General features: G+C 37.7%; 5 protein-coding genes and 1 long non-coding RNA gene across 18 annotated transcripts; 3 read left to right on the forward strand and 3 right to left on the reverse strand.

Annotated features, from left to right (window-relative positions):
* The first annotated feature begins 16,519 nt into the window (after nucleotides 1-16,519).
* LOC129730589 (testis-specific serine/threonine-protein kinase 3-like) lies at nucleotides 16,520-18,088 on the forward strand. The gene is made up of 4 exons (XM_055690040.1): nucleotides 16,520-16,843; nucleotides 16,915-17,084; nucleotides 17,141-17,579; nucleotides 17,633-18,088. The coding sequence occupies exons 1-4, from the start codon at nucleotides 16,676-16,678 to the stop codon at nucleotides 17,957-17,959; spliced, it is 1,104 nt and encodes a 367-aa protein (XP_055546015.1). The 5' UTR covers nucleotides 16,520-16,675; the 3' UTR covers nucleotides 17,960-18,088.
* A 518-nt stretch (nucleotides 18,089-18,606) lies between these two features.
* LOC129726575 (uncharacterized) lies at nucleotides 18,607-50,739 on the reverse strand. 2 transcript variants are annotated; one of them, XM_055683448.1, is made up of 6 exons: nucleotides 50,178-50,739; nucleotides 20,094-21,301; nucleotides 19,964-20,032; nucleotides 19,712-19,903; nucleotides 19,508-19,643; nucleotides 18,607-19,444 (listed from the first exon to the last, which is right to left on the reverse strand). In XM_055683448.1, exons 1-6 carry the CDS (start codon nucleotides 50,197-50,199, stop codon nucleotides 19,332-19,334), a joined length of 1,740 nt encoding a protein of 579 aa, XP_055539423.1. In that variant the 5' UTR covers nucleotides 50,200-50,739; the 3' UTR covers nucleotides 18,607-19,331. The 2 variants fall into 2 exon arrangements, with proteins under 2 accessions (XP_055539423.1, XP_055539422.1); XM_055683447.1 differs by lacking the exon at nucleotides 50,178-50,739 and adding an exon at nucleotides 21,696-22,608.
* LOC129726576 (SUN domain-containing protein 2) lies at nucleotides 22,790-40,825 on the forward strand. Its single transcript, XM_055683449.1, has 5 exons — nucleotides 22,790-22,993; nucleotides 39,860-40,177; nucleotides 40,235-40,399; nucleotides 40,454-40,632; nucleotides 40,693-40,825. The coding sequence occupies exons 1-5, from the start codon at nucleotides 22,838-22,840 to the stop codon at nucleotides 40,742-40,744; spliced, it is 870 nt and encodes a 289-aa protein (XP_055539424.1). The 5' UTR covers nucleotides 22,790-22,837; the 3' UTR covers nucleotides 40,745-40,825.
* LOC129726573 (cytohesin-1) lies at nucleotides 40,924-121,052 on the forward strand. 11 transcript variants are annotated; one of them, XM_055683446.1, is made up of 10 exons: nucleotides 40,924-41,139; nucleotides 41,854-41,927; nucleotides 95,926-96,058; nucleotides 98,528-98,626; nucleotides 111,151-111,250; nucleotides 111,494-111,668; nucleotides 112,018-112,104; nucleotides 116,623-116,741; nucleotides 116,810-116,921; nucleotides 116,989-121,052. In XM_055683446.1, exons 1-10 carry the CDS (start codon nucleotides 41,064-41,066, stop codon nucleotides 117,241-117,243), a joined length of 1,230 nt encoding a protein of 409 aa, XP_055539421.1. In that variant the 5' UTR covers nucleotides 40,924-41,063; the 3' UTR covers nucleotides 117,244-121,052. The 11 variants fall into 11 exon arrangements, with proteins under 11 accessions (XP_055539421.1, XP_055539411.1, XP_055539410.1 ...); XM_055683436.1 differs by lacking the exons at nucleotides 40,924-41,139; nucleotides 41,854-41,927 and adding exons at nucleotides 64,728-65,207; nucleotides 94,592-95,802; XM_055683435.1 differs by lacking the exons at nucleotides 40,924-41,139; nucleotides 41,854-41,927 and adding exons at nucleotides 64,728-65,207; nucleotides 94,603-95,802.
* LOC129726577 (uncharacterized) lies at nucleotides 58,004-58,869 on the reverse strand. The gene is made up of 3 exons (XR_008728365.1): nucleotides 58,769-58,869; nucleotides 58,644-58,705; nucleotides 58,004-58,594 (listed from the first exon to the last, which is right to left on the reverse strand). It is a non-coding gene; the product is annotated as an uncharacterized LOC129726577 (long non-coding RNA).
* A 7,429-nt stretch (nucleotides 121,053-128,481) lies between the features above and the next one.
* LOC129732139 (protein cup) lies at nucleotides 128,482-131,556 on the reverse strand. 2 transcript variants are annotated; one of them, XM_055692690.1, is made up of 4 exons: nucleotides 131,249-131,556; nucleotides 130,825-131,146; nucleotides 129,925-130,483; nucleotides 128,482-129,855 (listed from the first exon to the last, which is right to left on the reverse strand). In XM_055692690.1, exons 1-4 carry the CDS (start codon nucleotides 131,334-131,336, stop codon nucleotides 128,995-128,997), a joined length of 1,830 nt encoding a protein of 609 aa, XP_055548665.1. In that variant the 5' UTR covers nucleotides 131,337-131,556; the 3' UTR covers nucleotides 128,482-128,994. The 2 variants fall into 2 exon arrangements, with proteins under 2 accessions (XP_055548665.1, XP_055548664.1); XM_055692689.1 differs by having other exon boundaries at nucleotides 130,825-131,149; nucleotides 131,249-131,555.
* Nucleotides 131,557-144,179: the final 12,623 nt, after the last annotated feature.

Genomic DNA, 144,179 nt, shown 5'->3' on the forward strand with positions numbered 1-144,179 from the left:
CCAATTTCGGGTATAAAAATTCCACTTCGTTCGGCAAGGTTGTAGCACATTTTAAAAGAAACAACTTTGTTAAAGACATCATAATTCTATCTACCTATTTAAATGGACTGTTGTGGAGTTTTCTTTAGATCACCTCTAAAATCAATTGTTTTCAATTTAACTTTTTTAGAGAATTTCTACAATATTGTAGAATTTCTTCAAAGAAAGTTTATTTTCATCTCACATATTTCTTTGGTTATTGACAATCTTTACCTTAATAATGTTTACACTATTTACGTTTTACTCAAAAAATAAAAAAGATTTTAGAGTCTTAGTGTCTTTAGCAAAGTTGTTTTGTTTTTGAGTCTCCATTTTATATAAGTTAGAACTTTGTGATTAATCTACCTAAAAATAATTTTTTTCTCCATTTTTATATATAAAAATCCACTTTCCTGGGTAGAGTTGTTGCACATTTTATAAAAAACAACTTAGGTGAAGACACTGTATTTGCCAATTTAAATGACCTATTGTGATGTTTTCTTAAGATTGTCCATTAAAATCATTTTTTTAATATAACTTTTTATTGTGATTTCCTAAAATTTTTCAGTATTCTACAAAGTAGTTTACTATAATAAAACTCATAAGTTCACCGAAGAAAGTTTATTTTTGTTTGTTTATTTTGTTTTTATGCACTAATTTACTTACCGCTTTGCACAAGAGACAGCGAGGAACAAATGCCCAGAACTGGATTGAATAATGTTCTACTTATATTTTCATATAGAAATGGTTTTGTCCTCAGATATCTGCAGGTTATGAAGATATCTGTTAGTAATTAGTGCATTTAAAAAAAAATATCGTCCATAATCGAAGAAATATGAGAGATGAAAATGAACTTTCTTTGATGAAATTGTTTGTTTCAATTTAGCAAACAACATTGTACACACTTAACTGCGTAATATTTTCTCAGTAAAGTAAAATACCGAACTACTTGAAACATTTTAGTTTACCGTTGTTCGGTAAAAAAATTACTGAGAAATCGTAAACCGAACGTGTTTACTGGAATACCGTAAATTTTTCTACCGAAAAAATGTGTAAAACCGAAAATTTTCGACTTCAGTAAACTAAAATACCGAATCTCGGAACCTTGACATCATTTAACCGAGATTTCGACGAACAAAAAAAACTCTTACCGAGATTCCGAAAAACTGTCAGAATAACGAGTCCTTCACTTACAGTTTTTTTCGTGTTTCGGTGTAGAAGAAAAGAAGCAGGTTTTGCGGATGATTATTATTATGGAAAATTCTGCAATGTTCAGATTAACTAAAATATTGAGTGATTCACAGATCTCGTTTTTTGCTGCAAAGGATTTTTGAAGTAAACGATTAATTCTTTCTTCCATAAATTTTGTAGGCTACCAACTCGCTTCGCAGGATGGAAGTTGCAGAGTGATAGATGTTACTTTATTTCCTGGAAGCAAGTCGCCCCAGTAGAGTCGAATTTTTCGACTAGTGACATTCAATTTTTCGAGGGTAGGGAACGGCTTAAGCAGTGGCGCCTATTTTAATTAGTCGAAGAAAGCAGGCCTTAAACTCCTGGATTTTGATCAATATCGACAATTTCAATGATGGTGATGGAAATACCGTTAATCACAAAGAAATCACACAGAAATCACCATTCGAAACAAATCGACTTATATTGCAGCCATTCAGGAGCAACTTCGGGTGCTGAAAAAAAAACGCCTGCATAACAGATGGAAACTGCTTAAAATAGGTTCGGGGTAATTGAAATAGTATCCCCCGAATGGTAACTCTAATTGATTATTGTTATAGTTTGCTAACTCAGTTTTACAATCTGAAAACAAGTTCTGACAGAGAAAAAGATAGAGAACAGATTGATATACTTCTGTTTGAATTTCACCCAACACATTTCGAGTATTTCGTCGCAATTCACAGGCGCTTCCTAAAGCTGCTTAGAATATGTTCTCTACCCTATCCAGCTATTTACGCGCCATAATGGCAAACGCTATAATGCTAAGTTCATAATAAATTACCCTCCCTTTTGACAACTCTGCTTACGTCAGTTAGAAGTTTTTATGTATTTTGTCAAAAGAAAAGTATGTCTGGCATCATCTGTGTTGCCAATTCTCCAGAAATTCCAAAACTGACGTAGGCAGAGATGTTCGCATATTACGAACACGTATAATATTGACCGCCATTATGGTGCGTAAAAAGCTGGATATTCTAGGTTATCTGACGAACAAAAATCGCGAAATACGTACCCCAGTAAATTTTACCGAAGTTCTCGTAATACTTTGACAGTTGAACATTACCGAGAATCTCGTTAAATTTGACAGGTTTTAAATTTTTGCTTTCACGGTGTTTTGATGTATTACCGAGATTTTTACCGAGATCTCAGCTGTCGGTAATCTCGGTAATTTATTTTACCGTACTCGGTGATAAAATCTAAGTGTGTATAACGTTGAAAAATTGTACACACTTAATTTATCTCGGCAAACTTCTGAACAGCTGATCGGTCTCGGCAAAGTTTTTAACAAATATCAGCAATACATTTCGACGAACCTTCAGCAGTTATATCGATCTACAGTAAACCAGCAGGTAGTGCCGAAAACTAGTAGAGCATTTTGCTGAATTTCTCAGCTGTTGTGTTCTCGGCAATAAAATGTTGTATTGAACAATTGATTTTCAGTGGCAATCTGTAGAAAACCCCACAAAAGTCCATTTAAATAGGTAGAAAGAGATATGGCGTCTTTGACAAAGTTGTTTTTTACAGAATGTGCAATAACTTTGACGAACGAAGTGAATTTTTATATGCAAAAATGAAAAACGTAAAAGTAAATAGCAATGGGCGATATTGTATCGGTATCGGAAATATCGATACTTTTGTGACGATATTTCGATTTTTTGGATCGATACACAAGCGTCCGATACTCGACCGTATCGATACTGAAAACCGCGATATTTGTATCGATATTCTTTTATGCATACGGACCAGCTAGCTGACATGTTACAAGGGCTAACATCTCAATGTGTACACGAGATCACCGCCACTTTTGATACGCTATGTTATGCTGTCTGTCAGCGTCAGTGGAGCCCACACATCGTAGAACCGCTGCGATGTTGGCTGCGATAAAGCAAAGCAAATCGGATGGAGATGCCAGCTAGTTGATACTAGCTGGAACCACTGAAAAGCTGCCACTGTCAGTATAAGTATCGCACAAGTCTATTTGCACTAGCAAAACTTAAGCCTTTATTACACTCTTTGACCAAGCGTCAAATATTTGGCACTTTTTGACAGATAAAAATTTGGTCGAAGATAATCATTTGTCACTCTCCAATTTTAACATGAAGCAAACACGGGCAAACAACAACCATGATGTCAAATAAATTTGACCATTATGTCAGAAGGTCAAAAATTTGACCATTAGACAAAGAGAGCCAAACGAACTGTCAAAATCTGAGCCAAACGCAGCATAGGGCCAAATTCGAAATTTGTTTTACTTAAGCCACACATTTAAAGCCAAAAAGGAGTGCTCAATAATAACGTGTTCTCAAATACTTTCAAAAATAGGCATAGCTCTACGTTGCATTATTAAGGCACAAAGCTCATATTGTTTCTCTGACAATTGATTAAAATATTGTTTGTTTACATTTATACTCAGCTTCATTTGTTTTTATTTCAATTAATTCTACTTTCTGCGTTAAAATGCATCCACAAACCCCTCAAACGAAATTCAACGTTATCAGAAATGATGTTTGGCTTCGATTTAGTTGGGCTATAACCCAACGAGCGGGAGCCCAACTAAAACGTAGCCCAACTAAACATAGCCCAACGAGCGACGAGCGACTTTGACTGTATTTTAAAAACAAATATAAGTTTTTTGGTTACACTGTTCAGATCGAATATTTGCAAGCGAAAACTAACTCATGCTTTCCGTCGACACAAGTTAGAGTACAAGTGAAAAAAAAATTGCAATATTTATTAGTTGGAAAAATTCAGCGGTAGACTTCACTATCTTATTTTCGCTGACATATCTAACTTTTTTATGTCATCAACTTCCTCATCAATTAATATGGAAGTGTGTCAATAATTTATACAAATAAGACGGGAGCTTCACAGCCCATTGGGCCAGTGAATACAAATCTTGAAGATATAAGTTGTTTAATTCATTTGTTTGCCAAAGCTCAGAATTTCTGCATTACCTGTATGTATTTGTTTGTGAAGTCATTTGATTCATGCTGCTCTAGAGAATGCGGATAGATACCAAAAAAACAACAAAAAGTCGGCACATCAAATTTTCATTGCTGGAAACCACCAAAATTTTGCTGATTTTTGGTGTGCTGTGCTTCCAGCAATCTGTTCAGCAAAATGAAATTGGCTAATTATTCAGTAATGCTCAAATGCATAAAAGTGACAGGTCGTTTGCTGCATGTTCGGCAAAACAAAATACAACTTGCTGGTTGTCAGCTATGACAATTTGCTGTTTATTCAGCAAAGCATAAATCAATTTGCTGGTTAACCAGTTAATTCAAGGGAACCATGTTTCCGTCAGGCACCAGATTCCATCCGCCCATCGGATCATGGGCAAATTACTGTTGAACTAGAGATGTATGATTATCATTTCAACTTTTAAGTTCATCTAGCCCAACAAGGACTTAGCTATGGTCCCATATTCGCTATCAGGAGCTTAGCGATGATCCCGTACCAGCTGCATAGCGATTTGGCGCGTTTTACTAATGACAGCTTGACGTAATTTTTTGACATATCAATTCTTTTGCTGGATTCCAGCAACCATTCATTTACTGTTTTCTGTTCAGCAAATAGTTTTGCTGTATTTTCGCGAATCACTGAATCGAATACTGGTTTTCAGTAAATTCAGGGTAGCCACTCAATATCAATTTTCAATTTCCCGGTTTTTTCCCGGTTTTCCCGATGATATTTAGTGAAATTTCCCGGTGTTTTATTTTTAAAACATATGAGAAAAAAATCCATTTTCACATGCTTATTTGTGCCTTGCAAAAATAGTGTTACAAAACTATGAAAAACATTCCTCCTTCATCGTGTTTAGCTGTTTGTCGACTTTAGCAAGTACCTTCATGGTGATCTGCTGCACAATTTTCGCCCTCTTTATCTCCAAATCGTTGACAATCTTTGCCTTCTCGCGCTTTTTTGCTTCCTTCTGCATCTTTCTCTGTCAACCTTCTCTCGAGCTTGCAGTGCTTCTGTATCAGGATGCCAATGAAATGCGTGGGATAAATTCAAGAGTTGGGGCATAGAGTTTTTGTCTTCTAGAAAAATGTCCTCAGGCAAAACTTCAAGCGGACTTTGGGAAGAAGAGCCTCAGAGTGACCAATGAAAAAAATGCACATGAAACTGTCTAGATGCATTATGCAAAATGCATGAAACGTTGAGATCTGTTATTTCAAAAAAAAAATTTTATTCGAAAAACTTCGATCCTGGGACTTTAAAATTTTCGAGCTAAAATAAATTCAACTGACACTCTGAATAAACAATTTGAAAAAAAAATAATTTAGCTACTGTTTGTTTTTGATATAGAAAAATCTGAGAAATCTTTAACAAATAGCTCTTCAAGGTGGCGTCTTTCCCCAACAAAATCAAGTAGTCAAAAGGTCCAACACAGAATGTAAAAATTTTTTTTGCTGCTTGTGGTTAAAATCATACCAAAAATCGGGAAGTACAAACCGGGTAGCTCCGTTCCGGTCCGGTTCGAAATAAAATCGAGACTCGAAGTTTCCGGTCCTATTTGACTTTTGACCGGATTCTCCCCGATGCGATGTCGAACACTATTCACAAGAAGTTTCAAATACTTTTTGACTTCTTTAAAATCTGACAATATATGTTACGGAACAGTAAATTTATCCACCTGATCAAGCCTGATTTTATTTGACGCAGATCTTGCTGCGAAGCCACTGTCGACTTTAACTGAAACCAACAACCAGCTTTCCCCTATCCGGCAGAATCATGCCAGTTAGGTAAACATAAAAAAACAGGGTCTCATGTTGACATTTCCTCAGAAACTGTTGAACAAATAAAGCGGCAGACATGAAGGAGGATGATTTTCCCGTCGTGAAGCCTAATTTCCCGGTTTTCCCGTATATTTTTCCCGGTGATTTAAAATTCCCGGCTTTCTCCCGCTTTTCCCGTTTTTCCGGTAAAGTGGCCACCCTGAGTAAATGTATTTATCAAAAATTCAAAAAATGATCTCAGCTATAGTATCGATACTTCTGGTATCGATACTTTTTGACCGATATTTTGAGTATCTCGATACTTTTGGTTCTCGGGTATCGATACTGAAGTATCGATACTCTCCGTCGTATCGCCCAATGCTAAAAGTAAAATTCTTTTATTAAATGAAGAATAATTGATAGATCAACTTTGCTGAAGGCACTATGGCTCTAGAATCATTTTTTCGGGTCAAAATCATTTCGATCACGTTTGTGTAGCTTTGTACTTTTTCCCTTCAAAATCAGTTGACAGTTGTCGTGCGCCGTGCTGCCAGAAACAGCAGATAAGGGGTATTGTTGATAGAAATGCTGAATGTTTATCTTTTGCGGAATATGTTCATCAAGTTCATCGGAACCACAATATTTTTAGAAATTTGTATGAAGTAGTACGTCTGTTTGGCTGTGCTTTAACTAAGTAAGTTTTTAAGTTTCAAATTAATTTTCGTAAAAATGTCATAACTCGAGATTGGTTCATATTTCAGTTATACCTCGATTATACACACCCTCGATTTTACGTACTTCGATTTTACGCACATTTTACCTCGATTTTACGCATACTTTTTTCAAACAAATTTTAAATTCGTATGTTTTCTTCATTAAATCGTGCGTAATGAAGGGTTATATATATTAGACATGGTTCACTAATAAGGGGCCGTCCATATAGACTGGGAAATCTGCCGAAAACCGGGAGACAGTAACAAGACCTCTTTTGCGAAACAGCGAACTTTCTCAAGGTTGTATATGTGTCTAACGCGTGAAATATTTGACGTCGTACGCACACAATCTCTTTTGGAGTAATTTACTAAAACTTTTATATAAAACGTGTACTGTTACAAGATAGAGGAGCTGTTCTCAATGTCTCCTTAGCATTAGTATGTGGGTAAAAATAAATGTGTGAGTCACACATATACTCTCTCTCTCTCTCTCACACACACACACGCACAAACACACACATAAACATATACGCACACATATACACACACATATACGCACACATATACACACACATATACGCACATCCACACACATATACGCACATACACACACATACACACGTACACACGCAAACACACATACACATATATACTCACATACATACACACACGCCCATTTCATTGTTTTAAGTAATTCCTTTCAAGCATTTTGCATATGTTCTGGGTGAGTTTCCCACGGCACATTAGAAAACGTCTATTATTTCGTAACGCAAATAATTACCTTCTTTGACCCCGCACCTATGTCATTCTCTTTTTTGGACCCTTAATATTGTTTCTATGAGTTGTCAAGCTTTCCAACCCCCCTTTCGAACGTTACATACTAATTAGATGACCCCTATATGCAGGGCCGGATTTACGATTGTGGGGGCCCGGGGCCCAGTTATAGTGGGGGCCCCGAAATAAAACAAAACCTTTTTTTTATCGTACGAGTTAAAAATATTTATTTGCTATTGAAAAGTTATCAAAAATTTGTTAATTTTTTTTCTTTCGTGTTGTTTTGCAGAAAACTTATTAATTAAATAATCAACATTTAACTCCTTCAGTATACTCGTACTCGAAACTTAATAATGCTAAGACTGCCTTTCATTCTCCACAGTCGTACGCAACCTATTTTTAATTAGTTTCATCTGCGATTTTTTTTTTCTTGACACCTGAAAAAAAACCTAATTTGAAAAAATTGCGATCCACAGGCAAAAATTTGCACACAATTTGAGAAAGACTGCGCAAATATAAGACGACTCTGACAATAATCTACAGAAACTAGGAAAAAACTACACACATCTGCAGGTCAATAAAATCTGCACACGAACTCAGAAAATCTGCATTTTGCAAAGCACATCTGGTGTTCCTGATTCGGACAAGTTAGCAAAAGCAATGCATTAAAAAAACTTGTGGGTTATTTTCTTTCTCTGCTTTATCTCCCATGCGCGCTGGTTCGATACAAATGGTGTGTTAATGTGTGTCATTCCAAGAGAATCCACGGCAGGGATGCCACATATACAGATTTTTCTGTATTTTACAGATTTTTGAACTAAAAAAGCAATACAGAATCTGTATTACAGAATGTTGTCAAAAATACAGATTTTACAGAATCTTTTGCTATTCGTAATGAAATCAATTTTTTGGAAGGTTAAATTCAATTCAACGACTTTCAAACTTTTGTGAAAAAACCTGATGCTGTTTATGTTAGTATCGTTGCAGAAGAAGAGGGATGAGGCTTGGACGAAGGCGGAAAATAACGTTTCGAAATATTTGACGGGATTTCTATTTAAAATTTGTGAAACAAATTGCAAAGCTGTTCGATTTTATCGATTCTGTTGTAAAAACGGTAGCTTTATTCAATTCTAAACATTCGTGAAATTGGAAAATTTAAATGATTTGATTTCCAAAATTCGTAACAGTAACTGATCGACAAGACATGAATAACGAGTTTTACTCGCTAAGAACAAACTTTTTGACCGGAAGATTCGATGAAACAGATGACTTAACTTGGTCTGAGTAGTTGGACGCCACAATGCCAATGGTAAATTCATGTTTCCGTTACTGAGATCATTTGTGCGAATTTTTTCAATAATTCCACATTCTTCGGCTTTTGTAGAACGCATATTTTCAATATATAATTGCAGCAAGTCTAAAGCCAGAAATCTCATGGCCCCTAAGCTTATGAGCTCAATTTTAAAAGCTATAAGCTACGTTGCTAACCAAGCAGGAGCTACTAGAATAAAATTAACAAAAACATGCATGAACATCACGTAAAGATAAATAAGCAATATCGTGATCAGTTACTACATTTGATTAACTCGCCTAATTATAAGTTTGGAACCAATAAAAAATTAGGCCAAAGCAAAAAATGGTGATTTGTTTCAATATATTCTTTAAGGAAGAAGATTTTCATGCAACATTTTTAGTTTGCTGGATACAGATACAGCAAAAATACAGAACTAAATGTGGCAACCCTGATCCAAGGTGAGCTCTTATGGATGTAGTTGTGATATTGGCGCTAGCGAAAAAATAACACTGAAGGAAAGTGTCAGATTGAAATGGTCTGATCAAATTTTCTTACTGCAAATCGAACTTTTGATTAAATCTCATTTTTTAAAGAGAAAAAATCTTTTTATCAATTTGTGGGGGCCCCAAAAATGTGGGGGCCCGGGCCCCCCCCATAAATCCGGCTCTGCCTATATGTTTTCTTTGACATTTCCGATCACGGAAGTCAATTTTGGGCTATAAAAAATATTAAAAATTTTGATTCGATTTTATGCACAATTCGATTTTACGCACATTTCAAAAACGATAATGTGCGTAAAATCGAGGTATACCTGTACCTCGACGTGATACAGGGTACGTTAATGACAAGGTATTCTGGACTGACCAGTAGACTGGGACACGGTTATATGGGAAAAAAGCGATGGTGTTATTTTTTCGCTCCCATGCACTTTTCGTGTTCCTTATGGGTCCTATAAAAACTGTGTAACTTTGCAGATCGACCGGTGGAACTATATTTTTGCGGCCGATTTTTAAAGTTTCCATACGGTTTTATATGGGAAAATCCACTTCTTCAAAATCAATTCTCTAGGGGTGTCCAGTTGGCTCCTAAAAATATATAGATACATGATATTTGTAGGAAATTTTCCTGGGAAAAACTGTTATGAAGACCGTAAGGCGCTACAATGCTTGTAAAAAAAGTTATTTCCCTCAAACTGATTGAATGTCTGACGAACGGCTCACCATTGAATTTTACTAGCAATACTGCTGCAGCATGCTGCTGTTGCAAATATGATATGAAATGATATCGCGTAAAATTTATCTTGGAGACTCCTCCGAAGATACTATGAGCCGAAATCACACTTTCAAGCCTTATTCCACACGAAATTCTCTCTCATCCTTAGGCAAGTTTGCAATAGCAGCATGCTGCAGCAGTGTTGCTGGAAAACTTCAATGGTGAGCCGTTTGTCAGACATTCAGTCAGTTTGGGGTGTATAACTTTCTCTACAAGCATCGTAGCGTCTTAAGCATAGTTTACAGTTCCAAGCAAAGTGAAAAATTTGACAAGTGGAAAATCGTAAATTTTCGCTTGCGAAATCTGTCGTGAAAACCCGTTTGTGAAACACGCAGGTATTTCACCAGGCTGCAGTTTACAGTTTAAGGCTAATGACATACTGAGGCGTCAAATGAAGCGAAGCGTTGAGCGTCTGAGAAGCGGAATAAACAGAAGCGTTGGGTGAAGCTTCCTATGACATACTGGAGCGAGCGTCGCAAATGCGTTGTATTGTCATATTCCTAGATTCCAGTAGCGGTTTTGTTTGAAGGAAATATGAATTCGACCAATGGAGATTTTTTTTGCTTCTTCAAGCACGGTAAATTACGTTAATAGTAAACATAGAGATTTTTTTTATGAAATAAAATGATATTACTGAAGTGTGTTGCGCTACAGACGTAGTAAAAAATATAAGAAATCATTCTAAATTTTAAACCCGTTGACCCCGACCAACGTTCAACTAGTTTATAATATCTATAAGGATTTGAAAACCCCATGTAAGCACAGCTAGTTACTCAGCGGCTTGCATTTTCGCGACCAAAGAAGTTCAGCATGCTAGATTCCTGGCCATTCGAATCAATACTCGACAATATCAATCAAAAATACCAGTGTTATTTTTCCGACGACCTGAAAATTTTTCCCGATAGTATTTTCTAACCTACTTTTTCTCTTTTTTAAGATATAGGACCAAAATAAAGCAAATATAAAGCACCTGGCGATATCAGGTTTAGTCTGAACATAGTGTTACTGCACTAACATTTTCTAAACATTTTGACATTTTCTAAATGAAAATGTATTTTATTTGCTTTTTTTCAATTACCAAACCAAAACAAAGCAAATATAAAGCACCTGGCGATGAAAGATTTAGTCTGAATATGGTATTACCACGTACGTATACGCGCGTCAAAACACTACTCGTTCTGCTTCGCCGCCTCTACCGACGCGTCTTTGCCGCTCCAGTATGACCGGTTTGAGCGTTCATATAGACGTTCGAAGAAGTAGCTCAGACGCCTTTGCGACGCTTTTTGCTTCGCTTCATTTGACGCCTCAGTATGTCATTAGCCTAAGTGAAACTCACGAGTTTACACTCCGAGCGAAGTGAAAATTAGCTGCAACTGACAGAATAGAAACACACGCAAGTTTTCACTAGCTGCTGCTTTTTTCACTAGCGTTTGCATACTTGAAAAAAATAAACCCAAGTGAAAAAGATGAGATCCACAACCTTCGATTTCGCTGGATCGAATTTGTTTACAGTTCCAAGCAAAGTGAAATTTTTGCAGGTTGCATTTTTCACGAGCGTGAAAAATGAATATTTTGTATGAGATTTCCACATCGCTTGGAACTCTTAATAGGGCTTTACGGTCTTCAGAAGAGTTTTTCCCGAGAAAATTTCCTACAAATATTATGCATTGATATATTTTTAGGAGCCAACTGGACATCTAGAGAATAAGTTTTGAAAAAGTTAATTTTCCGATATAAAATTGTATGGAAACTTTAAAAATCGGGCGCAAAAATATAGTTCCGCCGATCGATCTGAAAATTTACACAGTTGTTGTAGGACCCATAAGGAACACGAAAAGTGCATGGGAGCTCACATTTATTTTTTGCCCACCCTACTGACCAGTGCATTAGTAGTAAAGAGGCTGTGACGTGTTAGCTTTGCAAGTTGCACGGAATTGTATAGAAAATTTGACTAAATTGGTTTATTTTTGTTCTATCTTAGTTTAATGTACAGATTTGTTTATTGCAGTGTAAAGGAATTCTATCTTGGGATTCTTTTTTATCTAAACATTTGCACATCTGTTCAACTGAAGAACCAAAAATGAGACAAAATCTCTTTATTTTACATATCGACATCTAGCGGTGGAGAGAACGCATTTTACACTCGAAATTTTATTAAGCTTATTTTCCATTCATTCAATAAAAGGACTGTATGAGCCGCTTTTTCGCCGAGAGAATCCTTTGTTCTCCCCGGTACTGGTATAGCGAGAGTGCCTTTTCATGATAATCGTACATTACCACCCACATACGTTCCCCAAGACGGTGCGGCTTTGGCTGACAATCAGTGAGAAAGGTATTTCAAAGTTGCTCTTCTTTCGCTCCGGGCTGGCCGTGAAAGGGGAAATTTATAGTACGAAGTGCCTGACAGAAGTTGCCTCGTTCATCAAGAAATACCATAAGCGCGTAGACACGGTGATCTGGCCAGATTTGACGTCGGCCAACTACTCGAAGCGATCGTTGGAGGAGATGGAGCGGCTGAATATCGATGTGGTACTGAAGTCGGCGAATCCGCCCAATGTCCCCCATCTCCCTTGTAGGAGCCTATGACCACTGCTACCATTAGCTAGATATATTGTCCCCCATCTGCTTCCCATCGAGAATTTCTGGACAAACTTGAAGCGCAAGATCTATTCCAACAATTTTGTCGCGAAAACGGAGGAGGAATTAATAAAAAAAACGAAGAAAGAGCTTAAAAACACGGCTACACGCCTGTTTTCGTCCGCCATGGCGGATGTTCCGGTTAACAGCCGGAAGGCTGCACGCAAGGACGTAATATTTTTTTTGTGAGGAAGCTAACATGATAACCTTCCACGGGAAAATAATCCAACTCAATTATCTGTCTTAGTTTTTTTTTCATCACCATCTGAAATAGTTTTTTTCATCACCATCTGAAAAAAAAAATTACCGCAAACGTCAAATTATCGATACTTATCGATAATATCGATAAAAGCCCCGGAATTATCGATTGTTATCGATGTCGGTTTTGGGCGATATTTCCCATCACTAATCTATGTCCCTTCTTTTCATCTGAAATGTTAGTATCATACTTTAGCCTATGGATAGTCCGTCGCAGTCGCAGGATCAGTTCAGACATGCTGTTTGTTTCAGTTTTAAAGGTAGAATAGATGCAATATACTACGTTTTACTGCGGTACTATCGAGGAAAAAGTAGTAAAGCGAGTAATATTTGCAGCAAAAAAATACTTTCGTTATGAAATGCTATGCATTTGCCACATTCCATTGAAGATAACACGTCATATACAAGAGTGTATGTGTGAATCGTGTATCGACACACTTCGACTCCAGAATACCTTTCCATTAACGTACCCTGGAGGTGATAAGTATGTCTTACATAAAATTTTCCGAAGAACACGATGAAGCCACAGAGAACAGACATTCATGTTCATACAAAGAAATTTGAAAATCGTGTGTAAAATTTTTAATCAAATCACGTTAATACACTAACGACATCTGTCTCGTGGTGCCCCAGTTGCACTGCATAAATATTGCCGTATCGATATTTTATCGATATCAGTGCTTCGTTTGTCAGTGACGCGAGCGCCACAAAGCAGGAGCATTACCACTTACTGTTTAATGACAGTTGCAAGTTTTTACATATCTTTTGAAAATACGACGAACGTCTGTTCTCTGTGATGAAACTATCTAATGCATAATAAAAGTGGCCACATTTGCCGAAAAATGCATATTAATTTTTAAATACAAAAATAATCTATTTGGCAACACTTCCGGTCAAAAATATTTTTTCTCTGGATTTCTTGGTTTATTTCCTTCCAAAATCACCTATCAGTATTTTTCGGACGTCTCACGTCCAGGAATGCCAGGTTATTTTTCCAAATGTCTTCACGTTCCAAAAAAAATGTCTTCACATGTCTTCCAACCCGAGATGGCTCGTGAGGACCGACCAAAGACTGAAAAAGTTACCGGCAAATCGAAAACTGTCGAGCAAAAAAGGCCAAAATGCGGGTCAAATACATATTTTCGAATGTCTTCACATATTTTTGAATATCCTCCATTTGTTTTCACAAACAAAGATGTCTTCACCACCGCAGGGTAAATGTCTTCCTATCTGGCATCGCTGCTCACGTCTATAAAATGTAAAAAAGAGAACAAAGAGGTTTGGACTAGAGACTGTGTTATAAAGAGATACGCAAAGAGAAAAGCAGTAAATATGGCAACCCTTTGCTAATATTTTATTTTAAACAATTCTGGCAACCACATTTATTTTCGCATGACTTTTCATACGCACTAGAAAGTGTAATGAAATTTCGAAACTTTGTAAGGATATATTACTGAGTTTCAGTGCTTGCTCATACAATTATAATAATTTCCAATGCATCACTCATAACATGAGCATGACGAACACATTTTTCGTTGGAACCCTAATTGCACGTGATTCATAGAATTTAAACTGATCGCAACCACATCCCTGTCATGAACGTCATCCCCATACATTTCGCTTGAAGCCGTTTTTCTCTGGCTCTCTGGCTCGATTATACGTCAAAAGGCTGTCAGTGCTTGCGAAACAGCCGATTAAGCACCGTCCATGCCAAATCAACTGTTGCTGCAAGTGGTGTAAAGAACTGCAGAAAGCGAAAAACGATTGTTTTGTTTTAAACGTTTCATGGATTTTGTGCAGGACATAAATTGTCACGTTCAAACATGTTTCAACATGTTCCGGATAGCCCTACATTCAATATAGTTAGAAGCACGCAAAAAATCTGTACAGTAACACATGCGGCACAATGAACGGAGCTTATGACCATATTTCCAACAGTAGCGCCATCATCATCGGCGGCGGCTTCAGGAAACTGTTGCCATAACATCGGTCTGATCGCAACACACATTCTGTACGAAAAGTAACACGCATGAGTTTGTTTACTTTGCACACTTGGAGCCTCGATTTGACGGTTCACTTGGAGTTTTCGACCTCACTGTTTGCGTATCTGTTCATAACACCGTCCGTAGTTTGGACTAAAAATGCGTTGTTTTGCAATAAAGAGGGGGCACAGACATAACACTGTGAATAAATTTTCTGTAAAGGGAGCTCCGTAGCCGCAAGGTTACAGAGTCCGCCTTGGTAAGCGGGTGGTCGTGGGTTTAAATCTTAGTAGAATCAGGCCATTTGGTGGTTGTAGTAAACTTGAAACGGAAAGGAAAAACTTACACACAAGCACGGATATGAATGATAAGCGTATCACTTACTTCAATAGTGATACTGCCAATAATATGAAGTGCGGAGTACAGAAAACACCTGGGCAATATCACAATAGATCTAATCTCTGGTCGCAGTGATGAGTCCACACAGAAAAAAAAAATTTTTTTCGATATAATCATCTTTCGCCTTTATCAGTACTTTACGTTAGTAACATTACCACCATGTGCTGCCGTGTTCGCGCTTCGTCTTGTATTCTGACATCAGCGCTAGCGTACGTACATGTGTCAAATTGGGAACCACAGAATATGTATTTGAGATTACATGGCAGTGCCCCAGACGGTGTTGTCGTGCGGTGACTGTTATGCGATTGAAAATTTGAAATGATCGTTTTTTGTGGCGATGGAGCTAACACAGACTAACAGACGTAACACTGGAACCTAGCTCCATCGCCACGAAAAACGTTCATATCAAATTTTCAACCGAATAACAGTCATCGCGCAAAAACGTCGTTTGGGGCGCTGTCATGCAATCTCATACATATTTTGTAGTTCCCTATTTGACACATGCAGTAACGCTGGCACCGATGTCGAAATACATGTCGCAGCGCGAACACGACAGCATATGGTGCTAGTGTTACTAACGTAAAGTACTGGAATCATCCAAACGATGATTTTATTGAAAATTTGTTCGACGTGTTATGTCTGTTAGTCTGTGGAGCTAGGTTTCAATGTTACTTCATTTAGTCTGTGGAGAGGGGTATTCCATTTTAAACCAAAATTGGGTTTTTCCAAAGCGACACTAGATGAATAACTCTCCCAACTTTGAGCTAAATCTGTAATGGCCGTGTCCAAGTGGTATGCATGGTATGGTATGTACACTTCGTATGGAATGACTCATATGCTCTGGTGCATCTGCAATTATGTTTTTAACGAAAAATGTTTTTGTCAAGCTCAGAGATATGAGTGATCAATTCATATATAGTAGGTTATGCGGTATAATAATTTCTACAATCAAGTTTAGAAATCTTTCCAGTGCGTATTGAAAGTCATGCGAAGTAGACGCAAAATAAAATCATTTTTTATGGTTGCCAGAATTTTTCAAATTGAAATATTAGCAAAATAGTTACTATATTCATTTTTTTCTTGCTATCATACGAATATTATTTTTAGAATGTCTGGACCGAGGTCTAGACAGCATTTAAATGTCTGGATCAAAGTCTGGATAGCATTTAGGTCAATTGTATTTTTACAGTGTACCATCGCATCGTATAAAGATAAAAACGATCATAGCAGGCATACAGGCAGCACTGACACAACTGCCGTTAAATCAACGTTTTTTGTTGGTTTTGAAAAAAAAAATGTTGAAGATTGATTGATTAGTTATTCCTAAATTGTAACATCTTGGAACCAATTCTAAATTTCCAGTGAACATACGATACAGTAATAATGGACACTAAGCAACCCGAAACCACTACCCAAGAACTGCAATCTGCGCTACACGAATCACGAAATAATGTGGAGCAAGAGCCTACGCAACGACGAGAATCTGTCCTCGAAAGCAATGGCTACCATATTTTGGAAACCATAGGAAAGGGAGCTTTTTCGATTGTCAAGGTCAGTTATGCAATCCGTTTGTCAATCGCTTATTTGTTTTTCTGGATCATCAATCAATCAATTGTCCGCAGAAAGCTTTCTCCAAGGCGCACAACCGAGTGGTGGCCATCAAGACAGTGTCGAAACAGAAAGCTACAACTGATGTACTGAACAAATTTTTACCTCGAGAGATCGATCTTGTAAAGGGGTTGAAACACACAAACCTAATCCGATTTTATGAATGCATTGAAACTACGTTGAGGTTTGTTGAACATGTTTTAATTTTCTGTTGTTGCTTAAGCGTATTTCTCTTGTAAGGTTCTATATTATAATGCAATACGCCGAAAATGGGTCTCTCTTGCAACTTATTAGAAAGGAAAAAATCTTACCCGAGGCTCAAGCAAAACATTTCTTCAATCAGCTAATTAATGCCGTAGAGTATATTCACAGTATGGGGGTAGTCCACAGAGATATTAAGTGTGAAAATATTGTATTTGACGAAAATTTCACACTCAAACTGATTGATTTTGGTTTCGCTCGTGGAAATATGCAGCCGGTTATAGATGGCGGAAAAATTAAACCTGTTCTTTCAAAAACCTTCTGTGGTAGTCACGCTTATGCTAGTCCAGAAATTCTCAAATCAATTCCGTATCAACCGCAACTCTCCGACATATGGGCAACGGGCGTAGTGCTTTACACTATGGTCATTGGCCGACTACCGTTCTCGAATGAAGAAAATGTTTCAGCTTTGATAAAGGTAAATATGCGAAGTGCGTTTTACAAAAGTGATGTTACTAACCGATGTAACAGCAAGTGTTCGCTGGACCTAAATTTCCTAAAGATCGTTGCATCAGTGACGAATGCAAGGATATTATTATTAGAATTCTTCGGCCAGCCCATTTGCGCATAAGTATTTCAGATATGCGCCGGTTACCTTGGTTCAACGAAGATGATTCCGGCTACGATGATTCCGGAAACGAGAAAAGTCTTGAGAAAAAGATGAGACTTGACGAATCTGTGAACGACCGCACCGGGACTGGTTTCGGAACAACAGATATGAATAACAATATTGGCACTAGCCCAGTTAGTACATCCGCAAGTGTATACAACAGGAAAAAGGCTGTGCCTGACGAGTAAAGCTAAAAAATACTGTTTAGCTCAATTACTATCTGTTTTGTTTTAAAATTTTAAACATTGTTAATTTCGACATAATTGTTAAAACTACATTTAGACATATGACATTGAAATAAATTTTAAATGCGATAATTCAATATTTTATTACGCCCTGTGAAGTGATATAAAATAATGACAAATAGTAAGATGATGTACGCATGTTCCACTGTTTTGGAGTGAAGGAATGCAATTGAATTTTGCTTAACGCTTGAATCCACCCATGCATTTGAACGCCGTCTGTGCGAGCGTATAGCACTACAACAGGACTTTGAAGCTTTTTTTGCAGGCTGATATCCGCTGATTACGCTTACCGTAAATGTTTCAGTGCATGAGTGGTTTTCTCTCGCGGAATTTCTGATCGACTGCAAACGCTCTCCGAACTATCAAATCAAATTCGGTTTGGATCAAACGCTTGTTCAAATTATTCCTGATCGAAACGTATAATTGTATCGAACTCAACGGCGACCAAGTGGGTCTGTATCTGCAATCAGTTTCCGAAAAGCACGTAATTTCTCGTAAAAAGTCATTTTGTCATCAACCATGTTCCAACAGATCGAACAAAAAATAATTAAAAAAAAGCACTTCGGGTACCGTCGAGAAATTGACAAATATTATATACATTGTTCAAGTTTACTTTATTGACATGTCATTTCTAAGCAATATTTATCGTAGATGGTTTTCGTGTAATAACAAGTTTTCATTTCTGTATAAATATGTATAATGAATGCATCCAGTCGGTACAAGAGCCTGGTTCATTATTATAGTAAACATCCGTTCACAAACTGCATTATTTCCACTTTGAGCTGTTAATCTACTGTTTTGGTAGTAAATCGCGTTTTGTAGTTCATTTCGAAAACACCCGATTCAGCCCGCAGAACTTTTATTGTAAAATGTCATATCCTTCGCCATTTCAAACTTGATACACCGATAACAACCTGCTAGATTGTTAATAAAGCTATAAGCTATACTTAAATATTCCTTTCAGGTGTAGTTACTTGCTAACAAGGATATGCGTTTTGCTAATCATAGCGCGATATAATATAGATAATAAATAAGCGATCTATATTTACAGAATTATAACATATTATACACAGCTAGGTAATGTACATATAGCATTTTTTCTGTTGTAAGCAGGCTCAGCAAAATTCGACAAAAATAACCTGCAGTACCTGACAAACTTTGTGCCATTTTGCTATTGTAAATTATATACCAAATGTCTAACTAATTGAGAATCCTTGTTACCTCGCTTTGTTAAGTTTTGTTATTCCTGTTAAGAGAGTTAGAAAGAGAGTATGGCAGAGAAAAAAAGATAACGTAGTATTGAAAATGTAGCAACTCAGGTAATCCGAGTTATCGTTATGGATCCACTTTTATAGTATTGGGGGATGTTAATTGTCAAATTAGCGTGTCTCCCTCGGTGAGGCATTCTAAGAATATTGACAACTTTACCTGAAAAATTAAAATCGTACTGAGAAATGACTTTAGCGACAATCAACTTTTGTCCATACTTACCAAGCACATTCAACGTGTCAAAGTATCTATGCTTAAAATTGATAATTTGTCGTAAGTTGGTGTTCTCATTCCACCGCTTGGCGATCTCAGCCGAATTTATCTGCACAAGCTCAGGGGTATCCGACAGCGGATCCAGCTGCAAACGAACAAAAACGAAGTAATTAGAAAAAGTTTCCTCACGCGGTCCACCAGCGATTATATTACCGGATAATACTGCACGTCTAAAGGTTCATCACAGCAGGATTTAATGGCCTCAATTAGTTTCTTTATGTTACAGTCACGTTTCGACATATGCAGTAGGTATTGGGGTATATTCATTTTGCTAGTATCCACATTATACTGTTCGGCAAAATATAGTCGAAGGATATCCAGATTTGGAGCAACACCAATGCGAGTCTAAATGAAAGCAAGTTCAATTTGAAATTTGTTTTCCAATTTATTTTATCGCAAACTTACCAAAGCTTCAATTATCGTTAGTTCTCCGCAGTTCAGAGTATATATTGTTATTGTATTTTCGGAATAAATCTATGAAAAGCAGAAAAATATTCTTAGCACACGTTTTACAAAAATGAACATAATCACAAACCTCTTGCATAAAATTTGCCGCCATTTCCTGATCTTTTCGGTCTGAATCCAACTCGACACAAAGGTCCTCCATACTCCGGGACAGATTAACACTGGGTGGTGTAGCTTTCAGTTCGTTAATTTTGTTCAATGCTTGTAGCACAATTTGCTCCGCTCGAATGCTCATTAAATCTGTTTCGGAGTTGCTAGAGTTCATTGACTGGCTGATGTCTCTAAAGCAGTCCCCCATAACAGGTGGTACCCCACCGTGGTTTAGATTACGGTGATGACACGATCGACATACCCTTTGTAAGCTCAAATCCTGTTTGGTTTGCATTAGGAATTGTTTTTCTGTGCAATCGAGACAACTAGTTTCCTCATCCCCATCAGTGCAGAACTTTTTGCGGTCATAATATGGGAAAGCAAACCGATAGTCTACTTCACATGCGCTGCTGTCGGTACACAGTTTCAAGTCTAGTTTTAAATTTTTTGAATTACTCTTCATTGATGATCTTGAACTTGGTCCAGCCAATTCGCTATCCACTGAAGATTGCTGCTGTAGTTTTTTAGGTATTGCACCAGTTTTCTTTGCCTCCATTGGCGTGCTTGCGATGATGTCTATAGCGCCACTTTTCTCATCAGGAGGTTCTTCCTGTCTTCGTGGGGAATTATCTAGCTCGAAACTAGCGCATTTCAAAGCCGGATTAACTTTATCCACTTCCTGTAGACAAACTCTTTCTGCGGTTCGTGATGAGTTAAATGCATCAACGTCTATTTCCTGCTGTTCTAATAAATTTTCCAGTTCCGAACTGGGTTCCGGGTCAAAATCCATTTCCAGAAAGTCAGTCTCGTCATCAGCGGGTTGATCTCGAAATTCTAGCAATGCTGGCACCTGATCATCGCCGCGATAAGCGTAGATACAATCATCCGAGGCAGATTCGTTTTCATCGTCCGAATAGATGTTATTAGGTAGTAAAATAATTTCTTCGATCAAACCGTTTTCGCTGATGTATGAAAGATTACCAAGCGAGTTGTTGTCAGAGTAATCTCCATCCAGATCGCCCTCATCGGAATCGACAGCACCAGTGGCCGCTCTACTACTCGCTAGTTGTTCATCATCAGGGCATGGTTCGTGTGCTGTGCGGCTATCTGATTTGCCATTCAACCGACTCTCTCCAGAATCCACGATTTCATGAGTGGCTGTTTCAACTGTGTAGAAGACACCAGAATCTAGAAGGAGACAACGGAGTAAAATTCAGTTGCGATGGGAAAACAAGAAAGGATATTTTTTAATCCATTTGAAAAGCTTTTTGTAGATAGTTTGTTTTGAGACATCTAATCTGAGTTTACATCATATGAAACTTATAAGGAATGCAAAGATAATTTTGCCATCTATTATATAAGCAAAAAATATATTTCTCAAAACAATTGTTGATTTAACATAAAACATGTTGTGGATAAATTGACCACGTTATTTTAAATATCAAAAAATTCAGATTTATACATCCATTTATGTGAACATTAAAAAGTATAACCATGCGCGATAATAACTCAATCAATGTCTCAGCCCGACTTAAAATATTGCTTCAAATTGTTTTGGTTCAAATTTACTAGAGCATCTCACCAGTCCGGTCGCTGTTAGTACGTTCGCCGCCCTCTGGAAGCAACTGGGCACCGTTCACCTGCGGCATTAGATTCTCCTGTTCTGCTACGTTGTTATTGTTGTTGAAATGGTTTTGATACTTGACTGCAGTCGCTTTTGGGATAGCTCCCTTGCTAGCGTCCCCGGAAGAACCCCCGGCACTGCTCTTCTGATAACAATAGTTCTCATTATCATTGTTGTCCATCATTGCGTACATGCTATTTATAGAACGATTAGGATTTTTGTTTCTGCTCGAAGCCAATTGCGACTTGTTCGTTCCGGTAGCAGAATATTCTGCTAGCTTTAATTTTTACTTCAATCAGGGCACGGTCGTGATGTAATCTGAACTGATAATCACAATCATAAATAGCTTCGATTTACCACACGAGAACAGCTAACGAATAATTTTCTGGTGTTAGTTATAGTTTTGTTTTATTACTAGACGGAAGCTTGCTTGAATACGTAGTATGAGCCTTTTTTCACTACAATATTTTCCTTGATTCGGCATCAGATTTAAAATTCTACAGATTTGAATTCAATCACATAAAGCATATTATTTCTGAACTTCCACACATTATATCGACTCATTTTTGATTCTCATTAGGATTTACACATTGGGATTGTAAATTCTTAATTATTTTCTCGTTAAAAGCGATCACGCAGCCGAAGTCATTTTTGTTATACATTTGCGATTTTATTGTTTACTTGTCTATACCATCCCAGGTCCCTGTTATGAGGTCACGATTTCGTTTTCATCATCCCAATCCAATTTGTTACAGATGTGCATTATGGACTCACCGTATTGCACACTTAATCTATCTGATACACAATTATCGGAAGTAGTCATTATAATTAGACAGATGTTTACAGAAAAAAGAGTTTGGGTAAGTTCAGTTAACAGTTGTGTGCCGAAAGAGTGAGATTTCGCCTGTTAACAGACACTATGACTGAAATTGATAGTACCAGGGGGTTGTACTCAAACAATACGGCGAGGGCTCACTTCATTCGCATAGATTCCTCGATATAATTTCGATACAGCATGCTGATAAAGTAGGCGGAACCTTATGAATTTGCAGTTGAGTTCACGAGTGTTGTGCAATATTTCAGATTTTATTTTGCTAGAAATGAATGATAATTCTAGACAAACTATTTCTTTATCGTTGTTATTTGTTTGTCTTATTAGCAGTGTAATTACTAGCATTTTCCTTTACACGTTCTGGCATCACAACGAAAATGCAAAGCTGATACAGGATATACAGGAAAATCTCGGAGCGCTGACGGTAACTCACACAAATTAATTTTTTGTAATAAACGATGTTCTAATGTTGTAATACCTATTATATAATAATATGTAATTAAATATCTGGTTTTCATTTTTACATGATTCGCATTTACCCTTCTATTATCCAGCTTTCCACGAGCGGTAAATGGGGACGGTGCACGCAGCCCGTTTTGATGTTTTTTGCAAGTCAGGGAATTTTTAATAGCAGTAACGGAGTAGTAAATATAACAACGTCGCACAGTGCGTTGAATATATAGGAATGCGGGACAAAAATCAAAACAGCCATTCTAGTATTTTTTTCAATTGGTCTGACACGAAAAATGTTTGGTACCGATGAGAGCTACTATTTGCACAATTGACGAATGTCAAATACGTCATCACGAAAATGTCTCAAACGCCATTTTTTTTGTACAGAAGCATAAAATGATAATTTTCCAAGAATATTATCCACTTCGAGATAAAAGGCTTGAAAAGCATATTAAAATAATTTCTAGGCGATGAAAAAGTGACCTAAACGCCATCACATTTAGTTTTTATGATTATTTCTGTTTAAATCTCTTTTAATTGTGTTTATTTACAGTTTTCTGTCGCAAAACATATAGACATTGTTAATTCAGGAATCTTTTATATGTTTGGCATATGAATAACGTGTTAAAAGTAGAAATAAGGGACATATGTACGACAAATTGCTCACTCTTGGTTCCAGAGGTATCATTCGAAAACGCGAATTTCGGTTGAAACTTGAGCAATGACAATCACTTCCAAAGTTTGAAGGACATTCCAAATAAGAGGAAAAAGTGAAATTCAGAGAGGTACTTTGGGGTACTTTTTTTGACGATCGATTTTAAATCGAAAGTGTCTTTTTTTTCTAAGCATAAATAAGCATGACTAAGAAGCCTTTAACTTCCAAATGCGCTACGTTATGTCTCAATAGTAACATGTGAAATGTAGTAGTTACATGCCTCTACCGTTGCCATTTTGGTTTCAACTTAAGAGGATATAGAGTATATTGAAAAATAATTTTGAAAACTAAAAATTTTTTTTCAAAATAACGTGTCACTTGAATAGTTGAAACCACTTTGCAGTGGATGCGTGCCATAATCGTATGAGTGAGCTTGGGAGGTTTATTATATCATTACAGTAGGGGGATTCATGTCGAGCTCGTAAACAAATACCCAGCCGTAAAAATACTCACCTCCATTGACGAGTAATGGAAGATACGCAGTTTACGGCTCGGTATTCGTATACGAGCTCGATGTGAAGACCCCTAGTATATCTCAAACATGTATAAAACATACCAGCATATAGAATTGGTTCAATAAGAAATCAACTTTTTTGATTTTTGTCTATGGAACGTTGCACTGTGCGTCGTATCGTAGCACAGCAAACTCCAACAAACAATGGGCATTTGGTTACTAAAATTTCTTTGTGCGCATGCGCGGACTTTGCGAAATTTGCGCTACTTTGCGAAATTTGTATTTTACTCCGTTACTGCGATTGAAAATTACTCGACCTACAGAGAACGTCAAAATAGGCTGCATACACTGTACGCCATTGACGCCATTACCGCTCGTGGAAAGCTGGGGTGGCATTGCGCAGTTCGATTCGAACGATTTTTGCTATTTTCGAGTAGGTCACATACTGCCAGTTATGCTTTAAGCTTAAAAGGAGCTGTCATTGTCATTTGTCCTGCGGCTCATCTAACCCGCAAAGTCGAAAAAATACGAAAAACGAAACATAGCGCCCCCAGCGATTATTTAGTTTTGTTCGAGTTGCTTGAAACGAAATGCGCAATGTCACCCCTGGATACCATGATGAGTAGAACATGGTGCAACGGTTTGACCAAAAAGTAGCCGCGGGGTGAGGAAGCGTTTTTTAACTTTGGAGGGTTGGAGACAAAGCATCATTATGCAACAGCGAGTATTTTTTCCGTGTTCGTTGATATATCCTCACAAACTAGGAAATGAATACCGCATATTCAGGTGTTTTTAGTTGGAAATTGTTTCTTAAATTGATGAATGTTGGTAGCAAAGTATGTAGCATTGCCATATTTATAATTTAAATGCATCCTAATGATATATTATGAGATGCGATAATTTTTATGCCCTAACAAACATACTCGCTGGCAATTTTTTTCGATATGGTCGATTCTGCTTTTGACATATCGATACACCATGTCTTTAAACATCATGGCTGGATACATCCTGGTATCAGAGCTGCCAGAAAAATACATTTCTTAGCTCATTTCCGCCTGCAATTATTTACGTATATGCGATGCGTGAATTAAGGTCCGTGAATCAGCCGATTCGCTGAGCAGTTATATTTATCTCTTAGGGGTCTGTTTTATCTAGCGCAGCGCGCTTTCTGATTTTATTTTCGAGTAATCCTCGCTCAAACCAGGCCAGTGATTGTACAAGTTACAAATTTGATAGCATTGAGCATGAACAAAAGATAGGGTAAGTGAGCCAGTTATGGTGAATAAACAAGTGCAATGGTTATGGCATAATTTAATCCGAATTTCGTAACTGGTTCATCCCATAACTGATACACTCTTTAGGTCTAATACCGTTGGTTGTTCATTCAAAATCATTTAAATTTCCTAGGGGAATAACACCCAAATTTTTCGTCCATGGTGTCACCCAGTCACGTTACGTCACTGGCTACAACTCGTTGCGTTTCCCTGAATCGTACGCCGCCTTGAATTTTATAAACAGATTATGTGTCTGCACGTTGTGTTCTCGAAACTTGTCGGGGATTTGCCTCAAGGTGAACATTAGAGATGGTCGGGTTTCGGGTTTTCAAACCCGAAACCCGAACCCGACCCGTACCCGACGGGTTCGGGTTTGAAAATTGTTGAAAGTGTCGGGTACGGGTCGGGTTGGGGTTTGGTGAAAAAAAAAATTCGGGTTCGGGTTTGAAAATTTCGGGTTCATGTCGGGTTTGGGTATGAAAACCCGAAACCCGACTATAAAATCTATGAAATCCCGGGTTCGGGTTCCACAATTTCGGGTTCGGGTTTCATAGAAATAAATTTTTCGGGTTCGGGTCGGGTTCGGGTTTGAACGAATAAAAAAATTTCGGGTTCGGGTCCGGTTCGGGTTTCGACCGAAAAAAAATTCGGGTTCGGGTCGGGTACGGGTTTGAAAAACATTAAACCCGACCATCTCTAGTGAACATGTGATCCCTTGTAAATCGTCCGGTTCAAAAACCGCACTCCAGGCCCGGATTTAAGTGGGGAGGAGAAGGGGGAGCGAAGGGGGCAAATGCCCCTGGCTTCCGAAACAAGGGGCTTTCTAGGCCAGACATGCAGACAGAGTGGTCACCTTTTTTTTGCTCGTCATCCTCCAGCCAAGCGTTGCGTCGTTTCAAAATTTAAAATTTTCTTACCTCTAATTTTTTTTAAAGAATAGAGGGCACCGCGAAATTATCTGCCACGGGCCCCCATCACCTAAACCCGGCCCTGTATTCACCTGGGAGGGAGAAACTGATACGAAGCTGTGGGAGTGTCAAAATGAACCAGAATGAGCTGTCATTGACTGTTAATTTGAACGAAGAAAAAAAAAGCATTTTTTTGTAATAAGTATTGTTATAACTGAAAGGTATCGCGTTGCTTGAAAAAACATCCATCGCAAACTGTTTTTGTATTCATTGTCGTTTTACAGTATATTTTTGTTTATTTTCACGTAGAATAATTTTTTTTTAAGCTTTAGGTAATAATTGTGTCAGCGTACTTCGATTATTAAAGCTGCGCTTTTCTGGATTTAAGGCTTTGGTTATAATTTCGAACACACTTCATCACGGTCGTAGGTTGTTTCTCGTTTCACAAAATACTGAGATGTTGGATTGTAAATTTTTTGGAACCGCATGAAACCCCGCAAAATATGTCTTACAGGTTACGCTCTTGTACACATTTTCACAAAATCTGCGCAAATATATATAAACTCAAAATCCTGAAAAAACTTTTATATAACGAATTGAAAAAAAAACAGACTCGAAAAAATTTGTGTTTTACTGAAAAGTTTGCATATTCAGTATTGCCGATGTTACTAAAAACTTTGAGTCATGCATGCGTTACAACCTAAATGGAGATATCTGGCTTCTTACTCTTCTTACTCACCCACCTCGATGATCCCTGTTGTATTTTTCGTAAGTGATGCCATTCACTCGGGAAATACTTGAATGTTTTTAATGCTTTTTATCAGCATTATGCACAATTCCTCCTGCAGGCGACAGTTTCACCAGATTTATTGTCTGAGGCTTACTGGAGAATCTGTATCTTTAATATCCTTGAAATCAAATGTGTCATCCATCAATGATTATGATTCATTTATTGACCCATCTGAATTGTATTTTCCGCATAAGCAATTTGCCTCAACAGATATGTTCCAAACTTAATCCAGAACGGAATCAAAAGTAGAAATAAGCTTACACTATTTACTTCAGACATTGAGCAGCGGTATGCTGTTCTTATGCTTCACGCAAAACCGTAATAATTCCTTGCGCACATTTAGATCTTTGGGTAATTGATATAAGTGATGATCCAAGTCGATCTCTTAAGCAAAGCAAAAGCAAAGCCTTGGTGCTACATTCCGTATCGGAACCAGGGTTGCAAATTTTCACTGTCAGTGATAGATTCTCAGTTGACACTGAGAGCTACGGATATCAGTATCAACAACACGAACGAGCTAAAAGGGATAATTGCTTTCAGCTCCAATCAGTTGACAGTGGTAATGCTGATTGGCAGCATTTCTGTGATTTCGCACACGCTATGTTGCTCTAGCTATGTTTATGCGGTGTAGGATGAAGGTTCCTATCTGCTTCATTGAAATGATGCAATGGATTGGCTCAGATCAAATAATTTCAATATTAATTTGGATATATCATTTTTATCACTGACATGATTATTAACTGATAATTGACACGGGTGACACTCAATATCAGTTTGAAGAGAGTGAGAGTGAAACTGCTGTTGTATCATTTTCATTTTTCTGTGTCAAAATTTTGCAACACTGATCGGAACTCGACTTTCTGTTCATTATACACAGACTTCGCAGCCAACTGTTAAGTGTACAGGACGATTGCGGGGCTAGCGCTACGATCCTACTGATACTAACAGTCTCTTCCGAGCCGAGACTCGAACCTACGACGACTGGCTTGTTAGGCCAGCATAGTACCTCGAAACCAGCTGGGAGAGTCGATCTCTTACTACACCCGTATTTGGACGCTTTGTACTTTATTTTGAATGTTCACTTGGAAATATTTTAGATTATAACAGGTGACATCATAAAAAAAAAACATGAATCAAAACAACGAAACATGTTGTTCAGCAACACTGCCAGCAAACCTGATGATAATTTCTAACGCACTTGGGGTTTTCAACTTCAACCAATCAGCGAGTGGTTCCCAAAGAAGATGCAAATCTATACCCAGTTGTCTCCCTTTAGGTTACAATAGAGATACTCAGAGAGAGAGATAAGCGATAAAAAAAACCGCCAATTTGGCAACTAGGTTTCACATGTCAGAGGTGCAGAATTTCTTCTCAAAGCGCAATGTTGACTAACTTTTTCATTCGACTCGTATAACTGATGGTGACCGTGGAAGTCCTGGGAAATAATAAAGAGCATCACAAAAACCGTGAAAGTGTTAAATTTTATGTTTATGTTTAATTTTTTATACGTTCACCATAATTGATCATTATTTTGTTGACCATACAAACGGTATGTAAACCGCCAATTAAAAATCATTGTGATAAAGCAATTTTGGAGCATTCTCAATTCATTGTTTAGCAATAGAACATGAAAAACGTGTGAAAACAAATATATCCTTTATTGAACCTGATTGCAATACCTCTCAATGTGTTACCTCTCTTGTTCGTTTGGCTCGGATTTTGACATGTTCGTTTGGCTCCCAACATTCTCTCCGCATATCTCTCCCTCTGAGTATTGCTAGGCTACAACACGAAGATAATTACACGCTATCAAAAAACGACGCATGTGCGTGTTCTTTGTTTTAAGTGTAGTATTCGTTTCTCAATCCCAGGCGTCAGTCTATGGAACAGGAAGCGGGAGGAAATTTTATATGCGGAATTGAAGAGTGTTATGCCCCGCTTGTGTTACAGTGGAATCTAACCAGCTTTTTACGCACCATAATGGCATGGCGGCAGGGTTGATATTTGTTGACCTTCTTGAGTGAAAGTGAAAAAAAGCATCCATAAACGTTATTTTTTACAATCCTTTCAGGGTTCTCCTTTCCCGCTTTTTGCATGGAAGTGAACTGTCAAAACACCTCATTATATTTCATGCGATGGAAGCAAGACAACAAAATCAGTTTATCAGTTAACGAAGATTGTCAAGACATCGGTCAGTGTCAGTGAAAAAGTGTTTCGGTGAGGTTCATTTTGGTTGAGTGGACTGTTTGTTTTTCTTTTTCGCTTTGAAGTGAAGATCATTTGGTTGGATTTGTCGTCAAATTTTATTCCGTAACCGTGAACGATACGCCCGATCTATTTCATCTGAGTATAACAGCACGTTACTAGGACGAAAATCTAGTGTATCTGAAAGAGTGCTGCGATCATTGGAAGTGAAAATTGAAAATGATTGGCTGTAATTTTCGAAGAATTTTGCTGTGGAAAATGACTTTTATCAGCACTGCATGGCGGGTGCTATAATGCGTGTTCGTAAAGCGCGAACCTCTCTGCTTAAGTCAGTTGTGTGATTTCTGGAGTCAAAAGGGTAGGTAACATATTACGAATTTTTCATTTTAGCATCCGCCATTATGGCGCGTAAAAAGCTGGATAGAGCTCTTTATTTGATTCTGTATTGGTGCGATGCATTAGTGTTAGTGAGATAGTTTTCTTTGTAAGCTGTAAGAATCTCGAACAAAAATATACGAAATAAATAAACAGAGGTGAATTATACGCACACTATCTTAGATTGCAATGGTGATAGTGTTCGTAAAATCTTGCTTGGAGAACTCTATATCCTTTCTTATAGATAGGGCACAGACAAACATACGTGCCACTCGAAGATGATTTCTTAGTCCGGAAAAATAACGATTATTTTAGAATTTTGTTAAGTAGGCAATAATGCTGCTGGTGTCGCTATAAGCAATCGTGCACACTCATGAGCGAAAACAAGACAGGGTGACGGAAACCTGGAAAATCAGGGTGTGCCAGGGAATTCAATTTTCGGTCAGGGAAATCAAAGAATATCAGGGAAAATTGAAAAACAATTAGGGAAATTTTTTTAAACGAGACGCGGGTGCTTATTACGGGAGTCACTTCACGGTGAAATCAGAGTGAAGTGAACAAAATCCTATTACTGGACTCACGTAAGTGAGAAAAACGTCGCAAAGTGACATCTGCTGCGGAATCTGGGTTATTTTGAGTGTCATATCAGTGAAGTGAGAACGGAAAAAGCGACGTTTCGCGTGGAATTATTTCACGACCATTTTGAACGGTGGAATGATTCCACGAAGATGCCATGAGTTTTAAAGTTGATTGATTTGTGATCTAATGGTAAATGTTGGATTTATTCTTCAGTAACGAAACGAATCAGAATTTGATCCGTGCCTTAAAGCGGTAAAATTTTCATTTTTTTACAGGATGGAAAAAATGCAGGAAATTTTTGATACCGAAAATAAACACTTCAAGATCTGGTGTTATCTAAAAAAACGAAAAAACGACTTTCTGGGACTTAGAGATTTTTGAGTTTCCCAGCTCAATCTCATTTCACTTGTCCTATTCCCAATTTCACTTCACTGTCAATCTCACTCCACGGAGGTGATTTTTGTCACCTCACTTGAGGTGGAATCGGGAATAGGTTTAAAAAAGTGAAGTGAGCGTGAGAGTCATCAGCTCTAAAATGGGATTTTCCAACATGAAAGGCTTATTCGGAACCTCTACCGTTTTGGTTTTATCCGATAGAATACTTTTTTCACTGGGATTTAAAATTTGCGTTATTTTTATTGCACTTTTCATGCTGAATGCTGAAAAATATCAGGGAAATTAATGTTATATTTCAGGGAATATTATGGAAAATCAAGGAATTTAATTCTGGAATTTTTTTTGCCACCCTGCAAGAACCGTCAGTAATGCCACTAAGAGCAAGGACTAAACCCATTTTCACGAAAATTATCAATTATCAACATTTCGAACAAGGACAAAGATTTTTCAGAACTTATTTTCTAAAAGACTCGTGCGTTTGTCTGTGGTTATACAATAATTCAACTGTGTTCAGTATTAGAAATACATCAATTACACATAAAATATTATTCAGAATAATAAAAAAACATTATTTTTGCCATGGGGGTGTTATGTATCTCAACAGCAAATTTTCGATACTGTTGGCCACGACGGCCCGTGCGCACCTCCTATAAAGAACATAGTTATAGAATGCTGCTGTACCGACATGACAGCAGATAGACGTATGACAGTATGCTGCTTGACCGACCGGACAGTAGAATGACATATTTGTCAAAGGTGTAATGAATCAGCACAAATAGCAACGCTAAGTTGATTTCGCTACGATCTACAGGTTTACTTAAAATTATTGAGTTCTTATTAAAATATTATTAAAATTATTACCATCTAACGCTAAGTGAAGGTTTAAGGAGAATTGTTTCGAATTAAAGGTTGGTTAAACAAGTAAGCTAAAATATAAATAAAAACTGAAAGTTTTAATCTCTAATGATAGTTGTAAAAACTAGGAAACATCGTATTGATCCAGCTTTCTACTTTTCTACTTCAACGTTCATGAGTTGCATTACCATAGGTTTACAGTCACTTATTATAAAGTAATCTTCGAGGCAAATATTCACGTAGAATTTATATAAAGAAGACAAAACGTGAGTAATGAAAAAGATCTAAAAGTTAACCTATATTAAGCTGAATCTAACAGTATTATTATTTGTCATCATGATACATATTTTAGGTAAATTATATTCGCCTATGACCGGAGACTGCGTTTTATTTATTACCGGCTGAGAATATAGTTTCGGAAATCGTTCTTTGTTGAAATCTAGTTAGAAATTTCAATATCATATAATTTACGTTTTTGGTTCGTACGAAACCGTCGGTTTGCCTTGAAATGCCGGGTCGTGGTGATAAAGCGAGGAGTGAAAACGATGTCTCAGAAAACGCGTTACAGTGTGGCGGATGCTGGTGATGGTGATCTGAATGTGGGAGCACTGGCGAAAACCTTTGAAGGTTATGCCTGCAGAACTTGTCATGAACCTGACACCGACGAGATGGTTCAGTGCGATCTGTGTGACGGATGGCACCATTTTTCCTGTGTAGGTGTATCGGAGGAAGTTGCAGATAAGAGCTGGAGTTGCACAAACTGCGTAACTGCGAAATGGGTCCAGCGAACTAAGGCAGCTTCAGACGGAGCATCAATAAGAGAGGACGTCGGCGATGACGGGAAAGCATTGCACAGTTTCAATATCGAGAAGATTGTGACAAGTACCCGTAGCAATCCAGTGATGCCACCCTTTATGCAAAAGACCACCGAACTGCTAACAGTTCCGTCGAGATGTCCGAAAGTTAGTCAACAAAAATCATCCGAATCGCTAAATGTTTCGGCGACCAATCAGCAGCTAGTCCCTCCGATCCTAGTACCCAATCAACAGTTATCAGATGTACCGCCGAGCAGGCAAAATCCTGCGCACGAAAAGCCTGCAGCAGATATAAACATTCCGTCGGGTATCCTATCCGTGATTGACGTAGTGGAATCGCTTTCAGAAGTGTCTATCTCATCTTCGCAAAGGTCTGCTCGCAATCGCGCCAGGCTTCAACTACTTAGGTTGGAGGAGGAGCGAGCTTATCAGCAGCAACAAGAAGATCGCCGAAGACAAGAGACAAAAAGAGCAGCACAAGAGTACAAGGCATATCTGGACAACAAGTACAGAATCCTAGAGGAGTTGGCAAGTGAAAGAGGATCGAGTCGAAGATCCGATGCTTCCCGGAGACGGACAGAAGAGTGGCTTCAAACAACGAATGGTGCGCCGGGAGAGACCATTTACTCAGTCGAACGGGTACCAACTACATCTAGTATACCGAAAAAGACAAATACCCATGACACGCAAGAGCAAGTGCGTCAAGATCAGTTGATGGAGCAACAACGGTTGCGAGCGGAACGATTACACCAGCAACAGCAGAAACAGTTGGAGAGGGAACAGCAATTTCGAGACTACGAGCAACAACAGCGGCAGAAGCTTGCGGCACAGGAGAAGCAGCTAAAAGAGCAACAAGAAGCGATAGAACCGAATCAGATGCCATCCATCGGATATGGGAACAGCAATTGGAACACCAGAGGCATCCACAATCAACACGGATTCATCCAAGAGACTCAGATATTTCCCCAAGGCTTACAACACTAAATCCGTCGATTGAAAACGACTACGGCGATGATCAGCTTCAACTCTCCCGCTCCCAGATTGCTGCTCGACAAGCGGTTTCTAAAGATTTACCTATATTTTCTGGAGATCCTGAAGAGTGGCCCGTTTTTATATCAATGTACAATCGCACAACGACGATGTGTGGGTTTACAGAGGATGAAAACATAGTTCGCCTCCAGAAAAGTCTTAAAGGAAAAGCCTACGATGCCGTGAAAAGTCGGTTGATGCATGCCGAAAACGTTGTTGGCATACTGTCAACCCTGAAAATGCTGTTTGGGCAACCCGAAATCATCATACAGTCACTGATAGGGAAAGTGGAATCTTTACCATCAATTCGAGAAGACAGACAAGAAACGTTAGTGGACTGTGCAGTGCATGTTCAAAACTTCTGCGCTACTGTAACTGCGTGCGGAATGCAGGAATACATGTACAATGTAACTCTACTGCACCAACTCGTTGGTAAGCTATCGCCATCGCTCAAGCTCAACTGGGCGCAACATCGCCTGGCAAGACCAACGGTCAACCTGGCGACCTTCAGTGAATGGATTTACACCCTGGCAGAAGCAGCAAGTATTGTTGTATTTCCAACACGTGATGGGAAGCCTACTAGACAAGATCCACGAGGTCCCAAGAAAGGAAACGCCTACCTCAACACTCATTCCGAAACCGTTCGTTGTAAAGAAGACGACAGCAGTGATGCTGAGGAACAATCCAGCATAGCACCACCGCCGTTAAACGAAACTTGCCCGCTGTGCAAAGGAAGTTGCAAGTCAGCCGAAAAATGCAAACGCTTCCTGGGGTTATCCAGGGAGTCGCGATGGGCTGCTATCAGAGAGTTTGGGTATTGTCGCACTTGTTTACGCATTCATAAAGGATACTGCAAAGCCAAACCGTGCGGCAAGGATGGGTGCACTTACCGACACCATGAGCTCCTGCACAACGATATGAAGGTGAAGCCAAAGGGCACTGGGACTACAGCTGAACGCGAAAAATCTCCCCAACCAGGAACCAGTAAGTCCGGCTGCAACACTCACCAGACAACCGTCAGTTCCGTCTTGTTCCGCTATCCGGCAGTAGTGCTTTACGGGAATAAAACAGCGATCCGTACGTACGCATTCTTGGACGAGGGCTCCGCACTTACTTTGCTTGACCAAGATCTTGCTGACGAACTGCAGCTTGATGGTGTTAGAAGCCCTTTGTGTCTTCGCTGGACTGGAGGAACCGAACGGCAGGAGGTTGGCTCTCGCATCTGCAGTCTCCACATTGCTAGTTCCAAAAACGAAAGCAAGAAATTCCTCATGAGCGACGTCAGGACGGTTAGGGAGCTGCTACTGCCCCAGCAATCGATGGACATTACCGAGCTATCGAAGCTATACCCTCACCTCCGCGATTTACCGATCGAATCGTATCGCGACGCTCGCCCACGAATACTAATAGGGATGAAGCATGGCCAACTAAGCCTTGGACTAAAGAGCCGCGAGGGAGAAATTGGGCAACCGTTAGCCGTGAAGACTCGCCTTGGATGGACCGTGTGTGGTGGTTGGAGTTCTGAAAACGATGCAAGTTTTCATCATTATACCTTCCATATTTGTCCCTGTATAGCGCAGCCAGATGAGGACTTACATTGAGCAATGAAGGACTACTTTTCGCTGGACAGCCTAGGGGTGACTAAACCGGATAACGTGCTGTTATCAGTCGAAGATCAACGTGCTTTATCGACGCTTCAATCGCTTACTCTCCGCAAGGATGGCCGATTTGAGACGGGTCTAATTTTTCGACACGATGATGTACGCTTGCCTGACAGTCGATCGATGGCGCTACAGCGGTTCCAGTGCCTGAGGAAGCGGATGGAGAAGGACCCGGAGCTGGCAAGAACTTTTCGAACTAAAATTTCCGAGTACGTGGAGAAAGGATACATTCGGCAGCTCACCGATGAAGAAATCAACCGTAAGGTTCCGCGGCGCTGGTATTTGCCAATATTTCCCGTAACCAACCCTAACAAACCTGGAAAAGTACGGATTGTATGGGACGCAGCGGCATTCGCCCACGGTGTTTCATTGAATTCGGCGCTGCTAAAAGGTCCAGATCTGCTGAGCTCACTACTTATGATCCTTCTTCAGTTCGAGAACGCCGCATCGGCCTGACCGGTGATATTAGAGAAATGTTCCACCAGGTTTTAATACGAGCTAAAGACCAAATGTGCCAGTGCTTCTTCTGGGTGGACGCCAAGGGAACTACCATAGTATATGCGATGCAGGTGATGACGTTCGGGGCATGCTGCTCACCTAGCACAGCTCAATTCGTGAAAAATAGCAATGCAGAGCAATTCGCGGATAAGTATCCAGCTGCTTACGACGCCATTACCAAGTCTCACTACGTAGATGATATGCTAGTCAGCGTCGATACTGAAGAGCAAGCTATTAAACTGGCGAAGGACGTAAAGCATGTGCATAAGCAAGGTGGGTTTGAAATTCGCAACTGGGTTTGCAATTCTCCGAAGGTGCTGGCAGCGCTCAAGGTGCAGAAACTGACGAAAAATGCCTCAACTTGTCACTGGAGGTGGCCACCGAAAAGGTGTTGGGGATGTGGTGGAATACGATTGACGATGTATTCACCTACAAGGTGGGATGGAGCCGTTACGACTCGGCTTTGTTGGGAGGTCAACGCCGTCCCACTAAGCGAGAGGTGCTGCGTGTCTTAATGACAATCTTCGACCCACTTGGCCTGATCTCACACTTTCTGTCATACCTAAAGATTCTGCTCCAACAAATCTGGCGATCCGGTATACAATGGGACCATGAAATCGACCATGAAATCGACCATGATGCGTACGGCAAATGGATAAAATGGCTGCAAGTTTCACCTCGGGTTGAAAACGTTCGAATTCCTCGGTGTTATAACTCCAAATACACTCCGACGGAGGCCGATGAAATCCAACTCCATACGATGGTGGATGCCAGCGAGAACGGCATGGCCGCCGTCTGCTACCTGCGTGTGATCAAGTCCGGAGCCATTAGCTGTTCCATCGTTGCCGCCAAAACAAGAGTCGCACCACTAAAGTTTACATCGATTCCAAGAATGGAACTGGCAGCTGCTGTCCTTGGCGCTCGTTTGGCTCGCACCGTTGAAGAAGCTCTGTCATTTCGGATATCCAGCAAACTGTATTGGTCAGATTCCAGAGACGTTCTATGTTGGATCAACTCGGATCATCGTCGATACACCCAGTACGTCGGCCACCGAATTAGCGAGATTCTGGAGATTGCGGAAGCACATGAATGGCGATGGGTTCCGAGCAAACTGAACTGTGCTGACGACGGAACCAAGTGGAACAGCTTACCAGACATGTCTTCCGATCACAGATGGTTTAAAGGAGCAAACTTCCTCTGGCACACTGAAGAAAACTGGCCACCGTCTCTAACTCTGAAGGGCTCGACAGAAAACGAACTCCGTCCTTCACTAATGGCGCATCACGTACCATTGAAACCTGTCATCAGAGTCATTGACTACTCTAACTGGAAAAAGCTGATCAGAATTGTTGCGCTCGTTTATCGTTTCGCGTATAACTATCTTCGGAAGCGCGCCAAAAAATCGATGCTCACGAGACCACTAACAGCAAACGACCTTCTGGTCTCTGAGCGGGCGCTGATACGACTTGCGCAGCGGGAGTCGTACCCCGACGAAGTTGCTGCTCTCCAGAAATTGTCACAGACTGAGTCTGTTACTAACAGAATTCCTAAAACCAGCTCGCTATACCAGTTAATTCCAAAACTGGACGAACACGGGATCATGCGCATGAGAACTTGCATCGCTGCTTGTCATTACGCCACTGAAGACGCCAAGCAACCGATTATATTGAACCGGAAACACCACATCACCACTCTGATTGTAGCACACTACCACTCCAAGTACCACCACCAGAACCACGAGACTGTAATCAACGAGATCAGGCAAAAATTCCGTATCCCCCAAATACGCGCCTGTTTTAATCAAGTGCGAAGGGAATGTCAGCAATGCAAGATCCATCATGCCACACCTAAGCCACCGTTTATGGCCGACCTTCCTTTAGCCCGCCTCGCTGCTTTCTCACGACCGTTCACGCACGTGGGAGTGGATTATTTCGGGCCGATTGAAGTCGTCGTCGGAAGGAGAGTGGAAAAGCGGTGGGGAATGTTGGCCACTTGCTTAACGGTTCGGGCCGTTCACATCGAGGTCGTGCATTCACTCACTCGTGTGTCATGGCCATCCGAAACCTTATCGCACGTCATGGAATTCCACAGAAAATATATAGTGACCGTGGTACAAACTTTGTGAGTGCCAATCGGGAGCTAAAGCAAGCCATCAAAGCAGTCGATCAATGTGAACTAATGACGGAGTTCGCCACAAATGGCGTCGAATGGGTATTCAACCCACCATTATCTCCGCACATGGGCGGCAGCTGGGAGAGGTTGATTCGGACCGTCAAGAATAACCTGATGACTGTCTGCTCCTCGCGGAGGCCGACAGATGAAGTTCTTCGTAACCTACTGACCGAAGTGGAGAATACGGTAAACTCTCGACCGCTGACGCACGTGCCGATTGACGATGATTCGGCCCCAGCATTGACCCCAAATCACTTCCTGCTTGGTTCATCAAACGGCTTAAAACCACTCAGCACTCTTGACGATAGCGCCATGGTCTTACGACAGAATTGGCACACGTCACAGATCCTAGCAAATCAGTTCTGGAAACGTTGGTTATCAGACTACCTGCCAGAGATAACCCGCCGCACCAAGTAGTTCCATCACGCCAAACCAATCACCGTTGGCGACATAGTGGTCATCACCGACCGTAGCATGCCTCGTAACTGTTGGCCGATGGGAAAGGTCATCAACACCAAGGTCAGCAAGGATGGCCAGGTCCGCTCCGCAACCGTGAGGACGAAGAATGGAGTTTACGACCGTCCAGCCTCAAAGCTCGCCGTGTTAGACGTTCGGTGCGACGGTAGGTAAGCCACTACGCACTACGGCTGGCGTACCCCGGGGGAGTGTTGGCCACGACGGCCTGTGCGCACCTCCTATAAAGAACATAGGTTATAGAATGCTGCTGTACCGACATGACAGCAGAACGACGTATGACAGTATGCTGCTTGACCGACCGGTTAGTAGAATGACATATTTGTCAAAGGTGTAATGAATCAGCACAAATAGCATTGCTAAGTTGATTTCGCTACGATCTACAGGTTTACTTAAAAATATTGAGTTCTTATTAAAATATTATTAAAATTATTACCATCTAACGCTAAGTGAAGGTTTAAGGAGAATTGTTTCGAATTAAAGGTTGATTAAACAAGTAAGCTAAAATATAAATAAAAACTGAAAGTTTTAATCTCTAATAATAATTGTAAAAACTAGGAAACATCGTATTGATCCAGCTTTCTACTTTTCTACTTCAACGTTCATGAGTTGCATTACCATAGGTTTACAGTCACTTATTATAAAGTAATCTTCGAGGCAAATATTCACGTAGAATTTATATAAAGAAGACAAAACGTGAGTAATGAAAAAGATCTAAAAGTTAACCTAAAATCTAAAAGGGAACCATTCGAGTAATTCAATATGAATCAACATTTTTGGAAAATATTCCCCAGTGTTACGCATGTCATAAGTATTAAAAAATCGACACGCTACTGCCATGCCATGCTGATAGATGAAACATTTCATATCTACGTGGAATACATTTGCGTTTTGGTGCACAGCACAAAATCAAGTGTCTTACATTACACTTCAGTTTGCCATGCCATGCATACCAAAATCAATCTTTTCACACTCAGATCTCAATGCTTAAACACGTCAAAATATCGTGGATTCCAATAAAAATCGATATGGTCGACATGTTAAAATGGTTGGGTTGGTTTATTGGTGTTCATGTGTAATGAGCATTTGGTATGAGCGTGTGATTTTTTTCAGTGTATGTGTGGACGTTGCAATCATATATTAATACTTTCAAGTCCCTATTGTCGCTGCAGCACTACTCTGCAATTCGCTGATGAGTCCAGCGATGCAAAGATTTCTAGCAAAGTCATTTTGTATGATTATTTCTCGCACAGTACAATGCAGTTTGAATGTTCTTCGATTAAATTGACATAACTTTGCGACTAGAAAACAATCAAAACTATTAGAAAATATTACAGTCGCATATTTCGGGACATTTTATGTTGAATCAAAGACTACATTATATTCAAATACTACGAAAATTGTTGGAAAATTTTTGTCAGACGAGCGACTCGTCGCTTCCGTTTTTTCGCTGCATGCACAATAATTTTATTGTGAAATTCGTAAAATTATTTGATAAAAGTATATTGTTTTCTGATTTGATGGCATGTTTCAAATGGCATAAGAGTTTTGTTTTCGCCTTTGTGTTTATGATTTCATATCCGTTATCGACAATTATTCATTTTTAGTTAAATGTTTGCATTTTTATGTTTTTACAGAGACATATTTTTGAATCGTATGAACCCACTCACAATCTGGAACAGTCGACCCATTTGTCAAGAAGCAACTTTCGCGAAAAAGTGATGTTTGAAATTCAACAGGCACATGGGACAATTGAACTACTACAGAAGCGAGTAAATTTCTTAGAAAAAATCAATTACGACAAATTCGGCCGCACGGATTATGCTTCAGCACTTTGGGGTGGAAAAGTGATCAGGGTATATTCACAACAGCGTAGTTGGTATTCATCTTATTTTGAACGATTGCTAAAGATAGGCAGATACCGATCAGCAAACAGAAATTGCTGTATTAATGAGGTGGGTTGTACAGTTTTACATTCATGTGCTGGTTAATAAGTTTGTTAAACATTTAAGAATGATTGTCCAGGAGAAAGCCGTGTTTTGTATGGTTCTGTTGGTAGTGTTGTAATGAAATTATTCGGCCCTGTTTTCATAGAGGGTGTAACCGTCGAACATGTATCACAAAATGTATTACCGAATTCATCAGTTGAAAGTGCAATGAAGAAATTTCAAGTTTTCGTAAGAAATAAAATGATTCAAATTGATATCTTTAATAGTTATTTCGTTTTACAGGGTATGTCAGACAGTGCTTTGAAAGGAAGCGGCCATTTTTTGTATGGAAGTTTTATATTCGACCCCGCAGCTGATTTCATACAATACTTTAATTTTTCATCTCAATCTCCTGTATCATACCAATATATAAAAATCAATGTTGAATCTAACCATGGAGCTGAGTATACGTGTATTTATAGGTAAATTATTGCAGCTTCACAGCCCTGCTCTCATCATAAGCTCTCATAATTTTAAATCAGGTTACGTGTACACGGGACCCTAGATTCAAATATTGAATTCAACCAAGCGTGAAGTTCAACAATCGTATCTTTACCTTAGGCAACAGAAATATCGACGGATCGGTAAAGAAGCTGCGACAGTCAAGACAGTGAATCACGACTGTTGACACAAACGTGAACGTGAAGATAACTGACAGTTTCTTTTTACTTTGTGCTTCAACAAAACTTTACGAATGAGAAGTGGATTAAGAAGCAAAATCTGAAATGGTGAAGAAGCAGTCGTCGCTAGTTTAGTATATTTTTGTTGATGGGAAAATAGTGTTTACTTTTAATAGAGCCAGTTTTTTGGTGTTTTAATGTGACTGCAACGAGTAGCATTCGATGAAACTATCATGGTGAATACTATGGAGAATTCGTACGCCACAATGTCCAACATTTCACAGCACAGCGAAAACTTTCCAATGCCAGGTAACTAAAGCAAAGGGCAGGAATTTTTCAGTACCCCTCCTCTCGTGTTCAGCTGTAGCGCAGCAAGTATGACAAAACAAGACGTCGAAGATATGAATGTTTTTTCTTTCTCGAGTTTACATTCTTACTCGCAATAATAGATCTAATCAGATAGTAATAATATTCGCTTCGCTGCTTTTAAGTTTATCATTTGAGTACAAAACGGCGGTAACGGGTGATGAATGATTGTTGTTTGTTTAATGTTGTTATTGCTAGTGTTTCCAATACTCGGTTAGGCCTCAAACCATTTCTGGGAGCACATCCTATTTTGAAACTCGATAGCGGTGTGCCCAAAAATAGAAAATCCATTCTTCTGTCCCATGCAAGCTACAGTTATATATTATACTGAACAAAACTTGCGCTAGCTGCACACAGCAAGAGCAGTGTTTAAATCAAAACGGATGTTTTTCGAAGGAATAATGTTAGTATTTTCGTTTTTTCTTCAAATAACGTTGCTTGGCCGAGCGATAAATCGGCACAAGTTGTGTTCCCTTTCTTTTGGTGCTTGTGCTTTCTTGAAGACCTACGAGCGCGTGGTAAAATATTTTGCTTTGGTGGAAGAGGTACTGTCGGAATCAATATTGTTTTTGGCTTTTGAATTATGTCTAACTGTAAACTACGAAGCTGTTCACTATCAAATACTAGGTTTTATTATAGCTTCATTTTTATTTTTAGAGTTAACTCCAGATCAGCAAAAGTTACTCATAGAGCTTCGGAGGAAAAAACAGGAGATATTACTGGAAATTCAGGTAAGCTGCATTACCATATAAAGCACAGTTAAATTGGAGCCAGATAGTTTCATTTACCGTATCCGTTTAAGAAATTGTATTGGTGATCAGAGGTTTTCTCAGAAAATAGTTTATAGGTTTCCAATGGTGGGAAATATTGTTTTGATTATAGGGGTCTTTTTAAGCTTAAAATTTGTTCAACTACCTTTCAAATACGTTTCAATCTAAGTTTAAAACTTGTTTCAACTACTACGACCGTTGAAATTCAAACAACGTTAGATAATTTCCCCGCTACGTTATGTTGGTTTATCTCGAAGGTTTAATTTCTCAAGAAGAACCGTTACGATGACTTAAACTAATTTACAAATTATTCTTAAACGTTTATTTTGTTAATTTCAACATCTGGAGCTAGCTTGTAAATGTTATGTTTGTACCTTGGAAAGATTTGTCGAATTTTTCATTCAATTCTGCTGGCATCGGTTTAGAAATTCAAACTGTACGGTATTTTGGTTCTAACCTAACAATACGTATCGATGCTATTCCCTTATTCATAAACAAATGAAGCTTAGGAACTCAATTAATCGCTAAATTAATAAAATAGTTACAGCGCCAAAAACGCATTTCTAATCGTCAAAATTAGGGGCAATGTTCGATTGCTGGGTAGGGATATCATCTGGTCGGAAATAGAAAACAAAACACCTTTTTTTCGGCACAAATTTGATCTAAGCCTAAGACCTTTTAGCTTGTCTCAAGATACTGGCCTAACAAGCGAGTTGTCATAGCTTCAAAACCCACCCTGGGAGAGACTGTTATAATAAAAGCGCTAGCCCCGCAATTGTTCTGTATACAAATAGTTGTCCGCAAAGTCTCTGTCCAATTAACACTAAGATCAAGTTTCGACAGCGTAATGTAATATGAAGAGGCAGATAAATGAGTAGGATGATTGTCTGAACGGTACTCTGTCGCAGTGAAAAAATATGACATCGGGTGGTTCAATTTTTTCGAAACCGAGGGGCATTTCAAAGGCGTGCGGCACGTTTTGCGGGACGTATTTTTAAGCGAGATATTTTTCGAATTACATAGACTTACTGGTGTTGAACCATTATTAACAATTTTCGACAAAAATCGTTGCAATCCTCAATCGCTACGATAAGCTATCTTTATAGCCAATAAGTTAGCAATTAAGTTAGTTGTAAGTTTACTTCCCCTTTTCTGACAAGTAGGTTTAAATCCCTACGAATGATAAGTCCTAATTGCGAAAGCAAACAAATCCTAACAATTAAAATTACAAATTTCTAACAGTGTTGAGAAGTCACCATTTGTGATTGGACACACATACTCATTATTCACTAATATTTATCATAAATACTTAAGCTACTAACAAATCCCCCCTTAAAAAAATAAAAAAAAGCGAGATATTCTGTTGAAACGCGCGACTGTCTCGTTACTTCCTAATTACTAGATGTTTAACGATTTCAACACCTAGAAGATTTCTCTCGTCTCTTTTCGCTTAGATTCCACAGAAGAAAAAAATCGTTCGCGTTGTGTCCCGAAATCGTAAAAGTTACGCTACAAAATTAACTATCAAAATCAGGACAAATGTCAGAATATGAAAAGTAAATCAGGACGTTCAAATAGAATCTCGAAATTAGGACATGTCCTGTTAAACCAGGACGGGTGGTATTCCTATTGCATTAAAATCTTAATTTAGGGATATTTCAAATCTCAAAAAACTGCAAAAATAACAAGCTGACAATATGAAAAAACATTAACATTCCGTTTTGTTATGTTCAAAACTAAATATTGATTTTGGACAGTCAATGGTGAACATGATAAAAAATCCATGTTCCTATACGCCTAGATTAAATTAGCTTAGTTATTTCTTTTGAACTTCTATAACAATAAATAATAAGTTGAAAATTACAAAATTCTTTGAAATACTCGCAAAAGAATATTGCTCTACCTGAGTACCTTTTAGTACGGTGTCTAGTAGGAAAACGAAGAATAACAGAAAGAATAACAAAGCTAACGAAACGTACAAGGGAACAAGTTTTATGAGAAGTTAAGTTAAGACGATCTCGCAAAGACTACACACCGAATCCAGATATGTGTAGGGACGTGGAGAGAAATCTGATTACAAGAGAGCGTGAGGTGGTCGACAGGTGGAAGCCGCTCTTCGATGTGCACTTCAAAGGCGGAACTACGGAAGGATGTGGAAGGGAAGTTATCTTAGGAGTACCTACAATTGAAAGCAGTGTCTCAGTTTCCGATATGCTGGAGATCATACGAGAAATTAGCTCACTTAAGAATAAAAGAGCCGCGGGAAAGGACAGATTGTCGGCAGAACTCTAGTCTCTCTAAGGACGGTGATTATTGACGTCGATGAACTCTAAGTGGCAGATGTGTTCACATTCTTGGTAACCGCTGATAGTAACACAAATCAGGAGATCTAGTGACGCATTCAACTTGGATATCGAGCCTGCTTTACTCTTCACAAGATAGAGATGCACCCGGCCGAATACCGAATAACCTTTTTTCCATTATTCGGTGAGACGAATATTCGGCCGAATATTCGGCCGTATATTCGGCTGAATACAACGTTGATCATATGATAACAAAATAACCAAATGGTCATTGTTTGAAGTTTAAATTGTTTCTTTCGCTTTCCAATTGTTCATGTACGAAAACGATTGAAAATTGTCCGAAATATTCCACAAGAAATAATAAATTTTGCGCCTATGGAATAAGGCACGCTAATCCGTGGCGCACCTACTTATGTTCTTATTTGAGTTGTCGTTTAAAAATAATGTTTTTGAAGATTATGGTTAACACAATTTAAAAGTTTGTGTGACAACTACATTTTGAGTGTTTTTGAAAAAAAAAAGAAAAAAATTGCGAGAAATGAACGAGAACTGAGGATGTGACTTTGGCTCGGAAAAAATATACCTCATCCAGACAAGACATGAAATATTGTGTGGAGATTGCGGTTCGTGTTCCGTTTTAATGAGATATATTCCTTTCTAAGCCAAAGTTACAACTTCAGTTTTCGTTTACCCCCGTTCATAAAACTTTGCACTATACTTTTATATTATTTTCTGATAATCATTGGCCACTATTCGGCTTATTCGGCATATTCGACCGAATAATAAACTTACTATTCGGCGAGCCGAATATTCGGCAAAATCCAATTTTTGCTGATATTCGGCCCGAATATTCGGTGCATCTCTATCACAAGACGCTTACGTCGCCACACGAATCCGACGACGTATAAAACCCTGTTTAGAGCAGCGGTTCTCCATGGGCTTCAAACAGTGAACCTGCTCAAGGAGGGTATACGTGCACTGATCGTATCGAACGTAAAGTGTGTTGGACAAAGTACCGAAAACGGGGAGTGGCGCAGATACCTGTGAATGTTGAGATGCCTGGGAAATTAGCAACAAGTAACCCAGGACCGAGTACAGCGGAGTAAAATTGTTGATACGGCCACTACGGATCTAGGCTACTGAAATAAGTAAGCGCTACTGTGTAGCATTTATGCTACATTCCCTCATTTAAGCGCTACTGGATTTGTTGATAGTTGTCTTTTGCAAACGCTTCAAGGCCAATAAGGGAACACCACTCGGGGGTAGATTAGCAGGATCACGCCAACATTTCTCAATGCTAAGCGGATAAATCTTTTTTGTACTCGTTCACTCCTTAAAGTCCAAGTAAACTGATAAGAAAATTAAATCAAACACGCATTTTTCAATAATGGCCCCACAAGTGAGCAGTATAAAGTGTAAAAGTGTAAATTTAAGTTTATTTTAACAACAGCTCAAAGAAAAATTAACAAGTTTTTAACATAGCATCCAAGTCTTTTAAGCCGAATACGTTTTTGAGGTTGAGGAAGAAAATAGCAAGAATTCACAAAGACATAGCTTTTCTAAAGCAATGTGTCAAATACCGATTTACTCCTAAAAGTCATAAGGTTAAAATTGTAATCATTCATTATTTTTCTCATTAAGAAGATGGAAATGGAGTGGATATAAAATAGTTTAAAACTTCTTCATAGTAAACTAAATGCAGTCAATTTAGAGTACTAAACTTGAAACTGGCCAAAGAATTTCCCTTTGGATTCCCAGAATTTTGAAAAATGTAATGTAAAAATTCCAGAACAATATGAGGGGGAAAGAAAACAAAATTGTGTGCAAAAAAGATTAAACAGTTGGTTTTACGCAATAAGAGTAGTAATACGACAACTAAGGTAAAATATATAGATAATTTTGTGGTCAATCGATCTTCGTGCGAAATTTCACAACAGCAACAATCTTTTGAACAAAGGCCTCAACTTTGCTATTTCTTCTAAACCGAATGTTAAGCAAGCTGTCATTGATATTAAAAGTGGGATAAGAAGTTGAAAATTTTTAACCGCACAACTTAGTGAAGTCTTGGATATATTCAAAAAAATTCTACGTCATGTAAATATTGACACAGATTTGAGACGATTAAAGAATTACGTAATAAACCTGTCTTCTCTTTAAAAGCTGACAAAAGGAATAAAGTTAAGATTTTGAACAAAAATGATTACGATGAACAAATGTTGGAGAAAATTAATGATGGCCCATATAGGTAACAGAGAGTAAACCCTCTTGCCGACATGGTGAAAAACTGAAAAAAATTATTGCAGATTGCCAACCTATTTTATACTTTAAAAAGTCTTTGTATTCCAAACCCTTCTCTTCTCAGAATTAAGGGTCTTCCAAAAGTACCAAATCCTGGTAATGTGATGAGAGAGATCGTTTTTGCTGTGGGGGCACCAGCGGAGAAATTGGCAAAATGGTTGGTCATGAAATTCCAATCACTGCCTAACAATTTTCCTAGTCGATCTGTTAAGAGCACAGGAGATTTTGTTGACAACTTAAAATCCTCGTGGGATATCGATACTGACGAGATAATGGTTTCTTTTGATACCACAGCACTCATCCCGAGTGACCTAGAAATAAATCTTTCGGAAGATTGGCTTCTTTCTCAACGATGTGGGAACTCTTGGAAAACTAAAGTATGTAGTTACTTTAAGTTAACACGACTTTGCATGGAAGACAATTATTTTTCATTTCGTGGTAAATTTACAAACAAACAAAACGTGCACCGATTGCGGACTCTCTTTCACCTTTCCTATGTGAACTTTTTTTGGCACATTTGAACTAAAGGAAAAAGACTCCTTACCAGATCGAATGTGGAGATATGTTGATTTTATTTTTCGCATTTTGAAACAGGGGGACTAGAAAAGGTTTTTAGAAATGTTGAATGCTATAAAAACATCCAGTTTACTTTAGAAATTGAACAGAACAACAGACTCCCCATTTTGAATGTAGTCGTTGTCAAAAACTCCAATCATTTTGGATTCGAAATTTTTAGGAAACCCACCCATACAAAACTGGTAATACCTAGCACTGCCAACCACTCCTTCCAACAAAATAAGACTGCTTTTTCACCATATAATTTATATATTCACGTCCTTGACTTAGACTTAAATGGCTGTACGTCCTAAGACTCGGTCCATGGCTGCCTGCCTCCAGTTCAGCGGGCACACGGTACTCTGCAGATCGTGCTCCATCTGGTCCACCCTCTCGCTCGTTGCGCCCCTTGCCTTCTCGTTCCCGCCGGATTTGAAGCGAACACCAATTTTGCAGGGTAGCTATCCGGCATTCTAGCTACATGCCCTGCCCAGCGTATCCTTCCAGCTTCAGCCACTCTGAATACTGGGTTCACCGTAGAGGCGCGCAAGCTCGTGGTTCATCCTACGCCTCCACACTCCGTTCTCCTGCACACCGTCAAAGATGGTTCTTAGCACCCGACGTTCTAAAATTCCGAGTGCTCGCAAGTCCTCCTCGAGCATTGTCCACGTCTCATGCCCGTAGAGAACGACCGGTCTTATTAGCGTTTTGTACAGGATACACTTGGTGCGAAGACTCAGATTTTGCGACCGTAGTTTTTTATGGAGCCCATAGTAGGCACGACTTCCACTGATAACACAGTGCAACAATTTTTTTGCTTTGGCTCCTATGTATGATTTTTTGATGAAGTTTGATGCGAAAATAAATTTCCCTGAGTTTGAACATATTTCAACTTAAGGGGCAACAATGGCGCCATTTTGAATTTTTGAGAAACCGGTAATTTTTGTGGTTTTTTCGACGCCATTTTGTTTTGAGGCCAAATATCAAAATTCTAAGAGTTTGTCCATATATTAGCATCCTTTAACCCACCTTCTGAAAAAAACAGATCTTAAATCGGACAAAAACTGAGCTCAAAACGGTGATTCTACGAAACCGGTTTTGGCATAGTTTTAGTATATTTCACAAAGCAAAATAATATCGATTATTTCTGAGTATTAATGGTAATTCGCTAATATCTTAAAGTGGTAGTCAAATTATATCTTATTTTGAGTAAAAAAGTCTCAGAAATCGAATGGTAGGTGTCTGATCTACGTAAAATGTCAGCAAAATGTCGATTTTGCCCCAATTCCCCTACAATACTAAAATAGGTTTATCGGAGCCCCCTGTTAATCAGTCTTGTCAGCTTCCCCGGGAAGCCGTTTTCGTCGAGAATTTTCAATAACTCTTGTCGGTTTATTGTATCGTATGCGGCTTTAAACTCGACGAAAAGATGGTGTGTAGGGACTCTAAACTTACGGCACTTTTGGAGGATCTGCTGCAGTGTAAAGATTTGGTCAGTCGTAGACCGTCCTTCCATGAAGCCTGCCTGGTAGCTGCCTATAAACCTGCTGGCTAATAGTGACGGGCGTTGGAAGATGACCCGGGAAAACACGTTGTAGGCTGCATTCAGGACTGTAATCGCTCGATAGTTCTCGCAGTCTAGTTTGTCGCCCTTCTTGTATATGGGGCAGATAACCCCTTCGTTCCACTCCTCCGGTAGCTGTTCTGTTTCCCAGATCTTGACGATCAGCCGATGCAGCGAGCTAGCCAGTTTGTCGGGGCTCATCTTAATAAGCTCAGCTCCGATGCCGTCTTTTCCGGCCGCTTTGTTGTTCTTGAGCTGCCGGATCGTATCCCTAACTTCGCTTATTGTTGGGGGTGGCACAACTTCGTCGTTCGTTGCACCGACCACGTCTTCTCCGCTCCTGTTGTGGTCTCCTGCTTGCACGCTATCCAGGTGTTCATCGTAGTGCTGCTTCCACCTTCCATCATCACGTCCTATTTTACCAAAAAAGCGAGTTGTCGAATTGCCTTAAAAATGACCAATGAGCGGTTAAGATTAAAATTGAGCATAGCGTCGAGTGAAACACCGATGTCGTTGACTTGATCCACTCTTTTTATTACATGGCCATCAATCTTATAGTCGTACAGAATAGGCTTCGCAGTGCGATGGAATTTCCTGATCTGGCATTTCGCAATACTGCCTATACGCCAGTTTCTGCGGCACCAACTTACAAAAACATCCAGCAGTCTGTAAATCACGAAAATCATCAACGAATCGAACGGTTAAATACATCCAATATCTAGCAGCAATGCCACAACGTTGAAATAGAGCAAAAACAGATACGGCCTCATTTACTACCTTGTGGTATTCCAGTGTTCAAAACGTGGAGGATAAGCTGGAGTAAAAGATTCCCGAACTAATCACAATTTCAAACAATTTAGACGAGGCAAAAAAATGAGTAATACCCCGATAATTCCTAGTATTTCGTCGATTCCCACGTTTAAACACAGGAAACATTTATGTCTGTATTCAGTTCTGCGGGAATCTTCCTTGTTTGAATGACCGGTTAAATTAATCACTAACTGTAAAACTAAGACTGCTATAATAGATAAGAAGCGGAGAAAACAAATGTATACGAATTGTTCAACACGTCTTCAAATGTTATGTTTATTCAGTTTTGGGTGCTATTGTTCCGCATATAATATTACAAAAGCTGCCGGATTGATGCTTACATAGTGAGTCTTATTTTCTAGCTCTTCAACAACATGGGTTTGGGCTGGTACTTTGTGAGACGGTGTGTTTTTAATCATTTGAATACTTGGTATATAAGTTCAAACTGCATCTCAAATAAGTCCAGATATAAACAATTTGTTTCTGTGCACTTAATTTGTACACAGACGTCGGCTATACCCTAATTTTGTTATTGACAATTACGAAAACCACTGTGTAAATTATTTCCATTGACCCCAAAAAAAGTACAGCTTCACTTATTGTTTACGCATGAGAACAGTGCAAATAATTGGACAGTAATTTGCATAACTGCGGAAAATGTTTGTTTTGTTATTCACTTACCTGTATACATACGCACAGACATACACTAAGCTTGTAAGCTAAACGAGACCATTATCACAGAAATCAGCGTGCTTTTATTTCTTGTTTTAGTACCGGAGAATAAACAGTCACAAAAGGGATCAGTGCACTTCACAGCACAAACATAAACTATCGTGTTTTATCATACTACCGGGAAATGAAATTGTGACTTAAGTGAATAAGGTCCTAGTCTCAGAGCACTTTAATGACACAGATGGAATCCTTCCAAAGGCTATTATTTCAGTTAACGGCTTTAGTAGAAGAAATTCTCGCTTCAAAGCCGAATACACGAAGCTAGAATACACTCTCACGCTGGCTCAGAAAATTATATTGTGGCATCGATTTGCTTTGATTGGTGAGGTAAAAGTTCTTTTATCAACTCACGAAAGGTCATCAGAAAAATTCTCTGTTGTATGGGATTTCTTCAAGTAGTATAAAAATAGGGTGCTAATTGTGTGGAATGCTATTTTCGCCTTGCCTTTTGTTGGTTGAACTGTTTAATTCATGAAGGAAAAAATGTACCGATTCACACAGCGATATTCCAATCTCGCATCCGATACCAACTGCACTGCGGTGCTTAGTCAGATGGGTTCTATTATATGACCTTTTTTATTAGCACCGGAATCGCAATTATTATTGGCTGCTTCCGTTTTATTCGCGCTTTGGCTTTTGACAGGTGCCCAGTTATGTATACATAACATTGGGTGCCTGTTCAACATCATGCCATCTGAAGGACATTCGTTTTGTGAAAGTGTTATTCATCGCTTGAAACCTAGTGCTATAGTAAGGCTGTGGTTTATTGAGCACGTGTTTGTTGTGAGCCACAAAATGCAGGATGTATTCCCGATGAGGAAAAAGTGTTCAAGGAGTGAATCAAAACTTTTTTCACCGACAAAATTCCGGTTGAATGCGGAGTGAGCATTCAATTTTAGCTTTAATCGAATGCCCAATAGGATGAATACCGTAACATCCATCAAATTTGCTAAAAATTTTGATTATTCGAACTTAGTTCATATACATTATATCAGGGGCGACTCGTGGCTGTTGAACCTACCTGTTCAACTAGAAATTATGAAAATCAGAGTTTGAGGAAGTAATTACAATTTTATCCGCGAATAAAAGCAAGTAATTTCCTTTGTTACTATTTAAAAATAAAACTAAAAAATAAGAAAATAAGAGCATGAATTTGGATTTTAGATTCATTTTTTGCCTGACGTCCCCATGTGCATTGCACAGGTTACACCTATGGACGAGTCGCCCCTGCATTATATAGTTACAGTATGACCAAAAGTTCAACAGTATGAAATTACTAATTTTTATATATTCTAATTCTTGAACTTTTGCAGTGGTGTCGGGACCACCTGTGCAACATGTGCACTGCACAGATACCCTATCCGTGTTTGCGAAGCTTAAGGCACCGGTGCCGATAATAACATTTATAACCGATAATTATACGTTCTAAATTTTTGTCAATGTTCCGGTGATATTTGTATTAGTATTAGTAGCCATTAGGACAATTTATTTTATGTCTGTTGGTAATAGTAAATAAATAAATAAATAAATAAATAATAACCGATTTATAACACTGACACTGGCTTCAGTGTTTCAAGTTTCACCCTTCGTGTCGTCTGTCTAACACTAACACTTAGTGGTGGTAGCAAGAAACGTCGTATCGTGTTGTTATGCGAAAACCGCACCCGTGCAGCACGGTTCAGTTTTTATACCATGGCTGACTATACCGGGCCTCTGTCCATCCTAACGAATATCGCCAAATTCCCTGGAAAGAACTTTCATACGTTACTTACACCAGTTTTATTATAATAGGGACTTTGTTTTGTTAGAAGGACTACTGTACTGTAAATTTCAGATTGAAGGAAGGGTACGTGGTAGGGAGGCTGAGAATAAACCCATGCTAAAGTCCTTTGACAACCTAATAGCCTGATTCTACTAAGATTCGAACCCACGATCACCCGCTTACCAAAGCGGACTCTGTAACCTTGCGGCTACGGAGCTCCAAATATGCCGAAAGAATAACAAATATGTCGGAAATTTTACAAAATGAAAATTAAATGCAAAAAAAAAAAATACTTCGGTTAATCGAATTTAAAACTCCGAATAATCGATTCCGACCTGTAATAAGTTTGTCTTTCCCAAAAAAATATACTGCAGTTTTGAAAAATGAGCTGTTTTATTTAGGATAATTGTTTTTGTCAAAAAAATTTTTCAAGGTGTATTTTTTTTTTCAAAAAAGCTACTAATAGCGTAACACCTTCAACCCACAGGATCATCTGTGCTAAATTTCAGCCGAATCAAAAATGACAATTGCAAAAAAAAAGATAAAATTGAAACATTTTTTATGGAATTTCTCCCATGCGGCACCAACTTTAAAAAAAAAATGTAACACCACCTTGAAATTTTCAGGAAAGTTTCGAAATTTGGTCAGAAATATTTGTCACTTTTAGGATTTTTCAGTGCCCCAGAACATAGATTTTCAACATATTGTTTTGAATAGTTACTACTGAAAAAAAATTCTCAAAAAAATATTTTCGTAAACCACAACTTAGGATTCATCTGCTGTGAAAATTTCATCAAATTCGATGCAATATTTTTAAAGATATTTCTATATAAAAACAGTTTTGACCTTAATTTCAACTAACAATAACAGTTTAAAAACTTACTTAAATTCAATTAAAATTGGAAAATCAACTTCCCGATTGAAACTCTTGAAGTTTTTAATACTTATTTGAAAAAAAAAATAGACATCGCGATTTTTAGTGATCCGCTTAATCGCATTATTTTATTTTGTAAGCGCTGTGATCTCAATATTTGTGTATTATTTACAAGGAATAAGATGGATAAGCAAAAGTCTATATGTGGTAAAATGATTTACTACTAATAGTCAATTCATTTTTTAAACGGTACAGAATCCCGTATTTTTTAGCTATTTTTCTGATTACATTACACCGGATTCTTTTTTTGCACGGTTGCATTTTGTCTTCTTCTATCTTATAATTAAGTTCAACCTGAACGAAATTAATTTCAAAGGATCAGAATCGACGGGAACATTAATTTGACATTGATAGAAACTTTTTACGGTGTCTACAGGACGAGAAAATCGAAAAATTGTAACCGTGCAAAAAAAGAATCCGGTGTATCAATGTGAGACTTAGGAATAAATTTGTCATCAATGATTACTCCAAAATATTTTAACTCATTTACATATATAATGCAATATTTACGTCTGGTCTAGAGATGGCCGAAAAAATAATAATTTTTTTTGTTTTGTAATGTTTAGTTTAAGTTGTTTGTTTTTGGCCGCAATGAACAGAACAGTGTCATCGGTAAATAAATTTACATCGCCAAACCGTAAAACTCGCTTCATGTCATTAATATATATTACAAACAAAAAAGGCCCTAAAACACTCTCTTGTGGTACACCCAGTGTATTAGGCTAATACTATTAGCAATGGAAACTGATTCAGAATCATAAAAACGAGTCTTATAAGTTCTAGCGGACAAACAGCTTTCAAACCATTTGTATGCTATCCCTACGATACCAAAGCGGTCCAATGTTTGCAACAATAATGGCCTAGAGATTGTTTCAAAAGCGTTTTAGAAACACCGCAAAATAGTTTTTTTTAGCCTCGATTTTCCTTTACTATTTTGCTAACACCAAATTCACTGCAGACTCACAGGAGTGTCGTCCATAAACTGATTGTTCTGGGATTAGCAAATCATTACTGTTCAAATAATGCATCAGTTGGCCTTTAACAGTTAGCTCCGAAAGTTTCTCCCATGTTTGCAATACATTATTGGGTTGGAACTCTTCAGCTTTTTCTGTCCCATTAGTTTTGGGGATAGGAACCACAAGAGATTCGTTACAAACTTCAGGCACATGCCCTGTTTTTTAACAAGGTCCAGCAGGTCGTGTCCAATTACATGAAAATAATCTTGCATTACTTTTGCGTTGACATTGTCGATACCAGCCGATCTTTTCAAAGAGCAACAAATATCTTTCAGCTCTGCAAAAGTAATAGGATGAAAACCATCAAGGTTGCAGTTAGTAAGGACCGGCTGTAGGGTAACGGGGGTATTTTGGCCCGCATGCATATTTTGCCCAAGCAGCAAAACATGTTTCTATTATGAACTTTGTGCATCACAGCAACAAATTCTTATGCGAAACTAAGTTGCAGCTACATTTCAGTTTCATATACAATGACAAAAAAGCGCAGGAGGTGGAGCCAATTGCAATATTTTCGTTGTTTCAACACAAGTTTCAAGAATGAAACCGCAATGTGTGTGAACTTATGCATGGAATTTGATAACAACATGGTAAATGTTGCATGGTAAAATTTCAGCTACGAAGATGTAATGCAATGGTCATTATCAGTTTTTAATTTTATTTCTTCAAATCATCAGCACCTCAGCGTGATAATGAAATTCAAAGTAATTTATCTCATTTCGTTTTAGAGACCCACAATTTTGGATGACTCATAGTCCAAGTACGCAAAAGTTACAACGCAGTAAATAACCTCATCTCAAAAACAAATATAAGGCGAAAGATCGCGCAAAAGTTGCTGTTACATGGCTTCAGAACATGACAGCAACTTTAAGAAGTATTTTTGTGTGTTTGTTTTGTGTATCTCGCAAGCATCACGTTGGCAACCTATATGCTTCACCCACTAGATCCATTCAGTGAAGGTTAGGTTTTCAAATGACGTTTACACGTTTCAACAACAAATCCAACCACGCGAATGACGTTGTTGGTGTAAAGTTTTTTGAAGCAGCGATGCAACTTTAGTTGTTGCTTGTTTCTTTACAACTTCATCGTAGTAACAAAAATGTTTCTTAAAACCTCGGAATTTCATTAGTGGAACAGATGATCACAATTTATTTTTTTATTATGTTTCAATTGTTGCTTGGGTGGCCCACCCGGTAACATTTTACGCATTTTATCTAATAAATTCAATGAATATTAAAAAACTATGCATGCAACATTGAATAACACACCTAAGAATCATACTACACTATAATTTTCGGCGAAAAACTGGCTCTAGGTAATTACTTTGGAATTAGTTCAAACATATTCAAAGTCATGGCTGAGTCACCCCAAAGTCAAGAGGAAGTGGTAATACACAAGTCAACGTCCAGAACCCAAAGTCAAGAGGAAGTGGTAATACACAAGTCAACGTCCAGAAGCTATTGTAACAAAGATGTATGCTTTTAAAACAATTCGTTGTTGTAATCATATCAATAAAATGTCATAGAAACAGTTTGTATACTCTAACATGTTGGAAAAAATTGAAAAAGTGGTTAAACGCATGGTCGAAATATGTTTGCCTCTTTCTGAAGCAAACATATTTTGGCCATGCCAAGTTTTGACATCTCTTTGATTACCGTTTGGTCGTTGCACGTAAACGAAGAAGCAGCTTGTGATAATTTACAGATAATTATTTCTTAATTTATCACATTTAACGATATGAAATTGGATGGGAATGCCTGTCAAACCGCTATAAGCTAAATCATTTAATTTTAGATACCTAAAATTTACAAAAAATCACAGCAGAAGGATTTTCTCCTCAAACCCACTATTTTTGCTCTAAAAATACCGATGATGATCTTAAATATAATTAGTTTGAACTATTTCCATACACGTCTGTAGATTAAAAGGTGGGCCAAAATAAAAATTTGGTGGACCAAAATATGTTTTTAGTACTTCGTAGAAATTTTGGTATTTCTAGGATATTTTTCAATATATTGCATTGTTGAACGGTGTATATTTAAATAGACACTTAGCTTTTAACAATGGTATAATAAAGTAGGTAGTTATGTTGAAAAATTGTGTTTGTTTATAATAAACTGTGCGAACACTTCCCAAAGCTGACCAAAATACCCCCGTTACCCTATAATCTCAACAGATTTATTGACCACATATGTACTTTGATTGATCGATTGAACAATCAACGAAATAACTGTTAAATTTATTTGCAATAACTCGCGCGGATTTTTTTTCAATACCAATAAAAGTTATGGATTATAATGATTACTTTGATAGCTATTGCTTTACATTGATCTTTTTAAAGTTTTCCATAACTCTTTGCCAGTACCTTAGATTATCGGTGTTTATTCACGAGTTGATGAATTGAATTATTCTCAGTGTCAGCCAGTGGTTAAAATTATCAAATGAGTTTCACAACATTGAAACTCAGCTTTTTCGTCGTGTAGGTGATACATATTACCATGACAATCGGTTTCACTATCCGATATGCGATGTAAACAAAAGTGTTCATCGTTACTTGACGTCTCAAAATGAATATAATACCCAACAAGAACGAAACAGAAGATATTAGGATCGGTTCATCTATCAATTCAAAAATAGCAACCGTGAAAATGAAACTCAAAGGCAAAAAATCAATTTCGATTTGAGGTACTGATATTTTTTGAAGTGCAGTTACATTTTTTTTATTTCGAAAATAATCTGAAATGGATAGCAATACCAACTGGAAGCTCTTCTCGTGATAACGATATTATCAAAACTAGGAAGCTTTGTGCAGGTATGGTTATCGTCCATGTGTTTTCAACGTTCTAAAAAGTGCTTCAACATTAAAAACCTTCTTTTAGGGAAGCGTACGCTACAGGAAGTTGCTTTACTGCTGATTGCTCGTGGGCGTTGTCAAATTGATGTTGGGAGCGAATGCAAACATTCCTAAGTCGTTTTGGACATCGGGAATATCATCCGGCATTTCCGTACTAATAATTCTTTTGAAGCGTTTGAGCATGGTTTATTCAAAGATGATGAAATTACTCAGAAGAAACCAAGAATCATCACCAATAGACAGGTCGCTTTGGCTGATCAATTGTTCATGAATTCAAATAATAAGTTTGTGATTATGATTGAACTTATTTATTAGAATTAGAATAAACGTATTAAACATTATAACTTAAATAAATTATATGAATTTTATACTATGATGGCTGCTGTGATTACGTATGAACTGGTCTAGGTCAGTCAGTTGCTTGTCGAATCCCAAGAATTTAATAATATTGCATCTGAGCTCAACGTAATACAAATATTCAGTACAAGTTACTGGCACTGATATTCGTTTTCGTTTCTGTGATGATGATAATGAATTTCAACTTTGACAATATATAAACGAATGTGGACTTTGACTGAGGAATGAATACCAACAAATGTGTTCATCGAAAATCAACATTTCGATTTGTCTAGCGACCGTTTTCTAGCTACAGTTTATGTTTGTGCGTAGAAAGGATATTTGACGCTAAGGTTGGCTTGATATCAGCCTGTTTGAGTTTCTAGGTGGTGATTTTTCTCAGCACTGGTGTCAGCACATTTATTTTCTTGTGCAACTCAGTAACCAATGCTCACTGCGACAATGCATGATTTCGTTTCGTTTACCATGATCAATGACAAAACAGTGGAATGAATTTCAAAGGCCTTATAAATGATATTCAGAGAAGTTTCGGTAATTATCAATTCAAGTAGTGAAAGTTTGTTCAGACACTGTACACCTCACGGTACAGTATAAATTGTCAAATAAGGTTGTTTTGATTTTCACTGTTCTGAAATGATTTTTATTATTGACGTTCAAAATAACGACACGAGTGTTAAAGTTTATTCGGTCGGTGTTCATCGGTTGTTTGGTGTCATGAATATCATTGTTCGCATGAGTAGTATGAGTATCAACATAAAGAAGACTGAAAATTGCTGCTTTAACATGACAGTGAATATTCTCAGCACTGCTCTTTGCTGTTATTTTGATATTGATCGATCTTCCGTTGTATATATATATACACATCTATCCTTTTTCAAACCAATCAATATTGAAATCACCAGCAATTATGTTTAATTTATTCAAATCAACAAAATTTTCCCACCATTTATCTAAAATTTTCGAAAAACGCTGGTCACTTGAACTGGGGGAATGGTAGACAATTCCAAAATTGCTCATCGTCATGTCTCTCTGAACTGGTATTCTCAAAATCCAGTTTCAACAGCAGATTCGCTGCGCTAGAAAAGGCATCCCGTTGCCATCTAGGTGCCGATTTACCTTCAGCTGTGTATGTTTTGCTAGTTTTTAAATAATTTCGGAGATGACATGAATGTTGCTATTTTTTCATTACTTTCGCGGCATTTCGAGGGTTTCTGTAGATATTCGCGGGATTCGCGGCTTCCGTGAAATCGTGATTTTCCACTGTCCCTAATCATCAGGATTAAAACCTTCCCATTTTCCTTCTTCGCTTCATCATCAAGTTTTTCATTGCAACCTGGTGCCATTGTCTAAACGAGGTTGACTGATACCTCGCAACGTTGTAGATAATTACCGATCCAAATTTAAACCACAAATTTCGAGATCAACATTCTCTCCACAGAAAAATTCCTGCGAAACACATGTTAGTATGGTATAGGTATATCTTTTTACTACAAACCTTTTGAAAACATTCCGAACACAGCAAAAGTCCACTTAAACCAACTAATTCCAAGTAACCAGCTGAAATCAACATGAAAATCACTAGAAGAGTTTAAAAGTATATGTTAAAAAAAATATCGTTACAAGATGTATCGATACTGGCAACTCCGTTTAAAAGTACATCGACCGCAAACCGCAGAAATTCAACGTAAATAGCATAAATAGCTTTTATACTTAACGTTTTGATAGCTTTCTTCTTGAGCACGCTTTTATCCGTCCACTGCCATGAGAATGCCGCTACTGCGGATTGACTTTGTTGTCTGCCGTTCGTATTCCAATATCATATCGTCAGTTGAATTCAAGACTGGCACAATTCGAAATTTTGCAGTTTTGAGTTGTTAATGACGAACGATGCTGAAAACTTTTATGTTTCATCTTACAAAGACCTGCTTAAAAATTCACAAACACCCAGAGTTATGTAGCTCAAATCCAAATTATCCTGAAAATAATGATAAAATGAGGTTTTAACTCGTACAGTCCCTCTACAATTATGGGTCAGTCAACGTGTTGTCTGAATGTTCAAAAATGGATATAAAATCGGAAAAGTTATCAACTACGAATGTTTTACTATCTATCTCTGTGTTCTGATGTGTACTTTCGATCAACAATAAGTTTCACTGCAGTTGATGCGTGTAAATCTGTTGGGAAAAAAAATATCACTTACATAGCAAAAGACACAATAATGGGTCACTTTTGGCATTCAATATCATTTAGTCTATAAAATCGTCAAAATACATAACGCAAGTTATCTTATTGTTGTAAAAGCTTGATAATAAGTTATTTTATTCAGTCTTGATGCATTATCATGTAAAAGTAATAAAAATAGCCAAAATATGGACTGACCCACAATTGTGCACCGCAAAATGTAACATAACTACAATTATGGGTCACTTCACTTATTGCACAGAGCAGAATTATAGTTTTTAGTGACATTTTCAACTTTAAATCATTTTAATCGTATAAATGAGGTTACAAGTGAGTTACAAAAAATACCACTGCTAATGAAAATTGTTCAGTTTCGTGAGAATCGACGTATTTGCGTAAAAGTGACCCATTATTGTAGCTGAACCATAACTGTGGAGACACTGTACAACTTGCTCGTGATATGCACATAATAAAGCTGAACAGGTTCAACGTAACTGCGAAGTCTTGAAATTTATAGTTTCCATGAGAATAATTTGAAGGAGCTATTGTCACTGTTTTTCAAACACGTTATTCTTAGAACTATCAATTTTGAAGTGTGCCGATATGTAATTCAACTGACGATATGTCGAATTAGTTTTTGCGGCGGTGCTACACCATTTCGCATAACATTTTGCGGTTCAAAATTATTTAGTAGCGTTAGTGTGCGTAATTCCAAATGTAGCTGTTTTGTTATGGTCATTATCTTCGTTGCCTTTGTTTTGTTGAATTGGAATTAGAATTTTGCTTGGACTTGCAAATTACGTATTGGTAGAGAATGGCGACGGTACTGTGTACCTGGAATCACCTGAACACTTTATCGTGAGATTTTGGAAAAGAATAAGTAATACTCGAAGATAGGGTTAAAATGGCGGAAATAGTCTGCAGATATTCAAGTTTATTTACATGAATTCAGGTCCGTAGCAGTTTGAGAGGAAATTATTGTAATTTTATTTTATAACAACAGTTGTTTTATTCATACAACAACAGTACAAACACAGTGGTGGTTGTCAAGAACTGAAGAACATTTAATTTTAGAAAATTGTACATAGCGTTCTATTTCATTACGTAACTGTTCTTTTATTTTCAACATTCTGAAATTGCCATTACCTCGTTGCAAAGCAACAACTTCTTCTACCGTAGAAGTTCTACACTGTCGATTGGCAATTATGAATCACTTCTGGGAGCGTAACTTGTGGTAATGAATTTAGTCAACAAACTTTATTCAAATCATGTAATAAAATAAGATTAACATGTTTCAAATCGTATCAAATATCTCGCATGGTCTGGCGTCTTTTTATGTGGCCGCAATAAGGTCCAGAATCCAGCTTTGTTATTCCTTGTAGGATGCTTAATGTAGCGATAAACCGTTCAACCACCAAAATTTAACGGAATCGTGAAAAACTCACCTTGATATTTGTGTGCGAGCCGCTTTTTGCACAAAAATTGGTGATTGAATTACATAGAAACCTTATGAATGAGGAACGTATTGCTTTCGCTGATTAAGGAAAATGGCAGATATTTTGACAGACTCTTGTAGACAAGCTTACAAGAGTTAACATGATATTTTTTGTTGCCCCCAGTTTGTTTAACTGAGCTATTTCATATGAAACGCAAAAGTGATCCATAGTTGTGGGAAGATAGTATTACCAGTTCTTTATTCCTACATCAAGAGAAAGAGACAAATGTATGGTGTTAGTGATGCGAAATTGATTGATTGAAAATGCATTTTTTCAACGATGTGAAGCAAAAAATTATCAAACATACACTATGCATTACCATCAATTGTAAGGCGGCTGGAATTAGTGTCACAGAACGATTAAAAATTTCACCTTCGGACGCCGCGTTTTCGCATTGATACAGGGGACCTGGCGCGGTGTTTATATTTAGAATGCGTTAGATGGTAGTAGTAAATTTACCTCGCGTGATAGTCTGTCGGTTCGCTCCAGTTGAGCTTTGCGTTTGATAAATGGATCGTATTGCTTTGACGTCAGTTTGTTTATATCTTAGATCGTAGGAATTATGAGTAATTCTATACAAGGTGTTACGATGTGAATCATGGTAACACCTTGTATGATAACTGATCGTTATCATCGTATCATTGAAAGTTTGTACATTGTATCTAGGTTTCAAAATTTTCGTGCAATCATGACTAATTTCATATTGCGTTCATTATGTTTAATAAGATTATTTACACTCTATTAAATCACGTGGTATACGCAATATTAGTATTTTGTCAAGGCTGATAGTATTACATTACAGCTGGAGTCGTAGTCACTCAGCAAATAGCGCTAAAAATTCCAGTATATATCGCCATAATAAAACGTATTTCTACTGTTTCGACTGTCCCTGTATTGACGTGCTTCCTTCGCTCATATTGCATGCGGTAGACTTCGATGACACGCTTACCACTCAGGAAATGCAGCAACGAAGGAAGTGGGAAACGAAACTACTTCCTCTACTCCTCCCGAGCTTCGATGCCGGTAAACGAAACTTTCTTGCGCTCGAGCTTTATTTGCCTTGATGCAGGAACCGGAGTGCGTGGCTCAGAGATAGGGTGGTTTTTCGTATTACTATTACACCCAACCAGAGCAATACTTGCTCGCAGTTTCCGTCTCTTTCTTATGGTTTCACTGATTTTGCGCTTCTGAGATTTCGTTGCCGTTTGCAACGATACAGATCTATACGGCTGTAGACCGAACAGGGCCAAACACCCGATACTTTAGGGTCGGTGTTACTTTTCGCGCCATCTCACGGTTCTCAGTTTCTTCACCTTGGATTTCCGCGATGTCCGTTTCATTTTCGTTCGCTTTCCGGATCGTTAACGGTAGCCAGAGACGCGCGGAATGATGGATGATAGCTTTAATGAATTAGAAGATTGCCAAATTTGCCGCACTTGTTCATGACATTTGTGTGTATTTATTTATAAGTTTCATCTGTTATTACACCATGTTAGAATTCGAATTATGAATCCACAATCTTCAACTTCGGTTACCACGTGAGCTGATTGCCACTTCCGTCTCTTTCGCGCAGTCGCGCTTTGCCAATCAATGATCTGTATCTCTCCCCCCGGTAGGTAGGGGTAGGGTCAGATCATCAACCCTAGTTGCCGTTGCTGGTATGTGACATAGTACAACTTGGCAGACTTTAGACGCCATGGCTTTACTAGGTCCGACAGTTAGAACTGGACTAATGAGATTGTCAGTCTGAAGTTTTGACTAGCGTCAAATATTTAACAGATTTTTGTTTTCTCTTAGAACATTATTCTGTGATACATGTCTCTATATACATTCGTTGGTAAGAAAACATGCTTAACATCCTTGGGACAAGCTTCTCAACAACATCGACTTATTTCGTTGCGCCTGATCCTTGTGTACAGGTGCTATAAATTTGATTATCAAATTTAAAAAAAAAAGGTGTGATAAAATAGTTGGTCGTGAGGTACCATTGTGGTCTAACAAGCCAGTCGTCGCATGTTCGAATTCCAATTTGAGGGAGACTGTTAATGTCAGTAGGATCGTAGCGCTTGACCCTGCAATTGTCTTGTACACTAACAGTTGACTGTGAAGTCTGTGTCAAATAAACAGAACAGCACCAGGCACCTCGGCTCTAATGCTGGATAAGAACAAGAAGAATATTTCAATTTTATATTGATACTACAGCTTGAATTTACCAACCGGTTTCAGATTTACTAATATTACAGGGTTGATATTTGTTGACACTCTTGAGTGAAAGTGAAAAAAGCATCCATAAACGTTATTTTTTTACAATCCTTTCAAAGTTCTCCCTTCCCGCTTTTTGCATGGGAGTGAACTGTCAAAACACCTCATTATATTTCATGCGATGGAAGCAAGACAACAAAATCAGTTTATCAGTTAACGAAGATTGTCAAGACATCGGTCAGTGTCAGTGAAAAAGTGTTTCGGTGAGGTTCATTTTGGTTGAGTGGACTGTTTGTTTTTCTTTTTCGCTTTGAAGTGAAGATCATTTGGTTGGATTTGTCGTCAAATTTTATTCCGTAACCGTGAACGATGCGCGCGATCTATTTCATCTGAGTATAACAGCACGTTATTAGGACGAAAATCTAGAATATCTGAAAGAGTGCTGCGATCATTGGAAGTGAAAATTGAAAATGATAGGCTGTAATTTTCGAAGAATTTTGCTGGGAAAAATGACTTTTATCAGCACTGCTAATAAGGAGCATAATTGAGGTAGTTTTTTGTGGGGCTTTTTTATCCATATCTTTCACCTCTTCAAATGTCAAACGCAAATAAACTTTTCGTGACATTCAGAGGTAAGCTCAATTTTTCAACATTATATGTTGCACTACTCAAACAGCATCTTGGATGCCAAACTGTTAGGAGACGTGTTTCGAAATCTGACAAAAAGGCTAGAATTCTAAACTTACATTCTATCGCCGCACACTGGACAGGAGCTTGTTTTTCGGGTGAAAATGTTTTCTCCCGGTAGCAGTTTCAGAGTAAAAACAACAGTTTATGAGCTGGAAGTTTATCGCTTGTTTCTATCGAGAAGGTCGTTGACATGAATGTTTATGTTATGAAACGGAAAATGTACCGCAAGAGTTTGGATAATTCACGAAGCTTACTGTTCAAAAATTATTCCAAAACATATGCTGTAATCAATCAGTATTATATATCTTTCAACTGAAACAAAAATTCCTAAAAATTCAAATAAATAATCTAAAACAGGTCGCAGTTTTAATTTGTGAGAATATATACTGTTACCAACACCACGAAAAGAATTCCAACTGGATTAACTAAGCCCGTGGTGGTTTTATCAAAGTTTGATTCATGTCAAACCTAAAATTGATCAACTTTAGAGAAGACGACGCGTTATGCGACCTTGCCCGACTCGTCTACTGCAGTTGATATTGATTTTACCAATTTTGTTCTAAATATATCTGCAAGCTTTGCCCGTATATTCTGGTTTAACAACCAAACTTTCATTACATTGTTATGTATGCATTATTTCGGCGTGAATATTTACAACTTTATAAACAAGAAACCATAACTTTTCTTAGAAATAGGATTACAAGTTAAATAGGCAATCCAGAAATATTATACTCTGAGCTACACGGATTGTATACAACAGCAGGGATGTTAGGAAAGCTTTAAAGAGAGAACCCAACCGTGTTCGTGTATACATTCAGTATGTATTAGCGGCGGGCCAAGTTCAATGTATTTTGTTGTTGTTATTTTTCCTATTCTCTGGTGGTGTTAACTTGACTCTGTGTGTTGTGCTTTTTTTCTCACACTCTGGTTGCCTCTCGCTCTCCGGCCACAGTCCGGTCCACCATCCTGTCCGTATGCGAGCCGGGGAAGTCACAACAAAAACGTAAAGTAGTACCGTGGTTGTCGTCGTCGTCCGCCGTTGCTTTTGCTGGTCGTTGCTCAGCGTGCGACCGGTGCAGCGTTGTGTAGACGTAATTTGTCGCCCTCGTCGTGCTACGTCTAAATTCTAGATAAATTTATTCTCAGTGTTTAAACCATTCGCGAGATAGAAGGTCGTTCGTTCGTAACTAGTGGCGGGTTGCGTATTTTTCGAACATTCGCCGTAATATTGTGCCTTACTATCGGAATTCGTCACACGTGCTTGGCTTACGATACGACTACGTGTGCAGCTTTAGCATTTCGCATATCCCCTGTGAAAAAAATGCCCTGTAGCAATATTTCACGGTAAAAGCTGCCGTCGAAATGAGAAAATGCTTGCTTAAAATAATTGTGTGCCGGTGTTTATTCACATGGTGATGAAAATGAAATTGTTCAGTGTTTTAATCAACAAATGTGCCTTGTGAGTAGGATGAAAAGCCGAGTAAAATTCCGTATGTGTCTTCCGTTTATGTTTCATTCCGCGATAGATCTTCATAGGTCGAATTCAAAATGAATCGAAAAGCAGTATGATATGAAAAAGAAGATCATTGCAGAGCCGTCAGCAGACAACTGTCGGTCATTATTCACTGTAACTATCGGGTGCAATTGAATGAAAAAGATTCTTCCTTGTGTTAGAAGTGTAGGTGCAATATATTTCGCTTCTCGGGAAAAACTTGGCTAAAATTACTCACCCCAAAGCAGCAGTAGTGATTCACGCGTTTGCTCAGTTCGAACGAAGATACAAGTTATCAACTTGCTTTGACAAAGATCGAACCACGCTTCGGTGTTGGTGTGCGGAATCAGTATGCAGCATTGTGCCTTTCAACGATTCCATTTGTTTATACAAAATCGTCACATCACGTCATCGTCAGTTTGACCAAGCTGCTTGCTGCTTCCGCTCGTGATGGGATGCTGTGAAGAGCAAAACGAAGATTCTACATGCAGTATCTTTCCTGCACCAGTGTCGAACGCGGAGAAGATGTTCAACCTAAACAACATTCGTTTGAATCGTGAAAAATAACTCGTACGATATCTAATGCGAAAATTATTGCTCACTGGTTGGAACCAATATTTCATTCAATACATAACGGGATAAGCGCAGCACTGGGCACAAACAGGGTAAATTATGGGTTAGACTCTGTCAGTAGAAGGCAAAAGATTGGTTGGTAGGCTTCTGTTTTGTACATGCGAATTCTCCAGATGGCCTGGAGCTTCAGAAGCAAAATGATCAACAACAGCCTGTTATCAGGGAGCTCTAATTACGTTATCTTCACCTGCTTATCATACAGTTGAACCTCGAACACTCACATGAAACGTTACACCTTTGGTACTTGGGTAGTATGTACACGTGTACGTTGGTACTTAATTGCTTATCAGTGATGACCATTTTGCTGTGGCACACTGTACCTTGATCATTGAGGCATTAGTATAACTATTGGAGAAATTCCTTTTGAAAACGTGGGAATATAAATTTGGTTCGTGAAAAGACCGAAAACTACATTTAACGTAAACGTTGTCTAATGACTGACAAACAAGTCAAGTTTATTAGGCTAAAAGCTGTTCCTAATGGTATGGCATAGCAAAAAAATTAAGAATAACTTTTGTATATTTCCTGTTTGCGTCTAGTAGTTAAAATTGTTTGTATTTATTTTATCGTCTTTTTTTTTAATTGGTGTGTTCGCACGAGCCCCGAAGTCACAGTCTTTCTCAAAAAACCGACAAGTTTCTATATGTGTTGCGGCGTACCCTGCCAAGAAGAAAAGCGCAAAACATATGTTTCATTGTTCGCCATGGTCGCACGCTTCAAAGTTCGATATGGTCTCACATGGAGTCGAATGAAGTGCGCGACAATGTGCAAGTATTCAAACATTCTCTCGGTGCCTTCCGTTGGCGGTTTGGAATGACGGCAAGACTATATGCACTGATAAGGACAAGCTGTGAAACAAACCCGTTTCCTGTACGTCCCTTCTTATCTGCTCATAGTTGCGATTTTCTTATCTGTCAAACTGAATGGTAGATACCATCAGCTCTCTAGATTTGTTCAAAGACATTTCTATCAGTTATTTTTTGTTGCTACTTGCATTCCTAAATAAACGAGAATAGCCCCTTTTCGTGATAAAATAAATCCAATGCAAGAAAGTTAAACATTTACAGATAGACAACATGAACGCAAAAGTTCCATCCTGAAGGCCTAAACACAATGGATACGTTGTGGCTGCGTTTGCGGCAATTTGACAGTTATACCGTACATTTTCTGTCAAATTAACGTCAACGCAACGCAAACGTATGCATTGTGTTTGGGCCTTTAATCAACTAATTTCGATTCACAAAACTTTTGATGTAATTTCGCACAACAGTCGTATGAAATGCATAACGCAACAGTTGTACAAGTATATTAACTAAGATTAAGATCGGAAAATATATCATATATACAAAAATCGTGATATTTCGGTAAACTTCGCTTTCGGGTGAACGAACAGTTTTTGGGCGCTCAAAAAACCGCTGTTTACTCCTCATCCCTGAATGCAAAATGTTTTGAAAAAACCCAATGTCTTTTTAATTGATATTGATACGATGACTTTTTTAATGATCGGTTTCATGAAAATGAATCGATCAGTTAATATTTACATTGATCTAGTCAGTACCAAAATTATCAGTATTGATTGCTGGTTGCACTCTGGACCGGATTTAGGATTGCGGAACCCGGGGCCAAGTACCTCGTGGAGCTCCCTTTTCAGTTGTCAACATTTCAATAAAGGAATATGTCATACAAAATATAAGATGGAGAAAGACTATAAAAGTATAGTGTTTTGTTTTTATTTAAACCTGAAGTTTAAATTTTTTAAATGAGAAGTGAACTTTTGTGGGAGCCCTTAAAGTGTGGGAGCCCGGAGGCCATGGCCCCCCTGAACCTACCCCTCTAAATCCGGCTATGGTTGCACTGCTTCTACGATAGCAGCCTTCTAGAAAACATTTCCAATACCAGTACAAAATCGTCATGACGATACTAGTACCGGTTAATTCTTTAATTGGAGCCATCTAAAACATTAAAAAAAACGCTAGAGCATCAAATGCGTAATGAACAATACACATTTGTTGTACTGGTCTCAAACTTAGTCAACAATTGTGCTAACTTCCGCAATATTGGTGTGATTTCGCACCATCTAACTTTTGCGTGTTAAACATCAATCAACTTTTTCTGACATTTCTCTTGCAAATTCAGTACTTTTGTAGGAATGAGCTGGAAAATCCCTCAACTCAAAACTACTTGCTTTTCTTCATTAGTCAAAAAAGTGAATCTTTGTCCGCGTTGAGGCAATACTTCCCCAAGTCCGATTGAGTTGAAATTTTGTATAAGGACATTTTTGGAGTATACGAAACATTTGAGCCCTACAGCTGAACGAAATTCGAAGAACGTTTTTTTCCATACGTTACATTGGCCCCAGCTCATGTCAGTCCTCCTCAGTAAGTCTTAGAAAGTCGATTTTTTTCAAAAAATTTTTCGAAGGTCATTTTTTCCTGTACATTTCATTGGCAGGTGTATCCGTTCACATTGTTTTACGCTTATTGATTCTTGTTCTATGACATTGTCCACGAATATTGGTAAATAATTTGAATCATTTTTCCTATCACGTCTTTTCATAACCACACAAGCATGGTGAAACACAAAAAAATCGATATTCAATCATAAAAAATTTGGACCTGAACTACAAAGTGTCGATCTTATAAGTTACTGCTATGATTATTCACCGCTTTTTGAAGTGAATACAATCAAGACAGTGTTTTTGTACATGGTGTTCATCCAATTTCGATGAATGAGAATGTGTAAATGTCACTTCTAAGTTTATGTTTTAATTACCGTCCCATCGAATCTTACTTGATCCATGACCGAATTTTAGAGAACTGAATTGTTTCCAACTTGTAGAAAGAGTTGTCAGGTTGATCATTAAAATAATATGTTTGAATTTCACACTTTCCCTGCTGTTGGAGTACTTATATGTTGTAGCACAAAACCCATGATTTTCAGGTGTCAGTGAATGTGGATCGAACGATACGAATTCAGTTCACCCGTCAACTAGCGACGCTGATAGGGTGCGTAATCGGTACTCGGGCCTTCAAGCACGTTACTTGCTGTTATTATCTAATCACAAACAACTGTAGAGTAGAGTTTCTGCACGGAATAATGATAGTTCACAATTTAAATTTGCAATTGGTTCATACTTGTCTTATATACTTATTCCACCTGTACACAATTTGATACAGTAAATTCAATATGTTATTCTTCGGAGCAAAGGAAGAAAGCCGCATGCACAATTTAAACACATTCATTAAACCTTTAGTTTCACTATGTCTCTACCTGAAAGTGTTGAAATGTCGCTTGCTTGTTGCGAACTGGAGACAAATTTCCATCGCCGTAGTTCACTGTTGTCTATACGCTATTTTGTGCGCTGCACCATCTATTAACAGAAGTTCCTCAAGGGATGGAGCTAGCTAGCACACGATCTACACCAAGTGCAAGAGGATATGGTGAACATATTTAGAAAACCTTTATTTAGTCTCTGCTCCGTTCACAACATAATGCTTGCTCTTCGGAAGAGGCTCGAGCGTACAGAGAGGACACAGTTTGTAACATTATTCAAAAGAGATCTGTTTAAGATTCCTGAAGCGTGCCGGGTGATTGTTTGGGTGAAGAAATTTTCACATATTTCGTCTGTCTTCCGTGCTGTTCGTTGAGTGCATGAAGGATGTCGAAGCAAGAGGGTAGTGCGACTGCCATCTCACGCGCGTTCTGCCTACGAGCAAGAAGTTTGTCGATGGATAATCCTATTTGAATAGAATCAAGTACCTACTACCAGCATATTTATATTTGCTTGAGGACTGATTCCTGATAGATTGACTTGACTGGCTGCCTTTTATGTCCATTGATGAACTCATTGGAATGGATGGGTGTGTTTGTCGTTGGATCAGGGTGTCACATAATAAGCGGTTTGTACACATATGTCATTCAGATGACGATGGATTCTTTCGTTTGCCCTTTCGGTTAAAATACTGCACGTCACTCGATATGCCCTGATCTGTTGAACATCTAACTGTCTGTCGATGGAACAGATACAGTGCCGTGCCTGTCTGGCAGAGGATAATTGTGATAAAATTTCATGAATATTGATCTCACAGAGTGGAACTAACGATGCCAACGGTCTTTTTTTTGCATTTGTATAAACTGTTATGGTGTTGAAATTGGAAGGAAAAAAATTAAAGATTCTCAGATGTGTGTAAATAAAGTCGTCGTTTTTGTTTGCTGAAGCACTGAACCTATTTTCACATTTGCTAACCAGCCGAGAGCGTTTGTCATAGCGTTATTTTAAACTTTATGCAAAGTGGCGAATCAAATACGATTTAGATTGCTGTAAATTGTCTTTACAAATATAGATAGAGATTGTATTTGATCACCAGTATTATTCACTGGATGAGAGATGACGTCTGCTTCCCCGGTAGATTCTGAGAACAGTTTATCACTTATGTTCTCAATTGGATACAATTTCAAGAGCCGGGGTCGCTTTCTTAGTCGTTTTGTATACTAATAACAACGTACTTGTGAAGACATACAGCACAAAAGTGGTAGATTTATTTTATATTTATTCACCGGTGGGTGCAAATTCCAGATTATGCCATTGCTTAGAAGTGGAGTTGCAATTGTATTATTCATTGTATAGTAAACTATGGGAGAAATATGTTTCCTGTGCTAATTTTAGTACATATGTCTTTGAATGAACTAGACCGCGGGTATTATCGTTCAACAAGCAAAAGTATGTTTTCAGGCTTCATAAAATAGCCTTCATAAAATAGTCATAGTCTCATCTCCGGGAAAAAATATTATACATAACGGAGTGGAGTTATAACAAGTGTTTTTTTTTTATTTTTATACGTGTTACGTAATGCTAAAAATAGAAATTGAAAACCTTCGTCGTTCTTTTCGCAACAAAATTCATACGAATTTATGTTATGAAAATTTCTTAATTATTCAAGGACTGCAAAAAAAATTTCTACAGAAATAGTTGCAAGAATTTTTCGTAAACGGTCGAACTATAATTTATTTCAAATAAAAGAAATAAAAAAAAACGAGATTTTTTTGAATCACTAATCGGGATTACATAATTTTTATATCTAGATTTTTCAATAGATTCTTTATTCATAATTCAATAAAAGGTACATAATGCCGATCATTACGCAATCCCTCGCGAAAGAGATTGGGGCTTATTACGGATGTCATCTCACGGTGAGAACGAAGTGAAAAAATCTCACGGTGAAAAAAGACGCGTGCAAATCAAATGGGAATCACTTTCACCGTACGTATACGGTTGTCATCTCACCGTGAAGTGACTCCCGTAATAAGCCCCTATATCCTCTGTCCCTTATAAATTTTACAAGGGAAGCTCGTAGTCTCAAAGTTACAGAGTCCGCTTTAACATGCGATTGGTCATTAATTCGAATCGAATCTTTCTAGAATCCGTTCAGTGTCAGAGGTCTTACGCAAGGGTTTATTCTCAGGCTCCCTCGCATCCCCCTACTTGACTCTTGCTTCGCGCTGAATTCCAGAAAAATCACAGAAGGGTTGTGTGCAAAGCCACGACCGCAAGGTTGAAGTAGAATACTTTTACAAGAAAGATAACCCGGCTGCTTGCATGTCAGTCATTTTTCCTAGCAAATAAATGTTGACCGCTCATTGGCAGTATTGAAAATTCTGTGCAAATGAAGTTGAAGTACTACTCAATTTCAGTTTGCTCATATAAATACGACCTCACTGGACACGAAAAGAACAAACTCTTTGCGGCGCAAACAAGTTTCAACAGTCAGAGTATATGTCCATGTGAATTCAAATTAGGATAATTAACTTTTGGTTCAAGCTCAGAACGAGAAAATATCAAATCTTCAATTCATTTGTTTGATTGTCCTAAAAATGACAGTTTGTTGTTGAATTTAAAATCGGATATGACGCTGATTGCATCTCTGTGTTACGCCGATAGCGGGAGTTATGGTGAACTTGCGTATGACGAAGGAATCGTATTACCTGTTTTATTGAATGGGAGAAAGAGGAATATTGTAAAATTTTGTAAACATTCAACTCAAACAATATTACCAAATCGTAGTCAGGCACTCTGACAACAAAGTTGAAGGCTGTTTTCACACTGAAAATCAGACAGCCAGCAGAAGTTTTGATTGCCAAAATCCAGAATGCCGAACACCCGTAAAGAGAGTTGTTTATTACCTACGGCAAGTTTCTCGCCCCATCGCTCGCGTTCGCGTTCACCACGGCAGAGGCCTAACTGTTTTTGTAAACGCGTTCTAACAGGGCAGATTGTTATTCAAAGTCGGTTATGCTGATCGCAGCCTTTGCGCTGCACCTACCGTGGGGGGTTAACTCAATAAAGTAAAAATTAGACAACTACAACAGAATTTGATTGCATCCCGCACAGAATGTCTGCTTGTTTTGTTGCCAGAAAATTATTAACGTTCGATCACTTGTTTGTTTGCCTTGAAAAAGGCATTTTGCGGTTCAAAATCGGTTGCTGATCGCAACCTTTGAGCTGCCCTAACAGTGCGGGAGTTAAGATACCCGGACAACATGCACTGTCGAAGCTATTTCACATTCAGTAAATTAGACGGGTGCAACAGATTTAAATTGCTAGAATTCAACACAGAATACTTGCTTGCGTTTTCAAAAATTATTAACTTTCAATAACTTGTTTATTTGCCTTGAAAAAGGCATTTGGATTTTCAAAATTGGATTTCCTGATGGCAATCTTCATGCTGCCCCAACACGGGGGGGATAAAGGCAGTCTGGCGACACATGCTGAGAAGAACCGCGCTGCTCCTGAGACGTGGTGATCAACCACAGGGCTAGTGCTGCTGCTAAGGAAGGGCGACTGTTGTTGTCGCTGTCTAGAACTATTATGAGCGACTTCGGCTGAAACAAGCTCTTATATAGGCCAAGTAGCATGTTTTCAATTACAAGGTATATGATTCTGTCGACCGTGCTTGGGAAGCAATCATATAACGACCAATTAGAGGCAGAATTCTTCGTTTCGACAAGGCTTGACTATTTTCGATAGTCCAATAGTGTGAATAATAAAATTACAATTATCTTCTTTTGGGAAGAATCTTAGAAGATTTTCCAATCTATTGCTGCAAGAACGAAGGAAATCCATCGAATACTAACCGATTCATTAGCATTTGAAATTGGACATATTTTTCATTTTTTTCGGTTTTAGATTTCATTTCACATCCCTATGTAGCCGAACTTCCTGAGAGAAGTATTCTACTTCAAAAAAGGCACACAGTTAAATGATTCCAGGCAGTTACAATGACCAATATTTGACAGGATAACTGTTAAGCGGTGTTTGACCAATAAATTGTTAATGGGTTCAATGATGGCAATTTCGGTCACAGGTTTCTTTAAAACACGTTTTATTATGTCAAAGCCAACGTTTGATGTAGTTGCAGAGAGTGCACACTTAAATTTTTTTGCCGGGTCTCGGTAATTTTTGCCGAGAACGGCACCACTGAGTGTTCGTTTAGAAAAAAACCTAAATTAATCCACCTAGCGGTCAGACTCAGCCTTTCTCATTCAAACTTATTATTTGTAAAAATAGATTTACATGGTTGCTTAAATCCAATAAAACTATATTCACTCTTTGGGTTCTTAAATATTGATGTTGTAATTGAAGTATAAAATATGAAATTTGACGTAATGTTAGTGCTTAAGAAATAGCGAAATAAAAGAAATGACTATTAATTTCGAACAATTTAATCACGAGCGATACCGGGAACGTTCAAATACATACGATACCACATTTAAATCATGTTGAGGCCATATATATTGATCAAAGCAGGTATAGTGTTGAATAGTCTTTGAATTTCTTTTCTTTCCAAAACTTTTAAACAGCATATCAAATTGTTATGAAGTTTATTTGTAAGTTTGAGAGATGACTCGGTTGTATGACACTAGTTATGTTCAAATAAGTCGTGTAATACTTGAGTTGATAGACTTTCGTTGTTTTAACAATTTAATACATAACGGTTGCTTAAGTTTGATAACAATCAAATGAAAAGGGAACGTAAAGGGCAGCCAAACTTTGAAACCACGTGTTCAATCATAATTCATCAGTTAACCCCTAACTAGCCTACACTAATTTTGTGGAAATCGGTTCAACCATCTCTAAAAAAAGTGAGTGAGTCCAAGTAGTCTTCGGAATATGTTTCTTTTCATAGCTGGATTTCACATTTTTAAACATAACAGGCAAAGTAATAATCCGTTTGCAAAAAAAGTTAATAGGGTCTTATGGGGCAACAAGACCTTCCATATGACACTGATTTTATGAAAATCGGTCCAGCCATCTCTGAGATACATGAGTGAGATTAAATAGTCTCCAGAACACGTTTCTTTCCATAACTTCTGAACCACAAGTTCAATCTTCATAAAATTCAAAAGCTAAGGTTTTTTTAAGTAGTTCGTTCATATGAAACTAATTTTATTCAAATCGGTTGTGTAGTTTCTGAGATATTGATGTTTCGTGATTTTTACATTTTGATACATAATCTATAAATTAGAAATCAGATTACAATAAAATTCAATAGGGTTTTATGGGGCAACTAGACCTTTTATTTGCAATTAATTTCATTGAAATCGGTCCAGCCATCTCTGAGAAAACCGAGTTAGATTGGGAGAGCGTTACACTCACACACGCATATACGACATTCGGCCCTTTTGAGCACTTTTATACCTTTAGTTTTTGCAGTGATTACCATACCTTTCTAGGAAAAAGGCAAAAAGTGGCTTTAAATTTCAACTTCAATCCCGAGCAAGGCCGCAAAAATTGAAATAGTACAATATCAAATTTAAATCATGTTGAGGCCACTTATTTTGATCGTAGCTGTAGTTTCAAACAGCCGGTGGGTTACGTTTCTTTCTATAACTTTCAAACCACATGTTTAAACATTATGTAAGTCATTGTTTAAGGGTTTAACAGCCCATTAATTTGAATTCAACTATGTTCATAGCTTCTGAGATATAAGAGCGATTTTCACATTCTGGCGCAGCGCCAAAACTAAAAGTTTGATTACAATGAAATTCAATAGCAACCTAAGTGGCAAACAGACCCTTCATTTGACACCAAGATAGAAAGAATCGGTCAGACCATCTCTGAGAGAAGTGAGTGCGAAAAAAAGGTGCACATACACACGTTCACACCCACACACAAACATATACACCTATACATGCATATATGCAGAAAATGCTCGATTTGTCGAACTGAGTTGAGTAGTATATGACATTCGGCCATTTCAATCATTTGTCTACCTTTTAATTAGCCAGTGATCGTTAAGAGAAAGTCAATATGTTTACTTTCATTATGTGATTTCACATTTTTATGACCAACGGACAAAGTTACAATCCGAATACAATGAAATTCAATAGCAACCTATGGGGCAACTAGACCTTTCATTTGACACTAATTTTGTGGGAATCGGTGCAGCCATCTCTGAGAAAAATGAGTGAGTTTAAACAACCTCAGGATAACTTTTTTTTACATAACTTTTGAACCATATGTTCAATCATAACGAAATTTAAAAGTTAAGGGTTTTAGAGACAGCCCGATCATTTGCAACCGGTTTTATTGAAATCGGTTGTGTGGTTTCTGAGATATTGATGTTTCGTGATTTTTACATTTTGATACATAACCTCTAAACTAAAAATCCGATTACAATGAAATTCAATAGCAACCTATGGCGCCACTAGACCTTTCATTTGCAATTAATTTTATGAAAATCGGTCCAGCCATCTCTAAGAAAAGTGAGTGAGAAAAAAAAAAGTTGCACATACACACACACACACATACACACATACATACATACATACAGAAAATGCTCAGTTCGTCGAAAGGGGTCGAGTGGTATATGACATCCGGCCATTGGGACCACTTTTATACCTTTGGTTTTTCCAGTGATTGCTATACCTTTCTAGGAGAAAGGCAAAAACCTAAATTAATCCACCTAGCGGTCAGACCCAGCCTTTCTCATTCAAACTTTTATTTGTTTCAATAAATTTAGATGAACGCTTCAATCCAATAAATGTATATTCACTCTTAAGGTTTTAAAATATAGATTACATATAAAAATGCAGTCCGGTCTGTCTGTCTGTCTGTCTGTCTGATCCAGGCTCGAAAACTACCAAACCGATCGACGTGAAAATTTGTATGTAGGGGTTTTTGGTGCCGATAAAGGTTCCTATGATAGTTTGAAACCCCTCCTTCTTCTGGAAGGGAGGGGTCCCATACAAATGAAACATAAATTTCTGCACAACTCAAGAACAAACCAAGCAATTGAAACCGAATTTGGCATTTGGATGTTTTGAGGGGTTTCAAATATGTCCATAATGGTTCGACACCCCTCCCTTTTCTAGAAGGGAGGGGTTCCATACAAATGAAACACAAGTTTCTGCACATCTCGAGAGCTAACCAACTAAATGGAACCCAATTTGGCAGGTGAATGTTTTTAGTGGTAACAAATTTGTTCCATAATCGACCTCAGGCAACATTTTGGATTGTAAGATGGCAACTTCCGGTTTCTGGAAAACACCCAAAATGGCTGATTTCCACCCAATATAATAATATCCGGATCTAGAATGATATTCAGGAGCTAAAATCGATCGGAATTGTCTTCAAATGTCATTATGCAGGGTGGCCACTCAATCGGGAAAACGGGAAATGCGGGAAAAAGTCGAGAATTGAATTACATCGGGAAAAATGCGGGAAAAAGTCGGGAATTTTTTTATTTAATCGGGATTTTGTTACCAAGATTTTTTCAAAGTTTTGTGTATGATGCATTTACAAATGATGAAGAAGTTGAAAGTGCAAGTTGATCCCATTTTTCTTCAGTAGTCAATTTTTTAACCAAAAAGTCACTAAACTTACTTTTTTTGACCCGCTGACCAGCTGACTACTTTTATCGGTCCTGCTTTTCAAATGAAATAAATTTTGACTCCAAATGTTTTAGAATAGCATAAAACGTCGAAATCTAGTGTTATCTACAAAAATTGAATGAACTCTGTAGGTCTTCTCAAGATGGTAAAGCGAATTGAAACCGGGGTCGACAACCGGTCCGGATTCTGGGAATAGAAGTTGCCAGTTTATCGAGAAAACGTTTTAGTGAGAGAATCAATCATGAATTCTCATATGTACAATAGAAACTGTTTCATTTTCTAAGAGCAATGCAAAATAAGTTTCACTGTACAATCTTACTAACATTACTAGTTTTTTTTTTTTTTTTTGTTCATCTATAATTTATTTGACACGGCACAAATACAATTTAATGTTTAACGGCGCCAATTATATCTGGTAGCTTACTTTCTAAAGTATCTTAATAACTAAAAGCAAATTTTTTATCCTCGCTGCCGACTACGAGCTGAAACTAAATGTAACTTAAAGCTATAATATTTTGCATTAAAAGCACTGGTTTACTGTATGATGGTTTTCATTGCCATAGGTAACATTACTAGTTATTAGTAGTTATTTGAATAAACAAATTGAGGATAAAATAAGTGGCACACAGTTCTGATTCTCAAGTTTTTCAAATAGATTTTTATTACATCTAGTCTTTTTGAAGAAATATTTGGTGAACTCTAGCGAAGCTAGCTACCATTTCCGCTTAGAAACTCAATGCTGGTGAAATTTTGGGTTTGGGACGAGCTTGCTATGCGAAGCAGTTAATTGAAAAAACATTACAAACTTGCCACAAAATAAAGCAAACTTTATTTTGAAATTTTTTGAAAAAACAATTTTTGTACATATTTCAAACTCGTATTTTTTTTGTAAATTATACAATTCGATTGTAAAAAAACTATTTTTGATGTAAATACCCTTAGAAAACAATATTATCGTTTTAGAGATTTTTCAAGAAAACATTTTATTTATTTTATTTGTTTCTTCCTACGACTTTTTACATGCTTTTCGTATTGCAACTTGCCTTAGAGTACGATGCTGGCCTAACTAGTCAGTCGTCGTAGGTTCGAGTCTCGGCTCGAGAGAGACTGTTAGTGTCTGCGGGATCGTAGCGCTGCAATCGCCCTGTGCACCGCTGCTAAATCTGTGGCCAATAAACAAAAATACTTTAAATGTTTTAAAAGCCAAAATAATTAGCTAGATTGGTGTGATGTTTCCGGCAAAGCTTTAGATAGTAGTTCTATTGAAAAAAAATATTGAATATCTCAAAAAGCTTTGAGTTCTAAGTTGCCAAATGTTACAACGTTGATTATTTGAACACGGAAGAAGTTAAAATTTCTGAAAGTTTTTTTTTCGAAACCAGAACGATTTGTTTGATTGGTGCGATGTTTTCGGCAAAGTTGTTGGCAGTAGTTGAGTATTAAAAATATTTTAAATTAAACATTTCAAAGAGTTGATTTTCGAAAAATATTTTATTGATGATTATGGAGAAACAAAAACTAAACATTCTTCAGAAAAAATCCTAATAAGGATTTGGGAAAATTTCGGGAAACTTTTTTTTTCTTGCAAAGTTTAAACGAAGTTAAAAATAAATTTGTTCCCTTTCCAACGGTTTCTGCAAGACAGTTTGTGCAGCCTTTTAATTTGAAAAATAATAATTTAAGATCATTTTTCTGATTTTCAGGTTATTTTTTAAGTTTTAAAATCACTTATTTTAAAATGTTGGCCCCTAATATCATTTTTTTTATCAGCTTGGCCATTTTGAGCGCTGGATGCAAACAAGTTGAAGATGTTGGCAGATAACCAGCGAGATGCAACTTTGATGAAATAGCAAATCAAAATACTGAAAAAGTTGTGAATGCACTTCTGAAGTTTTCAGAATTTATGTAATTCGTGATAAACGAAATACAGTTAAATCGCAGTATTTTTCCTTAATGTAAAAAATATCTTTAATTTGAGAAAAAAAACGCAAATCGATGTCACAAGTTTTATTCCCTAAATAATCAATTCAATCAAAATATTCATTACTCTTAGGTTAAGTAGTTTCTTGTTCACCCTTAATTTCCCACGACTTTTCCCGATGATTTGAACAACGAAGAAACAAAATAGCTAACACGATTATTGACTGCTTAATGGGATATTTGCAAATTTGAGAAAACCGCAGAAATTGTATTCAACCTGTCTACCATGGGAAGGCAAAGGTTGCATTTTATGTAACTAATCAACTGTTTGTGTAGAATGTCCCGAGCAAATTCGGTAGAAATGATATGAGCTTCCGATTTAGGGTCCAAAAATTGACGTTCAACCGTCGGTAGAACATAACCTAGTTACCGTTTCTGACAATCGGGAATTTCTTGCAATCATGCGGGAAAAAGTCGGGAAAAATGCGGGAACTCGAAAATGTAAAATGAGTGGCCACCCTGCATTATGAAACCCAAAATGGCGACTTCCAGTTTCGGAAAAACAGTGGAAACGAGCAAATACCACCAAATATGGGTATTTCCGGAACCGTAATGATGCACTGGAGCCACAAATCGACTTCAGACAACATTTTGAATTGAAAAAAATGGCAATTTCCGGTTTCTGGAAAACGGTCTGAAATAGACGATTCCCATTAAATATGAGTATCTCCGGAACCAGAAAGATGGACAGAAGATAAAATTGGCTGATTTCCGTCTAACATGAGTATCTCCGGATAGAATGATACACAGCAGCTGAAATCGACCACAGACCCCATTTTGGATTCTAGGTTGGCGACTTCCGGTTTCTGGGAAACAGCCGAAAATTATCGAATAACACCCAAAATAGGTTTTTTCCAACCAGAATGACGCTAAGATGCCAGAAATTATCTTAAATACCATTTTGAAATCCAAAATGGCGACTACCAGTTTGGGAAAAACAGCCTAAAATAAACAATATAAGTATCTCTGGAACCAGAATGATGCATGTAGCTAACAATTGACCTGAGGCACCATTTTAAATTGCTAAACTGCAACTTCTAGGAAACAGTAGAAAATAACCGAATAATGCTCAATATGGATATTTCCGTAATCGAGATGATGCATAGAAACCAAACATTGATCTTGGACACCATTTTGAATTTAAAGACGACCACTTTTATTTTCTGTGAAACAACCAAAATAACTAACTACCTCCCAATATGGGTATTTCCGGTGTCAGATTGATGCTAGAAAATCTGCTGAAAATGACCGAATACCACCCAATATGAATATATTCAGAATTAAGGCGATGTACAGAAGCCAAAAGTCGAGAATGTGTTGTGTTGAGATGTCGATTTGTTATTTGACTTGTTATTAAGTTTGTTATTTGTAAGTTTGAGAGATGACTCGTTCGTATGACACTATTTATGTTCAAATAAGCCATGTAATCTTTGAGATAATAGACTTTCGTTGTTTTATTAACAATATAATACATAACTGTTGCTTAAGTTCGATTATAATTAAATAAAATGGAAACGTATGGGGCAGCCAAAATTTGCAACCACGTGTTCAATCATAATTCATCAGTTAACCCTTAACTGGCCTGCTCATCTGATAAAAATATTGATCAAATCGATTTTCTAGTTTCTGAGATAATGAGGTTTCGTGATTTTCACATTTCGGTACATTACAGACGAAGTTACAGTCCGATTACAGTAAAATTCAATAGGGTCTTATGAGGCAGCTAGACTTTTAATTTGACACTAATTTTGTGGAAATCGGGTCAGCCATCTCTGAGAAAAGTGAGTGAGTCCAAGTAGTTTTCGGAATATTTTCCTTTTCATAGCTGGATTTCACATTTTTGAACATAACAGGAACACTAATAGTCCGATTGCAAAACAAATCAATAGGGTCTTATGGGGCAACTAGACCTTCCATATGACACTGATTTTATGAAAATCGGTCCAGCCATCTCTGAGAAATATGAGTGAGATTAAACAGTCTTCAGAACACGTTTCTTTTCATAACTTTTGAACCACGAATTCAATCTTTATAAAATTCAAAAGTTAAGGGTTTTTCGGGAAGCCCGTTCATTTGAAATCAATTTTGTTCAAATCGGTTGTAAGGTTTGTGAGATAATGATGTTTTATGGTTTTCACATTTTGATACATAACCTCTAAACTAAGAATCCGATTACAATGAAATTTAATAGGGTCTTATGGGACAACAAGACCTTTCGTTTGCAATAAATTTCATGAAAATCGGTCCAGCCATCTCTGAGACAAGTGAGTGAGAATAAAAATCTGCACATACACACACATACACACACACACACACACATACACACACACACATACATACAGAAAATGCTCAGCTCGTCGAGCTGAGTCGGGTGATATATGCCATTCGGCCCTTTGGAGCATATTTATACTTTCGGTTTTGCAAGTGATTGCTATACCTTTCTAGGAGAAAGGTAAAAATGACAGCTGTCACATTTTTCGTAAATCTCGGTTGAACCTAACTGAAGTTTTGGCACAAAATATTACCGAGCCGAAATTTCAGTTAGATGAACCGAGATTCACGAAAAAATATGACAGCTGTCATTATTTTTTTAACCGAGCACTCAGTGGTGCCGTTCTCGGCAATAAATTACCGAGACCCGGCAAAAAATTTTAAGTGTGTGGGTCTTTGGAGTCACCGATATGAGATCAAGCGATACTTCGACTCGCTCAACTCGAGGAAATCTGACTTACGCCAATGAAACAAAGTTACCGAGTAGTGTTTGAAGTTCCCTGCATTCGGTTTCATTGTGTACGATAAGGTGTATTTTAAAATCGTCAGCATAAATGACTATTTCGCCATTCGCAAGAAGTGTTGCCACGTCATTGTAAAACAGTATAAACAGCGGTGGCCCCAAGTTGCTTCCTTGTGGCACGCCACAAGGAGAGGATGGGATAAAACTGTCGGATACTGTTTATATGACTTCCACGTAAAGCTGTTAGTTGCTCACGTAAGACCGAAGTCAACTGTTAATTCTATCGAGAATCCCTAGACGCACACCATTCCTACAAGCATAGAAAGAAGAACCTTTATACTGAGAGTTGATCGCGAAGTATGCTTATAGAGCATTTCCACAAAAATTGTCCCAGTTTTAATATTTTTAAATTTGTCATTTTATATTTGGCTGAAACTTTGCATAGGCGTTTCTATGGGCAAAAGATGCCATTTTGTGCTATTGGTTGAACTTTTTGGAACACGGCTCTTTTTTGGAAAGCTATTTAAAAATGCTATTTTGGGAAGGTATTGATTGACAATTCGAAAAATATACACAAGAGAGAACGATAGATTGGCAAAAGAGGATAAGAGAACAAGGGAATGAGTGAAATAATAATGTAGATGAGAAATGACTAGATAAAAGAGGGAATGAAAGAGAGAAAATAAAGATAAATGAAGGAAAAATAAGAAAAGGAGATAGAGAAAGATAAAAAAAGGGACAAGAGAAAGATACAATAGAGAAACATGAAAGAGCAAGATAAGAAAGAGATAAAAGAGCGAGATGAGGATGAGAGATAAAAAGCGAGATGAGAGAAGGAGAGATAAAAGAGCGAGATGAGGGAGAGAGAGAGATAAGATATATATATATATATATATATATATATATATATATATATATATATATATATATATATATATATATATATATATATATATATATATATATATATATATATATATATATATATATATATATATATATATATATATATATATATATATATATATATATATATTGTGTACGATAAGGTGTATTTTAAAATCGTCAGCATAAATGACTATTTCGCCATTCGCAAGAAGTGTTGCCACGTCATTGTAAAACAGTATAAACAGCGGTGGCCCCAAGTTGCTTCCTTGTGGCACGCCACAAGGAGAGGATGGGATAAAACTGTCGGATACTGTTTATATGACTTCCACGTATAACTCTTTTCTCTCGCTTTTTATCTCTTTCACTCTCTTATCTCGTTCCTTTATATATATATATATATATATATATATATATATATATATATATATATATATATATATATATATATATATATATATATATATATATATATATATATATATATCTTTCACTCTCTTATCTCGTTCCTTTATATATATATATATATATATATATATATATATATATATATATATATATATATATATATATATATATATATATATATATATATATATATATATATATATATATATATATATATATATATATAAAGGAACGAGATAAGAGAGTGAAAGAGATAAAAAGCGAGAGAAAAGAGTTAGATAAGAGAGAAAAAGAGAAAGAGTAAGATAGGGAGGAAATGAGAGAGATTGAGAGGGAGAGAAAGATAGAGAGAGAGTGATAAAAGAGCGAGATAAGGTAGAGAGAAATAAAATAGAGAGATAAGAGAGAGAGAGATTAGAGAGATAAAAGAGAGTGATAATAGAGAGAAATAAAACAGAGAGTTACAAGAGAGTTAAAAAATATAAAAAAGAGAAGAAAGCGAGAGATTAAAGAGAGAGATGAAAGAGAGACTTTAAAGAGAGAGATTAAAGATAGAGGGAGAGATAAAGGAGAGAGATAAAAAGGAGAAAGATTAAAAGAAGCTAGAAAAAAAGAGAGATATGAAAAGAAAAAAATAGAATAAACAGAAAATTGAAAAATAAATGTAGGCAGAATAGATGAAAAAGAGAAGAAGTAAAAAAAATTTTGAAAGAGAGAAGGTTTCAGAAAGCGAAAGCGAGCGAAAAAGAGATAAGGCTGACAAAAGAAGATCGATGATAGAAACAAAATTATAATTATGATAATAATAAATAGTGTAGGAGACATATCGTCCTCACGAAACCCATTTTCAAAATACACTAAGGTCGCCTTTTACGCGGCTATTTTTACGCGAAATCCAGAATTTACGCGTTTTTTTACGCGGATTCCGGAATTTACGCGGTATTTTTTTACGCGCATTCCGGAATTTATGCGGTTTTTTTTTACGCGGACTCCAAAATTTACGCGGATTCCGGAATTTACAGTGTTTTTTTAGCGGTTTCCTTCTACGCGGCACGTATCCCCCGCTTAAAATGCGACTTTCGTGTAGTTTATTCTGGAATTGATTGATTTTTCATTTTAAGTACAATTTGTTCCAATTCTGTATGCAATCAACAAGTATTGAAAAATATAGTATAAATTCTTTAAATAGAAGCACGCAGATGAGATGAACATCACCTTTAAAATTCGAATTACGACAGAAGCTAAATGCCTTCGCATGTTGCGATCAGAACTCTATTCAACTCTAGAAATGGTTGCACTGAACAGAACAAGAAATTGGTCGGTAAGCACTTTGCACGGATTTTCGTGTGCAGCATGTAAACCGTTATACTAATCGAGTAGCAACAACAACGTTGTCCTTTAGGCCCAAGAACAAATAAGTACTATGGTACTTCATTTCGCCAATTTACTTTCTTTTAATGGGCAAAGTTTTTCAAGCATTAGCACACAGCGATGATGACTGCAGCAAGATTTGGAAGTTTTTGAAAATCAACGATGACGTTCGCATCTTCTGCCCTTTGCCGTTGCTCCTTTAGGGCAGAAAGTGGAAAAGTATGTAGCCTGTCCAATAAAACGTGTGGAAATTGGGAAACTTTTACGCCGTTAAGCACCCACTGCGTGTCACGCCCCGAATTGTGGATACAGGTAGTCGAATGGTTTTTACATGATGGCGCGTTGCATAACCCGGCTCAACAATGAGTCCGAAAAATGCTCTATAAATAGATTGTATATTCGAAAGCGGTCAAATTTACCGATGAGACCTTTTTTATGGTGCACTTTGTGTCTTTTTATTGATTATTTACATCTCGTTATTTGTTGTTGATGAGGCGTCGTACACAAATTACGCATGAAGGGGGGAGGGGAGTTGAGTCTGCGTTACTTATTATTACATAGGGGAGACGGGGGCTAGCTGAGACAGTAATGTTTGCTCAAAATTATAAACTTGGAGGGAGGTCTGGTTGTTCAGCGTTACGTCATTTTAGGGGGGGGGGGGGGTGTGGTAGTCATATCGAACGTTACTTATTGTTACATAGAGGGGAGGGGACTAGTTTTTTCTTCAAGTTTAGAAAGTTCGCATTTTCGATTATGTTTGATGAGATCAAATCATTTTTTTTTAATAATTGATATGATACAAGAATCTTCATATTCACATTGGTTTATTTCATCCTTTTAAAATTCATATACAGTAATTTGACTCAAAAACAAAGCAAATCATATCCTGTCAGATTATAGCCAAGATTTTTTTTCCAAGCACACTCCTTCAAAGTTTAAGGTACATGAGACTTTTGGTATAAGTTGCGAAATAAAAATATGTTCACTTAAACTAGAGTGTGTTGTTCTGGGTGATGTTTTCTTAAACAATGTACGTGTGTGTGCAACTGCTTTGAAACGAAAAAGCTTTCAAGCATAGCTTATCCGAAGCGCGTCAAAGCAATGAAATCAAAGTGCATATTTTTTACCCGTCGCAAGGCCGAAGCTGTAATTATGTATATGGAGTAATGTAATAAAAATGAACGACAATATCCATCCTATAAATAACAAATCAGTCAAGCCAGGCTCCATGAATCGGAATAAATTGAAATCAGATGAAGTGGTACGCCAAACTGATCCCAGTATATGACTTTCTTCTCATAAGCAGGAGAGACTGGGAAGAGTTGATTCTCTTTACTTGTTTTCATTATATTTGTAAGAAACCGATTTGAAAATAAGTTTCAGTTGTAGATTTGGATAGACTGTGTCTACTTAACTAATAGTGTCTAATTAACATAAAAAAGCCTCTTAATTATTTTGCCTTCAAAAGAAGCAATGAGCATTTTTGTAAAATATGCAAAATGAGAAATATCCCAGTCGGTTTCGAGGTATGACACTGGCCTAATAAGCCAGTCGTCTTAGTTTCGAGTCCCGGGTCGGTGAAGACTGTTAGTGTCAGTAGGAACGTAGCGCTAGCCCCGCAATCGTCCTTTACACTAAACAGTTCTTTGCAAAGTCTGTGTATAAATAGAACAGAAGATTGAGTTCCGAATCGGAATGTAGCACCAAGGCTTTGCTTTGCCTTGCAAGAGAAAAATCTCAGAACAGGGGAGACTTGATTCCACGTTTGGGTACACCTGTTCTCTCTATTGAAAAATATGTTGTCTTATGCTTCATGTTGATATGAGTTCATTGAACAATTACGTAAACACTCAAGTGCCAATCAATTTCCACGGACTTATTCATATGCAATTTATTGTCGAATTTCAATGATCGAATAAAGTTACAAACATGTAGTTCATAAAATAAAACATCACCTGGTACTGTCAGCAAAAAATCCTTCTTTGACTCCTGTTGGATCAACCTTTGAACAGTTGAACGGCGTTTAGTTAGATGTCCCTGGGCCATTCATGAGTGGCTGACCAAATTCCTCGTAGAAAACTTGAGGGGTGGGGGGGGGGGTAGTTGGTACGTAAATGTCCACTTTGTCCATGGGAGTGGGTGAGTTGATAATTGAAATGCCCACGTGGACACGTTTTTGTTCCGCAAAAATGGTAATCGGCCAAAAAATGCATTGACTCACGCTGGAAATTTTACAGATATTCTGGTTTTAAAATCATTGTCAGCCATATTCGAGATACATGTGGACCTCTTCATTTTGGTAGAAAGGTTCTTCGGACATGTTAAGAACCTCTCAAGAGTTTAAGGTAAACAGGATATATGATTTTTTTTAGTTTTCTCTCGTTAGCAGAAGTATTTTTTAGATTTTTTTCAGGATAATTTGAAATCATTTTTCATAATCTTCACTGTCACACTGTAACGCCTCAAGGCACTTTCAACTAAGCTGTGAGCTGAATTCTCTTTTATTTTTTTAAGCCTTTCGAAGTATTTCCGGATGTTTGAAGCTACGAGAATTTTTATGCATTCTAAATTAACTTTAATATAGTTTCTTTTTGGAATTTGTTTTTTTATTTGATTTATAGTTCCATTTTCAAGCTATTAGATACTAATTTTAATCGTAGACCTACGTTAGGGTACAATATCGAGTTAGGGAACAACATCAAGTGAAGAAACTCGTTGTTTCTCAGAATTTGTTAAGTTTCATGGAAAAGACGATTTGAATAATATGTATTTCCCATATTTCATCATTTCCTCCATAGGTTGCCATACAAAACATACATGGGTCGAAAACGACCCGTCAACGTTAGATTAGTCATATTTTTTAACGTAAGTCTACGGTAAATCAAATTTTAAAAGAGAATTCCCTGCTGCTTCGAATGTTTGGCCTTTCTACCATTGCCTTTCTCCGAAGAAAGTATAGAACCAAAAGCGATAGTAATCACTGGCAAAACCGAAGGTATAAAAGTGTTGCAAAGGGCAGAATGTCATATATATTACTCGACTCAGCTCGGCGAGCTAAGCATTTTCTGTATGTGTGTGTGTGTATGTGCAACTTTTCAATCTCACTCGATTTTCTCAGAGATTAAATTTTATTGTAATCTGATTTTTAGTTCATTATCTCAAAAAGTACACAACCGATTTTAATGAAATTGATTTTAAATGAACGGGCTACCTAAAACACTCTTCACTTTTGAATTTCATGAAGATTGGACATGTGGTTCAAAAGTTATGGAAAGAAAAGTGTTCTGTAGACTATTTAATCTCACTTATGTTTCTCAGAGATGGCTGGACCGATTTTCATAAAATCAGTGTCATATGGAAGGTCTAGTTGCCCCATGAGAACCGATTGATTTTTTTTGCAATCGGACTTTTACTTTGCCTGTTATGTTTAAAAATATGAAATCCAGCTATAAAAAGAAACATATTCCGAAGACTACTTCCACAAACTCTTTTTTCTCAGAGATGGCTTAACCTATTTCCACGAAATTAGTGTCAAATGAAAGATCCAACTGCCTCATAACACCCTATTGAGTTCACTGTAATCAGACTGTAACTTCGTCTGTAATGTATCAAAATGTGAAAATCACGAAACTTCATTATCTCAAAAACTACACAACCGATTTGGACAATACTGATATCAGATGAACGAGCTAGTTGAAGGTTAGCTGATGAATTATTATGATTGAAGTGGTTCAAAAGTTGTGAAAAGAAATATATGAAATACAAATATTAGAAATATTTGAAATACAAATATTAGAAATATTTGAAATACAAATATTAGAAATATTTGAAGTAGAAAAAAATTTTGGAAATGAAAATCGACTTCCATTTGTGAATTATTTATAAATTTTATTTCCTTGTTATTATTTTCGTTGTTTGTTTCAACTGTCTTTTATAATTAACTAGCTGACCCGGCAAACTTCGTCCCGCCTATTTTTGTGTTTAATTTAATAATTTTTAGCATTCCAAATTCATTGATTTCGTGGGATTTGTTTAAATCGTTTGAAATTATTGGTTTTATCAAAATGACAACATCCTCGTTTTTTGCCTTTAGTACATCACCTCTATTGGGTGTTATTCAATTATTTTCGTTGTTGTTCAGAAACTGAAAGTGGTCATCTTCGAATTCAAGATGGTGTCCAGGGTCAATGCTTGGCTTCTATACATTATTTCGATTATGGAAATATTCATATGTAGTAGTATCCGGCTGTTTCCCAGAAGCTACCATCTTACAAAGGGTGTCTAAGGTCAATTTTTAGCTTCATGCATCATTCTGGTTAAAGAAACACTCATATTGGGTGGTATTTGGTCACTTTAGGCTATTTTTCAGAAACCGGAAGTCACCATCCTGGATTTTAAAATGGCATTTGGAGACAATTTCTGGCCTTTGAGCGTCATTCTGGTTAAGAAACACCCATAATAGGTGTTATTTAGTCATTTTCGGCTGTTTTTTCCAGAAACCGGAAGTCACCTTATTTTAGAATTCAAAATGGTGTCTGTGGTCGATTCTCGCTTCTGTGTATCATTCTGGTATCGAAGCATCTCATATTGGATGGAAATCGGCCATTTTTGGCTGTTTTTCAGAAAGCGGAAGTCGTCATCTTGGATTTCAAAATGGTGATTGGAGACAATTTCTGGTCTCTTAGCGTCATTCTGGTTGAAGAAACACTCATATTGGGTGGTATTTGGTCATTTTCGGCTATTTTTCAGAAACCGGAAGTCGCCATCTTGTATTTCAAAATGACATTTTGTGACAATTTCTGGCCTCTGAGCATCATTCTGGTTGAAGAAACACCCATATTTGGTTGTTTTTGGATCATTTTCGGCAGTTATCCAGGCACCAAAAGTTGCCATTTTACAACTCAAAATGAGGTCGATTTGTAATTTTAATGCATCATCACGATTTCGGAAATACCCATATTGGGTGGTATTTGATCGTATCTCGCTGTTTTTCAGAAACCGGAAGTCGCCATCTTGGATTTCAAAATGGTATTCAGACACAATTTCTGGCCTCTGTGCGTCATTCTGGTTAAAGAAACGCCCATATTAGGTGGTATTTGGTCATTTTCGTCTTTTATCCAGTCACCGGAAGTCGCCATCTTACAATTCAAAATGTTGTCTGGGGTCGATTTGTGGCTTCAGGGCATCATAACAATCCCGGAAATACCCATATTTGGTCATTCGCCGCTGTTTTTCAGAAACTGGAAGTCGCCAGCTTGGTTTTCAAAATGGCATTTGGAGGCAATTTTTGGCCTCTGAGCGTCATTCTGGTTAAAAAAAAACACCCATATTAGGTGGTACTTGGTCATTTTCGGCAGTTTCCCATTCACCGGAAGTCGTAATCTTACAATTCATAATGTTGTCTGAGGTCGATTCGTGGCTTCAGTGCATCATAACAATCCCGGAAATTCCCATATTGAGTGTTATTTGGTCATTTGCCACTGTTGTTTAGGAACCGTAGGTCGCCATATTGGATTTTAAAATGGCATTTGGAGACCATTTCTGGCCTCTGAGCGCCATTTTGGTTAAAGTCGCCGACATCTTTGTTACCCCTAAAAATATTCACATGCCGAATTTGGTTCCATTTATTTGGTTAGTTCTCTAGATGTGCAGAAATTTGTGTTTCATTTGTTTTAACCCCTCCCTAACATAAGAGAGAGGGGTGTCGAACCATTATAGACATATTTAATACTTCTAAAAACATTTACATGCCAAATTTGGTTCTATTTGGTGGATTGGTTCTCGAGCTGTGCGAAATTTGTTTCTTTTGTATGGGACCCCTCCCTTTTAAAAGAGGGAGGGGCGTCAAACTGTTATGAATATATTTGATACCTCTAAAAACATCCACCTGCCCAATTTGGTTCCATTTACTTGGTTAGTTTTCGAGATGTGCATGAATTTGTGTTTCATTTGTATGGAACCCCTCCCTTTTAGTAGAAGGAGGGGTGTCATACCATTATGGATATATTTGTTACCCCTAAAAACATCCACCTGCCATATTTGGTTCCATTTGCTTGGTTGGTTTTCGAGATGTGCATGAATTTGTGTTTCATTTGTATGGGACCCCTCCCTTCCAGAAGAGGGAAGGGTGTCAAACCTTTATGGATGATTTTGTTACCCCTAAAATCATCCACCTGCAAAATTTGGTTCCATTTACTTGGTTAGTTTCCGAGATGTGCATGAATTTGTGTTTCATTTGTATGAGACCCCTCCCTTCCAGAAGAGGGAAGGGTCTCGAACTATCTTAGTCACCTTTCTCGGCCCCTAAAACCCCTATATACCAAATTTCACGCCGATCGGTTCAGTAGTTTCCAAGCCTATATGGAACAGACAGACAGACAGACAGACAGACGGAGCTGCATTTTTATAAGTATAGAAGAAGAAGATTTCCATTTTTTGGATTAAACTAAGAACTTACTTTTTGTTTAGAAAAGCTTCAAATTGGTTTTAGTTAAATTTATAATTTCTTTCATTTGCAAGTTTTCCTCACCTTCGAAACATTTTAAAATTTTTCGTTTTTTCCCCTTAAGGTGAAATGGTGTTCAAGCCAAAAATGGTCGACTTCAAGCCACCACTTTGAATTTTCAGAAGCACGCTATTTATGTTTGCCTCACCGCAGCAAACATAAAATAGCGTTTTTACAGGTGATGCATTAACTATTACTGAGTCTTGTACCTTCGAAAATTCGAGGTGATTGCTCGGAGTCGACCATTTTTGGCTTCAACACCGTTTCGCCTTAACATGTTTATTCACTTAAAGTTATATTCACGATATTTTTTTTACTTCTTTTGGATTTTAGGGATGTGTTTTAGCGTAAACTCTTGTATGGTTTTGTTTTAATTTTGTTAGGTAAATTTGAGATATTTTTTTGGAAAAGCTTTCAGCCTTTTTGTGACGCTCAAAATTTCCTACAACATCTGAAATCATTTCTTGTTTTTAGTCTCTTTCAACTTTGGAACCAATTACAGCTAAATTTGAAATCAATTTCTGTTTTGCCCCTTTACTGATCTTTTGGTGCAGCTCTGAGCTCTTTTGGGCTGAATCTTGATGGGGTTCTTTTCATTTCTCTGGTCTCTCTGATTTCCATTTTTCTGGTCTAATTTGTTTTGGGCTGAATCTGAAAGAGTTTTTGTTATTTTTGCTGGCATTTTTTTATGCTCAATCACTTATGGAACCACAGAACCAAAGCATTTTCAATTATTATTTGTTAAAAAATATCCGCGTGGACAAAAACGGGTGTCAATGTTTACGGTTGTCGGCACGGGACGATTTATCTGTCCATGTCGGCCCCTGTTACTGCCGCGATAAAATTAAATTCCATAACCCGCGCGAGCAGCGCCAATAAAATCAAAACGTAAATAAACAGTAGATCAAATTTCAATCGAATGCTTCCGCAGGTAGCATGCAGTAGCCATGCACTCACAGGGAGAACGATTGGCAACAAAATAGTAATTACGTAGGGTCAGCGTTTTGAGGCAGGTGGCTCGCGCTGCCGTACTTTAAAAACTGTATTATACATTGACTTGTAAATATTGAATTGTAAGCGTAAAATTAGTATATAAGGAAATTTTGATTGAATAAAATCGAAGTTAATGGTTAGTCTGAATTTGGTCGTTTCATTGGACGGACCGAACCTTCCTATATTACTAAGTGATTACTCTTTGATTTCTCTTCAAGAAGCATAGACCTCCACATTAGCGAGGACACTAGCTAGAAGACTTCCTCAGGCCTGAGTGATCCTTAATGGTATACAGAAAATCCTTTAGAACGTAACCTATTTCCCCCTTTCAGACGCATAGGCCTTCGCTGTAGTAAGGCAACTAGCAGGAAACGGGAAAGGCCAGGTAGTCGTTGCTAACAGGAGTCTTGGTCCGCCTTGATTATCGGTTCCGCTCGCGTATTTAACTGTCGTTCGGTTGTTAACCCGTACCTTCGCCCGGGGAGGCCGCGTAACGCGAATAACAGCCCCTGACGGATTTCGCGTCAACTCGATGTTGGTAGTACCCTCTTCGAATTTAATGGAACTTTGTGGGTATGTAGGCCTTATTAAAGCGTTTTTGTATCCTTCAATTTTCAAAAATTGATCTGGACTAACATTTGAGAAGGGCGGAAGTTTTTAAACCTTTTTTTTAATCGATATATCTGATATATATGACCCTCCCAGCTGGTCTCGAGGTACGATGCTGGTCTAATAAGTCAGTTGTCGTAGGCTCGAGTCTCGGCTCGGGAGAGACTGTTAGTGTTGATAGGATCATAGCGCTAACCCCGCAATTGTCCTTTACACTTAACAGTTGGCTGCGAAGTCTGGGTATAATAAACAGAAGGTCGAGTTCCAAATCGAAATGTAGAACCAAGGCTTTGCTGTTGGCTTTACTTTTATATCAATGATGATGACTTTTAGGATTATCTGACTAAAATTCAAAAATGTTGGAATGATCTTTAAATTAACTACCAAGTGCAACTTCCTGTAAAACGGTCCAGACCGACTAGTTCTAGTTCAAATATGTTTTAATTTTACTATAAAAGTAGCATTTTATGGTGGTGCACATCAACCATTTCATCATGCAACTCGAGTAATTCGGGGTCAACCCTACTGCACTCTGTATGCTAATAATGTGTTCAGCCCGTAAAGCGTCAGTGCAATGTAGCAATTACGGAGAATCAAATGTCACTCACCGAAACATGAAATCCCGCCCGGCAGCGTATGTTTGTGACAGTCGATCCTTGCGGGATGAAATGGATCTCACTGGTACTGCATATATCCTGCGTACATTCATTTGTTAAGCTATATGCTACAACCGAACGAATGGCCTCACTTTGCTGCGTATTATCAATTTTCGATACAATTTTGTGTTAAATGAACCGCGTAAATGTAAATTCCGCATTCCCGAGCGCCGTGTGTCTAGCACGACGCCCAAAGGATTTCCTCTGCTACCGGTTAGTAGTTGGATGTCCAGTGCAGTCGATGGTACTGATAAGAAGTGAAGGACTATGAATTTGCGGTTAATTTGAAACTGGAGGGCAGCGGTACGATGCAATGATGGATTTTTACCTACATTGGCCGAATGGGCGCCGTGCTGAAAATGCTACATTTATCGGATTAATAATTCAGAATTCGCGAAATTAATTTTTACTGCACATAATTTATTCCGTTAGTTTCGGTGCGCAGGGAAATGTTTATTGAATTAAGAGCGTACACAATTCGAGTTTATGGCTGCTTAGTGCCACGACTGTGCAATGCTGCTCGGGACGCTTGGCAATTCGCTGACAGCTGTTGAAAAATAGTATTTGTTGTATTTCACCAGTGTCAGCCAAACATCCTAATTGGTAATTGATAGGCCTTCCCTAAGATTCCCTTTTCACTATATATTAGAGTTCTGTATCGCGAGAAAAGGTTGCCCGATTCCCATTCACTATCTCAGAATTTTATCTTCGCGGCCTTTTACTGCATAATTAACCTCATTTGTTTTCTTTTGTAGAAGTAGAACGTTTTTTTTCCTCCGCCATGGAAGGTATGAGTAACGAAATTGATGAGAATAAAGTTTCAATTTCTCGTTTCTCTCTTTCCTGTTCCTAACAAACGCTGTTGTATAGTGGCAGTTCGACACCCTCGGCTTATTTAATGCTCGGTTGCGTGTCCTATTTAAAGGGCCATGCCTCGCGTATATTTTGCATGAAAAAGAAAGCACGTGGTCGAAAAAGTTTTTCAATTCTACCTAATTCCAGTTACTAGATCATGGTCATTTGCACTGTACAGAGAATGTTTCATGTATTGTGAGTTGCAATAATAAATAGGTTTCTTCATTGGTACTAAAGACTACCATATAAAATCATGCAGATTTCGCTGATGCAAAGTAATCGCAAGTAGAGTTTTTATATACAATCATATTAAAAAATGAAAATAATTTTGGAATAATAATCTTTTTACTGATTTATTTTGTGAGTGTTCGATTCGGTCGTATAACCAGTAAAACAGGATTTGTTTCTAATGACGTAAGGCTCCAATCATCATTATTGGTACTGAGTATATAAAAACATTATTAAAAAAATGTACCATTACTTCTGTTCCCTTGGTTACTACTTCAACTGAGAATCAAACAAAAGGGGAAGGAACTATAAAAAATAACTTGCGTTATTGAAACTGGTTGTTGTTGTTTCTCTACAATAACCAAGGATATTTAGACACGAATGCAGTTGATGCCAAAGCTTCAACTATACTTTTGTTTATTATTTCCCAGCCCCCCAGTGCTCGCTAGTTACATTTGATTGAAATATATTGATTCAATGACCATGAATTTGTTTTTCAACCTGTCTAGAATTGTAGAGTTGTTGAGTGGTCGATTTTCTACAGCCGAAAATAAAGTGTATCACTTAATAAATTAATTACCTTCGCATGAATTTGTATTTTGACACGGCTAAGTACGTAACTAATTCGTTGAAAGTTTTCCTTTAGAAAAGTTATGTGAAATGAACTATTACGAGAGGATAACCGAAGCGTCCAAGGAGCACACGGATTACGCAGATCCCTATGAAAGCGCATTAGTGTGCCAGAATTAACATTAACAGTGAGATGTGATCGAGCGCATTTTGTAATATGCAGTGTATATATGATTAAAAAATAAACAAATATAGTGTGTAACTGAAGCTGTATATGTTCTGTTTGGGTTCGTAAATAATTATAAGAAGCAAAAGCAACTCCGCCAAAATGTTCACATCGACTGCAGATACGAAAAAGTCGAACTGGTTCTCTTCACTGCGACGACAGCCGAAAGCCAAAAAGACAGCGCTGGCCGCTGAAAAACCAACTCAGAAGAGCTGTGTCGATTTAACGACAAGTACTTTGTATAGTAGTGATCTCTCTAGCCAACCTCCGGTCGATGAAAGTGTACTGCTAGCGCCTTTGAGTAATCCTGCCACGGAGCGCTCGATATGCACTTGTGAGTGGGTGAAAGTGACACCATCGCCATCCTTCTCATCAGATTCCCCACAATCGTCGGCCAGTTCGGCATCCACGACAACTGCCTCGATAAATACGACTGTTTCGAGGAGTCTGAAGGAGAACAAATATAATCCAATTCAAACTGCTTCTTCGGTGGACAATCTAACGAGTGATAGCGCTAATGACCTCAAGGATCTCGTTTCTTTGTCCGCCCTGGGGGACACCAGCAGCCTGAGGAGGAGACCGCGGCGGAAGGAGCAAATATACACCTCAACGACGGTTACCACTGTGACGAAGACAACGGTTGTGAACAAACAGAAAACTTTCCGCGTGGGACTGATTTTCAGTGACAATGGAGAATTGCTGAATAGCAGTCTTGACCTGCGACAGCTACTGGAGGAAAGTAAACAGGCTCAACAATTTATTCCCGCCTGCGAGGGTGATACTACAAGTGTTAGCACAGCAGAAGTTAATAACAACATCGGCAAAAACCTGCAATGCCAGAGACAGTTTAGCATACTGGAAGACAGCAACTTTGACTACATCGACGATAGTGCGGACCTGTTCAATCGCAACTACTCTGGAAACAACATTTCCTCCGTTCACGCCAACTCAGCCAGTTCTACTCCGAAGGTACTGCGAAAGTGTAACAACTGCAAGAACAAATCCAATCTAGTCTACAGAAGAAGTGTTAGCGCTTCTCATCGAACAAAGGTATATTTTCGAAATCTGGCTCCAGTTCGTTTATTTGTTGTTGTTTCTTTCCAGTACTCACATCGTGTACATGTATCAATTTCAATTAATATTTAATGTTTGCATTTCATATCTTCTTTGCAGCAAATAAACGATGAACTAAATGAGGTGGAATCTGAGATGCGAGCGCACGAGAACAAGGAGGAAAACAAACATTCCAATAAAGATAAGCAGATGGCGTTAGGTCGTAAGAAATTCAACATGGATCCAAAGAAAGGTAGGTGGTTATTCGTTTATTATTTTTTTTTAATTTGATACAACTAACAGTTACTGTTTAGCGGTTGCTAAGTTGTTGAATGGAAAAATGTACTCGATGTCGATGCACGGGGGATCTAACTTTTGCATTTTTATGCTTTGGTGGGCTTTCATGAGCTGGTTCACACTTTGGTGATGACATTGAGCACTCCAATACGCATTAACACGCCGACAGTACTTCTAAATGCTTTAGAAATAAATTGGACGGTGTTTCTTATTCGTTCAACTCATTACGGCAAATAAATCGTTTTGCTTTATGCCAAGTCAATCTGAATAATGAACAGTTCATTGGCTAGCTGTCACCTTTCTGTAACAATACGTTCTTCCTATAGTAATTGTATTGCTAGACCGACGGAGTGAAAAACCTATGACACTGGCAATGATAACTATGTCATTGATTAATCACATTTCTAATAAGCAAACCAAGATTGCTCATATTCACCTTAATATAATAAATTCACTAGTACCTACTTCCAAAATTAACTGTTGGAATTATTTATAATTTACCGCATTCTCGTGTTTACCGCCTGAAAAATAATCAATATGTGCATTATTTCCTTTTCCTATGCAAGTCAACATTTTAATTGTTACCTCGCTCAGTGAACCTAATGACCCGAAACCACGACGGGGAGAATTTATCAGGCAGAAACAATTTAATCCACACATGTCTGCTGCGCTATCATGTATGTACTTTATCCACCTCGCATACACTTGCACTCTGCTCAAGCGACCCGATCGGGGTTAAATCGAACGGCTAGCATACGACGGCCGGGAAAAGCGGCGGCGGCGGCAGCGGCAAACTGTATGTTGACTAAAGGCACTCGTTCGGTAAAATCGAATTAACCCTATTGAGAATGTAGACATAAATGAGCATAAAGTTCATTCTTCCAGCAGATATGTAGCAGAGGCTGCCCGCTATTGAACAACCATCCGTGCCTGGTTCTTTGTTATAGTGGGTTGGTTCCAATAAATGACACACATGGCCTACCGGGGGGCAACAGTGTCCGCAGTTTCTGAAAGCCATCGGCATCTTGCCGAACGGTTAAACGATCTCTTTTGTCACATATATGTAACAAAGAAAAAGATCCAGCTGGGTGCAATATTATTTTGTGAGATAGTTCCGAAGTGGTCAGTTTAATTATAAATGCACAGAGTGAAATTCATCGACACTATTTATAAAAAAAAATCACAGGAGGGTTGTGTACAAAGCCACGACCGCAAGTTTGAAGTAGAATACTTTTACAAGAAAGATAACCCGGCTGCTTGCGTGTCAGTCATTTTTTCTAGTAAATAAACGTTGACTAATCAGATCAATCGAATTTTGCGTTTCAACAACAAGTTGCTTGACAATTTTTAAATATTGGTTATTTTATAATTTTGGATAATTCAGTACGTTCTGAGACACGGAGATTATGTAGAATTTATAACTTTTACAAATTTAAAAATGTAAATTACCTCAAGAGAAAATATTAACTCTTCAATCATCAGGTTTTTATTTCATCCTGAAAAGGACAATTTGTTGTTCAATTCAATATCCGATAAGATACCGATCACATCTTAGCGTTATCACTGACGGTGCGAATAAAGTATGATAAAATGAGCAGTGAAAAGCTGATTTAACACTCAAAACTAGACTGCTCATGTGTTATCAAAATGAGGCAACTTTTCATTGAATGTATTTACTAGTGCTCGCTATCGCACAGAGACTGCATTTCACTTAAGTGCCTCACTGCATCAGCTGCTATCGATGCTGACACTCGCTGCAACTGCTACGCTATCCGTAGCCATGCCAAAGTTGTGGCCGCTATACGCTACCATTGGTATCCGCTCTCCCTGCATCAGCTGGCCCAGCTGCTATCGATGCTGAGATCCGCTGCAACTAGTGCGCTCTCCATTGCTATGCCACAGTTGTGGCCGCTATCGCTGGTATCCACTGCACTGCTACTGCAGCTGTTAAGGAAGGACTGCTGTTGTCGCTGTCTAGAACCATTATGAGCGGTTTCGGCTAAAACTGGCTCTTATATAGGCCAAATAGCATATTTTAAATTGCATGGTATATAATTCTGTCGACCGTGCTCGGAAAGCAATCATACAACGACCAATCAGAGGTCTAATTTTTCGTTTTGACAATGCTTGACTATTTTGAATAGTACAATAGTTTGAATAATAAAATTACAATTATCTTCATTCGGGAGTAATCTTAGAAGATTTTTCAATCTATTGCTACAAGAACGAAGGAAATCCATTGAATACTAACCGATTTATTAGCATTTGAAATTGGACATATTTTTCACTTTTTTCGGTTTTAGATTTTCATTTTACATCCCTATGTAGCCGTACTTCCTGAGAGAAGTATTCTACTTCAAAAAACAAACTGAAGGCACGTTAAAAGTGAAGAATTTGATTATTAATGTTTTATTGCTTTTTTCAGGCATCGAATTTCTGTATGAAAACCAACTTCTAAGGACGGACCCACAGGATGTAGCTCAATTTTTATACAAAGGAGAAGGTCTCAACAAAACAGCGATTGGTAAGTTGATTTTCAGATGATGAATTTCCACGTGATGCTAGGTTACTCTAATTCCGTACACCTTTGAGCAAAACCACACCAAATAATTTGAAATACGCAAAACTTTTTAGTCAATCATTTTTAGTTGGAATGAAACTTTACACAAACAAACTGAGTATTTTCCGCGGATGGAAGAAATTTTTAAACTCAAGAGTAATTTTCTAAAAGGGCGTATGTATTTTAGACGTATCCATACTAGGGTGTCCCAAAATTGCATTGAGATTGGAATCCTGAGGGCTCACTCTCCAAATGAATCTACTTTCTTTTGATGCAACTCTAGAAAAAGTCCCGATGATATTTTTGGAAAAAAAAAAGTTTTTCTAATATTACTTTAAAAAACCTAAATTAATCCACCTAGCGGTCAGACCCAGCCTTTCTCATTCAAACTTTTATTTGTAACAATAGATTTACATGAACGCTTCAATCCAATAAATGTATATTCACTCTTTAGGTTCTAGAATATTGATGTTGTAATCTATACATATAAAAATGTAGTACGGTCTTTTCTTCAACCAGAATGACGCTCAGAGGCCAGACATTATTTTAAATACCATTTTGAAATCCTTGATGGCGACTTTCGGTTTTGAAAAACAGCCTAAAATAACCAAATACCATCCAATATGAGTATCTCTGGAACCAGAATGATGCAATGAGCTAACAATTGACCTCAGGCACCATTTTGAATCGCTAAATGGCAACTTATAGGAAACAGTCGAAAATGACCAAATAATACTCAACATGGATATTTCCGTAATCGAGATGATGCACAGAAACCAAACATTGACCCTTGACACCATTTTGAATTTAAAGACGACCACTGTTAGTTTCTGGAAAACAACCAAAATAACTAAATACCTCCCAATATGAGTATTTCCGGTGTCAGATTGATGCCAGAAAATTTGCTGAAAATGACCGAATATCATCCAATATGAATATATTCAAAATTAGGGCGCCAAAAGCCAAAAGTCGAAGATTTTGTCATTTCGATGAAACCAATCATTTCAAACGATTTGTCTTTTGACTTTGATCATATCCTATGGCCGATTCGTCGTGCATTTGCAGACTTTAAACACATCGCAAGGAATCAATGAATTTGGAACGTTCAAATAGTACAAAACCACATTTAAATTATGTTGAGACCACATATATCAATCAAAGCAGGTATAGTTTTGAATAGCCTTTGAATTTCTTTTCTTTCCATAACTTTTGAGCCACATATCAAATTTGTTTATGTTTATTATTTGTTAGTTTGAGAGATGACTTGTTCGTATGACACTAGTTATGTTCAAATAAGTCATGTTATCTTTGAAATAATAGACTTTCGTTGTTTTATTAACAATTTAATACATAACGGTGGCTTAAGTTCAATTATAATCAAATGAAATGGGAAAGTATAGGGCAGCCAAACTTTGAAACCACGTGTTCAATCATAATTCATCAGTTAACCCTCAACTAGCCCGCTCATCTGATAATCTGATTGCTCAAGTTACAGTCCGATTAAAGTAAAATTCAATAGAGTGTTACGAGGCAGCTAGACTTATTAGTTGACACTAATTTTGTAGAAATCGGGTCAGCCATCACTGAGAAAAGTGAGTGAGTTCAAGTAGTCTTCGGAATATGTTTCTTTTCATATCTGGATTTCACATTTTTAAACATAACAGGAAAAGTAATAGTCTGATTGCAAAACAAATCAATAGGGTCTTATGGGGCAACTAGACCTTCCATTTGACACTGATTTTATGAAAATCGGTTCAGCCATCTCTGAGAAACATGAGTGAGATTAAGTAGTCTTCAAAACACGTTTCTTGTTATAACTTTTGAACCACGAGTTCAATCTTTATGAAATTCAAAAGTTAAGGGTATTTTAGGTAGCCCGTTCATTTGAAATCAATTTTGTTCAAATCGGTTGTGTAGTTTTTGAGATAATGATGTTTCATGATTTTTACATTTTGAACCATAACCGCTAAACTAAAAATCCGATTACAATGAAATTTAATAGGGTCTTATGGGACAATGAGACCTTTCATTTGCAATTAATTTCATGAAAATCGGTCCAGCCATCTCTGAGAAAAGTGAGTGAGAATTAAAATCTGCACATACACACACACATACATACATACAGAAAATGCTCAGCTCGTCGAGCTGAGTCGAGTGATATATGCCATTCGGCCCTTTGGAGCACTTTTATACTTTCGGTTTTTCAAGTGATTGCTATACCTTTCTAGGAGAAAGGCAAAACATGTCAAGTTTTTTTAATTTTCGTGAAACTCAATTCTTTTGAAACTTTTGCTGGTTTCTTAGGACCCAAAATCTGAAGGAAAAAAAATGTGTCGGTTTGTTTATGATCAATTTATTTTTCTGCCATTTTTTTCTCCTTTTAAAAAAGTAATTTTTCAAGCACATTTCGACATTTAATCATCAAAAGTGGGTATCAAACCTAATGCTATCACCATCTTAATACCATCAAAAGATGCGAAACTCTATGGGAATAAACTTTGCCGAAGATATGGTTCTAACAGCTAATTTTAAGTTATTCTTGATTCACTGTGGAATACAAGATTTATGTTTTCTTACACATACATATTTATTTGTCGTAGTACGGTAGTACTATGAGTTGATCCATATTTTTGCTAAATGGAAAGTAAAAAGAGTTTAAAAAATCAAGATCAGTTAAAAAATGTGTCAATTAAACAATATTAAAGCCAACAACTAAAGCCATTGAGGATTTTTTTTCTTGTGCTTTTCTGTCAAAACCATCAGCAGATGCTGTTTTTCTTGGTCAGCCTTCGGATCAAATTCGTTAATATCTCCTGCTACTCCAAGGGCATGTTCTGCAGGATAAATGATAACTGTCAAGCTATCTAATTTCGATGTAGCATCAAGTTAATCATTTCTTTCTACGCATCTTCCTCGTTAAAAAAACTGCTATCGAACCGCAGTATATCCGAAAACTGTAGTGACTTCTCCGTGGCGTAATCTTCTATTCTAAATTTTTTCACGCTTGAAATGTCGTTGCCACTGCTCTTTATTTTCAAGTTTTGTACCTTTTCGCTCTTTGTCAGGGTAATTTTTCAAACCTTTTTTTTTTTAAATTGCAGATCGTTTAACGGTGCATTTGGGGCAATTGGAGCTACGTACCACCCTTTTAAATGAATTTAATTCACAAAAAGTACGAATCTTCGATTGCTGCCACCAAAAACTACTCTCTAAACAAGTACATTTCCAGAGTAAGTGGCATAAGCCATCCATTCCAGCAACATTTACTTGTTAAAAGCAACGATAGTTGCTTTCCCATCCTCGCAGATTGTACTTTTCAGAGACAAATAAGGATAGTTATATTCTTTCTTATATAAAAAATCAATCGAATTTCACCTTCAGGAAGACCAGCGTAACTCTATTTGTCCAATCTGTCCGATTCACTTCCAAAAAATTTAAGCAGAGTCGTCTGGAGAAGTCGTTGCTTGCTTGGAACACGTCTTGTATGCCACCATCAGGACTAATTGGTCGGCGTGCGACCAGACCGAACCAAGCTCCAAAAACATTATTCCGAGTAATCGGTGATCAAAGTTTTACCACTCTGTATGTTTCCTGCAAGCTGCTGCAGGGAAATTTTGTTGTAATACCATTATAAACTGTTCTAATGATTTCTTTTTTTCATGAAAGATAGATTATCAATTTTAACATCACCTGGTGTTAAAAACTCAATTTTTTCACAAATGGCGCTTGGTTCGGTCTGGTCGCACGCCGACCAATTCATAAAGGTGATATCTACACGGAAAATCCAGCAACCTCCTTCCTTGGAGCCAAGGATGACCATCAGAGCTTTCTTTTCTGGAGTTTCTTCTCGACTCTGCTGACAATTTCGTGACGCACCTAGAGAATTGAATTTGATTGTAAAGCATAATATTATAAAAAGCATACTAATCAAAAGATATTGCTCTTACAACACTAGGCAATGTTAACGTGTCCTTAAACGCAACTTCAGTGCGTCTTGAACTGTCCTACAGATCAGACGATTTTCGGATGCTTGTGGACTGATCTTTGACTGCCTATAGCTTCAAAGTTTGTGTTTTGTCAGTGTGTCTTTCAAAGACTACCTGAAAGTTATTTCCCATCAGTCTTTCTCAAGACTACCTACTTTTGAATTTAACATTTGTTTTAACTTTTTTCGTATCACCTGAAATGGCTGGACGGAAAAAGAAACCTCGCATCGCTGCGGGGAGGAAAAGAGAGGCATCTCTTTCTGACACTTCGAGTGTCTGTAGTGACAATCCTTTTGATATTTTGCCTGAGCAAGAAGCTGGTGAAATGGAAGTTATGAGTAATGAAACTATACAAAATGTCAATTCTTTTAAAAAGGAAAAAGTTCCACCTATTGTGGTAACTATTTCTTCTGAATTCAATATTTTCAAAAAGGAACTTTCAACGTTTGTTTCTGATGTAAAGTTACCTATCAAATTGGTCGTAGAGGCGAATGCCGCTTATTAGCCAACTCTAAAAAGGGTCGTAATCGTCTTATTCAGTATTTAACTGAAAAGATGTATAAATTTTTTACATATGACACGAAGAGCGCCAAGGTCGTATTGAAAGGTCTCACCAACGATCAAACCGTTGATGAGATAAAACTTACTTTAACAGAATTACTTGGCATAGCCCCTACCCAAGTAATTCTAATGAAACAAAAATCACGAGGCGATAACAGGCAGAGAACTGGAATTTCCCTTGTTAATTATTTAATTAATTTTAACCGCAATGAGGTTAACAACTTAAATTTTTTTGAAAAAGCACATGCTTTGTATAATGTGCGTGTAAAGTGGGAAATTTATAGGAACTATGGCGGAGGTGAAAAGCATATCACCCAATGCCGTGCTTGCCAATGTTATGGCCATGGTTCCAAATTCTGTAACATGGACCAAAAATGTCTTAATTGTGGAGACTCTTCGCACAAAAAGGACACATGTCCTGTGAAAAAGAGTAAAAATTTTCGCTGTGCGAATTGTAACGGCAACCATATGTCAAATTTTTATCAATGCCTAGTCCGTTTAGCAATTGCTAAGGCAAGGCAAGGTAAACAAAATTCAATTTCTCAATTAAAACCAACCTCAAAACAAAATTCTCCAAGCGTACCAGTGACGCATATTTACCTACTCCTTTGCATACCCGTTTAACTTATGCACAGGTTACAGGTAGTTAGAACATTATACCGCCTAGTGTTGGTAGTTCGAAAATGACCGTTAATATGGGTAAGCAAAACACGCTAGAAAATAATTGTACACCTATTACTCCAGCTAATATTGCTGCCGAAAATATTTTTTCTAATGTCAACTTCCTGGGGCCTATTACGGCAGGTAAACTTTCTTTTTTGCAACGGGCAATGTTCGATCTTATGAACGCCATGTTGCAGGCAAAATCAATGTTTGAAGCCATTCAAATAGGCACAAATTTTACTATTAAAATTGTTTCTAATTTAAAATTTAGCAATGATTTTAAATAAAACAATTAAAATATTAAATTGGAATGCTCGCTCATTGAAGGCCAATGAGAATGAGCTTTTTAATTTTTTAACAGTAAATAATGTGCATATTGCAACTATTACCGAAACATTTTTGAAACCTAACATAAAATTAAAATATGATCCCAATTACGTGGTTCATATATATATGATAGGATTCAGGATTCCGGCGGTGGAGTTGCAATTGTTATTCATCGCCGATTCAAACATCGTGCTCTTCCCCATCCTAGGACGAAAGTTATTGAAACTTTGGGAATTGAAGTTCAAACTGATTGGGATTTTATTTATTGCCGCAGCATATTTACCATTTCAATGCACACGCGAGCACAAAAATTATTTTAAAGGTGATTTACAAAAACTCACCAGAAATCGTTCGAAATTTTTTATAATCGGCGATTTTAACGCTAAACATCGTTCATGGAATAATTCTCAAAGTAATTCCAATGGCAACATTTTATTCAATGATTGTTCTTCAGGATACCATTCTATTTTATTTCCGAATAGTCCTACATGCTATTCTTCTGTAAGAAACCCTTCAACAATTGATTTGGTGCTAACAGATCAAAGTCATGTATGTAGTGATTTGATCACACATGCTGACTTTGATTCTGACCATCTTCCAATAACTTTTTCTTTATCACATGAATCAGTTTTAAACCTTATGAGCTCTGTTTTTAATTATAATAAGGCTAATTGGGAAAGATACAAAACTCATATTGAGAGAAATTTCTATAATGAGCTTGATTTGCAAAACAAAGTGAATATTGATTCCGCTTTGGAAGCATTAAAATGTGCAATTGTTGAAAATTTGATTCACCAATAATTGACGAAAATCTTCAACTTCTAATTCGTTTGAAAAATGTCCGCAGACGTCAATATCAACGTTCTCGTGACCCTGTTTTTAAAACTATTTATAAAGATTTACAGAAAGAGATTAAACATAGATTTACTCTTCTGAGAAATCAAAATTTTGAGACTAAAGTTGAAAAATTGAAACCATATTCAAAACCTTTTTGGAAGCTGTCGAAGATTCTTAAGAAACCTTCAAAGCCTATTCCAGTTTTAAAAGATGGTGAACGTTTTCTTGTATCCAATGAACAAAAGGCTCAAAGACTTGCTCAGCAGTTTGAGAGTGTTCATAACTCAAATTTGAATTTTGTGAGTCCAATTGAAAATGAAGTCACACGTCAATTTGATTTAATTTCTTCCCAGGATTTTTTACCTGCAGAAATAATTAAAACTAACTTGAATGAGATTAATTCAATTATTAAAAATTTCAAAAATATGAAACCACCTGGTGACGATGGAATCTTTCATATACTCATCAAACATCTCCCTGAGAGCACAATGGAATTTTTAGTGAAAATTTTCAATTGCTGCTTCAAAATTGCATATTTTCCCAAATTATGGAAAAATGCAAAAATTACTCCAATTTTAAAACCGGATAAGAACCCAGCTGAAGTTTCAAGTTATCGACCAATCAGTTTGCTTTCTTCAATAAGTAAACTGTTTGAGAGAATTATTCTTAACAGAATGATGTCACACATCAACGAAAATTCAATTTTTGCAAATGAACATATTGGATTTCGCCATGGGCATTCCACAACTCATCAATTGCTCAGAGTTACTAATATGATACGAGCTAACAAATCTGAAGGTTATTCCACTGGAGCTGCTCTTTTAGACATAGAAAAAGCATTCGACAGTGTTTGGCATAAAGGTTTGATTGCGAAATTGCAAACTTTTAATTTTCCAATTTTCCTAATCAAAATTTTAAAAAATTATCTTACTGATCGAACTCTGCAGGTTGCCTATTAGAATTCAAAATCTGATAGATTTCCTGTCAGAGCAGGTGTACCTCAAGGTTCAGACTTGGGTCCAGTCCTGTACAACATATTCACTTCAGATCTTCCTGATTTGCCTCCAGGATGCACAAAGTCATTGTTCTGCGATGACACAAGCATTTCCGTAAAAGGAAAAAGTCTTCGTGTCATATGCAGTCGATTGCAGAAAAGTTTAGATATTTTTTCTTCCTACTTGCAAAAGTGGAAAATCTCTCCCAATGCTTCTAAAACTCAAATGATAATTTTTCCGCATAAGCCTAGAGCTTTTTCCTCAAGCCAAACAATAATCACGTTGTCAAGATGAATGGGATTATTTTAAGTTGGTCTGACAAGGTTAAGTACTTGGGACTAATTTATGATAAAAAACTCATTTTCAAAGAGCACATTGAGAGTATACATGCCAAGTGCATCAAATATACGAGATGTTTATATCCTCTCATTAACAGGAATTCTAAACTTTGTTTAAAGAACAAACTTTTGATTTACAAACAAATTTTTAGACCAGCAATGCTTTATGCTGTACCGATCTGGTCAAGTTGCTGTTCAACAAGAAAGAAAACGCTCTAAAGGATTCAGAATAAAATTCTGAAAATGATTTTGAAGCGTCCTCCTTGGTTTGGTACACTCGAATTACATAGACTTACATAGACAGTTCAACACCAGAACCATTAGAAGCTATGTCAAATAAAATTATTAACAATTTTCGACAAAAATCGTTGCAATCCTCAATTGCTACGATAAGCTCTCTTTATAGCCAATAAGTTAGCAATTAAGTTAGTTGTAAGTTTACTTCCCCTTTTCTGACAAGTAGGTTTAAATCCCTACGAATGATAAGTCATAATTGCGAAAGCAAACAGATCCTCACAATTAAAATTACAAATTTCTAACAGTGTTGAGAAGTCACCATTTGTGATTGGACACACATACTCATTATTTACTAACATTTATGATAAATACTTAAGCTACTAAAAAAACGCAACTTTTGCATGACTCACATACCTGTCAATGTTATCCCTTGCTTGCCGGTGCAAAGTTTTCATATTTTCGAAAAATTCTTCTAACTCAGTCAAAACGCAATTAAAATTGATCAAACAAGTTTCCAAATAACAAAAAAAAGTATCGAATTTACTTAAAGTAATCATAGTTGAGGGTTAATTACGTTAAATTTGGAGAAGTGAGTAAAGTTTGATAAAAGCTCAAAAAATGTAATTTTCAACAATGAAATTTCCATATCATTAAAGAAATAATGATGAATTCGCAGGAAACCACAAAGATTTTGATTTCAGAGGTAGTTTTTGATCTTTTGCAACAAACCGAATTGAAATCGGTCTAACGACGATCAAATAAGAGCATATTTAGCAACAAGCAGCTCGTGAACCAAAATAAACAAATTTTAACCTGAAATATCGTTATTTTCGTTTCCAAACTAGCTGTAAATGATATTTTTCAGTACAGAAATAATCATTTATCTATAGCATATCGAAAAAAAAGCACATTGCCAAAAGAATGTATGGATTTCAATGGTGATCAATTTCACCCCAATTTACCTCATAGTACCTTTTAGAATTATCGAATTTATTTCATGAAGTAGACGATAGAAATTTTACCAATAGCCATAGAGGTTTACTGGAGCACATACCAGTACTTGTTTTAAAATTATACTGTTTCGGGGAAAATGTACATGAAGCTAGTTAGTTAGTAATTGTTATAAAAATTGATCAATTTCACCCCGTTCCATGGTTCCGCTTTTGCGTTTTCTGTGAATAGTTGATTGACTCAAATTTGACTTTTCTGGATCAAGACCACATGAAACCGCTATGGCCGCTAATACTCCAACTGCCTCTCGATTCGACCCCTGAGCTCTGTCCAAATTTTCGATGACTGCATTCGTCAGCGGTTGTTGCGGTTGTACTTTAAAGAAGCATCCCTCTCATATCGTGCACAATAACTTCTTCTACGGTTTTTTTTTCTGTCGTTTTCTTGATTTTTTTCTCAATTTTTTTAATTTCTTCACGTCATATCGCTTACGGACGAAGGGCACAGCCCAAACTTGTACCGGACAGCATCGTTTAGTGAATCCTTCGCGATATGATGTAGGCTTATGCTGAAAACCGACTATAATGATTCTTTCTTATTTTCACTTCCGACAATGCTGCTATTTTTTCTTCGAAAACGCCTTCCTGAGACGTTCCAGATTTGAATACAGTACACATTTTTAGGGATGTTATAGATATCCGCATCCGTAAATGCGGAACATCCGCATAGAAATTGACATCCGCATTCGCATCTGCATCCGCATTATACCATGCGGATGTTGAGAAAAAATATCGCTTCATAAAATTTTGTAGGAACATTTTCCTCGGTGTATTTGCTATTCGCTTGAACAACTTGCACTGGGGAGGGACATGGTCATGCGAAATGAGCCAAACAGAACACAAGGTATGCTACGGATATCCGCACGGAGGGTTGGGTGATGTGAATTTATGGGCAGTTATCCACAGAGAGGGAGGAGGGGGGGGGGTAAAATCTTTAAAAATCTGTCCACGTGGAATGTGGATGGCCCCTTAAATAACGTTTGCATTAAAGTACTTGGTGAACATGGACATGCATGTCAGGAAGCGGCAGTCTCGTCCACTGGCTTCGGAGCCGCATACAATAACGCAGCAGCAGCGACTGAATAAGCTGGTCAAGTCGATTTTCGCGGCAAATCGCGACGTGGCGGTTGTGATGGCCGACGAGACCTATCTAACCCCGGACGGCAACGACTGGCAGGGCATTTCGTATTTTACTTCCCCCACGAAGGAAGTGAGCTCCGAGGTTAAGTTCATTTCACACACCAAGTTGTCCAAGAAGGCGCTGCTGCGGCTATCAATCAACGAGAACGGGGAAATTTATAAAACGAAGTTGTATGCCGGCAGTTGCGTAGTACATCAAGAAATATCATATGGACAAAGACGCCTAAAATACACGCGCCTCTTCAGAAAATTCCCTAAAAAAATTCCATCCGCGGAAAATACAAAGTTTGCTGTGTCAGATACATGTGCAAAGTTTAATTAAAATTAAAAATGGTCTCCATTCGATAGAAGGTCGCTTGTATTATGCTAACGATCATTAATAACCGCGTTAAACTAACATAACTTGTTCTACGTAAACAGTATTATTTTCAATAACAAATATCAGTTGGAATTCTGTTCGTTTCAATGGTTTTCGTAATTTCACTTATATTGAATAACTACAAAGTTGTGATCATGAGTAGAGTGTTTTCAAGTGGAAAAAAGTTTCACCTAACTTTTTATAAATCAATGAGTTGAATAACAAAGAAGGTTTTCTTTACTAAGAGCAAAGCAGAAAATTCGAATATCGACTTGAAAAAGTATAGATAGATGTTTGTTATATTTCTACTTATGTATCAGGGATGTTACGGATGTGATTTTTCAGACATCTGCAGATGCGGATGCGGATATGTGATTAAAGATGTGGATGTCGGTGCGGATGTCAATTTTCATGCGGATGTTCCGCATTCGCGGATCCGTAGCATTCCTTGTGTTCTATTTTGCTCATTTCACATGACCATGTCCCTCCCCAGTGCAAAAGTTATTTGGGTGAGCAGTAAATACACCAAGGAAAATTTTTCTACAAAATTTTATGAAGCGATAATCTTTTTTGAATATCCGAATGGTATGATGCGAATGCGGATGGCAATTTTCATGCAGATGCGGATGCGGATGTCCTTAACATCCCTATTATGTATGCAGGTAGAGCTTAAAGGTTTTTTGTGTGTCTGATTCTTGTGAAGAAATGCCAAACTTTATTTGATGGTGGGCGAGTGCCCAAAGACTTGTAAGACGTGGTGTTTGTATAACCACGTCGTATATTTTGAATTACTCGTTGCATTATAATTTTCTGTTTTTTCTGTTTTGTCGTTTTTTTTTTTGTAGTCTCATAAGTAAGTCAGCGTGACAAAACTCATGGCGACCGCTAGATAGGAACTTATGTTTTACCCATTATAATTATTGACATTTTATGAAATAAATATTATTTAGCATGAACTGAAATAGAAGGAGTTGTTTGCAGCACCTGTCATTTGAAATAGAACTACTGTTTGTATTGTGTACAGCACATTATTCAAAATCCATATCAGTTTATTCCAAAAATATCCCCTGCATATTTTTCCAATTACGTTACATTCATTTCGTGACTGGAAGCAGTTATCGGTCACGCATGGTTTTGCACTGTCCCATGGCGAATATTATTACCTGGACCAAGCAGTTATATTTGCAAGCGAAAACGATAGAAAGATGAATAAATTACAGATGGCCTGGAGTTTCACAGACGTTAACAGGTCTGTCAGTTTATCTAGAATATATCTCTTATATATCCTCAGCAACCAAAACTAGTATGTACTTTATTCGATTGCTCGAGTATATTGTAGACCATTTTGTATTACAGGAAGGTTGAATAGACACACGAAAATTTGTCAACTTGTCTGAATATTACCTTGGCTGCTCTGAGTGCGAGGGCGTATTCTGTCACACCCAAGAGGTATCCTCTGACGTATTATACTCACGATAGTATGTGGTTTGGGTGTGCATTCTTTTATTTTTTTATGTTGCCTGAACACTATTGAATTGACAAGGTATTTTCCATGCACTCGGCATGTGGTGCGAGTAATTAATAATAACCGCGATGAACAATACAACAACAATGAACATTCCCCTTTCCAGCAGTGTTTTCGTATTCTGTGTGTGACCTGCTTTTTTGTGGGAAGCATAACAATAAACAAAAATAATTAATACTCGGTTGATAAAAAGTAATTAAAAATTTTCAAATTATTTTATGTTTTTCAATTTGTTTGCGGTTTGCTTTTGCTCAACCGTTTGCCTATCGTCACAATTGGCAGTGCTTTATTGTGTATAAAATTATCCCAGCTGTAAATCGAGTTGGTCTGTGAAACGGATTGCCAGAAAAAAATCCTATTATTCATTTTTTACACCTTATTTTTGCGCGCGCAATGGGCGCTCTTTCAGGTGTTACGATAAATTTTTGTTTGTTCAATAAAAAGTGGAAATTAATTTCGATCGATTCGAGTAATGACTGACAATAATCGCGTCTTTTATGGGCTCTTTCAGGTGACTATTTGGGCGAGAAGAACGATTTCAACGAACAAGTACTGAAGGCGTTTGTGGATCTGCATGATTTTACCAATCTGATACTGGTGCAAGCTTTAAGGTTTGTGAGCTTCATTATGTTAATTGTATGTTTTCATTTTTCCAAGAAATTTTGTCAAACACTCAAATAGTTTAGGCTATCCAGTGGAATTCAACTGTCTTTTTAGTTTTTAAATTAAATAATGTATGCTTGAGCGCTGAAATTGTATATTTTCTGAAGGTGAACAATGTACAAGCGTGTTGCGTGTGTCTATCACATCGAAGATTGTATGTCGATTACTCTAACGTCTTTTTCCCGTTTCAGACAATTTCTCTGGTCATTCAGATTGCCCGGGGAAGCGCAAAAAATCGATCGAATGATGGAATGCTTCGCACAACGCTACTGTCAGCTCAATCCGGACATTTTCACAAACACCGATACGTGTTACGTGTTAAGTTTTGCCATCATTATGCTAAACACGTCGTTGCATAATCCATCGGTAAGTAACTTGCATTGCTCGCGCACTGCCATCACCGAGACAGATAAACCTTTTACTCACTTTGTGTAAGTTTCAATCTTTTGCTATCCATTCTGGCTCGTATTGTAATAATTTTGCCTCTGCTAAGTAGTAGAGACCAAGTTTATTCGAACAATACCTCAGAACTCAAATCTTAGACGAAACCGCAAATGATTGAAATTAATACATGCTATTCATATCAGTTTCCCTGGGGAGAAAAAGGATTATTGCGTAATATTGTTGATACACACACGGCAACTGATTATGATGTTACGTTAATTCTGCTTGTGGTAAACTTCTGATATCAGGTGTACGCTTTTGTGCTTTTCAGGTGAAAGAGAAACCTACTGTTGAGCAATTTATATCAATGAATAGAGGCATCAACAATGGAGGTGATTTACCGAGAGAATTGCTTGAGGTAAGTTTAGGAATAGTTAGCATAGCGATGGAGAGGAGAGAAAGGGTTCTGGCTAGTGTGATTCTAGTTGACATTGCCGATAAAATAATTAATGCTTATGCTGAATACGATACGGAATTATTACGAAACTGTTTAGCTTAACTATCCATCATTCCAGTGCTGCTACTTGGGTGAATGAATAATACTTTTCTACTGGAATTAAATTAATAATTAGGACTAATAAATATCTCTTACGCACTGTAGCACAGCAGGTTCGTGCTTGATTTGTAATAATTTCGCACAGTATCACTTATGAGGCAAGGAGCATCAAATAGTAGTTAAATCATATATTTCGGCGTACTTTAATTTAAACTCAACAATTATACTTGGAAATTTGCACGATTGAGTGTCGTTAAAGAATAGATTGGTCTTCAATATGCAATACAGTTTATATTACTGAGACTTTAAAGTTCATTTTTTGAGGTAAAAACTGATACTCGCCGCCGGGAATGGGTTAACATTAAAATTACTCGAGCAGTTTAAAATGTTCAAATAACGTTAACCACGTTTTTTGTGAGAAAACATCGAAACACGTTTAAAACAGTAAAAAGCAAAGCCTTGGTGCTACATTCCGTATCGGAACTCGACCTTCTGTTTATGATACACAGACTTCGCAGCCAACTGTTAAGTGTACAGGACAATTGCGAGGCTAGTGCTACGATCCTACTGACACTCAGCCTCTCCCGAGCCGAGACTCGATCCTACGACGACTGTCTTGTTAGGCCAGTATCGTACCTCGAGACCAGCAGGGAGAGTACAGTAAAACAGTACTACTTTTGAATTTGCTGTTTTCAAGTTAGTTTTTACATTTATTTAGACATTCAAAAGGTGTATCTAATAGAAAATTTCTTTAGCTTCTAAGGAAAGTTTCAATCATCAAATATGGCTCTATCAGCCACTGGAATACTCCCAACAAGGAAACAATCACCCTGTTTATTGCACACGACAAAGAACCATGTTTGAGTACCCACGTATACAAATTGGCATGGTGATTAAGCTGATAAAATTTATAAAATTCAAAGCCATTGAAATACATTTGCTACTACAGCTGCTTATTCACTTACTTTAATAGCCGTACGTCCTAAAATATGGCCTGCATAACATAATTCCGCCAACTTGACCGGTTCATGGCTGCCCGCCTTTAATCCCACGGGCACCCCGTACTCGCCAGATCATGTTTCATCTGGTCTAACCACCTTGCTCTTTGCGCTCCTCTTCGTCTCGTACCAAGCGGATTCGAGGTGAGAACCAACTTTGCAGGGTAGTCTGTCGTTCTCGCAACGTGCACTGTGCAACGTATCCGTCCAGCTTTGACCACTTTCTGGATGCTGGGTTCACCGTACCCGGACGAACACATACGATTCGCATAGATTCTCTAGGACTCCTCACATTGGATTCGTGAGCGTTATTGAAAAGGATTCCTGAAAAAAAGAATCCTCAGGAATGCCCTGTATATGGCTCTAGGATTCTTGAATAAGAATCGTGAGTGAGAATCCTCCGGATCGTGTTTGCGATTCCTTTCACGATTCCGTCACCGTGTTAATCGGTATCCTGGGGATTCTTACTCAGGATTCTCTGCGTGTTAGTAAGGGCAGAGTTGCGCGAGCTCATGGTTCATTCTCCGTCTCCACACTCCCTTCTCCTCACCGCCAAAGATGGTTCTTAGCGTCCGTCGTTCGAAAACTCCGGGCGCTTGCAGGTTCCCGCCGCTGATAATTTGTCTCCTAATCTCCTTATCGTTGTTATCAGTCACCATTGAGCGAACTCGTCGACGACTATCACAACACTACCTAGGCGTGCCCTTTCGCGCTCAGCACCACCCGCTAGCATGTACTTCGTTTTAGACGTATTTACCTTCAGTCCAATTTTCTCTGCTTCACATTTTAGTCTGGTATACTGATCTACCTTACTTACTTATCCCCGTCATCCGCAGATTAATTGTCCAGATTTAACGAAAATCGTGCCCCGCGTGCCTATACCGCTCGTCTCACAACACCTTTTAGCGCAATATTGAACAACAGGCAGGAAAGGCCATCACCTTGTCGAAGTTCCCTGCTGGATCCAAATGTATCGGATAGAACCATCCGGTCCGTTGTGGACCGACCCTTCCGCTGGAGCCGGCCCAGTAACTTCTCACAAATCTGTTGGTTAATGGTGGCAGTCGCTGGGAAATTGTTCGGGATATTACTTTGTATGCGGCATTCAGGATAGTGATCGCTCGGAATAGTTTTCACAATCTATACCGTCGCCTTTCTTGTAGATGGGGCAAATAACCTCATTCTTCCACTCCTCTGGTGGGCATTCTGTTCCCCAAATCTTGACAATCAGCCGATGTAGACAACTGGCCAACTTGCCTGGGCCCAGCTTGAGAAGCTCCGCTCCGACACCGTCCTTTCCAGCTGCCTTTTGTTCTTAAGACGCCGCATAGTATCCTTAACTTCGTCTATCGATGGGGGTGGCACATCTCCGTCGCTTGCGTCGCTGTTCTGGTATTCTGCCTGTACGCCGTTCAGATGTTCAACGAAGTATTGTCTCCACCTTTCAACCATCTCACGATCATCTGTCAAGATTCCCCATTCTCCCATGCGTCGAATTTCTGATAGAACTTTCATGTTTCTTGAGAGCGGTACAGCTTTTGTAGTTCTTCGTACCCCCTTCTCCTGGCGGCGCTTATTTCTGGAAGAGTTGGGTTTGTCTCCGTTTCTGTTTGTATCGCTCCACGTTCCTACAAGTGGCTCTTCGCAGCATTACTTCCCGTGCTGCGTTCTTTTCATCTAATACCTGTCGACGTTCCTCGTCAAAACATTCGTTACGTTGACTCGGTACTTCGCAACCTAAGACGCTCTTCGCTACCTACACTGCTGATGGCTGACTTGACGGTAAACCAGCACACCTCTAGAGGGGATCCTTCAGCTCGTCCTCTTCTGACAGTGCAGCTTCGAGAGAAAGCGCGTGGTTTTCGGTGACTTCGAGTTGCTTCAGCCGCGCGAGATTATATCTTGGTGGGCTACGGTACAGTACCTATGTTGTTCACACCGGATAGTTTTTGGCGTATCTTCACCATCACTAGGTAGTGGTCCGAGTCGATGTTAACGCCCCGACGTGTTTTGACGTCGATAATGTCTGAAAAGTTCCGACCATCTATCAAAACGAAGTCGATTTGAGTTTCTGTTTGGTTAGGTGATCTCCAGGTGTACCGATGTTGGAGGCTATACTGGAAAAAGGTGCTACGTATGGCCATGTTCTTGGAGGCGGCGAAGTCGATTAGTCTTAGGCCATTTTCATTTGTCGGCCGGTGTACGCTGAATCGTCCAATTGTCGGTCTAAACTCCTCCTCCTGACCGACCTGAGCGTTGTTATCTCCGATGACAATCTTGGCATGTTTTGGGCAGCGATCGTATTCACGTTCCAACTGCGCGTAGAGTTCGTCTTCGTCGTCATCAGTACTTTCGAAGTGAGAGCTGTGCTGCACAGTGTGCATGTTTATAAAGCTAATGTTAAAGATTCGCACTTCGACTCCTAATCTGCACATTCTGGGGTTAACCGGCTACCACCCGTTAACCCGCTTCTGCATCTCACCCATCACTATAAAAGCTGTGTCCAGCTCATGAGTGCCACCATAACTCTGGTAGATGGTGTGTCCATCCTTATACGTAGACACCATCGTCCCTTTCCAGCATACCTCCAGCAGCGCTACGATGTTGATTTTGCGATTTTTTAAATTCTTCGGAAATGTGAAAAATGCAAGTGACACACACAAAAAATAGAAAAAGTCGAGCGTCGAAAGTGTCGAGGGTTTTACCAAAAAACCTCTAAAAATTGTTCCAAACATGCAAACTAAGTTTTATATATTTTTTATAAAACTACTCTCTGAATTTGAATTATATGCGACAAATATGCGATGTGTCAAACCATGTTTTCTGTGTTGCAATAATTTCTTGTCAACCCTTTAGCACAAAACTTATAATGCACGGTATTTTGTTCAGTAGTTTTCGAATCGTTATTTTTGTTATTTTTCCAGACGAGAAAAGGATGTCTATCCAAAAGAAAAGCATTTCTTGTGCTCTCAAACCCTCACATTTCAATTTTGGTTTCATATGAATAATAAACCCTCAAGTTATGCAGAAATTTGTGTTTCATTTGTATGGGAGCCCTCCATTCCAGAGAACCTCTCTCGAGGTCTCGAATCATTATAAGAACTTTCCTCGGACCCAAAAACCTCTACGTACACGTTTTCGCACCGGTTGATTTAGTAATTTGCAAGTCTATATGGATTGATGATGTTTGCTTTTACGCGGAGATGAAATGGTATATTTCGCATTAAGGGATTCGAAATATCGGATATTAAATTTGCAAAAGTATTGTATAAAGATAAAAGTTGAGTTCATATTTCTAAGAAATAGTATCGAAAGCTAGTCTGATAAACAGTATAACACCAAATGTTTCACGTGTTAATAATACACTATCTTCTATTCACAGTCCCTGTACGAATCCATCCGAACAGAGCCGTTCAAGATACCTCAGGACGATGGAAACGATCTTATGCACACTTTCTTCAATCCAGATAAGGAGGGTTGGCTTTGGAAGCAAGGTGGACGGTACGTATTAAAGTCTTGGATTGTAGCAAAAGCATCGAGATTGTGTCTAACATGACATCTAATTGCAGCTACAAATCATGGAAACGACGATGGTTTATCCTGAATGATAATTGCTTATACTATTTCGAATACACCACCGACAAGGAGCCCAGAGGGATTATACCACTTGAGAACATTGCGGTGAGTTTCCAATTGCGTTCAACCGATAATAATCGTGTTAATCGGGGCATTTTTCAATTGTTCACAGGTGCGCGAGGTACAAGACCGCAGCAAACAATTCTGCTTCGAGCTGCATGCCAGTGGGGGCGCGGAAATTATCAAGGCATGCAAAACCGACTCCGAGGGCAAGGTGGTCGAGGGTAAGCACACGGTCTACCGCATGTCGGCTGCCAGTGAGGAAGAACAGCAAGAGTGGATCAAGTGTCTCAACCAGTCCATCAGTCACAATCCGTTCCACGATATCCTAGTACAAAGGAAAAAGAAAGCCTTGGCCAAAAGTTAGTTAGCGTTGTCTTGTTTGAAAAATTAATTCACCTTTAGTTTTTCAAAACTCTCACGCCGAGCTCTACTACCTACACTACTACTATTACTACTACTCACCACCACCACTCATTGTTTGTTGTTTAAGCTCCCCTATATAGCCTACCGATTTTTGGAATATTTAAAACCGAGTTGATGCGCGCATGAATCTCAGCTGTGTTCAGTGTAACATTCTGTGTGCGTGAGTTTTGCGAAAAAAAAATGCGTGTATGTGTCCGCGCGCGCGATTCGTGATCCAACAGCAACCTATTAACTATTCATCAGAGAAAGTAGCGCAATCACTGTAGCTAATTGTCGTCTAAAACAGATCAAAACATTGAAACAAACTAAACTAATTTTTATACACACATCTTTCATATCATATAGACGTCATTATTGATACACGGTAAGCAGCCATGTGCATCTATGTATGTATGTATACTTGTACACAAACTTGTTTTTTTTTTTCTTTTGTTAATTTATGTAGTTTCACCCAAGCGCATTAAAGCCTAGTGTAATTTGTAAAACTATTTGAGAAAATTAGTTGCAATTTTGTTTTTTTTACCTCGAAGAAAAGGAAAGAAAATTTATCGTCCTGTTCGGCTGGGTTTGCTTGATAGTTTATTTGTATGGTAAATTTACCATACCTTGACAATGCTAAAACTTTATTTTTAACTATATTATCACAAGGCGATAATCGATGTGATAGAAGGAAACGTATTAATCAGATTATTGCTAGCACGTATGTCTGGAAGAATATTTTCTCTACTTTTTTCTAGTTGCACTCTGGAACAAACGATTAGGAACAAGAGTTCCAATTTAATGCCAGAATTACCAAAAATCAAATTACCTTATACTCTGCTATCACTCACAGACGGCCGCCCTTTACACCCAATGCAATGTTTTTCGTAAACGAAAGTCGTGAAAAGCCTTTCCTGTTCAGCGGCTTTACAAACTCAGTACGTATTATAGTAATTTGCATCTCCGTTGTGGAATGAATAAATTCGCAATCCAATAACGAAGTGGAAAGTGTCGTTTGATAAATCATATAGCATACAGAGTGGCGTCGAGATAATGATGATTGAGAATCGACGGTGGCAATAGCATACCTTGGCAAAAAGCAGCAGAAATGGCCTTTCCACCAGAAAAAAAAAATTCATTCCCAGAATAGATGCAGCTTTTCGAAAGTGGAAATGCAGACAATAAAAATACCGCTGTAAAAAAAAAAATTGTTCCACAATTAAACCGATATTTAAAACTGCTCCCCATGCCGAATGCCAGTTTCTCGTGGATTCATCCATATTAATTCAATTTAAATTGATCCCATCTCGCTTTTCAGCATTCCAGTTCATTTTGTTGCATCGATGGAATTGCAACTTCTCTTTGCATTCATTGTGACCTATTTCGTAAGATCTTTAATTTGTGCTGCGAAGTGACCGAACGGAAACTGATTCGATTATCGGCTTACTATTATTGGGGGAAAGTATTTTTGGCAAAGAACTTTTATTTGTAGGCACTCAGAAAAGGTTCAACTTGTTATTTGGTTTTAACAAAATAGCGAACAGCCGTTTGACAAAAGATATCTTTCCACGTGACACAGGGACAACTTTTCCAATGATGTTATTTGCGCACAAATATTGATTGCTACCGAAAGAAGCAAACTGATTGAATTTAATTGGAAATACTAATTAAGGTGCGTCTGTGTGTTTTTCCACGTAACCGTATCCAGCAAAAACAATGCCAATTTTACCGTTCTTTTATGAGAACAGATCAACAATTGAATGGTGAATTACAAGCTTATGATTGCAGAACAGATTTTCGTGCTGCAGATGTAACTGATGAAATGTTCAGATGAGGAAAGGTCAGTTACCACTGTTGGGTGTTTATTTTTTAATTGAATCGTACGTCATGTCGACCGTGTATTCGGCCGAAATTAATTTTGTGTGCTAGTGCGTGCTCATGTGCCTGAGTGACGGAGAGAGTAAATCCATGTGATTTTAAGTGGAGGCTTATCCCACATCGAATAATCTTCGGTTTCTGGCGTTGCACGGTAATACCAACCGATGGAAGTTAAATTTTCTTTTCAACCTATTGTATGAACCCCCTCGAAAACTGTGATATTATGATATAAGTTACATGAATAACCGATATTGCTGCTATTCTGTTGGCTAAATGTCAATGGCAGTGACTTTCGCGTTCATTGATTTGTAGCATAATTGCATTGTGGTAGATGAATGAAGACCTCTTGTGTAAAAATATCATCAATCTATTTCGTTCTTTGCTTATTTTAGACATATTATTTGTGAACAACTTACTATGAATCTTTCAATTAATGTTTGTTAAAATATGTTACATTAGAATTGTTATCAAGTATAAAAAAGTAGAATGCTAGGACTCCAGCGGACTAAAATCAGGTTGCTTCCGGCAAGTTACTAAGATTTGAGAATAGAGCCACAGTGAGTATTCCAAATACACCTTGTTGCTGTCCTGGATTAGGGTGTAAAATATGTACGTATATAAAAATATGCAGGAAGATGAACAGTTTTGGATGCTTTAGATTAGCGATCGCCATCGGACCAGCCAGAGTCATATTAATTTTCGAATTCAAATTCAAACAAAGTATATTTCGTACTAAAACTTTTACAGCTCAAAGACAATGTGTACAAAAAATATTTTTTACAAATTGTTTCATCAACATTAACCCAAACTTATCTACCAACTTTGATTCTATCATGGACGGCATATATTATCAATTTAAGTCGAGAGAATTGGAAAAGAAACCGTGGGAACCAGAAACCACACTTTACTTTTTGTTAAATATCAGTCATTACTCTTAAAAATTCTTCTTAAAGCAAATTTTGAAGTTTGTTAATAATCGGAAGCGGTTTTGAAGTGCTAATCATTTTGCTAGTCAATGTAGCTTATCGTAAGATGGAAAACAAATTTCACTATAACACTCAATAATGATGGAGTACTAAAAAATTAACTCTGAATTTTAGTATACCAACGATCAAACAGCTATTCAATAAAAAATAACCCAATTAACATGGACGTACAGCTAGGAGAAGTTGATTTACGGAATGAAAACTTTCATAAGCATACACACACATAAAATTCACCCTAGTCCAGTGGCGTACAAAGCTCACCATTCGGATTAATCGATAACAGGTGTACTCACAAGTCACAGTTAATAATCTTAATTTTATCGATTATTTTCATGGGATGCCGGTAGCTTCCAAGTAGTTTGATGATGAAACGAAACACGATCGCATCCAGTGTGAAACAATAACGGCAACGAAAAGAGAAAGGAAGGATGTACATATAACATTTTAGTTAGGCTCGTTATTAGTTGTTTACAATTTTGTATCATGAAAGTTGACAGAAGTTTTTCTAATCAAATCGTTTGTTGACCTTTTGAATAATAGAAAAAGTTTGACCGAATTATTTTATCGTGTTTAAATTTCTCGTAAGTGTTTTTCCAAGCCATGAATTTGTTTATTAACATTTTTGTACAAAATGGCTGCAGTTATTACAGTAAACAATTAAATAAAGTAAAATAATCGCTAAGTGGTATCATTATCAACTCTCTATAAAAGCTTACTTTTACTGAAATATTTCGAAGAATTGTAGCTGGAATATATCCAGACGATATAGGATTTTAGAACTAGAATTAAAACAAACATTATTCTAATATCAGCTAAAGTAAGAATATTATAGGTTTACATATAATCATAACTAGTGGAACATAAAATAGGAAATAGACGATGATTTTTTTTTTATTAAACCCATAAACATTTGTGTTTTGCGTCTAATATTTATGACAAATTTGAAATCCCATTAGTAAAAATGGCATTGTCCACAATACGTGCAGATGTGTGAAATGCCATCACTAACCCAATGCAACTGCTTTTGGCAAACAACACTTGTTAACTAATAGTAGTTAAGCTTCAGGCCTGTTGTGGCGAACGAAGAGTGAGTTAGTTGCTGAGTGAAACGATCAAATATTGCTTGTCTCCCACACCTCCCTTATATAACTCGTCTCCCATAACACATATTACGCAATAGACTAGCGCAGCATTGTTGAGGCGATTTATCGATGTACCGATCTGCCTATCCTTGCAGGAATATTAATGCTAATCTTCAACTGGTTCACATGTTTCGCCTGCGAACTAGCGGACGAGGATGAATACAGCCAGCTCGACTTTGACTGATGCAGTGTAATCATGTATCTTTCGGCTTGGGGTTGGAAAATGTGACATGCCGTTGTGGCTGCCGTGTGTCAGGCGGTTGTACCTAATATTCCACAGATATCCCTCGAAAGGAGTGATCTCGCCATAATGAATCAGAAACATTGTTAATTAGGTTGTTTATGTCAGTAAACGAATGTCTATCCATGAGCGACAGCAAGTGTTTTATTACCCCATGGTAATGTTGTTAGAAACTGAGCATCCAGCAACGAATGGTTTTAATGCGACAGAAACGCTAAAACAAACCATTCCAATCCGTTTTGTTTCGGTATGCCAATTGTCAATGATAGACAGTCAGTGATTAAATTTTCATGAGCTAGGCTTTTTGTTCATTCCCTCTGTTTAGAACAGCAGTCGAAATACCTCAAATATAGCATTGATCTAATATAGGTATATTGAACATTGAAACATTGACCGAATCGAAGAAAAGTATTTATTTTGTTTAATTTATTATAGTATTATAAGCACTAGTACTTTCATTTTTAAAATTTTTATAATTTCAGCCCTTCAAATATTCCAGCCTTACGAATTTCATCTTACGGGTTTGGGATTTAGATTTTCAATCTTTCACACTGGTCAAAACAGGCTTGACCCTGAAGCTTCAACTGGAAAAATGAAAGATTGCACTGGTCGATAAAATAAAAAAAAAACGAATTGATCCACCTAACGGTGAGACCCAGCCTTTCTGAGGTTTAAGTTTGGTTTATTTGAAGATTCAGCCTTTCTCATTCGAACTTATTATTTGTTAGAATAGATTTACACAAACACTACAATACAAGAAAAAATACACCTTGAGAATTTCTGCTGGATTTATTTTTCACTCTAAATAACAAATTTTTGGTAGCCAACAACGCAAGCCGAACATTCAAAACTTAACATTCACGCACATATGAAGAATGAACATACATTATCACATAGGGTAGATGATCCAATAGTTGTGGTAGCACCAATAGTTGCGGTATCGCTTTTAAATTCATCGTTTAAATTAATTAGAGGTGAATTGCTTATGCTACATGTTGAAGAAACAATTGATTAAACATAAGTACATACGTTACTATATCAATATGTACTGAAAATATCCAAACTACTGGAAAAAACTGTATTTTTCAGAAACTTACCTGGAAGGCACCCTTCACTACCTATTTTCTTATTTTGTCCACAAAGTTTTTAAGATATGTGTGTGTTTTTAGTACGATTAATGCTCATATAATTATTTTCCCAGATAGTAGATTATTATAGAAACTGTTTCACAGGCGAAGTTCGTTAATTGGTGATCATATTATCTATAAATTACTTCCTCCACTATTGGATCACAAGATATACTGTTCTTCTGTAGTTGCGGTATGTTCCGCATTTCTGATTTACGTTTATTAGAAAAGATTATGTGGGACTAATTGCGAATATTAAGGATAAGTAGGTACTAGGGGACATACTTAAATTATGTTACTTATCACTGTGGAAGGGGAAGGTTGGGTTCAAAAATTACCACACCTTCCCCTACCCCCGCGTTTACATGATCGGGCACAAAGTCTGCCGCCCTCAGCCCTAAAATGCTACGTTACTTATGTATGACCTCTTAATAGATGCTTACTCACTGCTTATGGTCTTGTAATTCTTTTGACGAGCCTTTCGCAGTATGTACAGTCAGAAACTAGATGGCTCTTTTAGTAAACACTAACGTAGAAAATGTAGGCGCAGACATGGTACGAAGCAGAGGTGATAGACTTTAGCTTTTTTCAAGAGAAACACAAGAGAAAGAGACGTTTAGGAAAGTGTCTAAAGCTTCACTTGAACAAAAAAAAAGGATTTAAAAAAAAGTGAGTTGGTATGGAAACTGTTATCTTAGATTTCCAAAAACCAAGGTTTGTAGACAAACACTTTAGTCGCCTAAAATTCATCTAAGCATTTCAAAATGAGCGCTATTAGTCTTTTTTATGTCCAACATTGTTTTACGTTGAAAATGTTCCATAAACATGACTGAATTTTTGTTAGAAAAACTTTTTAAATCGTTCAAAAAAGATTTAGGTAAATTGACTATCCAAAAAATCAAAGTTTAAATCACTTTTTATTTTTCATGCATGTAGGATCTCAAATTCAATTTTCCAATATCTTTATATGAAATTTCAAGCAATTTTCTAAAAGTCATTCCTTAACAACTTTTTTCAATATCAGTCAATATCCAGATACAGATTTATACAAACAACAGATTTATAAAAAAACTGCTCAAAAACTTCAGCCCTTTTTAAATGTTAGTCTAGAGAAATGTTATGAAAAGCATGCAAAATTGTTTAGTTTAATAAAACCTACATACCCACAAACTCTCACTGAATTCTGCCAAAATCTGATCAAGTTGGTGCATAATCCGTCTCTTGGTTAACTTCGTGCATTTTTGTATTCACTTGCCAACCTACTAGTCGACAGATTAAAAACAACATGATAAATACTAAAACAATTAAAAACAACTTCAAGCGAGTTAAAAACCTTCATTTAACCAAGCAACCACGAATATTTTATATACCGCAACTATAGGAACACGCATTCGCAACTATAGGAACTCTACCGCAACTATTGGAGCAAAAGCATCCAGCATATTTTTGTTAATTTCAAGCCTCAAAACGTGTTTAAAGTCAATTTTAAGGTGCAAAACTATCAAGTAGAGCCCATTTCAACAGAAAATAATGAAAAGTACCAGCTAGACTCGTTTATCTTAGCCAAAACATGGCTAAACATGCATAACTCGTGCTTAGTTCCTCCACTATTGGGTCATTTACCCTACACATGCAAATAACATGAGATAAATATGTTTTAAACATATGACGCGATTTTTTTTATCATGGTGTAATAGAAACGTCGCTTCACTCATATCGTTGATATCGTGCAACACTGGCACAACTCAAAAAGCATACTTTCGAGAAAAACGCGTTTGAAAATTAACGTCGAAAGTTTATTTTTCAATTTTTAGGAAAACTTTATAGTTTAATATTTCCAATCTTTATCTAACACTTTTAGGTCTATTATGCACATATTATGAGCACGTTGTATAAGTTAAAACCTTATTTTTACTAACTTTAAAGAGAAATTTCGATTTGTGCAGTAAAGGCGGTTCTACTCATAACTCTGGATTTTCAACTTTCATGCTCCAAAAAACATTTTTCGTTTATTTTGGCGATGCTCGTTTTTGTTTTTAATTTCGAGGCTTTGTAAACTAGTAGAAGTTACCTTAAAACCGATATCGTGTTTCAAATTTGAAATATCAGCCGTTCTCGTTATGTACGTTCTTTGTTTGAGTTACTTTTTAACTGTGATTTATACTCAAAAGTACTTAAATATGAGTGACAAGTTTGAGTTTTGCGTGGGATCGGACGCCACTGCGTCAAAGTCACTGAGCGTTGCATGTTTGATACCACGAAAGAGCGTAGGCGCAGCCTTAGATCAGGTAAAAAAAGGGAGAAGAGGAAGATAAAGCCCAGAAAGGACAACTTTACGGCACAGAGGTAGCTGACTGAAGGTTAAAAAATTATTAGGGGCTTTACTGTTGCGATTCTTAAGATTTATAGCAATTTGAAACTTTAAACGCGTTTTTCTCAAAACCATGTTTTCAAAATCGGCGAGCAGTAGAACTGAAAAAGTTTACATCCGATTGACTTGAAATTTTAACTGTAGCTTCTTCATTCTAGTGAAGTACACACGATTTTGGTGATTGACTAACAACAACAAAAGTTATAAACAATAAAAGTCGATTTTTTTTTGTCTAAAAAGAATTTTTTTCAAACCGTTGCTATTTTGCGAAGAAAAATTCTAAAAATATGATAATGTGTACTTCACTAGCAACACTTATGTAGATAATGAAAACATTTTTGTTTTGGTTATAGGTGGCGTTGGGCACGACTTCTACTGCTCGCCGCGGAAGAACTTTAAAAAAAAGCGTTTCACGACAATCGCTGCACAGCCGCCATTTTGTAAAAAAATAGCAATAATTTTTTTTTCTATTCTCCAAGAGTTGCTTAATTCAATGATATATTATTTATATACCTTACATCTCAAATGCCCTTTAAAAAATATCATGAAAAAGCCTTGTTTTTTGAGCATTTGGTAGATATTATCCCTAAAGTAAAAGTTGTATCTTAATTCATCTTTAAAAAATCTTTAGGAGGGAGTCAATAAGGATTTCACTAAGAGGATAGGCTCGCACGAACTCATCCAAATTAATAGCAACATGATATGACATAGGATTAAAAAATATAAAAACAGTGTAGAAGCAAAAGGGTCAATAATGGATACAGCAACTTTTTAAAATTTTGTAAATTCTGTATTCGAATAGGGCTGACTTAGGCGTAATTAAATATGTTTGATTGTGACCAGGAGCGAGAATACCCTACATGTTAAGTGATTGGCGCTTTGTCATATCTGTGGTATATAATCTCCATTTGCGAAATTGACGATTTAATAAAATTTAGAGAAAACCCATCTAAAGCAAAATCCTAAGCGAATAAATAAGCTTTGTCTAATCGAATTCTCACATGTTAGTTTTGTTCCTCTCACATTAGGATTCCAGTTTTTTCCACTTTTATTTTCAACATTATTCTAGTTTATTCCAAAATGTTATTGATAACCCAGCAAACAAATTGGTTCATATAACTCGCGCTCAACTCTGTTAAGTGAACCCTTATTTGGTTAAAAATGACCATATTAGATGCATTAAATGCGCCTATGTGTACAAACCTGGAGGCCATATACGTACGTTGTAAGAAAAAATTGGTTACGATTTTTAATAACTTCGCATGCTCTCTTAAATGGCCTCATTCGAAACTTTAAATTGCATTCTATACGACTTAGAGGATTGACGCATTTTACAATTTTGTATGACACGTTAAATGGTTCATATATAAACTGATATTGCGTTTTATAGGATTTAAGTTTTATACGATATAAACAAATTAAATTTAGCATTTTATGTAATTTTAAACCTGACATGCACATTTGAGCGACTTAAAATCAACATCCTTATACGACTTCTGGTTTGCTGGGAACCCTGTCAGTGAGTCAGTGTTTTTCACTTTATGTGCTAGAAACTGCTATATGCATTCATTTGTATTAGCTGTAAATTTCATTTTTTGGTACTGTGTACCATGCTTTATACGATCAACTATGTCTTAGAAACTATTACAGTGGTGTATTGGCGTCTGAGTGGCGGCACCTTAATTGTTTATCTAAGAATCAATTGTGAGTGGATTTTTTTTTAAATCAGATATGACCTTTTTTTAAATCACTTTTTGTTTCTAAAGTAATTTTCTTCAATAATTTCAAATGAAATTTCTGACAACTTCCCAAAAGTCATCCCTTGAAAATTTTTCCCTTGTTCAGTAGATAAATCGAAAAAAACCAGTCTTTTTCAAATGCTAGTCCACATATTTTGAAAAAAAATAAAAAATTAAGCAAGTATGCAAAATTGCTAATTGCCTTGCACCCACAAAGTTTCATTGAATTGAAATGAGAGGTTGCTGCCAACTACTCAGTCGAATTGGTGCGAAATCCTTCAATATTCAATATTCTAGGTTGCTGAAAGCAAGGTGGAAAGGCTTTCCGCAAAATCCGCGCCATGGAGTAGTAAAAACGCGCCAAATCCGCGAGAAAGGCAAAATCCGCAAAAAACGCAAAATCCGCGCCGACTGTAACAACCCTGCAATTTTAAATACTGGTTATAGAGCATCTCGGGTTTTTTCTAAAGCCCTTCTTGCTGGACTACTTTACGCGGATTAAAAAAAAGCGTGTTTTTTACGCGGATTTTTGAATTAATTATTTTCGTGACATTTGAATAGTACATTTTTATAAAGAAATTTTTTTACTGTCTCGACCGTCAATTTGCATTAACACGCTTTCAATATGGAATTTCTTTAGAATCTTCGTAATAGTTACATCTCATGAAAGTAAACAAATAGCGTAGAGGATAACGAGTCTGTGAAGGAGGAAAGCAGCTACTGAATCAGATTTCATATGCGGTAGATCTTTCTACAAGAGTTCCGCAGGAGAGTTAAAGGAACCCATAGTTCAAGCTATATCTAACTTTCTAACCAAACTAAATGAATCCTACCAAAACTGTAGTTTCTAAATAATGGTTATGCAAATTAAAAAGCTTTTCAAATTCGCAATTTAAAAAAACTTTCATTGCACAATTTGGAAATGTTTTTTGAAGGTACATTTTTATTCGTTCAGAAAACAGTTTTTCAAACTCCTTGATTTACCTTCACCGTAAATCTTGCTGTTATAATTTTTTTCTGCTTTTTGTTCACTTATTAGGTACTTACACAGCAAATTTATATACAATCCTGATGATAGTTTTTGTCAATTTTTCTTTAATTGATAAATATTTTTACTGATCATGTTCACATTCTTTTCATGCCACATTTGGCGGGCACCGTGAATGTTCGTTAAATTCTAACCACTGTTTTGACAACTCTTCTTACGCTAGTTTTAAATTCTTCATGTGTGTCATCTAAGCGAAGGATAAAGCTGAAAAACTTTAATTTTGGAAATTCACCAGATATCTCAAAATGTTTATTGTAATGTGTGGGTCTTAGTTGGAACCTTTGGATGTGTATAGTGAGCGCATTATTGGCGAAGATAATGATGGAAAATTGACAAGAATAAAACAAAACAGCATTCAATCATTGAACGTGCCAAAATATCCTCAGTGGCTGCCAAGTACACGAATAATAATTGGAGAACTATTATAATTCTGTAACAGTTAAGTATGAAGAGAGAACCCGAATGATTACTGTACTTAACCCCACTCATTTTTACGATTTACAGATAAGCTGGGTGCCTCTGCCACCACAAGTCATGTTTGAAAGGTCTCGAATAAATCGCCTAGCAAATGTCAGACTCTCGGATAATCGACAACTGACCACAAATATCGGTTGGCATTTTCTACTTCCACACTGAGAACACAAAAAAAATACCAACAATGAAAAACGTATTTTCAAAATCAAATATCTATTATAAAGTTTGGGTTATAAATTTACTATATCCAATTCAGTTTGTTTAAAACTATGTACTAATAGTTATCGCCAGCTTAGCGCTGTTCGATAACAATGATTAATAAGAGATGGAAATATAACGATATAATACGACGTCTTTGATGATCGCCTACATAGTTGAACTTTTTGTTCTTGTAATTTACAAACAATCGTCTTAGAACTAATACCAGAGTGAAAAAAAAAGTTTAGGTGCCGCACACCTGTGCGAGCCTGAATTTTGCCACGATTCTGCTAAAAAAAGTAGATACAAAAAACGGAACAAACTGTTAGCAGTAAATATGCGCAATCTCAACATAACACATACATCTTCAAAAGAGAAAAAGGAACAATGGTTTGTAAAAAATACGAATGCTAACTTTGCTATAGATCGCTTCCTAGACTGGAAGATATATACTTAGAGAAATCAACTCTCATGTTAACGATAAAGTAGTAATGCACTGCGATGAGGTCCTAGGCCTTTCCGAAGCGGCACCCAACCGAGCGCTGTTGAGGGGGTGAGAGCAGCATCTGCTGCAATGAAGCGGACAGATCGTGCTGGGTTTGGCCACTTCCGTTAAGGAACGATTGATCAAATTTCTGCTGATTATGTTGGTTCGCTTTGGTTTGGCCGAGAACCGAAAGGCTCCGTTGGACGTTCGGGCAAACCGATTGAACAAATTGTTGAACAGTTGCATTCGGTTCAGCCGAGACGGCTGCTGCAGCAGCCATGACTGCCATCTGATTATTTTGCTCAAAGAGCATCTTGCGTTGATCCTGCAGCTTCTTGCGTAACAGAGCGTTCTGCATGATGCTCTGAGTATGGAATTGAAGTTCACGTTGCGTCGGGATACGGGGTTGTTGTGGCTGTTGCGGTGGTGCTTGCTGCTGACCGGAATCGGCTGCATTATCCACAGTGTTCTTCATAAGCATGCGACGTAATATTTCACTTTGCTGGTTTTTATTCAGCAATTGCATCAGGTACTGCTGCTGTGCAAGCAAGTTATTGTTAGCTCGGTTCTGGGCCACCATCTCGACCAACCGTTTGAGAGCCGTGTTCGATGCAGCCGCATTTATTGGATTGTGCTGTTCGAAAGCAGCCGGTCCTTGGTAGCTACGAGGGCACTGCGCCGTCCCGTTCGAGAAGCGTTGTGGGTGCCGTTCTTGTTGGTAACGTTGTCCGTTTGCGTTGTAAACATTGCCAAACGTATCGTTGGAAGGATGATACGAAGCTCGGCGTACGTCTTGATGGGAAATTTGGTTGGATGCGTTATTACCCCGTCGGAACCATTTACTGAAACGAGATCCTGTTTGGCCGACAGAACCATTGTCCGACTGTGAAATGGAACAACATGAATGCTAATCACAGCTAATTCCTGTAGAAAATCAACACGATACACTCACCCCGAACAGCGATTCAAACTTCATAAACTCCTCGAAGTTGTTGACATTAATGCTGTTATTTTGTGATTGTTGAGACAATTTTTGTCCAGATGTATAACTATTGGTGGTGTCAGAAATACTTTTGGTCGGAGTGCTCCGAGCCGGTGGAGGCGAACCAGTGCTTGAAGTAGCCACACTTTCCATATCGTTCTCTCTTCCAGAAGAAGTATCGTGCTGTTTCGAAACGTTGCCCCCTGTACGCTTCGAATGTACATGCTCATAGTGATGCAGTTCGTCGTAGAACGAGATATGTTTCCCGGTGGCTTTGCTGCCGGCAACCTTCGATTCGGTCGAGCCGATTTTCTCCAGTGATGTTTGGGATGTCGAAAGGGCACTCATTGACACGTCATCATCGAATCCGTGTAGTTCAATTGTATCTAGACGAGATGTTGGGCCGGAGGCTACCCACTCGGGCTCTTCCTCTATAGCTGTATCCTGCAGACGATGATACTCATCACTTTTGTAGCTCTTCACAATCACGTGGTGATTGCGATTACTAAACTCATAGTTGCGACGAACTCTGCAAATTGAAAATATATTACCGATATGAATAGAAGACACCAGGAAATATAACGATATGAAAGAGTAATGCCCTCGAGGTTTTTTTGTAGGAAGAACATAGTATTTAAAATTATATATAAAAAAAACAGTATCAGTTTGGGAATCTGCGAATAGCAAAGCAATTACATATTGAAATCCATTTGAATTGAATTAAAATCATCAAAGCCAGACCTTTAAATCTTTAAAATACCATTTTCAGTTGACGAGTCAATTTTTGTGTGTGTGAGTGAAACAAAAAGGAATTTAACGACGCTGAAAATGGCACACTTGCCATTGTTTCTTATGTACTAAAAATGTTACCTTGGAGCGACAAATCCATTGTCGCGGCCATGATGAGCATTGGGTGAACGTTCTTTGCTCGTTTCATCAACTCGGTTGGGTTTTCGTTCTTTGAGGCACGATTTCCTATGCGCATTCGATGGGCGCCATATGCCGAAACGGGCTAGCTTAGGATCATCGGCTATAGCCGGACGTCGGAAACTAAGTGAATGTTTACGGATGGCTTGCAATTGGCTAACTGTGTAGCGTATAGGAGCCGCTAGTATCGGATGAATGTCCGAAAGCATAATCGCTGGCAATCCGCAACTAAGAATAGCTGGGTCCAATTCTTCCAATGGAGGATCTTCTGATAAAGAAATAGATTAGAACAAAATGGCGTTACCTTCATTGTAATCACAATTATTGTAGCAATTGCAGGCAACCATCAAGAACGAAAAAAAACTACCTGCTTCTTTCAACAAATTTGAACAATCTCTGTATTGTTCAGAAGTATGAAAATCGTCACTCGTATTGCCGCTTGAAATTTTAACCATTTTTCTATACTCTATTTCCAAATTTGTTCGCACAATTTTAAAACCACAGAAACTACGTTTCAATTAATAGCTTATAAATCTAACACGTTTCGGTACGTAAAACACTCAGTAATAAAATAAGGATCGCTTATCTTTAACTAGAAAGCAATAGCTGTCTATCCACTAGCTCCAATGCCACTTGTTCACGGAACAGAAGTTAACTGAATCCGATATGACAGCGTACGGCACATTATTGCGGTTCTTGCCTTCAAACCCCGTTAGTAAAAAAAACGAGCACTGGTATTGGTAATACATAATTTTCAACCAACCAACGTCGTTGGTCAGAAATTATATACTTTCTAATAAAGCGTTTTATATACAGCAATGTACATATTTGCAGAAGGATGCGTTTGCAGATCTTGTATATAGTTGCAACAATAGCAACTGTTTAGATCGTGTAATTTACATAAGCAGGATAGCCGTTGTGTCTAGTGATGTTCGAAATTTCCGAACCTTCGATCAGTGAAAAAGATTATATGAATAATTCTTTGTATAAACTTATTTATGTCACTATGCCGTAAGTGGAAATAATCAAACGATCAACGGACACTAGTGATGTGCCACTAATTAAAGCTTGATTAAAATATTCTTTAGAAATGTTTGCAATGAGAAATTATTCGATTTCGCGAAATGACTAGATGATTAAACCGAACGATCAAAGGGTACCCCTATTTGTGTCATCAGTATTTCGTTGGTACCGTTCTGTGAAAAAATGTAAAAAATGCTCACAAGTTTAAATTCTTAGTACATACAGTTTGTACTCACATGCAGCGTTGCCAGGTCATTTATTTTTAAATCTGGAAAAGGCAAAATAAAAATCTGGAAAAAATCTGGCAGTCATTTCGTGGGGTGAAAGGTTAGTTTTTCGGATAAAAGTCTTGGGGTACGCAAAATTTGAGATGACAAAATTGCAAAATTTCGCGCCAAAATTGAAGTGATGACCTTTTTGCGGAACAGAGAAAATAAAATCTGGATAAAAGCTGGATCATCCATGAAAAATCTGGATAATTGGACATCAAAGCTGTTTACCTGGATACATGTTCAAAAATCTGGATAATCCAGCTAAATCTGGATACCTGGCAACGCTGCTCACATGACCTACGTATTTGAAAGAATTGGAAGCAAGTAACAACAAAGAACAATCAATAAGCATAAGGGGTCATGCACAAATTATGTAAGGGTTAAGGGAGAAAGGGGGGTATCCAAATTTCATACGAATGCTTACGAAGGGGGAGAGGGGCATTTAAGAAAATCATACGTAAAATTGAAAAAAAAAACTGAAAAACAAAGTTTATAAAACTAAAAAAAATAAAATTAGTTGAATTATTTATCGCTGCGATCTTAACAGTTGAACCTTGAGAAAGCAGTGAATTCGCCGTCACTCCCGCATAATCAATAACCATTAACGGATGATAATCCATATGATTTAACGACAGTCCATACAGTCGGGACTATATCCCGAACTAGTTGTTAAGCACGTTTTATGGTTATCGATTATGCGGGCTGGGTGATTACGTGCTTCACTTCATTTCTACTTAACTTTGAATTTTGTTTACCTTAACATAGTATTAACTGTATTAACTTGTTTTGTTTTATCCTCTACGAATATGCTATGTGTAAAAAATGTTTTACCTTCGAAAAATTTTTTTTCCTCTAAAAAGACAATCTTATGTAAGATTCGTGGGGGGTGAGGGGTAATGCAAAATCTTATTAAGCCTTATTATGGGGGGAGGGGGGTTGAAAATTTCGAAAACAGTCCTTACATAATTAATGGATGACGCCTAAAGCCTGAAACATGCTGAATGCCAACGCGAGCGATCTGGCCAGCTAGCTGGCATCTCTATCTTATTCGCTTTGTTTCATCGCAGCTAACATCGCAGCGGATCCGCGATTTGCGGGCCCCATTGACAGATGCTATGTTATGCGTATGAAAAGTGGCGGTGATATGCTATCTCGTTTACACACACGCTGAGATGTTAGTCCTCGAAACATGGTGGGATGCCAGCTAGCTGGATCTGGCGATATTGTTGCCGTAGGTTAATGAACAGCTCTACTAATGACTGTTCATTACCCTACGGCATGAAATTCGCACGATCGCTCGCGTTGGCGTTCAGCATGTCTCACACGCTCGTAAATAATAACTCTAAAATGAGTAACATTTGACGCATTTTCGTAAAAAGTGGAACAACTCTTAAATTGAGTAACTCCACAAATACTCAAAACTGAGTAACACTAGGCGTCTTTAAAATGAGTCATTATTACTCAAAATTTGAGTCGTATTACTCATTTTTTGGGTACAGCTCAGTTTCATTACTGGCTAGAAATCCGCCACGGCCAATAAATGACACCACATGTTCCTCAATAATTACCTTGTAATAAAAGTAAACAGTTATAATGCCTTCTGAGGCGCACACAATTAAAAAAACATATGTCACAAACTGAAGCACATCGTAATCATCTTTCAAAATGGACGTCGTTATATGCGACGTTACTCAGAAAGAAGTTATATGGAGGGAACCCAAAAAGTGAGTCAAAGTTACTCAAAATCAAAAAGGACTTCTACCCATTTTTTGACGTCTACGAACATCGTTCTAAACTGAGTCAGAGTTGCTCAGTTCATGAGTTATTATTTACGAGCCTGCAGGCCAAATACTTTCATGTCGTGATACCGTAAAGTACCCTAATTCCGCGCTGTTAAGAATGGTCAATATTTCTGAAACTGGCAAAATTGAAATTTTATCGTATGTATGTATTTGTACTTTCGGATGCTAGAATAAAATGAGCTACCTTAATGAATTTGTAAGGTCCTAATTTCGCGTATAGAGTTCTCCAAGCGAAAACACACGAACACTACGACACAGCCCGCTTTACACTGTATATTGAAATTGGTGAGAGTGTGAATCAAACTCGGTAGTTTTTTACTCTCTCTCTCTCAGATGACAGTTCTCACAGGTGACAAAAAATTCTTACAGCTAACAAAAAAAAAATCGAATACATCGCACTAATACAAACACGCTTGGAGAGCTCTAATGGAAACATTCATGTTTTACCTATTTCTACTATAATATTTAGTTTTTCAAAAATGCTATTGTAGGTTATTTCCAATGAGCATTTTGTAATGATTGTTATTTATTTTTTAATAAATTTCGACTTAGTAACAATTTTTAATTTAAGGTACCGGCTCTATTATCGTCAGATTTTACCTGTTATCGCCAAGGAGGTAAATGATGTCCTAGCGCTAAGTTTTTGCATGATGGTACTTTATAATGCAGAGCATCTTACTGCAAAAGATTAGTTCTCTACGACTTCATTAACCCCCAGGACAATCATTGGACAAACCTAACGATAATAGAAACGATACCCTAATTCTTCAGTTTCAACAGTTCGATTCACCTTTTTTTGCAAAATTTCGCTTTCGTCTTTCTCTTGGCAATGCTTTCATTTTCCATATTCTCCTTCTTCATCTGTTCATTTTTTTCTGATTCTCAAGGATGTTAATATGCTGTCGCCTGTTGAATATTGACAATACTTTCTTAAAGCATCGGGTATGTTTTTTTTCGAAAGTTTTTAGCACGTTGAAATACATCAATAGCATATGTGTTGAGATTTGCCAAAATTAAATTTTTACAAAAAAAAAAATACATGTTTAAAACGATTCAGCATGAAATCGTGTTAGAGTCATCTAATCCCGCAAAAGGTCCTTCGACATCGGTTTCAGACGTGTCTGGAGGCAAATGTGTGGGAGTAGAAAACGGAAATGGTCATAGTATGCTCAGTATTATTAATGTCAGTGGTTTAGAACGAAATATATCACATTCGTATTTGTTCATTCGTTCAATCAAGACATATTCACTTGTATATAACAACAGGTTATGGGCCCAGTACGACGTTGAAACAGTTAAATCGAATCCCGGAATCGAGACCCTGGTTGGCAGAGAAAATTGGAGCACTTGGAAATTTGCCGTACAAACTTATCTAGAGAAGGTGAAGTTTTTTGGGAAGCCATCGAACCCAAGAAAAAGCAAGATGGAAGCTTGGAAGTGGTGAATCCTGTCAAAGAAAAGAATGTCAAAAAAAAAAATACTACCATGTACGTGATGTAAAACAGCTCGGAAAGCTTGGACGAAGCTCAACAACGCGTTTTAGGAAGGTAGCCTGACGCGGGAAGTTGGTCTGCTTTACAAGCTGATTCGGACTGACCTGAAATCGTGCTGAACCATAGAAGCCTATGCGAATAGGATGATATCGACGAGCCACCAGTTTAACAAAATTGGATTTCTGTTTCCGGAACGGTTTGTAGGTGTTCTTCTGCTTGCTGGACTTCCTGAGCGATATCAACCCATGGTCATGGCTCTGAAGAACTCGGGAACAGCTATAACGGGGGATTCTATAAAAACAATTCTGCTGCAAAAAGAGCTGTTGCCAAGTGGTTTCGTTTCTAAGGGCTAAAGCTAAACCGGAATTCGCCCATGGCAACAGAAGAAGCAAAAACGAAAACTCGGCGCAGTCCAAAGGCAATGTAGAAAATGCAGCAAGTTCGGTCACATAGCAAAGTTCTGCCCGGAGAATTCAGGAACCAGAAGCAAGAAGTCAGATGCGTTTTGCACGGTGCTACCGACTATTCAAAGCCAGGAGAGTTATCTCAACAACAACGAACTCCCATTGTACTGTTTCAAAAACGAAATACGAATGAACGCAAGGAAGTATAAAGTTGTTTCATTAACAGACGCTCTGAGTCTCCGAACCATGTTTATTATATCGGTGATAACACGATGAAGTGGGCCACTGGCTGGTAAACGACTGGCCAGTGCGTATCAGCAGTAAAACCGTACTATAGGGTGATTTTTTAAGAATTTGGTTTTTCTTTAAAAAAAACGCATAAAAATTACAAAACTGTATGAAATCTTTATTTGAGCCGATAAATTGGTTTATGCCATTTAATTTTTAAAGATAATTTCATTTAAATGTTGGCCACGGCTACGTTTTAAATGGTCCATACGAAAAGTCCAATTTTGGGTCACTTTTTCGAGCATTTCGGCTGGTATCTCGCGAATAACGCGTGTAATGTTGTCTTCCAAGGCTGGAATTGTTGTTGGCTTATCCGCATAGACGAAAGACTTAACGTAGCCCCACAAAAAATAATCTAGTGGTGTTAAATCGCATGATCTAGGCGGCCAATTCACCGGTCTATTTCGTGAGATGAATAGCTCACCGAACTCATTCCGCAATATGTCAATGATTCGCGCGATGTGTGGCACGTTGCTCCGTCTTGCTGAAACCGCATGTCAACAAGACCCAGCTCTTCCATTTCCGGCAAAAAAAAAATTAGAAATCATCGCGCGATAGCGAGCGCCATTGACCGTAACGTTGCGATTTTGATCATATTTGAAGAAGTAGGGACCAATGATGCCTCCAGCGTGTAAACCGCACCAAACCGTGCATTTTTCTTGGTGCATTGGCGATTATTCTATTGCATCTGGTTGCTCTTCGATCCAAATGCGGCAATTTTGCTTATTAACATACCCATTTAACCAGAAATGAGCTTCGTCACAATTTTTCGGTAAAAAAGTGAATTTGCGGCAAGTTGTTCTAAGGCCCATTCATCAAAAATTCGACGCTGCGGCAAGTCGTTTGGCTTCAATTCTTGTACGAGCTGTATTTTGTAAGGCTTTACACCAAGATCCTTTGTAAAATCTTCCATGTAGTCGAAAAACACAAGCCCAATTGCTGCGAACGGCGTCGAATTGACATTTCACGGTCTTCCACTACACTGGCTGATACGGCAGCAGTATTTTCTTCTGTACGCACTCTATGTATACGTGTTGGTAGGTTTATGTCCAACAGAGTAAAACTGGTTTGAAATTTCGTCACAATAGCTTGCTCAGTAGGTCGATTATGACGACCTTAAAATGGTCATAATGCGCGAAAAACATTTTTCACAGAGGACGAATTTGGGTAATAAAATTCGATTATTTGTAAGCATTGTTCAGGCAATGGCAAACCAAACTGAGTACATTAGACTTTGACAGCTGTCAAATCTGAATACATAGCAAAAAAGCCCTAGTAAGGCAGTATGCCGAAAAATTGATATACAACGAAAAATCAAGAATTGAATACGAACCGGAACAATCGGCAACGACCTATGCGATGAAATAAGGAGGGCTATTGAAGGCTCGTAACGTGGAACTGTAGATCGTTAAAGGCCCCAGGTGGCGACCGGATCCTGCTGGATCAGCAAGAACTCCGCCACTTCGACATCGTTACGCTCAAATACAAACGGGCACGGAACGACATGACCATGATTCTTGGACGAAAGAAGCGCCAGCAGAAGGATCGTGAACATGAGGAGCTGGAGCAGCTGTACCGTACCAGTGATACGCGGAAGTTCTATCAGAAGCTAAACCAGTCTCGCAGAGGCCGCAAGCAGACACGTGCAACGACGCCGACGGGAACCTTCTCACGGATGTCAGCGAGGTGGTCGGCAGGTGGAAGGAGTACTCCTATAGACACCTGAATGGCGATACAGTTACTGACCTAGAAGCACCAGCAGCAAATGTCCGAGCACCATCCCCCGATGTTCTTGAAGTTCTTGTGAGATCAGGAAGCTGAAGAACCACAAAGGCGCAGGCAAGGCAGGCTCTTTAAACATAGGAGAGATCAAATAAATTTCTTTCTGAGCGTCTTAGTAGAATGGAATTGATTTTTGAGAATAGGTTATGTTTCCATTTAATTCAACTACAAAAAATCGAATACCCTTTAATCGAATACCATCCGCAGATACGTATTTCGGCTGCTACATGCTACCATCATCAGTGCTTATGTGGACTGTTGAAAAGCATAACTGAGTAACCCCCTTTTTATATGCGTGTAGGTAGAAGTAGGTGGACGGAAAATACCTAAATTGAAGTTAGGTAGTCATATTGTTTGTTGTGGTTGTTTTTTATCCTTACTGGATCTAGGGTTTTAGGTAGGATTTTGAAAAGCCACGAAAATTGATTACCTACGTCTCTATTGAGCAGTGTGGATGGATGTTGTTTGTAGATTTCTAAACTTTCAGATACGTCCAATTTCCATAAATTATTGACGAGGCGAAGCAGGTGAATGTTATCCAAAGTTAGTGGATGTCCCTCATTAAAGACATGGTCAGCCACTTTTGATTTGAAAAGGTGTGGTGGATCATTTTTGGAAACTTTGCATGCTTTGGTGACCTCTGCCATATGCTCTTTAGAACGGATTCCCAGGTTTCTTTTGGTTTGCCCAAACCTTGTTGCAGTGGCAACAAGCACCTTGTTGCAGTGGCAACAAGCAACTTTGAAAACCCCTGCTTTATTTAATCCATCAATTGAGTCCTTAGTGGAGCCCAATATTGTTTTGAGTTGGGTATTTCTACTAGTGTAGGCGATATCCATGCCAAATCTTTTGAATTTTGAGTGAAGTTGACGTGTTAAGGCCCCATCATATTCCACAGCTATTCTTTTCAGGTCTTCTGTAATTTCGGTGAGTGTTGTAAAAGATTCTCTAACTTGAATTCGCTTCTTTTTGTTTATAATGGCTTGAATGGTGCTCTCATTATAAACATTTACCCTTGCAACTTCGAAAATGTATTCCAATTCCTTTTCCTGGCTATTTTACTGAGGGGTAGGGTTTCCATCCGATGTATCATGCGGTGGAAGGATGCCTTTTTATGCTGGAAGGAATGACTAGAAGTGGTGGGTATTACCCGTTTTGTGTTCGTGGGCTTCCTAAAAATCTCAATTTCTTAGTCCTTAGACTTTCTATCAACAACAACGTCTAGAAAGGGAAGACTATTGTTTTGTTCCTTTTCAATCGTAAATTTCATATCTCTGTGAATATTATTGAGAGATGTGAAAAACGCTTCAAGTTCTGTCTCTTTCAAAATACAAAAAATATCATCCACATATCTCCACCACCGGGTTGGTAAAAGGTTATTGGTTTCTAATTTGTTTTCTATGTTTGCCATGAATAGCTCACATGAGATACGAGAAAGAGGATTCCCCATTGGAGCTCCTTTTGTTTGTTGTAAAATTTACCTCGAAAAGTGAAATAATTTTCATTCATACAAAGGCGGGTTAGTTTCATGAGACTCACGACTTTCTTTTTCCAAGTGCTATCAGTATATTGGGGAATTATCCAATCCTCAAGAAGATTCAAGGTTTCATTCACTGGAACACTCGGAAACAAAGCCGTCACGACAAGCGAGACCATTATCTCATCCGCTTTAATGTTACCCGAAGATTTCAAATTTTCCACGAAAGCTTCCGTACTCTTAACCGATCGACTTGGGAATTTACTGGGCAAAGCTTGGAACTCTTTTACTAACCACTTTGCTATTTTTTCTGTTGGAGCCCCTACAGCTGAAATAATTTCCCTCATTTCGTTTCCTGGTTTATGGATTTTTGGTAGGTCTTTTATTCTTGGAAGAACTGGATTTGAAACACGAAGATGTTGTAATGTATCGCCCAAAGTGGGTTTACAGTCTTTAATTGTGTTCTCGTTTTACTATCTCAGCAAGTGGATTAGTTCGTAGTTTAAAATATGGACCGTTATCAATTTTTTTGGTCATCTGTTCATCATAGTCAGTTTTGTCCATGATGACAGTTTTATTACCCTTGTCTGCTTTTAAGTAGAAAACTTGTTTGTCGCGCAACTCTTTAATGGCCTTTGTATCAAGTGAACTTTTATGGCGTGGAATCGTTTTGGCAACATTTGAAGACGTACCTCACTAGCTTGTGTTCAAGAAAGTTTGCAAATATCGATACCTGTTTCAATGTCAATGATCGATTGTTCAATGTTCGGTTTCGCGGGGACTGAATAATTGAGACCCATATTTAGAAGATTCTGTTGTTGTTGTGAAAAATCGTACGAAGACTTAATTACCACAAAGTCGTCAATAAGGTGTACTTTGGCCGCTTTTTTACCCTTGTTACCCTGTCGAAGTAATTGATTTAACTTATTTATCCCCAATTTACGTTTACATTCACCCTCACATTTTTCCGCTACTTTTACTTTTGTCAAAAAATGTTGAAATTCGAAAGGTAAATCTTTAGATACGGGAACACAATAGTAGAGGGTGATTCGACTTTGGTTTAGATCTATTTATACCTTTCCCAGTAGTTTAATTGGCCAAAACACCTTGCCGGAGACAACGGAGATTGCGGGTTCGTGTCCCGTCTGGACGAGGGAAAATTTTTTTTCTAAGCCTAAAAGTCACACCTTCTATTCCCGTTCATTTTCGCATCCTCGCAAACTGCATACATTGCCCGCTTTACTAAAACTTAAAATGTAAGTCATATGACAAAAATGAAATTAGTTCGTAAAGTAAATCTTTAGCTAGTTTCAAATGAAGTGAATAACATTCACTTCATTTCTAGAGATACTCTAGAGCCCCTTTGAATTGCACAGAGTGTTAAGACAAGGTGATGGACTTTCTTGTTTGAAACTTACGCCCGACTGAAATTTTCGAAAAGTCTATTCCTTCGCGCACAAACTTAATGCAACAGCATATTTTCTTTTAAGAGGAGCTGAATTCAGTATTTAAACAATGCCAAAAGCAGGATAAACGATGGTGACAGTGGCGAGGTAAGCAGTTGAATTGGATGTGGTGTGTTCTGGCGAGTTATCGTGTGGTCGAACTGGCGAGCTAGAATATAATTCAACCCAAATATTATTTTAAATTGAAGGTTTGGTACAGAACCTTACATGAAGAAAAATTTGCTTCAATGATATATAAATGACAAACATCTAAATGCGCTAAAACACACTAGCGTGAACAAAAGGCTAAAAGTCAAAAATTAGCTCTTCAAATTCATTGAACTACCTAACCCGCTCTGAAACAAAAGAAAGTCATTCTACTTTTGGCAGCGCGAGATAACAATTCAATTGAGAAAAGTCCATTCTTTCAGCTTTATTCTACTTTGCCGCCACAGTTACACAATACTTACCGTCACATCAAACCCGCAGCTAGAGGCAAACATTGTCCAAATGACTTATTAAGACATTTCTTAATTAAATATCGACTTTCACAACTCGTTGGCCTTCGGCTGTTCACTGTTCACCGAGACCAGCTGGTGTGTAGCCTTAAGAGATGATAAAAGTCACAAGGATTTGTTCAAAGTTTGTTATGGCATCAACAGGTCGGAAAAAGTAATTTTCTTTGCGAATAGGATTTAGGGAAACGGTACAAAAGCAATTCTATCTGTGAAACGAATTTGTAACAAATTGCCAGTTTCATTGAAATCAGATTTCTGCAAGAAATCGAATTCGTAAATCAAACGTTTCTTTTCACTAGTTAACGCAAGGCTTGTCACGATGAAAATATTTGTCATATGAACTCATGAATAACTAGCACAAGATTGAAAGTTTCCTATACAAAAATGTCTCCAGTCATGATTTCTCTTACGATACGATGAATGTGAAATTATGCATGAGTTTTATTCGAGTTGAAATATCCTTCTCTTTACTGGCATGAATGGAGCCTCTATTGCTTTGAAATTTTTATTGAAACGTGTTGACTGTTTTGATATCAGAATTTTGTACAGTAGTGAACATACCGCCCCCGCTTCAAGCACACACACGAGACTCATAACGAAGAGAATGAACGAACGAACGAACGAACGTCAGCCGAGATGAAGGGCTGAATGTTTGGATTTGGCTGAGTACCTAGTATTTTCATTTGCAGTGGAATGGGAAGAATGAAAAAAAGCACTTCCTTCTCGGATATGTACAATACAACAGTATGATGTGTTGTCGAGTCTGGAAAAATGCATAATTTAAACATCAACATAATATGGCACTTATACCCGATTTTCATGACAAACAGTTCAACTGGATATTGCACTCAAGCTGAACGATCAAATAAACCGTAAACATTATACATCAGCACCGGAAAGTCTCGCGACTGTTAGGGGGTGGAGAAAAGTTCATTCGAATTCTATCGAAAGCTTCCCAGGTTATTTAAAGACTGCTAACTTTCGGTCGAGAAATTGTCTCCCTGTGTGAATGTATTTACGCTACTCAGCTCAAGTCATATTCAACGTATTTGCAAACCACAAATTGTTTCTGCGAAGTCGTAATCAGGGATGCCACATATACAGATTTTTCTGTATTTTACAGATTTTTGACCTGAAAAAGCAATACAGAATCTGTATTACAGAATTACAGAATATTGGCAAAAATACAGATTTTACAGTTTTTTTCTGTAATACCGACGAAGTGGAATGTGACATGAACGAAGCGCGAAAATGAACGTTTTGAAATATTTGTCAGGATTTCTATGCAAAGTTCGTAAAACAAATTGCAAAGAGCCCGATCCTGTTGTAAAAACGGAAGCTTTGAGTAATCTTAAATCGTTCGTAGAATTGGAAAGTTTAAACAATTCGATGCAACAATTCCCCAAATTCGTAACAGTAACTGACTGAAAAGGGCTGTCTAACGAATTTCGTACGCTTGAAAAAAACTTTTTGACCGGAAGACTCATTGAAACAAATGACTTAACTTGGTCTGAGCTGGTGAACACCACTATGGGCGGGATGATAATTTCAAGTTTCCGTTACAGATCATTTGTGAGAATTTTTTAACAAATCCACACTCTTCTGCTTGTTTGGTACGCCTACTTCTAGTAAATAGTTGAAACCAGAAATCGCATGGTCCCTAAGCTAATGATCTCAATTTTAAAAGCTGAAAGCTACGTTGCAGACCAAGGAAGAGATACTAATAATGAATTAATGAAAACTTTGAAAAATAAATTTAACAACACCTGTATAAACATCACGTAGAGAAAAATGAATGTGTTTAAATATATTCTGCAAGTAAAAATGTTTCCATCCAACGTTCTGAGTTTGCTCGATACAGATTTTTAATACAGATTTTTTGGCCCGAGATACAGATATACAGATATTTTCAGAGAAAAATACAGATATAAATGTGGCAGCCCTGGTCGTAATCCCCAGTTTCAAACTTCATAATCCCATTCTGCGTTTCCCGGCTAGTACAACTGCTACTCAATCTGTCGGAATTTGTTGCAGTCTGCAAACAAAAAAAAAACAAAAGGAGGAAAACCATTATCCAGAGTGTTGCGGAGCACAGAGTTAATAAAGAGCGATTTTTATCATTTGTCCTCCTGTTATTAGAACGAACGCGCGCCCGTTGTTCGCCCGGCTGATGCGGAATTGCGGAGCACGGCACAACAAAAAGTTTCTCTTGCCCGGCACGGGAGCACAGCTGCGATTGGGAACATTTTAATCTCAAATGGATTATACTGTTTTTATTTATTATCAGTAAAAGTTGAGTTTAAACTGTGAAGCTTATTTTTTAATGAAGATTGTCGTCTCCTTTGAACTGCAGTCATTTACTTAGGTTCTAAAATAGCGGACAGTTTACAATTCATTCGGAACCTTACTTTTTAATGCTATACTAAACAAGAAGTGCAAATAGGTAGTAAATCGTTTATCGCAATCGTTTTGAACGTTTACATTACATCCCTTTGTCGCTGCGACTGTGGCGCATATTTTCAGCTTTTAGCTAAATGTTGAAAGGTTGTTAATTATAAAATATCTTCGTTCTGTATATTAAAACTGTGATTTTATTTCGATTGTTTAATACTTTTCAAAGTGAAATTTCAAGTGAAGCATAAATATAATATTTGTTTTTTATTGATACCGAATGTCAATAACTAAACAGCAAATTGTTGGTTCGAGTTCGAAGCACTGCTGTGGGTTCATTTCTCGAAATGGAATGAATGGATGTCAATTAGATTTACACTACAAAAATTGATAACATAATAAC

Source organism: Wyeomyia smithii, chromosome 3 (genome assembly GCF_029784165.1).
Source record: "Wyeomyia smithii strain HCP4-BCI-WySm-NY-G18 chromosome 3, ASM2978416v1, whole genome shotgun sequence".
NCBI lineage: Eukaryota > Metazoa > Arthropoda > Insecta > Diptera > Culicidae > Wyeomyia > Wyeomyia smithii.

Excerpts from the sequence above, each read along its gene's own strand:
- LOC129726573 (XM_055683436.1), top strand. The coding sequence starts at position 94,855 with ATGTTCACATCGACTGCAGATACGAAAAAGTCGAACTGGTTCTCTTCA. Across the intron at positions 96,059-98,527 it reads CAACATGGATCCAAAGAAAG|GCATCGAATTTCTGTATGAA; the intron begins GTAGGTGGTTAT and ends TGCTTTTTTCAG. Across the intron at positions 98,627-111,150 it reads TCTCAACAAAACAGCGATTG|GTGACTATTTGGGCGAGAAG; the intron begins GTAAGTTGATTT and ends GGGCTCTTTCAG.
- LOC129732139 (XM_055692689.1), bottom strand. The coding sequence starts at position 131,336 with ATGGTTAAAATTTCAAGCGGCAATACGAGTGACGATTTTCATACTTCT. Across the intron at positions 131,150-131,248 it reads AAATTTGTTGAAAGAAGCAG|AAGATCCTCCATTGGAAGAA; the intron begins GTAGTTTTTTTT and ends TTTCTTTATCAG. Across the intron at positions 130,484-130,824 it reads AATGGATTTGTCGCTCCAAG|AGTTCGTCGCAACTATGAGT; the intron begins GTAACATTTTTA and ends TTCAATTTGCAG.
- LOC129730589 (XM_055690040.1), top strand. The coding sequence starts at position 16,676 with ATGGACACTAAGCAACCCGAAACCACTACCCAAGAACTGCAATCTGCG. Across the intron at positions 17,085-17,140 it reads TGCATTGAAACTACGTTGAG|GTTCTATATTATAATGCAAT; the intron begins GTTTGTTGAACA and ends TTCTCTTGTAAG. Across the intron at positions 17,580-17,632 it reads ATGTTTCAGCTTTGATAAAG|CAAGTGTTCGCTGGACCTAA; the intron begins GTAAATATGCGA and ends CCGATGTAACAG.
- LOC129726576 (XM_055683449.1), top strand. The coding sequence starts at position 22,838 with ATGAATGATAATTCTAGACAAACTATTTCTTTATCGTTGTTATTTGTT. Across the intron at positions 22,994-39,859 it reads AAAATCTCGGAGCGCTGACG|AGACATATTTTTGAATCGTA; the intron begins GTAACTCACACA and ends ATGTTTTTACAG. Across the intron at positions 40,178-40,234 it reads GAAATTGCTGTATTAATGAG|AATGATTGTCCAGGAGAAAG; the intron begins GTGGGTTGTACA and ends TAAACATTTAAG.
- LOC129726575 (XM_055683447.1), bottom strand. The coding sequence starts at position 21,930 with ATGTACGCAATGATGGACAACAATGATAATGAGAACTATTGTTATCAG. Across the intron at positions 20,033-20,093 it reads CGGCAAATTTTATGCAAGAG|ATTTATTCCGAAAATACAAT; the intron begins GTTTGTGATTAT and ends TGCTTTTCATAG. Across the intron at positions 19,445-19,507 it reads TGACACGTTGAATGTGCTTG|GTAAAGTTGTCAATATTCTT; the intron begins GTAAGTATGGAC and ends TTAATTTTTCAG.